The sequence below is a fragment of the Microplitis mediator genome, chromosome 11 (assembly GCF_029852145.1).
Source record: "Microplitis mediator isolate UGA2020A chromosome 11, iyMicMedi2.1, whole genome shotgun sequence".
NCBI lineage: Eukaryota > Metazoa > Arthropoda > Insecta > Hymenoptera > Braconidae > Microplitis > Microplitis mediator.
The window spans coordinates 19,988,914-20,131,654 of record NC_079979.1 but is presented as its reverse complement, the minus strand read 5'-3'; the positions used below and the strand labels follow the sequence as shown (position 1 = coordinate 20,131,654).

Sequence of the window (142,741 nt, the reverse complement as noted above, 5' to 3'; positions counted from 1 at the left end):
TAGTCATGTAACCCATGAGAGCGGTGTGACACAAACTATAGAGTAATGTAACCGTGTACCGTAAATGTCGTGAATTACGGTAAAATACCATATTGTACCATAATTCACGGTGAGTACTGTATGCTACTGTAATTTTCCATATCTTACGGTGCAGTACCGAAAATTACGGTAAAGATACCATATTACCGCCAAAGACCATATTTTGCGGTAAAATATCGAATTATACCGTAAAATATTGTCCTTTACGGTAGATTTCGGTAATTACCGTAATTCGGATCCGCCAGGGTAATCTGTCATTATTATTATTTATTAAGTATCAATTTAACAATTTTCTATGGTGGTGGATTAAAAGCTTTGAATAGAATATGCATTGATAAAATGAACGTTACTTTTATTATTGGGGATAACTTTAATGGTGTCTAATAATTTATAAAATATTGTTTTTTATGATTTATTTTTGTGTGCAATCCCTGAAATCCCTCGACGAAATGCTGGGCTCGTATAACCATGAATCAACAGTTTCACAATTTTCCCAAATTGCGTAACGCGCATTTAATGCTCGGGTCGTGCGCATTTCGTGTCGACGAGGGATCGAGGGCTCGAGGAAACCATTAATTAAGCAAAATCATAAACCGCTCGTCGGTGTACTCTGAATAACCGGGAGAGAAAGATAAATATAATGGTGTGTATAATGGTAACAAGCGGATGGAAGACGAGCTAGCTTTGATATTGCTTGTTGTTGTTGTTGTTGTTATTGTTGTTATTATGTGGTATTATAATTACATTCGCAATAGATGAAATTGTTTTAAAAATAATTACATGATAACTTTATTTCACTAAATGCTAATTGATATTTTTTAAATTTATTATTAAAACTCCAGTAGATATTAAAATTTAAAAATATACCGATAGCTATTTTTAATTAGCATTAAAAACTTGTTTTTAACTGCGCACTCGATAAATTATTATCAACTATTTAGCCCCATTTTTATCTTCTGATACAAACAAGAGTGAGAGAAATCTATAAATATAAAAAATTAAACAATAAAAAAAGTAATAGTCGTAGAAATAAAACTCGCGGCGTCAACTCTCGTCAATCGTCCAGTTCCGAAGCATTAGCGGTGACGAGTACGATAATAATTCCAGTCGCGAACATTTTCTTTCTTCGAAAGCCGGCTGTGCACATGCGACTAATAATAATTTATTTTAAATTCCCGGAGTTCTCAATGCACCGCGGGATATACAACCAGCCGAACCAAACGGTCTTTAGCTTTAGCTGGTTACTGTCCAGGCTGTCGCAATGTCCCTTTAGCGGCCGGGAACCGGTCGACCTCGATATATCCCGACCAACTTTACACTATTCTTCGTCCATGCCACGCTTATATTACAACTTTTATCTCAGCATACCGTTCGATTTAAATCGACACATTCATCATTAATTGCCGCTGCTGCCATTCCCGCGATTCCCAACTTACACTTTTCCCAATAGTGCCATCGCTGGTTTTCCTTCCCCTTACAGGAAAAAACAATAGGCCCAAGCTTGGCCGAGGCTTGGCGCAAGACTTATTAACTCTGGGGAAAGCTTGAGTGACAGAGTTGTGCCAAGACTGCATCTTAGTATTGGCTCAATATCGAGAGCCAGTATTGTGCCAAGACTGTTGCTAAATAAGCACCTATACTTATTAAAAATAAATAAAAAAAATATTCGTAGACATGTGCGTGATGGTAACATATGGAAATAAATTTGTACACAGAGAAATCAGGTGGATCGATGAAACTAATTTTTTTTTGCATTAGCTGGGTCTCGAACCTAGTCCTTCATGACTGCTAGGCAAGCGTCTTATCCACTAGGCTGTTACGCTATTCACAGAAGCCAGAGGTTTTTAGGTACCATTTGTTATTCAGACTGGTAAACTAAGGCTTGTCACTTGTATAATGGCTGAAACTTGTCCCAAGACTGGCAAACCAAGGCTTGTCACTTGAGCATTGGCTGAACCTTGTCCCAAGACTGGCAAACCAAGGCTTGTCACTTGAGTATTGGCTGAATCTTGGCCCAAGACTGGCAAACGGAGAGTCGTCACTTGAACGTTGGTCGGATGTTGGACTTACCTTTGGAAGCCGAGCCTGGGTAACCCAGTATTGTGCCAAGACTGGCCCCGTTGTCAATATTTTTTTTCCTACAAGGGTCCCTCGATAAAGTCACAGCATTGACTGTTAATATAAAAATGCTTGTGTTAAAACAATGTAATGTTTTCCACTTGTCAACCATTAATTACACAACCAGCATCATCAGTAATATATAACTGCAGCCTTCTCTCTCAACATATATATCCTTGAGCTATCATTTGCTTCCCCATTCTCTTGTCCACGGTTGAATCCATCCGCTCTCTACAGTTTACTGTACTCCATATATATGTGTAAATATATATACGCAATGCTAAAACCTAGAGTTGTATATTGTATATAACAACGATGATCGTGTGTGCGAACATTGCGGGTGCTGGGAATTAAATTGGGAGAGAATAGGTGGAATCAAGCGACTGTAGGGAGTCACAGAACACGCTGTTAAGGGGTTGGAAATAGAGTATCATACGGTGGTTGGTTTTCCCTCTGTGCACGAGAATCCGACTACAAACAATTTTCAACGTTTCTGCATATATTGTTTGGAAAACATATACAGATATACGCGGTAACTTATCAGACCAACCGGATAACTCTTTAAAAATTAATATCACACATGACATGCTTAAACTTTTTAAACACAAACAGATAATTGACATTTGTTATTTGTGAAACCCGAGTTAAATGTGGGCTAGTAGGTCGAGTGAGCACCAGATAAATAGGATGACCTTAATTAAATCTTTAGACGGTGCATGGAAAAGTATTGCTTAGACCGAGTGATTGGCGATGATGGAAAAGAGGAAAAAAAATTGACGTGCATTAGCGACGTTAATCATCGACTTGATGATGATGATGATGATGTTAAAGTGGGTTTCCATGAGCAACTTTCCCTGTCTAAACTCCAGTCCGTCGTTAACTTTACTTTTGTTTTTTTTTAACCATAAATTTAAATGGTAAAATGGCTAATTGATTGGTTCATGTTTCTGATGGATAACGATTGGATTAGATTTACAAATGAATTAATAATACGCGTTAGATCATCTCAGTTCGTGTTTATTATATTATATTGTACGTAATGCACACGCGGGCTTAATGAACCGTTACCACGTGATCGGCACTTGTTATGTAACCACTTGTATATTATCATAATGGCCCTCCACTGCTAGCTGGTTTAGCTTGTCTGGCTTCTTCATGGCTGGACAACTTTACGACTACAGAAAATAATTCACATATTTTTTAAAGCCTTATTTTATTCGATAATAAAACGCCGATCTTATTAAAGCCGCTATTCATTCCACTAAATTGCAATTGCAGCAATGGTAAAAATTTAAGTATTAGGTCTTGAAAAAGTTGAACAATATTAGGTTTAAAGGTTTAATGCTAATCTTGATAAAACAAATCCACCCACAGCGAGTGTGTTCTTGAGTGTACACAAGAATCGCGAGTAATGGTTGTTGGTTCGGGTAATTGTAGGCATTATTTGAGCACACACCCGCGAGGAGGACAGACAGGCATTGGAATAAAGGAAAAAGAATGAAATAAATATAGACGGAGATATGTATGGATGTATATATTTATTCAGAGAGACGTTACTCTTTCATACAGCACACAGCCCACTGACTGAAACTTATTTACATATCGCTGTATGGTGAGTGAATGAATAAGACAACAAGATAACTTAGTGCATTATGTCAATCGAGCTGCAGTGAATTCATCTCGCGAAATCCCATACATGTAGTCATGGATGTAACGTACATACAATAATATATAATGTAATATACATCAACCAGCCAGCCAGCCAGGCGTTACAGCCGACGAAATGTGGATATGGGAGTGGATAAACCCCAAACTCATACGGACAAATTTGTGCACATAATACACACACACAGACAGCACACGTTTATTGTAGGCGAGCTTGAGTCTGGTGGCATCTGCATAATCGTACGTAAATTGCACGAGACATCGTGGAGTAATATATCGTGGGGGGATGACGAGTACCACGACGAGACTTAGCCAGATGACGTAGACCGGTTAATTCAGGCAACGGATGTGCGATGTGTGGATATGCTGTTGATGTTCGATGTAAATGTGTGCCGGCCTGATGGTAAAGCATCGCTCTTGTGCTGCTGCTGATCATCATGAGTGCTTCGGAGTTTGAACTTTCTTAATATTATGCGCTCATGTCGATAACTCAACAACTATCTCACAACTCGATTAACGGTTTTCAGCTGATGATAGCCAATTATTGTACATCTTCTACCAGAATATCAATATTCATACGCCAGCAAAAGTTTATCATAAACATAATATATAGTCATTTCGCATCCAAATAGAAGTGTCCGGGTCAAAAATAAAACTTGATTTAGACTTGGTTTACCAAGTCGAAATTAGGAGCGGTTTTTCATAAGACAAACTCGACTTTTTTTTACGGACATATGAAATACATTGAGTTTTCGCCTTGGTTTAGACTTGACTGGTTTACTTAGTCACGATTTAAGACGAAAAAGTTGAAATCAAGTCGAAATTTACTTGGTTTAGACTTTTGCGACTTAAAATATAAGGCGAAAAAGTCAAAACTATGGTGAAATAATTTTTATACATTAAGGCTAATGTAAGACGAATAAATGACTTTTTTTCGACTTGATTCAGCAAGTCAAAAGTAAGGTGAATGACTATCGTGCTCGAAGTAAAGACGAATAAGTTCAAACTAAGATAAAAAAATACGAATAAGTTGAAACTAAGATGAAAAAAGTTCAAAAAGTTGAAAAAAATTTAATTTAAGTGGAAAAAGTCGAGATCTTATCGGAAAATCATCGGCAAATCGATAACTTCAAAAGAAAATAAGGTGAAGCGAGCCTGAATCAAGTTTTATTTTTGACCCGGGTGAACAGAAATTTTTTATGAACTTTTTAGAATAAACAAATTGGTCAGTATGTTAAGTGATGCGACTTGCAGTTCACTTGCAATTACAAGTGCAGATGCATTTAATATCTTCCAGGAAGAATTGACCGGAAAGTTGACCAAATCATTTTTGACGTCAATTAGTCAATTCCTCGTGATGTTAATGAGTCAAAAGTGCGGTCACTTTGCATCACTAATTCAGACCCTAGGATTGATGAAAAAAATCCCAGTCGGTAATTTTGAGTGCCTCCCGCTCGCCAGTGGATTCGAACCCAGTTCTCCAAACGCGAGTCTTCAGCTCAAAAAAAGGAATCTCTAGATTTCTTTTACCATTCGTACTTTCTAGTAGCACATAAAGTCATGTTCGTTTGGGAAAATTAGTCGAATAAAGCTGTTGATAGACAAGGTATTTAAAAGAACCGTAATCCCTGCTGTGGCTTTGTATCAATGGTGGTATGCGATATTGTCAGGAAACGCAGTAGGTTTAAAATTACGAGGGAGATAAACTAGAGATTGTTATTTGTGACATATGTATATAAATGTCAGGTATAGTAGAGAGCCAAAAGAGTGTACAGAGAATGAATAAAAGAGCGAAAGGGAAACAAGGGTGGAGCTATTAATCTGGGCGTGTCGCATTGATCTATCATTGTTTGTGGTCCCGCGGGTGATATACGCATCGGTTGATACATAATAGAGATTGCAAATCTCTCGTATTCACCATACACTGCCGCAAATATAGTAGTTATATACACACTGGCAACACTTTGTCGATATAACTCTAGAGTATGGATCTAGTCGCGCAAATATCACAGTACCTACAACACTCTTTTAATTTTATCTTTTTAATTATATCTTAACTTATTTATTTATTCATATGTTTCATACTACACTCGATAATTGTTGTTTTAAATTACAACCTGATGGATAAATAAAATAATAACTTTTTTATTTTTATATTTTTCTCATTTCCCGCTACATGCAACTAAACCGCGAAACCGCCATCCTCTTGGTTATTATGCCGTTGTAAATGCGACCACTGTAACGAAACGTGTCTTGCAAGTTGGAACTAGATCCCTGCAAATGCTATATATCTATATCTCTATGCATACATATATATATATATATATTTTTTTTTTTTAAGAAAAGAAATAAAATGAAGAGGAAACGCGAATAAATGTCTTAAGTAACAGAATAATAAATAAATAAAAAAAAATGATTAAGATATCTTATCAAGTATCGTTTTGATATAAAGTCTAACGTTTGGAATCGTAGTTACTTTCCTCGAAGAACGACAAATGATTATCTATTATACTTTTTATTGTATCTTTATTTCATCATAAACTTTGGATCAAGGTTACATTGTTTGTATATTGTTATTATTATTGTTTATTATCAAAAGATTTACTCGGTTTGTCGTAGGTAACACAATACTTCCTTCGGATAATTGTTTCGCTCAAATGTTTTATTTTTAAATATATCAGTTATTTTTTATTTAATACTTTTTAAGTATCAACTCATTAAATGCATTTATTCATAAAGCATTTATGAAATTAGTCGTCCAGTTAATGTATGTAACGATGGCCGGATGTCGAGCATTAAGATGAATTAGCGGTGCATTTATTTAGACAAAACCTTTGCTTGTATAATTTGACAAACTGTACACGTTATTTATGTATATATATTGTAATTTCCAGAGGGGAATTGCGTGCTAATTATTTTTTTCGAGACATTTTTATTCTAAACGGAACAAGTGATACTAGAATTCTAAAAACTGAACAAATTTTCTGAATTTAATTTATTTTTCACCATATCCGCGACGAAAATTTGAATTTTCCCTCCTTTTTAGAGGGAAGGAAGTCGTAATTTTGTTTTTAGAAAAACAAATCCCTGATTGAACAATTGAATTCGATCGAATTTAACAGAATTAAATTTTTAATTCTATTTAATTCAGATAAATTCTGTTAATTTGGTACCTAACAAAAATGAATTCTGTCTAATTCGGCAGGAAAACCAGAATTTGTTCAAATTAAAACGAATTTAAATAATTCTATTCGGTTTAATTCTGATTAATTCAAAAACGATTCTCCAATTTCTGGTTCTGAATCCGAATTAAACTGAATTAAAACGAATTTGAAATTTTTAAATCGGTTTTATTCTGTTTAATTCAAATTCAAATTTTTAATTCAGTTTTGCAGAATTCGACAGAATATAACAGAATTAAAATTTTTAATTCTATTTAATTCAGATAAATTCTGTTAATTCGGTACTTAACTTGAAAATGAATTCTGTCTAATTCGGCAGGAAAACCAGAATTTGTCCAAATTAAAACGAATTTAAATAATTCTATTCGGTTTAATTCTGATCAATTCAAAAACGATTCTCCAATTTCTGGTTCTGAATCCGAATTAAACTGAATTAAAACGAATTTGAAATTTTTAAATCGGTTTTATTCTGTTTAATTCAAATTCAAATTTTTAATTCAGTTTTGCAGAATTCGACAGAATATAACAGAATTAAAATTTTTAATTCTATTTAATTCAGATAAATTCTGTTAATTTGGTACCTAACTTAAAAATGAATTCTGTCTAATTCGGCAGGAAAACCAGAATTTGTCCAAATTAAAACGAATTTAAATAATTCTATTCGGTTTAATTCTGATTAATTCAAAAATGATTTTCCAATTTCTGGTTCTGAATCCGAATTAAACTGAATTTGAAATTTTTAAATCGGTTTTATTCTGTTTAATTCAAATTCAAATTTTTAATTCAGTTGAATTCTGTTTTGCAGAATTCGACAGAATATAACAGAATTAAAATTTTTAATTCGGTTGAATTCAGTTGTTTAATCAGGGACGATACAAATTAGCGCATGCGTCGTTTTTCCAGCAAAAATTCAAACTTCAGGTGCAGATTTGGTGAAAAAAAGTATACACAGGTCAGAGAAAAGTCCCAATACTCGTGTTTGCCACCTTCGCCTTCGGCGCGAGTAGACAATTTTGCACACGGGTTGAAATGTTCTACTTTCTGCCCTTGGTGTATAATAAACTATTTTTAAATTAAATAAAATTACAAATGTAAGTGATCAATTTGAATATAAAAATCTATAACTTATCACTGTTTACATTCTGCGGTTGGTTTGAGCATGCGCGAAAACTGATACAAAATTTCTATCTCCGATTATAGATTTGTAATCCTATTTTGATATCAGTTGTGATATTATTTTAGCGGATGGTAAAAAATATATATATATGTATATCTACGAAACATCGCGTTGGTCATTACACTAGTAAACTTTCTCTGTAGTGTAATGTGTACACGGTTTGATACCTCCTGGTGTTGTGCGAGTCCAAGGCGACGATGGATAACGGAATGTTCGTGTCGTGCCCACGTGTAATTTTCATTTATCTAGCGCATACCGGCCATTGTTTTCTCTTTCTACTATTGCGTCATAAATTATTTTTATTTAATATAAAAATAAATAAATAAATAAATAAATAGTACACGAAAACAGGATCTCAATATTGACATAATAAATTTAATGATTTATTGCACTTGATGTTAATGTTTCATTTGAATGATTACTAGACAGTATCCATTATCATTTTTTTTTTTTTTTTTTTTTATAAACAACTAATATATACGTGTATTGCTATTAGATAACTATAATTTATTACTGTATTGATAAATTTTTTTTCTCAATAGTAAAATGCAAAACATGTCTAATGACTGCGTAATTTACTGACAGGAAAACGGTCTCGGGGTAAAATGGTCTAGGCAATTTTTTTTATAAATTTTCTTTCTCCCGCCAAAAATCTTTTTTTTCGCGTAGGCTTTAGTTTAAAAAATAAAAATGAAATTTTGTTTAACAAGAGAACTTATGGAGAAAGAAATAAAAGTAAAATTGATTGACTAGCTAGCCGAGAATAAGTACACTGTGGTTTATATTCACAAGGCACGTTTAATAAATCTTAACAAGTATCAGCTTCTTTACAAGTACAGAGATGAATAAGCTCATGTTCTCATTACGAGTATAGGGTTCTTTAAATTTTATTTATCACTCACTAATGTAATGCTTCTATATTCTATCCACTTATTGGTGTTTCCTGGCAGCACAGATGTATTCACTGATTTCTCAATGAATAGCGAAATATATTTCCGTGGTAATTTTCTGCGAATAAAACCGTAGTCTCTTAAGCCGGGATAAGATCGATGGCTTCCTCGGAAGACTGTTTCTACTTGAAGACTCATTTTTTAAATTTAATTTTTATTTTCACGTCATACACTTTTTTTTTTTTTTATTTTTATGAAGGAATAAATTAATAAAATTTATTTATCTACTAAAGCACTTCCGTCTCTCTAGTCTGTTGAGAGATAAGAGATCAACTAATATACAACTATAGATGGATAAACTTTTGTAGTTTGTAGTAATGTCAGGGTAATTTACTAAGTAAATAGTATGCTCTGTACACAGTAGAGTGTGTGTATATGCAAACAATGTTTTATTCACAACGAGGATTTAAATAAATAGTATATCTATGTAGCAAGTCGACCGATAAATTGTCATATCGCAGTAATGTATCGAGAACAAAGTGGCGAATAATGATAATTGCGTCAAGGTTTTATTATCAGTGTAATTCCATTCTCTTAACCTACTTACTTTTTTATATATTCTTAACACGCATTAAACTTGATCATTTATTCATCGATAACAAGTTTATTGAACTCGACAAATTAATTTATACTGTATACTATATATATACTAGTAATACCCGCCTTTATTCGCGGTCGATTTAATTTTTTAAAAAATATTTTTTACTTTAAATCCAAATCAAAAATTAACTCTCAGGAGTTTTTGTAAAAAAATGAAAATTACGGCTCAACTTGTACAGATATCACAAAAATGTATATAAACAATTTGGTAGCTAATTAAATTCTCTACAAAAAAGGTCTCTTTACATTTTAACGTATATTTAATTATTTCGGAGTAATTTAAACTTGGAGTAGATAATAAATTTAAATATATTATTTTCCAATTACTTGGTTCCTCATTTATTTTATCTGTAACTCAAAAACTATCAGAGATACGTCGATAGTCATTATGACCTTTTTTGTAGTAAATTTAATTTCCTACAATTTTTATTTCAAAAATTTTTTTCTAAAGTCAATACTTTCGCTGTAAATGGATTTTTTTCAGGTGACGTTTAGATACATGAAGATTTTTGTTGTCAAAATAAATAAAATATTTAATATTTAATATATAAACATATACATGTACATATTCATATGAAGGTATACTGTCAAGAAGCAATTTAAAAAATCGTGTTGAAGTGAAGAGCAAGCGAAGATTTTTATTATAATATGAAGTCAAAAAATGAGAGAAGAGAATTTTTCACAGCTTGGGAAATTGAATAGAAAAAAATATGATACAGATTTTTGAAGCTGTTATTAAATTTTCTCTGCACGAAATATCTTATATACGTGTTGTATTGAAAAAATAAAAAATATTTGTGATTTAATTGAGCTATCGCGGACGGAATAGAAAAAATGTGTAGAGAGCGGCTAGATTTGAGACTTGAGCAGTCGTAAAAATAAGGAAAAAATAAAATGTAGGATATAAGTATAAAGACAAGTGAGATTTTGGCTCTAGGCCAATCATTAAGTCGTTTAGAGTTTAAGACACGTATGTTTTCCTTTGGTCGAGAATAAAAAGGGTTATAGGTTGTATATATATATATAAATATATGTGGAGTATATACACGAATGGAATGAACTAGATATACAGAAGATAAAGGACAGAATACAGAAGACAGAAGGAACATGACGACTTAGAAGCAATACCCAGCCGACGATTAACCGACGTTGTGACTGGTCCTCTCATCGCCAGCTTGTCTTTACTCCGCGAATTTATTTCTGGATACCACTTGCGTCGATTCTCTCTCAAGATCCTCAAGACACCAGACCACGTAAACATTTTCGACACTCCGATTTAATCTATTTATTAAACCGTCTTTTAAAAAAAATTTAACAGACGTTAAAAAATACATAAAATTTTTTTTATTCTCAGATAAATCGTCGCAAAAAAGAAGTATAAAAAATTGATGATTTAAAATGCATAAAATGGAACTGGTTGAAAGCCACTGGGCGCCACCGCGAGGCGCGATGCACTGGTGGGGTTCAAATGTCACACGGTGACTCACCGCGATTAAACCGCGAAAGAAAATCAAACTCTTCTTTCTATTTCTCTAGTACATGCAATGTACCTCGCTCGCGGTCGATCGGTATTTTATATTCCAGCGATACATAACACAAGTGAATGGATTTTGTCCGATGAAAAAGTATTTAAAGATTTTTTATCTGACTCGAATCCTGTCCTCGGCAATAATTACGTCGAGGAGCTTCCGTCTGTTTTGTTATTTAATAACGATAGCGATTATTATTATTTTTTTTTTTTATTCAATTTAATACTGAGGGATTAAGTTGAGTATAAAATATTTTTATCGAGTCCGCTATAAAGCGGGTTCCAGGTAAAGGGTCTTCCCTGTTGGCTTACAAACCTGAGGCGGTGTTGCCGGTTTATTTACTCCGGCAATCTTGCCCACAAAGTGGGCGTAAAGAGAACGAATGTAAGCGCCGACAAGTACCAGTGAAATTAAGCACCGCTGACCTGACTGACTCTTTATGTTACACTACAAATACACTAGTGTAGTGAAGTATAAGTTAATGATATAAGTCTTTTATACCAACGGATATACGGATCTTTGCAAACTACCACCGAGTTGTCGGTCGGGAGTCCTCTTTATTGTCTTGCCACCAGTCACTCATTCACTTTTTATTTATTTATATAATTACAAGGGTAAGATGCTTTTTTTTTGTTAATTTTAATTTTTTTTACGGATGGAAACGAGTCAAGGGACTGGAAAAAGTCTCGTTCAATAGCCATTTAACGACTCGACGGTGATTCTCGCGATTCATTGAATTTACAATGAATGGAAGACAACTTGTACAGTAATTCTGACTAAATAAATTGTCTATAAACCTTTTTAAATTATTTTTTTCATTTATTTTATCAATTCTGCGGAATTATAATGATAAAAATAATTAAAATTTATCCTTAATTTCAATACGTCGCAGATGAATTTATTTTGAAATTCCATTTACAGCAAAATTATTGACTTGAGAAAAAAATTTTTGGAATAAAAATTGTAGGAAATTAAATTTACTACAAAAAAGGTCGTAATGACTATTGACGTATCTCTGATAGTTTTTGAGTTACAGATAAAATAAATGACGGACCAAGTAATTGGAAAGTAATATATTTAAATTTATTATCTACTCCAAGTTTAAATTACTCCGAAATAATTAAATATACGTTAAAATGTAAAGAGACCTTTTTTGTAGAGAATTTAATTAGCTACCAAATTGTTTATATACATTTTTGTGATATCTGCACAAATTGAGCCGTAATTTGCATTTTTTCACAAAAACTCCTGAGAGTTAATTTTTGATTTGGATTTAAAACAAAAAATATTTTTTAAAAAACTAAATCGACCGCGACTGAAGGCTGGAATTACTAGTATATCTATTAATATATAAATATATATACATATAAAAAAAAATAAATGACATTTTGTTAGATCGTTATCAAACATATCTCCAATTGACAAGAAATGTGATATATAGAAACACATGTTAAAAAAAATGAGTAATATATATTTTTAAAGGAGAACGTGACACTTCCGTATTTAAAAATGTCAAGATATTTTTTAACCCTGGCGAGTGTAACGTTGAATTAAAATAATATAAAAATAGCTTCTGGAAGAAGCTCAAGATTTACTCTAGCGTATTAATAATAAATATATATGAATAGATTTAACAGTATATCTATATACCTACTTCTCTATTTCACAATTTATAAGAGTTTACGATGACGTGTTTATAAGTTAAGAGCATGGATAGACCGGATGTGTAAGGGGTTTGCAGGAGTCAAGAGAGTAAAACAGTTATAGGAAGTTTCCAAGTTAAGTTGGCCCGCGAGCGACCGAGTCGGCGAATTATCGCCGAGAAAGCAGAAGCACCGTGTCTGGTATGCCAAAATCGATAACGCACCTTGCCGCCCCCACCCCCGCTCACCCCCTCCTGCCCCTGCTCCTCTATATCCTCTCTTATTACCGCGCCACGAGGCTTCGTCTTTCGGCGATCGATTATTTTTTTCTTCGACTCAAGATTTCATTTATAAAATAATTAGTTGATCAGCAAGCGAGCGAACATTTTATTTATTGAATTTTGATATATTTTCATCTTGCATCGAGTAAACTGTGTTAGTTACAGTCTTGTAAGTTTATTCACGGCACCGCGGCACGACAACTCGCGTGATAAAATACATAGGGAGTAAAAAGGGAGCGTGTACATATCAAAGGTATTAAATAATACAGAGAATAAAATAAAATAAAAAACTGAGATCCCTTTTCCTTTGATTGTTTTACCTCCTTCGAGAGTTTCAATCAGAATTTATAAATTTTAATTATTTGCCATAAAATAATGAAGCGAAAAAATTAATAATCATAAAAATAGTACGCGGTAAAAAATTTTCGGAGTAAATGCGGATTTAAATAAAATCCGAAATCACTCACGTTTTTTTACAGGGTAGGGAATAAAAAAAAAATTCCTTTACAAAATTAATAATTAGCATCCCTAAAAAAATGACGTAAAAATGAAATTTATTTTTCAATAAAAGTAAAAAAAAAGTGATAAGATTTAAATATAATAAAATATTTAAATTAAAGTCTACTTAAATTTATCTCGATCGGTGAAAAGAGAAGCGAAGCGGCAACAGAGCCACCAGTACCATCACCAGCACCAGCACCTTGACCCCTAGTCCTCTCTCGTCTTTCATTTTCTACCGCTTTACTATACTCTTTTACTCTCCATCTCCACACAGACAACGTTAGTAGTAACTCTGTCGTTCTTATTTCTATTCGTTATTCTCGTACTCAGTATCCTTTACTCTAAAATCCACTCACACATTCACCCCCACACACACTCACCCACACGCGTCTTTACTTAGCAGCCCGACACAAGTAAACCCAGTAGAGCAAAGATGTTGGATGCAATATACAAACGAGAAAGGCAAAAGAGAAAGAAAGATGTACATTTTTTTATTCCTCTTTACTTCTTCTTCTTATTCTTCTCGGTTGTCTGGCTCCGCCTCGATTATAGCGACCGCGAGTAGTCAGTGGCTCTCAATACCCACCGTAATTATTTAAAAAAAAAAAAAAAATTTTTTTAAAATAAATCTCATTTGCTAAAATGGCTCATAAATAATTTTAATTATTCAAATATTTAAGTACAAAAAAGTATTGAGTAATTAAGTGTTATTAAGAGTAAAGAAAAATATATATATATATACATATATATTTATAGAATAGTGTTATTGAAGTGTGGGATAGTTTAACGGAAGCAAGGTAAAATGAATGTAGGTAAAGTATGAGTCGAGTTGCATTAATTAAACTAGCAGAGGACAATGAGCCTATCTACCACTGACTCGAGCTACCTCGTCGTGTAATTCACGCCTTTCTCTCAACTAACGCGAGAACAAGAGACAGCGATAAGAGAACCGAGGGAGAAAGAGGAACAAGAGATTTAGCTCTTTTACTTTACTCTGTAGTTCGTAGCATCCGTTCGTACCTTAATTAGTCGGGGACTAAAGTGCTTTAAATTGGAATCTCTTCTCTCACTTTCAATCTTTCCTTTATACTCGTTCTTCATCTCATCGCACTGATATAGATACTGTATATATATATATATTTATTCATAAAGGTATATTATTTCTCTGAAATTTATTTATTTTTAATTTAAATCGGCAATAAACGTTTGTGTACTAAAGTAATTGCGCGTTAACAATTAAATTCAGAGATAAATAAAGATAAATATTTAATTAAATACTCTTAATAAAAATTTAATTACAATAATTATGTGGATACAAATAATTAAGTTATTCAATTAAATTTTATTTATGAAAAAATTTTGATGGGTGGGTCAAAAATAAAACTTGCTTTAGACTTACTTTACCAAGTCGAAATTTGGAGCAGATTTTTACAGGGCAAACTTGACTTTTTTTTACGGAGATATAAAATATATTGAGTTTTCGCCTTGGTTTAGACTTAACTGGCTTACTTTGTCACGATTTAAGACGAAAAAGTTGAAATCAAGTCGAAATTTACTTCTCTCTAAAAATGAATCAGTGAAATTCACTTCAAATTAGTGAATATTCACTGGGAACCAGCTATAAGTATACCACTGGTTGAATTAGTGGTATACTTATAGCTGTAGAAATAGTGACTATCCACTGATTCGCGAGAATTTCACTAATTCATTTTTAGAGAATTGGTTTTGACTTATTCGACTTAAATTTTAAGGCGAAAAAGTCAGAACGAAGATGACAAATAATTTTTATATATTAAGGCGAAAGTAAGACGAATTATTAACTTTTTTTCGACTTGATTCAGCAAATCAAAAGTAAGGTGAATAACTATCGTGCTCAAAGTAAAGACAAACAAGTTCAAACTACTCTCTAAAAATGAATTAGTGAAATTCTCGCGAATCAGTGGATAGTCACTATTTCTACAGCTATAAGTATACCACTAATTCAATCAGTGATATACTTATAGCTGGTTCCCAGTGAATATTCACTAATTTGAAGTAAATTTCACTGATTCATTTTGAGAGAGTATACTCTGATAAGGTCAAAAAATACGAATAAGTTGAAATAAGTTGTAACTAAGATGAAAAAAGTTCAAAAAGTCGAAAAAAATTTAATTTAAGTCGAAAAAGTCGAGATCTTATCGAGAAATCATCGGCAAATCGATAACTTGAAAGAAAATAAGGTGAAGCGAGCCTGAATCAAGTTTTATTTTTGACCCGGGTAGACTGCGAAAAATCGAGTTTATTTTTGATTCAAATTTATTTCAAGTTTTTGACAGAAAAAATCTCTCTGCGTATGGAGTAATTTTGAGTTTAGTTTAACCCTTGTTTATAGATTTTACTCCGAAGACATTTCATAAATAAAAAAAAATTCACTCCGCATACATTTCGCAGGATAGCCGCCATTTTTTTTTACAGAGTAGTCTACCCCTTAGTTATTTAAATCATTTAGTTTTACTACTCATTGATCTGATCTAAAAATAGTTCATTGGATCTAAGACTCTAAATGAGGAATATCACATGTGCTTCGATTAATGTCGGCGCGTAACGTGTAAGCCAATTAGAAAACTCCGCGGTCTGACTGTCGCGAACGCGAAATAAAAGAGGTGACAGAAGAGTTGATTTAAATAAAACCAACGGAAACATGTCGAATGTCGATTTTTTTTATTTTTCATGTATCAGTACAATGAAATTCTAAGCATGCATATGGATTTTTATTTAATTAAATAAATGAGTAAATTTAGAAAGCAAGATTAGAAATGATAAAATGTACATTGAGGTAAAAATAAAATTATCCTGGTAGTTTTGTTGACTTTCCCATGAGTGGTTGGTACAACTTTTGTTGTTGCGAAAAAAGGATCAAAAGGATGGATCGTTTTCTCCGAGCTCTAGTAGCATTCCGTATATACATATATACATATAAATACTCTTTACTTTAAAGTATTTCATGATAGAGAATGCAGTTGAGGAATTTATTGCCAAGGTATAACGCAGCCCTATCCTCAATCCATAACCAACTTATGTGTACATTTATCTCAAAGTTTAAATCTTCAAGAGATTTCATTGCTCCCTTACATATTATTGTTATTATTCACTTAGCGCAATGTCCAAGTTGACATTTTTTAAATCTTTATCTTGTTTATTTATTAGCAGGATTCAGTTAATAAAATAAAAATAACAAGTTGCAAATGGGCCTGAAAAGTTTATAATAATTTCAGGTAATAGAAAAAATGACAAATGGCTGCTAGAATTGAAGTTCATTTTTCAAAATCAGTTTCACAAATTTCAAACTCCCATAAAATCTTTGAAAAATTACACTTTGAGCACTGGGAAAAAAAAGTTTTGAATCTCAACCGATTTGAATTTTTCGCGGCAATCAAAAAGGCTCATCAAGACTTAGTTGATCCCGAGTTTAAATATTAGACGTAAATTGAACGTTCTTAACGTTTTAAACGTAAATTGAACGTTTTGGACATTAAAAACTCAATTTGACAGCTTTCAACTTATTCAAAACGTAGATTAGAGTATCATAAATCGAAAACGTAACTAAAACCTATTTAGACTTACAATAAGAAAACATAAGTATACCGAAAAATTTTTTTCATCGATTTTGTACTCCTGGATTATAATCACGTCAATTCCGTAAAATTTTGTCGTCCACCTCTCTGACTCTTAAATAAAAAATTCGTATTTTAAAAAAAAATTTTTTCAGTTTCATACTTCTATCTTTAACACTATATATTTATACCTGTTCATATATTATGATATCAAGGTTATGAAAATTGTGATTATAAATATTGAAATAAATTAATTAGTGTTATCATTAAACTAAAATCATAACTCATGAAATTACCAATTTTTTATGAACCAAAATACAAAACAATCGTTTAATTAACTTTCAAAATGTTAAAAACGTTCACTTTACGTTTAAAACGTTAAGAACGTTCAACTTACGTCTAATATTTCGACTCGGGATTATATTTTGAAGCTAATTGGCTGCTTAGTTTACCAACAAACTGACAAAAAAGACTTTTTTTCAGTGAAATTTATTTTTTTTCGGGCCAACTGTTTTTTGAACTCAAAAACAGTGAGAAATTTTGGGATTAACCCACAGGTTTTTCAAATTTTTTTTTCAATATGTATTTTAAAATTTGAATTTACAGACAAGTGTAGTCTGGTGGTCTACTAATGGCAGTAAAGTCAGTATCGATTATAATTTGTTTTGGAAATGGGGTAATTTGTTTGAATAGAGTTTTCGTAGAGTAGACCGGATAAACTGAAAAGCTAATGTATATAAGGGTTAGTGTTAATAGAAAGAGATTGTAATGAATGCACAGGCGAGAACCATTTTGTTATCGATCGTATGTCTTTGGAATGGTTCACTGATGCCTGTATTATTGTATTTACGATAAACCCGGTCTCTATACAAGTTATAGTATGGTTGTGCAGTATGTTATAGTATACGATGGCGTTGGCGGTGGCGGTCTTTTCCCTCAGTTTACTCTATCAGTGTGTGGATGTATATTATATAGATATATAGATATATAAATAGCTCGGTCGCTGATTCGTATGAGTGTACATCGTATTCTGTAACCAGTCACGCGAGAGCTTACAAATTGAAGTCGCTAATTTACACACGGCTTTGCACTCGAGACTATATACCCAGGGCTACTTATTAACTCTCATCCAAGTTTACCAGTCAGCTTCCGACTAACAAGCCAAACAATGTTTGGTAATTATCTCGGTTAAATAATTATCCGATGGTTCAACTGTTGAATTTTAGTGTCCGTTCAAGAAATTACACTCGTAATAAATAATAAAGAAGAGAGAGAGATCCTGCCCAAATAATAGCAGGTGTACTACCAAAAATTGGGAGTAAGTTCAGAGTGAATACGAATTTTATTTCACTCCGAATTCACTCCATCATCTGAAGTTTTTACAAAAAATCACTTCGCATACGGAGTTTGTTTTCCCATACAAAAAAAAAGAATCGGCCCATTACTGGCTCGTGAATGGCTGCCAATTTTCAAGCATCGGCCGAAGATCGGCTAAATATCGGATGATATAGGTATGCCAAGCATTGGCCAATCGTGGCAATTAATCATCGGCCAAAGCTTGGTATCAAGGCGGTTAATTGTGCGCCGTTTTTTAAGTAAAAAGATGGCTGCCAATGATTCACCATGTACGGGCCAGTATAGTTAGCCATTTATTGGCCAATCATTGCAAACCAGGCATCGGCCGATCTATGAAAAAATTTCGAAGCTCGGCGACTTTGTGGGTTTTCAGCGGAGTGATTTCGGAGTGATCTGGACTTAATTTAAATCCGCATTCACTCCGATTCAGTTTTGATATTAAAAAAATCTCTTTATAGGAGTGAATTTCCCTCCGAGGGCATCAAATATGTAAACAGTCACTCGCTTTACATTAACTCCGGATTTAATCCGCGTTTACTCCGTAATTTTTTTTTTTACAACTGACCGAAATTAGAACCAGACCGTCATGCCCCGGTCTCCTTAACAATAATAATAATTAGTATTGATTGTTTTATATATAAGTATAATGATAATGAAATATGATAGATGTATGCGTTGTCTTTCTAATATGAGCAGGTATATGCATATAGATGTACATATATATGAACAAGAAGCATTAAATTATTGACTTTAATTCAACCGCGACGCATTAGCATTCCTTTATGAATAATGCATGGGCACCAACGGTTAATCCGACGGTATGTAAATTAATCTCTCTAATTGCGAATGACAAAACTTGATAATGCTATAAGAGAATAAGATCGTCTCTCGCCAATCGTATTATAACCTCTTGACGTCATTCTCGTTTTATTATTTTTCATTTTATATCTTCAACATATTTATACACCTTTTATTATATTCAAATATATAATATCCCATTTACAAACATTCATACAAAAGTATATTTAAATAAAATAATAAATGAGTAAATTTAAAAAATTTAATTTTCTTCAGAGCAAAATAAAAGTTTGATTTTTTTTATATTGAAAGAGACTTTTTTATCACTAATTTAAATAGACACTGGAGCGCGTAATTGCTGTTAAGCGAATATGTAAGTACCGTGAAAAGATATATTTAAAAAATAATAACTACATATATACAGACAAGAGCTTTAGGCTCTAGCCAACACAACTTTTATTTATTTATTTTTAAAAAAACTACTCTTACTAAATGATAAATCTCTTTCGTGAATCAGAACGTGATCATTAGTACTATAGAACTATAATTATAATTTCTATTTAAAAATAAAAACGTGTTACAAATGAATGAAAAAAAAATATCTGGGCATTGAGTCAGCTCACAAAACCCTTTATAAATATTTCTTAAAAAGTATATTCAAAAAGTATATTTATTTTTCTCTTATTTCTTTTCCTCCATTTATTATTATATTAAATTCACACAATTAGCTTCTTTTCAATGATGTATTCATCAATTGACAATGTTATCATGGTTACGTTTTTTTTTATATTTTTTATTTCCTCTACTTCCCTTTGACGTCTCGTTGACTTGTCACTATGCCAGAGTACATACACTATAGAGAGTACCGAGTACAGACAGAGAATATAACAGTAGAGGAAAGATTGAGTTGTGTACAAGCGAATAGCATTCGTGCGAAACTTTTCCAGAGAGCTTTCACTTGAACCGTGAAATTAATTGCGTCGAGTTGTCGCGCTTCCGAGCTCATTTTACCTTTTTTACTTTTTCTCTTCTTTTTATCCTTCTTATTCATATATATGCCTTCACAAATCTTTTCACTATCTCATTAATTTTTACCTTTTATTCATTAGCATGCGCACTGTTAATTTATTATCATTATCCCTGTAAATAATTATTTATTTTTATCATCAAGTGTTTTGAGGTTGCTATTGAACGTGGGAACAGTGAGACCAGAAGAGGGTTAGTAAGCTCTGGAAAAGTATGAGAAAGTCGATGATAGGAAGAATATATAGGTATATATGTGGTATTAAGGGACAAGGGAGGGTGAGGAGAATGTAACGTAGGGACAAGATAGGCGATATATAATGTTCCCGATATTAAACGGGACACATTCCAGCAAAGCCACCCTCTGGCCTTCACCATTAATGCTTTTGCGTTGTATTCTACCCCAGGTTATCCCTGTCCTCAAAAAATAATAATTGATCTTCGGCAATCGTCATCTCTATCACTTTTCAAAATTTACCCTCGAAGTATTTTTTTTTTTCTATACATACATCAGTATGCAGGGAAGGGGTGGAAATGGGATTACCGGAAATAATGGATTTCTTAAGGCAAAAAATTTCAACTCGCCGCTAGAAAATTTTTACTTGACCCTACACGGAAATAATTTTCGTATGAATATTGCCATGTTATTTGTTCTAAAAATGACTCTAAATCGAGTAATCTTGGGCCATTACGACTTTTTACTTTCGAATTACGAAATTTTACTCCTTCAGTGAGTAAAAATCAATCAGATTAATTTTTACTCACAATTACGAATAAAAATTACACCTAGCGGCTGTCTAAATAAATTATCTCTAATTCAATTTTTACTCGTAGGTTATGATAAAAAGTTGATGATTCAATTTATAAAATTTATATTGAATCACAATAAAAATTACAATTAATAGGCTGAAATTTTTATCAAAAATCTAAAAATCATCTAATCGCTTTAGAATATGACTTAAATTAAATATTTTGAAAAATAATAAAAAAAAATATTACTCTTATTGTGTTGAAAAAGAAAAAATACAAATTTTTTTTTTTTTTTTTTAAATAAATATTAAGTTATAGAGAGATACAGAGATCGTATTTTTTTCCAGCCCTACGTTTGTGTGCGTAACATGTAAGTTGTCGCGAGCAAAATAAAAGACATTTAATTGAAGCCGATATTAACCGAAGATTAACGGAGACTACTGAAATATTACCCTGCAGTTTAGAGTAAAAATTACTCCCATAGATAAGAAAATTTATTCGAGTTATAAGCAGTTTTTCATCAAACAGTTAATGGGTTTAAAAGAATGGTATATTGGGGAGTAAAAATTAATCGCGTGGAGTAAAAATTAATAGATTAAGATGAGATATTCACAATGATCGATTAAATATAAGCTTTTTAAAAAATTACTCAGTAGTAGAGTAAAACATGGTCTAGCAACGTTAATATTTAAACAAAAAATATTAAATTTAAAACAAAAAATACCAATTTTTTGCAACGGCCCAGGATTACTCGAAATTACAGAGTAATTTTTATCAAAAAATTTTTTCCGTGTAGAAATTATTTTTTTCTCGGGTGGGAGAAACGGACCACCCCCCAAAAAAAGTAATTTTTTTTTTATTTAAAAAAAAAAGGCTCGTAAATTTAATTTCCCATAATTAAAGTTAATTAGTCTGATAAATTGTAAAAAAAATTTTCGTTTGTAATAAATTTGTATATTGTGTTAAATTACATTGATTTATTATTATTGTACATAAAATATATTGTATTGAATTTAGTATTGTCACACATGTCAATAACAGAGAGATAGCTGTAGAACTTTCAATGAAAGGCCAATGAGAAAGAGATGAATGTTATTATACATTTCTCGTAGCGTGACATATGTCAGTAGCATTCATTTCATTTGGTTTATTTTAGTTCAAATTTCGTCAATACGCCGTTCGATGATACTTTTTTCCAACAGTCAAATATGATATTCAACAGCTCATATATATTTATACTCTATATCTATAGCTTGTGAAATTCAGTGGATAAAAAAAATATTTCATCGGATTTTATTCATTTTATCAAAGGTATCCTTTATATCAATGACACATCCGTGTCCGCATTCATATTTCATGATATCGCGGCTGTCCAATGTCCTTCTGCATTCTTTCATTGAAGGATCCATCGTAATTGAAATTCAAATTAAACTTTTCTTCCTTCCTCTTTGCCTCGACTTCTTATCTCAACTCACTTCCGGAAGTATCAATTACCCTGTGGTAAATTTAGTTAACGGGGTAGCAGAATAGGGAATAATACTGACGTATTTGCGTGGCAGTGGCGCCCAAACCGCGAGGATAATTTCGGATGTAAGGAAGCAAAGGGCGGATATCATCCGGATGACGCAGAGCATGTGTGTGCGGGCATGCCGAGGACGATAGGGAGGAGGAAGGGCACCTTACCTAGTGGATGGTGTTAATTCAAGGAGATGCATCTCGAGGGGTTGCAGTGTCGAGTTGGATCCTCAGTGGTGGCTGTCGATGGTGGGAAGATTCTTCGGATGGGGGCTCGACGTTCACTCCACCCCAAGGCGGGGCAACAGCTAACAGTCTGCCCCCACCTCGTGCTACTCTACTGATACGTAATATCAGCAACCACTTGTTGAGCTTAAAACACAACGCTCTTACTCAAACTCATTTCATTTATTTCATTTCACATCACATCATTACTTTTTTTATTTTATACATCAATCCCTTTTTTTAAAACCCACAACGGTCAGGTTGCTTCTCTTATATTAAATGTCAGAAAATAATTTATTTATTTATTTATCGCTGGATAGTTTAATTTAATTAAATTAAATTAATTTTTTTGTTATTTTAATTAATTACAGGCAGTGCGGTGGCTGCAGCCGACACCATTTCTTCGCCGTGGACACCCGCGAGTTCCGGGCCGCCGCCCGATGCCAACGGCTCCGGCTCGGATACGAAGAACCTCGATGTTGGCGATATCAGCGATGTAAGTATTAGTTTATTTAAAAATTATTTTACACAATGAAATAAAAAATAATAAATGATAAGAGGAGAGATGAAAGCAAATATATGAAATAGTATCAGGAAAAATAAATAAAATAAGGTGATGGGGTGAAAGAAGATCCTGAATTGTAGATCTGAGAGATTGGCATATGTTGGATAAAAACTTGCTCTTGACTCTTTTCCATCGGCGTGCTTTTAAACTGTAGCTGTACCGGGTCTGCTGGGTTCTTAGCATCTTAGCGGGTGGCGTGCCAAGAATGTTCTCTGTTCCTTTGTTCGTCTCAGCATCAGCATCAGCAACAGCAGCAGTAACAGCAGCAGCCGAGTCTCTTGGGTACGCTGCCGTTGCTGATGCTGTTTCCATCGAACACACCTTGCGTACCAGTGTTTTTAAATTCAAGACAAAAGGATACCAGCTTTTTCACCTTATTCTTATACTGTAGCGTAGAAATCCTCATGGTATTTTATATAAAGGACCCAAGAGATACTCGTACTACTTTGAGACTCTTTAACCCACCAATGAGTAAGAGCTCGAGGATTCATAAGAAATTTTTTAGATTCTTAATATCACTTTATTAAAAAAATATGTAACATTTCTTCATGTTTTATCATTTTTTTCAGGACGAAAAGGACTTATCGGCGGCAGACGCAGAAGGCGTATGGTCGCCGGATATCGAACAGAGCTTCCAGGAAGCTCTTACAATATATCCGCCTTGCGGTCGACGTAAAATTATCCTCTCCGACGAAGGAAAGATGTATGGTAAGTAAATAAAAGCAAAATATTTAATTTTGCAGTCGACTGTAACTTTACCCTGCCGGAGTAATTCGATCTCTAAAAAGTCTAGTATTGGAATCAAGGAAATTTTATCACTAGTTTATTCCGTAAAAAAATCACTGATCATATTCGTGAAATGGCAGCTGAGTAATCAGTAAAATTCACTGGCAGTCAGTGAAAATTCTACTAAGTGATTTTTAGAGCTGATTACCCACTCTCTAAAACTAAATAAGTCAAAATTTCACTAATTGAAATAGTGATCTTAAAATTCACGACAAAATTAGTGATTCCCCGGATTCTACAATGATTACTAGTGGCGCCTCGCTTAAGGACTTTTTATTCTATCATTGAATTATCAAATTCAGGGCAAAATTAATTACGATAATTTTTAAATACAACTGAACAGTATTAATTCAAGTAAGTTAATTAAATAAAACCTACACAGTAAAAAATATTGTGTAAAATCAACACAGTTTGTGTGTTAAAAACGGTTGACACAAAATTTGTGTTTAATTTTCGACACAAACTTTGTGTAACCCCTTTTTAACACAAAGATTATGTTGAAATATCGCCACAAGAGGGCGCAAAGAATCCACAGTAACACACAAAATGTGTTAATAAAGAGTGTATAACACATTTTTTATGTTACAAAATAAAGTGACACAAACTTTGTGTCAGTTTAACACACTACAATTTTTAACACAAACCGTTTTCGACACAAATACACAATATTTTTTACTGTGTAATTTAGTTGCTAAATAATACATCTTGTTATTTTTTAATAGCTTTATATTTTTACTCCAACTTTTTTTACCGAACTTTAATCAAAACCATCATTGACAATAGATTCAGGTTATGAGTTATAATTATGATATAAATATTTACCATATGAAAGTAATTTTAATTGTTAATTTAGTCGATCAAGTTGCTAAAAAAATTTTATAATCAATTACAAATAATAATAATATTTTGATACAATATTATTGGCAACGATACAATATTTTTCCAAATAAATCCTCGTCAACAAGTGAATTAGTAAATTTTTGACTAATTCAATCAGTGAAATTTTCACTAATTCTTTATGTTGTTTTTTTTACTAATTCAAAAAGTGAACAGTCACTAATTCATAGTCGTATACTTTGGACAATTTAGATTAGTGAATATTCACAAGTAATTATTGGTTTTTCACTAATTTAGTTCTAGAGAGCACGGCGCGATAATTTTAAAAAAATGACTGGAGATATTTTATTGACTTGCAAGATAAATTGAAATAAATATATATTAAGGGCATTCTCAGACAGTGCCCCCCACTTTTTAAAAATATGCAATAACTTTCAACTGTCATAGCCGTATTAAAACTTTATTAATTAATTCAAAAAAAATTAAAACGTTAATTGAAAAAAGGACAACGTAGTCGTAATTTTGTTGAGATATAGAATTTAAAAAAAATTACTTACAATTGATATCAATTGGGAGTTAAACGAAATTTGTTGAATAAATTTTAGCCAACAAAATTTAAAAATTCGAATTATAAAATTGACAGGACAATTTTACGGAAATTTATTTAACGAATTTTGTTTAATTCCTAATTGATATCAAGTGTAAATAATTTTTTTTTTTAAATCTATACATCGGCGAAATTACGACTACGTTGTCCTTTTTTCAAGTAATGCTTTAATTTTTTTTTTAATTAATTGATAAAAATTGGATACGCTTATGACAGTTAAAAGTCATTGAAAATTTTTAAAAAGTGGGGGGCACTGTCTGAGAATGGCCTTAAGGGTATACTGAGGGTATCAGCGTACAATAGTTTTCCTTAGGAATCGTACTTGGAGGTTATAAATGTAAAGGCGTCAGCAGAGGGGTTAGACGGTTTGAGAACGAGCGTCGTTATTGCTCGGTGCTGAGGTCAGTCTACGTGACCGCCTCGATATTGCTTCTATTCCTACGCTTCCTACACCAGCATATCGTTCCACCATCACCACCTTATAACCACGTCTACTCACCATCTAAGCAATAACCTTCCCATCTTACGCGACGTTCTCATTCGACGTCTTTATTCTTTTTTTTATTAAATTCAATTTAATACTTAACGTTAAACCACAAATTAATAACAATTGATAATTCAAAATTCAAATATTTATTTCAGTATATTATTTCAAAATTTAATTTTCACTGTAATTTAATTTTAATCCAAAGTTAGTTTATTAATTTACCCAATTACGTTATATAATATTATTTGTAATTATTATTATACATGAATTACGTAACTTCTAATTATATATAACTTCTGTTATTAGAAAATTTCTACACATAATATTTTTATTGCATGTTAATGTTACTCGTGTTAAGAAATTTCCCATTTACTTTCAACGCGAAACTGAAATTAAAATTAAATTTTTTTAATTGTCTATCGCATTAAATATAAAGCAGAGAGGGGAAAAATGGGACGTCTGCAAATTTTTTTTTTTTTTTTATTAAAATTTTTGTACGGACCATTTTGCCCCTATTTCATTTTGCCGGCAGTTTCTTGGATAAAAAAGAATTATGTGTCAGTAGAATGAAGTTTGTAAAAAAAATGTAAAAAATGTATATGAGGACATTTGGGGAGAGTGAAGAAGGAATATGGCTTTTGAGGGGTGGAAAGAAATTCAATATTTGCATGTCCGGCGAGAGATAGCTGGGAAAGCAGTCCAGCAATATGTAGAGTAGTAGAGGTGACGTACTACACGCGGTTTCTGAGTCGGTGCAGCAATCTTCCCAGGAACGTTACGGGGTTAAGTCGTATTCCACGGGCTCTCCCGTTGGCCAGCCCCGGAGACGAGGAAGGATGAGCGCGAGGACAAGATCAGAGGGAAGGTGGAGAAGGAGAGGACGCCAGTGTCCAGTTATTGACCGTCGGACTTGAATTCTCTGTCTCAACAGCCAGCCTTTATGAAAAGGACATTTTATATCCCGTCACTCTCTCACTCAGTCGGAGGACTGAACTTTTTTAAATTTAAATATCGTCTTCAGTCCGCAGTTGATAAATCGCATCAAGTCTTGAGTTCAATGTACCCAGGAAATTGAGCTGATCAAGTTCAAAAATTAATTAAGAGATTTAAGGAAAACGTTAGCGCGGTATTGCATTCCGTTGAAGTTTAGGAGGGCGAGAAAAGGGACAGTAAAAGGTTTACATAAAATACACATGCGCAAGAGTCGGATCTAAAGTTGTATCCAAGTCCGGTAAAAGACCGGAAGCTAGATATAGAGGATGACAAGGACATAAGCACCATGAGGTCGAGTTGGCTGCTCTCGTATAACGCCAAGCCGAGAGACGGCTATGTAATAATCTGCGGCTGCATTGTTCGTCCTGTCAGTTTACTATATAGCCACTAGTACTTTGACATGTCACGGAGTTTAATTAAATTCAATTATATACCGACAAAAAAAAATAATTAAATATTATCTTGAGTTTTAAAAATTTAATTTACTTGGATATTTTCATTTTTTAAATATACTGGGTATATATATATGTTATGGGATAAAAAGTTTGTAAAGAATTCGCTGGATATTTTTTTTAACAGTTTCCCGACTTTTTTTTTCAGATAAAAAATAAAATACAAGTCGGTAGTACGTAAAATCGAGTTTAGGACACTATATACTCTGTGTACACAGCAGAATGATAGTTTGACTGTTTATAGCTCCCACACTCTCGTTTATCGTTATCGTAAATTTACGTGTACAGAGTGTCGATTTAATCTTCTTTCATTTTACGATGGGTTTTACGGTGGAATCTGTGATTTACCTGCATTTAACTTCCAAAAAAAAAAGTATGGTTTTTACTTTTATTTAAAAAAAAAAAAATCCGGATGTTCGTTTTTGACTTTCGTTCCACTGAAAAAATTACCCAAAGTTCGAGCTCTTGATTACAATCCCCAACTATGGGGTTGAGCGACGTAACTCAAAGGACTTTTTTTCAGATAATTAAATTTTCCTCAACATTTTCAGTAGTTTGCGCTCGTAGCAGATGATATTTTTTACAAAAAATTTCTTTTACTCCTTTTTAAATTTTTTTTAAAAAACAGACGGAGCTCTAATCAATATGTTGGATGATAAATATTTAGCTAAAAATGTTATGGAAAATAAAGGAATTTATTCAGACGTGATATGTATATGTGGCGAGTTGACAGTGTAAAGTTGTCTTTAAAGGAAGCAAAGGAAGGAAGAAGGATGTGATAGTAGGAAGAAGTATAATATAAAGGATAAAGCTGACTAAAATGTCTGTTGAAGACTGTACCACTACTACTTGAACCTTTACTTCTACTCCTACTACTACTGCTACTGCTGCTACTACTAGTTCGTACTGGAGGGTGATACTAAACGAGTGAGGAAAGCAAAGTCGGGTTGGCTGCATCCACGATACGACCAAGAGCTCGATGTCCCCTCTTGCGTCTCTTCTCGCCCTTGAACGTTAGAGGGTGGCGAAACTATGCGAAGAATGTGCAATTAGTGAGCAGAGCGGTGGAGTGAATATAGAAGAGGGGAATTGAGAGGAAGAAGGGTAGACTCTGCTGAAGCCGGACGAGCATGTTGGAGTCATCGGAGGGTTCTGAAAGCACGAGGGTGTAGGTAAGGTGTAGTAGCTGATGTAGGTGATACGAGTACGAGTAGATGTGAGTGTGAGTGTGGGACACAGCTAACTGATGCAGACAAAGCTGAAAGAAGGAAATAAAGAAAGCAAGGAAAGGAGAAAATGAAAATAAAAGAATAGAAGATGGATGTAATGGCGTCACATGGATAATATCGAGGGTAGCCGTCCTCAACTTGTCTGTATCTCCAGACTATTCGATAACCGGGAAAGGGTGTCACGTATCCAACAAAAGTCACCGTGTCAAATTCACTTTCATTTTTATTTACCAAAGAAAATAAATAGGTCGAGGATTGGTTTTTTTGTTGTTATTGCCGGCAATCTTCGAGAGATCTGAGTATTGGTAGCGCACAATCTTAAGGGCTATAAACTCTAACCTTAATCAAAGTTCAAACTAAACCCAGCTAAGCGCCATATCGTCAGTACTAGCTCTCGAGTCTGGCTAATCAGATAAACAAGCTTGAAACACACACTCAGAACTCAGGTAGAGGACTTGCACAAGCGCTTGACTTGCTTTCTGTTTGTCTATCATCATCATCATCAATTATCATTAATATACTTGGGTCCGTCAAGTTCAATACCCGCTCCACTGGACCTCTCTTCAGATAATTCTGGTCATGTACTGTACCAGCCCTTTATGCCAAAGTTATTTCACTTAATAACTTAAAAAAGAACATATTTACACTATCGATATATGCACTCTAAAACCAAGTGTGTAGTCAAAATTAAGACACTTGCCAAATAACATTGAAACGCCATAAGCAATCTATAGATATTTAACACACCGTGAAACGTGTTTTAAATGACTACAAAAAACTATAGTTTCGCTTATGGCCTTAAACATAGAACCCCGAGTCGAAATTTAGAGCCCACTTAGAGCCTTCTAAAGTCGGACCTATTTCGGACTTGGCTCTAAATAGAGTCTGTTTCTATGTTAAATTAGGTCCAATTTTGGTCCCTGAGGTGCTTCAAATTTCCGTTTTCGGCACTTGCGGGCTCAATCTAGGACCTGATGAAAATTAAAATTAGGTCCGATTTAGGGCCTGTAGCCCTAGTTTATTGTAATAATAATAATATTAATAATAAACATCATAAATTATTCAATTATAATGAATCCAAATTTATTACGGGACTAATATTGTCGGACTTGAAGGCTCAAAATCGGACCTCTCAGTGAATGTTAGGACCTCCGGGTTCAAAGTCGGAGCTACAGGACTACAGGGCTCTAAATCGGATCTATTTAGGGCTATAGGGATCTATATAGGCTCTAAATTTCGACTCGGGACACATTTAATATGTGTTAAAATAATACACTTGTAACACACTTGGTTTTAGTGTGAGAGAGGGCACTTAAGAAAACACTGTTTTCGGGGACTCAAATACTTTCAATCTTTTCGTTTTAATGATATTCAAAGTGAACAGAAAAAATCCCCCCTCTCCCGTTTTACCTCTCTTCCTAGTTTTATATTTGTATTGAATATCATAAATAAGAAATAAATATAAAATGTATGTTAGTGTGATAAATAAAACAAGTTGAATAAAGAAAAGTGCATCAGCGGTTTTACGGATTGCGAAACCGTTATTTTGTTGGTGATAAAGATCTGCTGTTATAACACTCAAGTTATTGCTTCCTTTTATAAATATATATATCTATATATATATATATATATATTCACATCTCACTTTTATTTCTTCTCTTTTTCATTTGTTTATTTTATTTCCTACTCTACGTCATTTCATTTCGTACAAACTCGCATGCATTTTCTCATTTATATATACATTTCTCATATATATGATGCATCTTCTAATATACTACTCGAAACACGAGAGAATGTATATACATATATATATCACGTTCCATGCGTTGATCTACAGTTAAATTAAAAGAAAAAGTATATTCCCACGACGAACCCACGCCAAAGTGACTTAACCATCGCACAGTCAGTTAATAGATCATTTGCTTGCCCTGTGCTCCATATAAAAAAAAACCTAGTAATTTACTTGGGACTATTTTTCAAGCTCGATATTTTATGAAACTTTAAAAATATTATATCTGGAAATAAATATTTACAAAAGTTTAATAACTTTGAGTAGTACATAACTTTTCTGCAGACATATATCGACAAGCATCGAGCATTTCCCGTGCTCGTTACTTGATTCTAAGATCATAATGACCCTTCTTGTTAAATTGAGCATCAACCAAGTGATTTACGTTGATTGCTTGTCGTGTCCCATCGCGCACAAGCTTGCTACAAGTATATAAATATATATACCAGTCTATATCTGTACGTCTTTCCTTTTCTCTAGTGTATATTTACTCCACACTCGGCGCAACACTATTATGTACATCAATACACACGTGTATGTACTAATATAATGATGATGATGATGATGATGATGATAGCAATAATAGTGTCTCTATCTTTTTGCACAACCACTGACTTCATTCAAACTCCTACGCGATTTAATCCGCGTATTACAAGTGATGAATCATTTAAACTCATCATTTTTCCGAGTGTTCATTATCTGCACCGTAAAAAATTTTCCGCGATGTGGTGTTAGAATTTTCAACGCTGTGTGAAAGTTACAGGACGTGTTAAATTTAGGACCGTGTGAATTAGAACTTTCACAGTGAAGGTAATTTTCGAAAGGGCACTCAAGTACACGGAGAAAAAAATATAGTAAATTTTACTAAAAAATATGAGAATAATTACTAAATTTGGATAGTAATTTTGAAACGCTAATGATTTATATGAAAAATTCATAAACAGATTAGCATATTTTACAAGTCATTTAGTAAATTTTTACTATATTAGAATGGAAAAAAATAAAATTAAATTTTTAATAGTTTTTCAACTTTTTATTATTTTTGATTATTATTTCTGTCATCTGTATTGGTGTCGATGTGAAATTTTATTTTTTAAAAAATCGCTTGGATTCAACCGAGATTCGAACCCTGATCTCCCGCGCGCGAGTCCTTTCCAATGTCTGACGACCCGATGTGTCTTTCGAACAAAAGTTTCAGAACTTGTAATACATCTTTGTATATGCTATCCCCACCAACTTTTAATTTTATCTATACATAGTAGAATTTACTATACAGATAGTAAAAAAATATAATTGTGTTAGCAAAAAATACATTACACGTATACACAGAAAAAAAAAATTCTCGACTGAAGGTAAATATTCTTGATTCAAGAAAATTTTTTTGGAGACCTAAATTTTCTCAGATAAAGTAGAAATCTTCTCCGACCAAGACGAATTTTTTTTAACCAAGACAAATTCTCTTGGCTCAAGAAAATCTTAACTTGGTTCCCAAACACGTTTGTCTTCAAAAATATTTTCTTGACTCAAGATAACTTTTTTTTCTGTGTAGTAATTTTTAATAACTTATTATGTAATTATTACTATAGTATTGTAATTTTTACTATACTTTTTTCTTCGTGTAATTATTTAAAATATTGTAGTAAATAAAAGAGGGTATTAATAGTGAAATAAAGTGAGGGAGAGTGGGTTAGGCTTTTGAGGGCGTAATCAACCCTTGAAGAATGCCGGTTTAAAAACAGTAGAGAAGTTGCGGTGAAGTGGCTGATTCACGAGATACGAGGATGTAGTAAATGATATTGGGGAGAAGAAGAGAGGGAGGGAGAGAGAGAGTTTGTATATGTATAGAGAAGAAGAAGGAGTACAAGTTGATGCCGGGGCCATTTAACGGTCCTGCGAAATTGAGTCATCACGCGGTTCTCCCGGAATCTCGGATATTTTACTCCCGATGCTTCCACAATGTTCGTGGAAGTAACTATGCCCCGTGCACCCTTTGTCTCGAGCAGCACGAGGATAACCTCGAATCGTATAACTACATCCCATTGCAGCACCACCCGGTAGGCAGCTTCTCTAGTTAGAACTCTGTCGATCGAGAATGTGGAATCCTCGTCTACGTGCCATTGTTCAACCTGCAAAAATTCCCCACATAACTTATCATTCTTATTTTATTATTTATTCTTTTATGCCAAGCATCGGCTAGAGTAAATTTAGTCGTGACAGAAGAGACCATCATAATGGTAATTGATTAAAGTTTGGTAATGCAAGAGGTCGGGCACAGGGTCAAGTACTCTTGCCGCCCGAAATGCTTCAAGTATCTGTTAATTAACCTCAATAATACCCTTTTTATTTTTAATAAGTAATACACGATGACAGTACACGTCTTTTAAATTATTTGTTTTCATTGCTGCTTTTATTTTGGTGTCTTAATTATTTTAATAGAGCATTTAATATCCGCGGGAACGGATGATAGTGGACCTGGAGGATTAAAATTAAATCGCAGTGCAATCAATATTGCAGAGTGATCATGAAAAGGAAGCAGTGATAAAGCAAAAGAAGAAGATGGGACGGGTGGGGTGGCTCGGGATGAATTCAGAGAAGGGGGAAGGGGTGAGAGTGTGGGTGCGATTAGACTTTAATGAATTTCCCGTGCCGGGGTGCCCTCAAAATTCATTAAGAAGCTCTGACAAGAGAGAACGAGACTTATACTTGGTCCTCGTGCTCATCGTGCTCGCGGATGGCTGTGGGAATGAGGTTGAGAGGAGAAAAAAGTAGGGGAAGTTAACCCAAGCAGCCCGGGGTTGACGAGTGTCGGGGCAAAGTCTCTCGAGAGTCTTCAAAGGAAAAGTAGGCGGATGCTTTTCGCGGAAATATTAAATTTCACGAGAGAAACGTTTCATTTAATTGCAAAGGCCCTTTAGTATACACTCTAACGTTATTTTATATATTTTTTTTTTTAAAAACTTGCATTTTTATTTTTACTACAATATCAATTACAAAACTCATAAATTAAATTTTTTTTTTATTATCATTAATTTAAATAATCATGTCTACTCCATTTTATTTATTGCTACCAGTGACGCCATCTTGGTGTCAAGAAATTAATTATTTCTAAAAATTTATCATTTTATCAATTCAAAAAAATTTAATTTCCCGCTCATACGGAGTAAGTAGAGATTTTATATAAATCCGCAATCACTCCGATTCGGAGTTTTAATATTAAAATACTCCGATTTGGAGTAAATTTTACTCCAAGGGTATTAAAAAAATCCATAGTCATCTGCTTCGCATTCACTTCGGATTTAATCCGCGAATTTTTTAAATATATCGTGCAAAAAAATATAAAAAATTTCTTTTATCCCCCGTCTTTTTTTTCCGTTTATCAAAAATTACCGAACTATTGCGTATAATTTAGCCCCTGCCGTACGTAAACAAGAAATAAAAATAAATAATAAAATATTAAACGTGTAAATTGATTAACTCGGAACGCAATATATCTAATGAGACAGTTGTTTCGCCTCTTCGATTTCTATCCTTTCATTTCCGGATCGATAAATAATTACTTTGACCACTAAACTGTTTGTTACACTAGACAGGAGTAAAGTCCATTACCCGTACCGGCAAATAAAATAATTCATATAGACAGGCATAAAGTATCCAGTCAAGTATTTTATTTAAATACATAAATACTGCAGCTCCCTACTTCAGATTATTAAATAAAACTCCTCAATTATATTTATTATTATATTTTAATCTCCTCTGCTTTTAATCGAAATTTATATTGACAATTATTAATACTACGATTTATAAATTAAATTAATTTATTTATTTTTAATTTACGCGTATGCTGAAATAATTGAGCCGTTAAAATTTTAATTTTATCGTACTTCCATCTGAGCGAATTACGCAAATAGACAAAGTAGCTGCTAAATGTTTAACTCTGGAGCAATACTACAAGTTTATATATCTATATATATACATGTACATATACTTTCTCATTTCACAACACTCATAGATGTTAAAAGATCTTCTTTGCACACAATAAAATTAAAATAATTAATTTATAAATTTTTAATTAACACTTATTTTAAATTACAGGTCGAAATGAACTGATTGCTCGATATATAAAGCTTAGGACCGGTAAAACGAGAACGCGAAAGCAGGTTTCTTCACACATTCAAGTACTAGCGAGGAGAAAACTTCGTGAAATACAGGCTAAGCTCAAAGTGGTAAGTAGATTTTTTTTTTTATTTTTTTTTTAAATCTATGATACGTAACACAGAGAAAATTAACTCGCAAATAGACAACAGTACTATCCTTGTCGCACTTGCACAGCAAATGAAAATTCGCCCACATTTGTTATCGGTGTCACGACTAAATATTTGACCCTAAATATCTAACGCCAAAATATCTACACTGTAAAAAGAGCGGTTTTAAAAATGGACTTGTTTTAACTCTGCCCGGTGTAAAAATGAAATTACACCGGTGTAGGAGGAGTAATACACCGGTGTTAAAAATACCGGTGTTAAAGCGGGGTAACCGGTGTAAAAGCGGGGTAACAGGTGTAAAAGCAGGGTAGCCGGTGTAAAAACGGAGTAATACCGGTGTAAAAGCAGGGTAAACGGTGTAAAAGCAGGGTAACCGGTGTAAAAGCAGAGTAATACCGGTGTTAGAGCGGGTTAACCGGTGTAAAAGCGGGGTAACAGGTGTAAAAGCAGGGTAGCCGGTGTAAAAACGGAGCAATACCGGTGTAAAAGCAGGGTAGCCGGTGTAAAAACGGAGTAATACCGGTGTAAAAGCAAGGTAACCGGTGTAAAAGCAGAGTAATACCGGTGTTAGAGCGGGTTAACCGGTGTAAAAGCGGGGTAACAGGTGTAAAAGCAGGGTAGCCGGTGTAAAAACGGAGTAATACCGGTGTAAAAGCAGGGTAACCGGTATAAAAGCAGAGTAAAATCGGTGTAAAAGCAGGGTAACCGGTGTAAAAGCAGAGTAATACCGGTGTTAGAGCGGGTTAACCGGTGTAAAAGCGGGGTAACAGGTGTAAAAGCAGGGTAGCCGGTGTAAAAACGGAGTAATACCGGTGTAAAAGCAGGGTAACCGGTGTAAAAGCAGAGTAAAATCGGTGTAAAAGCAGGGTAAACTGCGTCCGCTTGGAATATTAACTTTAAAGATTATAAAACACAAAAAATGTCAGTTCTTTATGAAAATTAATAAAAAATGTCATTTATTAACAAGTATAGTGATCGAGTAGGTAAAAATATTCACAAAGTAAAATATTTTAACACCGGTAAAAAATATCTACACCGGTGGTGGCGTTATTTTAACACCGGTACAGAATATTTACACCGGTGGCGGCATTATTTTCACACCGCTTTCAGGGGTAAATTTAACACCGATAATTTTAACACTTACACCGCTTGGACTTACCCCGATGATTTTTTACAGTGTAAGAAATTAGATCTAATCAAAAAATATCTTGTACCATGATATAATTAAAACCTGATCTAAAACCAAAAACGATGATCGTTGATTAAAATATTTTGTCATTAGATCTTTTGTCGTCAGATATTTTAAATTATATATTTTGAATTAGTTATTTAGTCATGTAACCCATTTATCTGTAGCTGATCCAGCCAGTGTGAAAAATGAATGAGGTTTAAAAGTAAGCTCTTGTTGATTTAACCAGTGGGTAAAATTATTAGCGATACGGTGCAACAATTGCATTCGGTTGATAAATCAGTGATGCACAATAGAGAGTACGAGAAGAGAGATAGAGAGCAGAGCAGAGCAGAGCAGAGAATGACCGATGAGTGTATGTAGGTAAACAGTTGCCCGATTGTTTTGCCCGGGGAAAACGTTTTCCCCAACAGTATCATGCAGATATATGGCGTGTTGGGAGGGTAAGGGGCTGGAGGCCCGAGGCTGGAGGCTGGAGGAGAACAGTATGCAGCACAAAACGCACACACAGAACACAGCGTGTCGAAGTCGAGAACCGCTCTCTGTATAGGGTTACGTTGAATTCACATATCAGAGCGGTAGTCCTTTATATGTACATCTACCCTCTGTTCCTGGTGTATATATCTGCTGAATATATGTTGGATTAAAGCTTTTGTTGCTGTCGTGTGCTTTTGCCCGTTTGAGCGCCTCTGTTACCGCAGTGGCGCATGCCAGGAGCGTTATTCACCTAAACTCAGTTTTACCTGCTTTCATTTTATTATTATTCTCTTTAGTCATATCATGTAATTTAATAAATATCATTTTTATCCCAGTACACTCAATTTAATTTAATTTTATTTTTATTTTTATCAACTACCGTACGAGCGCAAATGTCAATTATTTATAAGGGTAATTCTTTTGATCAAAGCGGATCAAATTTAAAATTGAATAAAAAAATAATTAAAAAATGCATTCGTTGTTGGAATATTTAAAATTTGACTACTGGTGTATGTAATGGTAAATGAAATGTCGAAACAATTAACATAAAAAAATATTTAGATGGGCGGGAGGAGGGAGAGAGATAAAATTGACATAGCGAGGGATGAACAAAATGTTTGAGAATGTCGATAAACAGAGTGCACGGTCACTCTACCCGCTAAATTCGACATACCGCTCGCGTACGGTTTTGGTTAAAAAGGGAGTAAAAAAATAAATACACGGCCTTTCTCAATTAAACGAATCGATTCGTCGGTAGTGCCCGTGGTAGAGGTGGATGGGCACGCGTGCAATGTACGGTTATACCGTTCTCTATTTTTTTTTTTATTTTTTATCCACTTTACTTTTTTACCTTTTATACACTTTTTTATTTATTTAACTTTTTTTATGTTTTATTTTCCCATTGGCTGAACAATGTATGCGTTCAATAAATATAGACACGTTCCAGTCGTATATATACTCTCGTTCGCATCCCAATCCAATTTTTTATTTTATTTTTTTTTATCATCGGGCATGAATGTTTGATGCCGTAAATTTTTTGGTTTGATTGGATTGTTTATTTTATATAAAGATTTGAATTAACTGATGATATTAAAAAATATTTTTTAATTTTTAATTTAAAAAACAAATAATAAAATATTGAGAACCATTACTATTATTATTATTACGAGCAACTACGTGACTGTCCGAGCATTACTAAAAAATTTATAAAATATGATTTGAATTTTACTGTTTATTAAAATCTATACTCTAAAATTAACTCTAGAATCTTTTGTTAATTTCTATTATTAAAATTTAATGAGACAAATCTCATCATTAACTCGCAAACTTATTGATTTCGATGATTGTATAATCATAAGATTTTTGAAAAATCTATACGGTCAAATTTTTTTTTATTAGTTGTCTAATATATTTTTAACTTCCCGCTAAGAAAATTGTAAATTTTCAAAAATTCGGGAAGTTATTGGTTTCGGTCCGATTTACGAAAATCGAATTTCCATCAGATGTCGACGTTTTGAGGTCCTAGGAAGCTATTCTGACTAATTTCAAGATGATGTCCGAGTGTATGTATGTATGTATGTACGTACGTACGTATGTAAATACCTGTATCTTTCGAACGGATAAACCGATTTTGAACTTTAAGGTGCCATTCGACGCGGATTGTCAATATCTTGAAGCCGAGAAAAAATTGAGCTTGATCGGTGGGGCTCGTTCAGAGATATTCCAAAAATAAAGTTTTTTCAAAAATGTTTTTTTTGGATAACTTTTAATGTGCTCAATGGATTCATTCCAAAATGGACTGGGCTCTAGAGCTTTATAAGCCGCGTCGAATGCCACCTCAACCATCAAAATCGGTCCATTCGTTCAAGAGAAACCGTTGTCGAAAGAATTAAAAAAAAAAATTTTGTTATTTTTCCTGAAATATCTCAAAAACGACTCGATAAATCGAATCTAAAATTTTATCAGCTTTAGAACTTGACAAAACGCGTCGATTGCCGCCTCAACCATCAAAATCGGTTAATTCGTTCGCGAGATATCGTGGGAGAAAGAAATGCTAAAAAATGGTTTTTTACAAAACAATGGCATACAAAAGTATTTGCGAGCTCGTAGAGCTCGAAAATTTATTCACAATAGTGTTTTCGAGCTCAACAAGCTCGAAAACAGCGGGAAGTTTTGGGGCTGGCCCGCAGGGTCAACTGACAGACCGATTTTTTTTCTCTGATACCAAATTAAATCTGTTTAATTTTTATTATCATAGAATACATGGCATAGACTAAATTTTTCTTATTTTCTCTTAATTATATATATATATTAGGGTGGCGCAAAAAAACCGACTATTTTTTTTTTTTCAATCTCGCATGAAAATTTGTTGGTTTACGATGTTTTAAGAAGCCTCTCCACAAATCAGCTCGATAAAAAATTTTTAAGAGGTCGCTCACGAATTTTGAAAATATCGAAAATGATCGAAATTAGGATTTTTATTTAAAAAATTTTTTTTTTCTCGTGGCAGCAATAGTTTATATTTGTAAAATCATGACTATGCTGAAAATTTCAACCCAAAATTTAAATATTTAAACGGCGCTCAAGAATTTTGAATGTTTCCGAGCGCAGTCTCTTGGACATTTTTGAGCGACCCTTAAATATTAATAATAAAGCTTCTCGATTTTTTCACCATCAATTTGCATGACAATGAATGAAAATATAACCCGAGAAATAGAAATAATAAGTTATTTACATACTTTTTTATTTTTTAATCCAATTTGTAGGTTTTTTCGCTTATTCAAAACTGACCGAATTTCATTGTTTAAGACTGTTCTGTATATTTTTGGGTATGCAAAAGTTATATTTAAGTGAAATGACAACAATTGAGTTATAAAAACTAATTCAAACTATTAATTACATATTATCAGTAAATATTCGAAATTCTTGAGCGCCGTTTAAATATTTATATTTTGGGCTGAAATTTTCAGCATAGTCATGATTTTACAAATATAAACTATTGCTGCCACGAGAAAAAAAAAATTTTTTAAATAAAAATCCTAATTTCGATCATTTTCGATATTTTCAAAATTCGTGAGCGACCTCTTAAAAATTTTTTATCGAGCTGATTTGTGGAGAGGCTTCTTAAAACATCGTAAACCAACAAATTTTCATGCGAGATTGAAAAAAAAAAAATAGTCGGTTTTTTTGCGCCACCCTAATATATATATATATATATATATATATATATATATATATATATATATATATTAGTTATATATATTCAGTCATATTCAGTATCAGAATAATTAAAATATTAATTTATTTGAAGAGAATAAACACGATTTTTTTCCCGCGTAATTTAAATGTAATTCGAATGATAAAGATAAATTTATTTATCTCGATACTCGGCAATAAAAAAGAGTTCAAGCCATGAAAAGGCACGAATCCTAGTCAAGACCTTTCTAACGATACCAAATTTAAAAACATTAACTAATTCTATCATATAAATGGCTGGAACAAAATTTTCCTTATTCTCTTAATAATATAGCAGAAAATTTTTATGTGTATTATTATTATTGTTATTATGAGGGTTAACGTGGGAGTAAAGATTGAAGTGCGAGAGTAAAGTACTCGATTACTCACAGTGACGAATGATCAAGTCCCACGCGAGACAGGGAGACACACTGCGATTAACACTCCAGGACTCTTTCGTAGCAGAGAGAGGCTCTGATATAACCCAAGTATAAGTTTAGTGAAACGTACGAGCAGAGAGAAGGACAATAAAAAAAAGTATCCGCAGAAATAAAGAAAGATGACACCACACATCGACACACGAGTTTAATGTTCAGTTGCTTGGAAATTAAAAAGGAACACGATAACCCAAGACATTATATTACCACCCACTTTCGGCCCACGTTATTCCTTTTACTCCTTTTTACAATATTTTCATTACGCCGTTTAAAAATTTCGAGTCTATAGTCTGTTAGATATTTTAAAAATACTGAAGCTGTACAGTTACCAATGCAAGGGTTGTAATAAATTTGAATTTGTCAGGATCACGTGACGAAGGAGAAGACTCTTCAGACAATGTCGAGTATGTCAAGTGCACAGATAGTGTCAGCTGGAAGTGTAATACACAACAAGATGACCCCTGCCCTCATGGGGACCCTAGCCCTCCACGCTTCCACCCCCTCCTATCCTGGAGCGGTAAGTTCCAGATCCAGATAATCGTGTCCCTAACACTGATAACTTTTTTTCAAGAGCTTACATCTGTCGATTGTTATTTAAATATTCCCGGGTCAAAAATAAAACTTGATTTACCAAGTCGAAATTTGGAGCTGTTTTTTATAAGACTAACTCGACTTTTTTTTTACGGAGGTATGAAACACATTGAGTTTGAGCCTTGTTTTAGACTTAACTGGCTTACTTAGTCACGATTTAAGACCAAAAAGTCAAGATCAAGTCGAAATTTACTTGGTTTAGACTTAATCGACTTAAATTATAAGGCGAAAAATTCAAAACTACGGTGACATAATTTTTATAAATTAAGGCGAAAGTAAGGCGAATAAATGACTTTTTTTCGACTTGATTCAGCAAGTCAAAAGTAAGATGAATGACTATTGCGCTAGAAGTAAAGACGAATAAGTTGAAACAAGTCGAAACCAAAATGAAAAAAGTTCAAAAAGTTGAAAAAAAATTGAATTTAAGTTGAAAAAATCGAGATCTTATCGAAAAATCGTCGGCAAATTGATAATTTCAAAAGAAAATAAGGTGAAGCGAGCCTGAATCAAGTTTTATTTTTGACCCGAGTTATTATGCTTACAAAAATAATACGAATCGATTTACATATTTTTGTTGCTTATTCATTACACTGGAAAAAATTTGCGGATTAAATTCGGAGTAAATACGGAGCAGATCCTCCAGGGGAGTTTATTTTAACATCAAAATTCAAAACCAGAGTGGATGCAGATTGAAATAAAATCTAGATCACTCCGAAATTACTCTACTGAAAAAATTATCCCATTTACTCCGTAGGCTGAGTGATTTTTTTTAAAACTCCGAACTCCAAGTGAAGAGAATTCAGATTTAAATAAAGTCCGTATTCACTCCCGATTTTTTTCAGTGTACACTACTGACATTACTAACAATTTATTATTTAAAAACTTACTCCGTGCTATTGCTCGCCCTATGGGGGCACTTGTTGTGTATTCACTTTTTTAATTACTTAAAAAAAAAAAATTCTTTTGTTTGTCATAATTCCTACTTGTTTAAATTCATATAATAAATGTGTTAACTCAGATAAAAAAATATATGTAAAAAATAAATAACAAAAAATTAATTTATCTAGAATTTCTGGCAACCTGGTCTCCAACCGGGAACATCCCAAGATGTCAAGCCTTTTTCACAGCCAGCTTACACGGGAAAACCGGCGACTGCGGTCTCCAGTGGTGATATGGTACAGGCACAGCCTCCGCCACCATGGGAAGGCCGTTCTATTGCCACCCATAAATTAAGACTCGTTGAATTTTCAGCGTACATGGATCAGCACCGAGACCAAGATATTGTAAGTAATTTATAAAAATAAATATATATGTAATGAATAAATAAATTTAATCAAAACATATTTATTTTCCTTACAGTACCACAAACATTTGTTCGTCCACATAGGAGGCTCGGCGACTTACACGGATCCACTTCTAGAAGCCGTTGACGTCAGGCAAATTTACGACAAATTTCCAGAAAAGAAAGGAGGCCTAAAAGAGCTCTATGATAAGGGACCACAGGCGGCTTTCTTCCTCGTCAAATTCTGGGCGGATCTCAATACAAATATTCAGGACGAGGCTGGCGCCTTTTATGGTGTGACAAGCCAGTAAGTTCTTTATTAATTTATTAGTCAACTAATTGATTGTGTCATTTAATTATTTAATTATTTGCAAATAGGTACGAGAGTACAGAGAACATGACGATAACCTGTTCGACAAAAGTGTGTTCCTTTGGAAAACAAGTGGTAGAGAAGGTGGAGACTGAGTATGCAAGGTTTGAGAATGGTAGGTTTGTTTATCGCATCAGTCGTTCCCCCATGTGTGAATATATGATAAACTTTATTCACAAACTAAAGCATCTGCCAGAAAAATATATGATGAACAGTGTTCTTGAGAATTTTACAATTCTACAGGTAATTTATATATTTTATTTTTCAAATGGGGCTCCACTAGATTTTTATTTAACAACGATCCCTATTTTACATGGCGCCCAATAAAAAAAATCTCATAAAAAAAAAGAACAACTTTCTTGCCTCTAAACTTCGGTAGCTGACAGTTGATATCAGTTGGGAGTTGAACTTGTCCTAGAGAGAGAATGAACTTCGGCAATCTCCCACTACCGCAAACTTCTAAACTGCGCGTGCGTAAAAAAAGTGGGGGAAATTTTTTAGATAAATTTCAGTAAAATCGACATTCAAATTCGTAATCTCAAAATTTATGTACTAAATTTCGTTAAACTCCTAAAGTCCTCCCAGGAAGTAAGTCGTCGTCGGCGGAAAATTAGACTTGTTTTTAATAGTGGGGGTAAAAACCAACGGCAACTTACTCTCCGGGAGGACTTTAACTGATAACTAATTAATTTTTTTTCTAATTAACCAACACAATTTTAATACAGATAGACTATTTTAAAAAAATGGGAAGTACTAATTGAGAATGCCCTTAAAAATTACAAAATCATGTGGAGCCTAAAAGTTCGTCATTATTAAATAACTAAATATATAAATTTAAAAAAATTTCAGATTGTGACAAATAGAGATACGCAAGAGACGTTACTCTGTACAGCGTACGTCTTTGAAGTATCGACGTCTGAACATGGTGCTCAGCATCACATATACAAACTGGTCAAAGATTAGTCTGATAAAAAAATATCTGCTCGCCATGCAGCCATCCACCCCCATCAGTGCCTACCACCACCACCACCACTACATTTAATCATCCATTTATTATTACAATTACAATTACGCTTGTGAATTTTAATATTCGCATACATCTATGTGACGACACACATACACATACATATATATATATACATACATACATACATCTATTATAAATATATAGATATATATATAATATAATAATAAGAACAATAATATCACACTAGATATCTCCAACATCAACTTTAACTACCGGTACTACAGCGTGTAATTATTACATATATATGTAATTTAATGTATCACGAGGTACAGTGTACTTGGATCAAAATTATTATTTTGTTTTATATTTTGCTTTATCGCGATAACGTAAATCGATACTTATGAATTCGTTTGTAAGCTGTGATCTCAAATGATTTACGTTAATCGCTAATTATCCGCGAGGATTTATATATTAACTCAAACTATTTTTTTTAAAATATATATAAATATACATATATAAAAGAAAAAAAAAAAAAAAAATTATCTATTCAAAATTAAACGCACTGACTACTGAGTCAACCCGAGTCTATTTACCAGTGAGTATTTTTATTGATAAATTAAAATGAAAATTTATTATTATTATTGTAATTATTTTTTTTTGTGTAATTTTATATAACGTGACATTTGGCAATCAAAATTTAGTGCAAATGTTGAAATTGACAATAATTAGATGAAAAAATAAAAAAAATTAAATACCGTAAAGTATTTATGATAAATATTTAATAGAGTTTATTAATTAGTAAAAAAAAAAGTAAATAATTAGAACGTGATCTTGGGTTGGCTCAGTACTGTAATTAAAATTAATAAATAATTAATACGATTTAGTATTATAATTTAATCAGAGTTAATTCAACTATTTTGGACATACGGAAAATTATAAATTATAAATAATAATAATAATATACACATTAATAAATAAATAAATAAAATATACATATATTTGCGGCTAAGAGTATATATGTTAATAAATATTAATGCAATTACAATTTAAATTGTTATAAATTATCTATCGAGAAGGCATCAGTTGCCTGCATTACTTTTGCCAAAATCAAATGCCTACAATATTTTTTCATACATGAATTCTCACTGCTCAGTGCCTACTAAAATTTTTTCTATGGTTCTATTGTCTACATAAATATAAACTATGTAATTTTAATTGCATACAAAAATTACTGGACTGCTCTATTGTCCACTTGAAAATATTTCTCGATGTTCAATTTGTTGCTATTTAATTGTGGCCCGATAGGGACGATAGCCAAGAAAAAAAATGATTCTTCCGTGTACTTGTTGCTACGAAATGATCAATGATTAAGATCAATCATTTGAGAAAAAACCACAGCTGATCTGGAAAATATCAGAGCCACAGTCTTCAGGAACTGGAAAACTTGACAGTTTTCTATTATAAATTAGTAATCTGATCAAGTTATTGTCTCCAGCGACTATGGGATCCAACCCAGTGTCATATTATGGACCAGACGAGATATTATTGTGAAGACTGATATTTTTCAGATCACCTGTGGTTTTTTTTTTAATGATCGGTCTTGAACGTTGATCATTTCTCCTCAAGTACTTGATTTTCTCAGCATAATCAGGAGTATTTCTTTGATTTGGGTACACGATTAAATAGCAATCAATTGAACATCATGAAATATTTTTAAGTAGGCAATAGAACAGTGCAGTAATTTTTGTAGGCAATAGAATCGTAGAAAAAAATATTTAGTAGGCGACTGGGTAGTGAGCATTTATGAGGTACGGAAAAATATTGTAGGCATTTTTATAGATTCAGGAAAAACAATGCAGGCAACTGATGCCCTCTCGATATCGTGTATAAAGCTATCTAAGTGATTTTAATTTTAAAAATTAAATGAAAGTTGATAAGATACGAATGAGAATAAAAAAAAATATATGAAATTTTAAGTAAAATAAAAAATGCCATTCGCGAGTCTAGAATTTATCAAATGATAATTATTTTTTTAATTAGTGATCAGATGAATTTTAAATAATATTATTATTATTATTATTAATATTTACTGGGCAGATTTAATTCGATTAATCCGATTGAGTACTTTATCATTTTTTATATTTTTCGTGCGATCCCACCCGAACTTCAGGTAGCAAGTAGACTATTAATGTCTTTGTAATTCTGATGATTATAATTACACTATTTTTTACCGTAAGGTTCCATTAATATTTTTTTTTTCTGTAGTTTAATGAAGTGGCTGAATTTCTTACTTAGTGTAATTGTTTGTTTTTATCTTTTTACTTACAGTAATTAAAGAAATATTATTACTATAGTTATTAAAAGTTATGATTGTAACGATTGCTCTGGTTACGCAAACAATTTTATAAATTATTTTTACGAAAGATCATGTCTTATAATAGATTTTTACAAACTATACTATAATTATTTGAGTTCCGTACTTAAAAAAAAAAGAAAAAAAACAACTCAGTACTCGTTGAAAAATAATTAAATTGCACAGAAAATAAATCGGGTAATTTATTAAAAATACAAGAAAAATTGCGGCGAAATGGTCTTTGATTTTTTGTTAAGATTTGGGGTAATTTGGGCCTATTAAAATTTTAAAAATAAATTAATTTTCGTCATAAAAATTTTTATTTTTTATGACGGAAATATTAAAAAAAATCAAATTTTTTTATGACTCATTTTACCCTTTTTTTCATGAATCTCTTATGAAAAATAATAAATAAAACCTCATATTAATTTAAACAATTGGATTAATTGGATAATTAATTTTTTTGCTTACCGAGCAAAATAATAATTAAAATAAATAATTTTTAGATGTATAATTAATATTAATTACCGTATTGTAATTAAGTTTTACGGATAAACAAGTGGCAATTTATTTTGATCTCTTTAGTCAGAAATATTTCCTTTTTTTTTTTAATTAAAAAAAAATGAATTATTAATTTGATTAATAAAATTAGCACTCAAACAACAAAAAGGCAAAAATATTCATTGGCAGCTTTTGTACTTCTTAGTTGTTATTATTTTTTTATATCGCTAATTAAGCAGCTTATTTGTTAATTAACAAATCCTATATATATATATATTGTCATCAACTAACAAAATTAATTTTTTAAATAAATTAATTACGTCAATTGCTATTGAGAAAAATGTTAAATAATTAATTATAGTGTAAAAAAAAAATTAATTGAATTCTCAATGGGTTGAATTGAATGCAATCACGCGATGTTACATTTTATGACAATTCAAAATTTTGTTATCGATAATTAATAATTAATAATTAAATAATAATAATAATTATGATTAAAATATAATATAATAGTAATCATACTAATTATTAATTGATTAATTAATTAATAAAATAAGAAGAAGTACATAAATTAAAATAAAAAATATAAAAATGATGAGCACCGACAAGATTATTATTAACAGTAATTAATTAAGTAAATTACATAAGAAAAAATTATGGAGAAAATAAAAATAAATATATATTTATCTATGTCTTCTGCGAAGATAGCAAATAGTACTCTCTCATTCTATATTGATGATATCAAAATTTTAAATGAAATTATAAATGATATCGGCAGATGTAGTCTATGAGAAAAAATAAAAATAAAAATAAAAATGAATTAAATTCAAATAGCAGCTCGTAATTGTATTGCAAATACATTGGCGATTGATCGTACGGTTAAATTTTTAAAAATAAAATAACAAACTTTGTAAATAGTTTTAAATAATGACTATCATTCTAATTAATAAAGTTCCAGTGGCCATTCAGATAATTAAAATTTTTTTAAATTTTAAATTTTCATTTTTAATAATCATGTGGAAATTTAATTTTGTGCACAGAAAAAAAATAATTTCTTGTCTCAAAAGTATTTTTATTTACCCCAAGAAATTTTTTTCATTATGAATTTAAGACAAAAATTTTCTTGGAGTAAAAAAAAATTTTGGTACCAAGAAATTTTTTTTTGTGTGTAAAAATACTATAGTGTTTGTTTTAAATAATTTGAGCAGGTGGACAATTTTTTTTTTAATTCAAAATATTTTTTAATAAGAATTTTAATTTTCGTATTTTGATTTTCATAGAAAATTAAATTTCTGAGTGAATTTTTTTTAAATTTTATAAAAAATAATTTTTTAGTTAATGGAAGAATTATAGCAAAATTTGAAAAAACTGGGAAAATTTGAAAATAAATCGAAAAAAATTGTACGCTACTTAAAATTTAAATCGCAAGCGCTGTAATTTTTTTTTACACGAAAAATAAAATTAAAATTGCACATATTATTGTATTTAAAATTTTTGAGAGAGATATGAACACAAAAAATAATAAATTTATAAAATTCATTGATTTGTTATTTCTTTTTTTTTATAAAACTAAGTTGCAGTTTTATATAAATCCGATAAACTGTAAATGAGCTACATACATATGATATGAAATGTTTATTAAATAATCGTACAATTTTAAGTGCATTGATCTATATAACGTTTAATTGAATTGAAAAAAAATAATGTTGCAATTAATAATTATCTTTGATTGTTTTAAAAAAAAATATATAATTTTTTTTTAATATCCTGGAACTGCCATATCAAATAATTGAGCTTGTTCATAAATAAACAACAAAAAAGCATTGTGTGAAAAAAAAAAAAATAAACACTTGTATATTATTAATTATAATTAATAGAACGAAATGAGGATCAAAGTAGACGATTTTACGAGTAAATGAGAAATAAAATAAAAGATATATCATTAAATTAGAGATTTAAAAGTATAATTAAATTCAGTATATGTACAGTATTTGAAAAAAAATAATAATAAAAAAAAAAAAAAAAAAAACATGTTTATAATTTGTATGAAAAATAAAGAATTGATATAAAATGAGTATTGACTTTTATTTATTGATTAATAATATTACTGTCATTCTTTTTAATATCCCGTAGAAGGTGTGCCGTCAGCTGATCCCAGCAATTTTATACCACGACAAGTGATCCCTATAAATTGATCCCACCGACATCTGATCCCATCAACAATTGGTGGTCAATTGATTTTTATCAACAACTAATTTACATAATTTAACTTTTTATATTTACATCAGTGAGTTTTAATTACTCATGTTATAGTAATTAATGATTTTATAAATTTGTCAGTGGGATCAGTTGTCTGTGGGATCAATTATCGTGTGATTATTTGTCGGGGATCAGTTGTCATGGAACCCCCGTAGAGAAGTTTTCAAATTTTCAAAAAATGAGAAAGTTATTGCTGTCAGTCTAATATTTGAGAATTGAATTTTTACCGTCAATTTGACGTCACTTGCACACCAATTTTCGGAGATTGTTGAAAGCAAAAGTTGGAATCCCGTAAGTTGACGGCAACTGGATGCCAATTTCCTGAGAAAGTTAAAAGCAACAGGAATTCTATGAGTTGCCTTCAATTTTCTCAGAAAGTTGGTCACGAATTGTTGCAGTAAATTGTTGCCAATTCTGTAAAGTTGACAACAATTAGTAATCAACAGTTACAAATTCTCAAGTTGTCGTCAACTTGCTCGCAACTAATTGATAACAACTTTTTGATTAGAAAGTCGCCTATCCTATCGACTGCTACCCTGCTAGTAATCTCGACTATAATTTCATAAATTCAAAATTTGTTCAAAATTTTTATTTTCCTATTTGTTTAAAAAAAAATAAAAAATAGAATTCAAAAAAAGTTTGAAAATCTAAAAGTGCATACTCCAATCGCTGATTTTATTTTTAATTTAATATATAGTTAAATATATCATTTAAAGTCATAAATAATCGCTCAATTTTACAAATATGATAGATAATTTTTGAATTAAAAAATTAAAAACTCACATTTTGCTGCTTTTTCGATGACTTCATTGGACTTGGACTTAAAAATGTAGTTGACACAATCAAATGACCACTAACACTAAATTACACTGATATAAATTATTAACACTGACATCACTTCTGAAATAAAACACTACTCACTCATGAACCACCATTTTTTATTTAAAAAAAAAAAATAACACAAGTATATTTTTAAAAATGACACAGTAGTTAGCCGATGTCTTATAAGTTTTGGGTTTCTTTAAAAACGATAAATAAAAAAATATTCAAAAAAATTGCATCTGCAGTATTTTTAATTTCCTACATGTGCATATTTTTAGTTTTCATTTTTTCTATAATTTATCGTTGCTAGAAAAATCCGAAAATTGTTAATTGTCTGCTAACTTCAGGATGATTTTTAAAAATGGCGGCAAAAAATAATTTGAAAAATCACTGGACTTTTCACATCACTTGATAAAAAATACTTTCCACTCACACAAAAATACTCACTGATAAGTCTTCAATACTTTGTCCATATAAATAATAACTAATAAAATTTATTTTCACTGATTTTAAATTAAAACGAACGACAACGAACACCGATGGCTTCACAATGGAAACTAGATACGATTTATTTAAATTAATTGTTTTACTACTTATATTTTACATACTGATTGAATTATTGTCACAAAATGTTCAATGGCCAAATAATATTTTAAGACACTTGTTTTAATAAATATAATTGCAAAAATAAATAATTTATTTATTAAATCACGAGCTAGACGCGGCCGGCGTCATTGTGGTGGCGGCAACATGAAGTTGGGCTCAAAAACACTTGCGCAGTTGTAGGAACGGTTGGAACGGCCTGCGCAGTAGAGATAAAATTGAGATGCACGTGCGCAGAAGCATTCTGGCTCAGTTTGTCTCCCGCCTGATATTCTCTCATTGTCGTTGTCGTTTACTCAGTTAAAATAATTCTTTTAATTATTGCGTCACTCAATTATAAGTGTAATGTCAGTTTTAAATAATTTTTTATAGAATGGTGAACATTTTGTGATATTAATTTATGTGTGTCCATGAGTGTGTTATTAAATAAATTAAATTCAGTGCCGGCTTAGCTCTCGGGGTTCTCGGGTTATCTAGCGCCATGTTTGGTGTCGGAATTTTTAAACGGGAATAAAAATAATTAAATGTCTTTTCTTTTATTATAAATAATATAATTAAGTGATTGTGATAATTTGGTGATTAATTAGTTGTGATAATTGAATTATTTTAGTGAGTGCTCATGTGTTTAATTTATTTATTTCTTGATGGTAATGTACTAGCACTGGCAGCGGAAAATAAAAATGGCGGGAAACGTGAGTAAATTTAAAAAAAATTATTGATTAAAGTTTTTTATTCACTGATTATGATTATGATCAAAATTCTAACAATTATAATATTGTTTTCTTTTAATTTTTCAATTTTATTTAATATAAATATTTCATTCATTTATTGGCAAATTTAAATTTCAAATCTTCCCGCGTAATTTTAAAAAGGGCGCTCTATTCAAAAAGTGGTGATTGTAAACAAATCTGACACGTTTGTTTATTTTTTTATTTAAAGATAATTAATTTATTCGAAAAAATATGTGGAAAAATTAGCGGCAATTATTATTTATTTAATTACTGAGTATTAAATAAATTATTGATAAATTTTAAATATGTTATTATTTAATAATTTTATTAATTAATATCTATCACATTTTTATCAAAACTTGGAAAATTCAATGCCATTTAAAATACGTACCAACATGACATACTTATTTTTTAGATTCTAAGAGATATATATATTTTTATACAAATAAAAATATATGTACATCTCAAAAATTTACAAAATTGGCATGTCGGTGCTCATTTGACAGAGTTTTGAATTTTCTGTCAGAGCTTCCGCGCTTGATGTATGCAAAATTTTGTCCATTAAAATTTTCAAAATTATTAATCACTAACTTTTCATACCATCATATTTTTCTGCATTATTATTTTTCTAAAAAATAAACAAATATATGATTCAAATAATCGTAATGAAGAATTCGCACGAATTATAATGCGACACATAATAACATTAAAATAAAAAAAAAAAATATTAGCTGGTGTTAATGTGAATGTCAGAATAAATGTTTGGTCGTGAATCGGTACAGAAATACTAGGACACGTTAGAGACGAAGATAACGAGTCTCCAGGGTACCCTTGAGTTAACTACCAGATCGATGTCTGACCCTTACTACCCCATCTAACACGTACCCCTCTTAAACTTTACCAACTCGCGGTTCTACCATTTGGTAATTCTATCTCTATCTATATATATATATACATATATATAAAACAACACTCCACTACTTTATTTAATTTTTTTAACTTTTTTCTTTCCACGACTTTTAGATTTTTTATTTGCGGTACCAAGTCCTTTTTTCGTTAAAAACTCGGCAACTTTGTAATGCGCGAACAATAAACTTTAAAATAAAATTCAAACTTTATTACAAAAAAAAAATAAAATATTATTTACAACTTAAATTTATTTAATTTTTATTAAAACCATTTATACATTTAAATGCGTTTTTAAATTTACAACTTATACTTAATTTTCTTTAATTGCGCGGTCAGATAAACTCGCGCAAAAAAAAAAAAAAATTAACATGATGTTCAAATATTAATAATAAATTCCAACGTCTGTTACTATCAATCAATTAGCTAAGTAATTACTAGTTATTAATTATTTATTAAATATTAATAAATGATAAATTAAACAACTCACGGTCGTACAAAATCTTCGATAGTTACATACAACAAATTATTAATGTAATACAAAAATATTTTTTAAAATTGATAATAATTATAATAAATTTAAGGTTGTAAGAGTTAATTTACAAGTAATCTAGAAAATTTAAATCTAGATAAAATTTTTAATATATACAATAATTTGAATCATCATACTCCATAAAATTTTTTAAATAATTCATTGAATATATTTATTATTTTAATAACAATTTTATTTTATCACTATTCATTAAAATCGTTCGATTCTCATTTTTAGTTTTCAAAATTTTAAGGGCGCGGGAAAAAATAATTTTTATCTAACGATCTCAATCTGACGTTCTTATTATTGATTTTTTTTTTTATTATCGAGATCTTTAAAAGTATAAAGATCAAAATAAAAATAATTGAAATTTTTCAATTAAAAAAATTCAAAATTTTGATGTTTAATAAAAATTTTGAAGTCTTGAAAATAAAAAAACTTTACTAAATTTTTGATCTTCAGAATTTTAGATCTGAAAAGATCTACTGAGATCAATGGAGGTCAAAATTTTAAAAAAATTTTAGATCCTACACAGAAAAAAAGGATTTCTTGGCTCAAAAAATTTGAGTCTTGAATTCAAAGTGCAAAATTTTTCTGGTGCCAAGAAATCTCTTTTTTTTTTTACTTAAATTTTTCAGATCTGAGATCTAAATTATTTTTTCCCGAGTAATTTTATAATTATTACTATTATTTTAATTATTAATTATTATCTATTTTAAAATCGGCACTCACTTTTGAGGCAAAAAATTACATAAGCAAAATTAATATTTAATTAATTTAAATATTTATACAATTAAACATAGAACTGAGTATTGTTCAAATGTTTTTTATTTTTTTTTTTTTTGTTCTATTAAATAAAATAATAAGATAAATTTTATAATGATATAAAACGTTAATAAAAATATATACTTAAAATATTTAATCATATACAATTGGAATAATATATCACGTTACGGGTGCCTCAAAAAAAAATTTTAGTTGCCCTTATAGCTCCTGGTATTAACCTAGGAACCAAAAGAGCAGGTAAAAAAATTCAACATCAAAATTCGTATTTTTATATCAGATAAAAAATAAAAAAAAAATTATACGCCATCATGACACCGGCAACGCGATTAATTAACGTTAATAATAATTAATAAATGTTAAATAATATTATAATACTCTTTAAATAAATTGATCTTTATTATTGATCCAGCTCACTAGCAAATTTTAATCCTAAGAGTTTTAAATATTTGTGCTCAATTCAAAAAAACGAAAGGAAAAAACGCTACAAAATGATAGGGAAAAAAAAAATAAAAATTATTACAATGTATTTTTTTTTCCCTCTCATTTCATACTTAAGTTTTCAAAATTAAGCATCAGCAACTCTTTACAAATTTCAAAAAGTATGAATTAAAAAAAAACTTTTTTTTTTTAAACAAAACTTTAAAAACAATAATAAAAAAAAACGAATCAAAATAAATACTAGTGACAATAATTATAATTATCCAGACCAACTGGGGATAGACCAGGACTCGGCAGCGCCGAGGTTGTTTTCTTGTCACAATCCAAGAACAGAATGGGGATGGACGTGCTGGTGTGCATGTGAATGAATCGACGAATTTGGATGACTTAGACCTAGACTGTGTGCCTGAGGACCAAGATTTAGAGGCGGCGAGTTTCCATTGTGCATCAGACCACTCAGCATCCCGGTCATCCCACTCAAAGCTGAAAGAGCGGCCATTCCGCCGGGTGTTTGCAAACCTTCCTGATGGATAATGTTCGGCTTTATGTCTTTTTGTTCAAGTTCTTCACGCTTCTTAACTTGTTTACGTTCCTTGGCGCGTCGATTTTGAAACCAGATTTTCACCTGTCATTCAAAGAAAAAGAAAAATTCATTAAATCGTCACTTCTGTTTACTTCTCTGACAATAATTGTCTATTTATATTTAAATTAAATTCAATTTCTCAGCTTACCTGCCTTTCTGACAGAGACAAGTGCGCAGCAAGCTCAGCCTTGCGTCTTATTGTTATATATCTGCTGAAGTGAAACTCTTTTTCCAGCTCCAATCGCTGATGATCCGTGTAAACCACCCGGTATTTGTCTTTCGTTCGGGTTTTTCCTGTAAAATTAAAATATTTTATTCATTATTATTATTTTGACACTTGAATTAAACAATTAACTGCTAATACAAGCAAACATTTATCTAATTATTTAATTATTTTTTTATGCAACGGAAATCATGCGAAGCGTTACGGCCGTCGCATACTCAAAGCTTACGTCAAGCGACGCTAAATGTTATTTTTTACTATAAATTTTTATCGCAGTTATATGGAAAATTGGAAAAAAATTGCGGAGTGAGTGCGGATTAAATATTTAGCGGTTTTTTTTATTTATTTAATCTCTTCGGAGTAAAAATTATCCATAATTTATTTTATTAAAACGCCGTATATTCACTGAGAGTGAATAAGGATTCAAATAAAATCCACATTAATTTCAAATTTTCTACTTTGTATGCAAAATTTTTTAATCTAAAAATCAGGACATGCAAAAAAAATTTACTGTACATAAATCGGGAGTGAACTCAAATTTTATTTGACTCCGGGTCACTGTCACTTAGTTCGGAGTAAAAAAAAAATTACTCCGTCTACGGAGTGGATAGAAATTTTTTTCGCGTTGATTTTTTGTTTCAATTCGCATTTACTCCAATCCGGAGTTTTAATTTTAAAACAAATTTCTCTAAAGCGAATTTCACTAAAGGAATTAATAAAAAATCATCCACTCGGAATTTAACCCGTTCTCAAAATTTTTTACCGTACGCACCTTTGCTTTATTAATAGAAATTAATTTAAAAAAAAAAAAAGTATTAATCTAAGAATAATGAAACAAAAAAAAATTGTTTAAAAATGATAACATTATCATATAAGATACACGAAAACATGCGTCATATGTCTCAAGTCGACACTGTTAATTACCCTCTTGATAAGCATTTGTTTACAATTATAAGATGAACACAAACTTTAAATTCTCTTAACATACATCCGTTGTATTATTTTCATAATTAAAAATTCAATATGAATCTAATCAATATCAATTAATTTCCAAAAATCAGTCCAACAAAATTCTAATTCAAATTTACAAAATTCATTTATTCCAAAAAAACCTTGAATTTATTTTTTTATTTATTTATTCAAATGCAATCCTGCAGTAGACTCCTTTGCAAGGACACAGGACCAAATAATAATAATAATTTTTTTTTTTTTTTTTTTTTAAATTTTAAAAGTGAGAAGAGTTGGTAAAGTGATGAGGAGAGGAAGACGATTAGATAAGACTGATGCGGCAAGATCAAAGACAGACACGCTAATCCACCATTCCTCGATAACTTTATGTGAGACGAAAGAGCCCGCAATTCTGCTGCTATACTTATTTTATATTTTATACGTTAAAAAATTTTTAACTGTTTTATAAAAAAAAATTTATAGAAAATTTTCCTCATTGTAAAATATCGGGAGTGAATTCGGATTTTATTTAAATGCAAATTCACTCCATCACTCGGAGTAAAGAGGGAGTTTTTTTTCAGCGGAGTAATTTTGGAGTAAACTGGACTTTATTTGAATCCGCATTCACTCCGATTCGGAGTGAATTTTACTCCAAGGGAATTAAATAAAACACAGAGTCATCCGCTCCGCATTTACTCCAAATTTAATCCACGTTTGCTCCGCATTTACTCCAAATTTAATCCGCGTTCACTCCGCATTTACTCCAAATTTAATCCACGTTTGCTCCGCATTTACTCCAAATTTAATCCACGTTTGCTCCGCATTTACTCCAAATTTAATCCGCGTTCACTCCGCAAATTTTTTAGTGTAGATGACTAGTGATTAAAAAAAAAAGCTCAGGGCTTTTTAGTTGGTAGTACAACTGCAGATAATAACTGAGTGCGTGTATAACATGAAGAATATGAATAGAATGGAAGAGAAATAGAGAAATTGGTAAGATGGCAGTGAGTAAATGGTATGACGGGTGTTATAGGGGAGTAAAAAGTGTACTCGCGGGACTCGTTGTCACCCCATTACAATGCTTCTCTTCTCTATTTCACCCTACACACTTCGCATTTGCAGTTATATAAAACTACTGTACTCTGACATATAGATATATATGTATTTTCTACTCATATTTCCTTCTACACATTTCTTCACCACCTATTTCATTTGACAATTTGTTTTACTCCGTTATATTGTAATTATTATCATCCATATATATATATGGATATTCATCCAGCAATTACCGCTGACATAAATAAAATTTTTCTCCACCGATAATTCAATCCCCGTCGGCAGACCTAAATTTGTCAGTTTTACAACAGAGATATTTCAGAAAAATCTATTTTTTTTTAGATTTTTCTTCCGTGTTAAAGTGGTATTATTAATATGTAACAGGTAAACATTTGATTTCACAGATAAGGACCATGTCCTTTACAAATTTTTATTTGGATTTAAGTGCCCGATAATTTTTTTTAAATTTGAACGCTTTACTTAACAAAGTTGTAATTCCGACACTATTTCTTACAGATAATTTATTTATTTTACTTTAAAAAAAAAAATTAAGTATTTAATCAAGTATTAAAATTCATTTAATTCAATTTTTTATTTTTTTTAGTTTGAAAAAAAAATTTTTTTTTTTTTAAATTTATTTGTTAAAGATAAGAGAACGGAAAATAACTCAATGGCGGCAAAAGTAAAGATTTTACTTAAGCATAGAGCAGCTGAAATATATATATTTATATATATATATATATATATATATATATATATATATATATATATATATATATATATATATATATATATATATATATATATATATATATATATGGAAGTGTAGAATTTGGTCAAAAACTTTTGTACCGGGTGTTATTGCTTTGCCTGATCTTCCATTATATTCATCGACGTCATATTTTATGACAGGTTTTCTATAAGAATATATTTGTATATATATGTGTGTATATATGTATGTGTACGTGGTAGAGTTTATTGGTCAGTTTGAGTAGCTTCCGACCAACACGACCTTCTCTAAATATTACAACGCGGCATTTTCGAAACAATGTTTCCAAACATCTCACTACAATACCCTTGGCCCGTTTTTAAATTCTAACAAAAATTATTTCTTTGTATCCGAATTGAGGCCGCGTGCAGATAAATTTTTTTCTTCGAAAACATTATTTTTTAATTTATTAAAAAAAATTTTAAAACCCGACATAACGTCGAATTTTCCTATTTCCACGCCTCTGTCGGCTTATAGTCACTTAACCCATTACTCCACAGGTACAACAAAATGGAGTCGTCCAAAATCAGTCAAAAAATATATCGTTTTTTTTCAAAGGCTTGCGGTCCGAAAATAAAATCTTTGTATTGGTACAGAAAATCAAAATTAAATATTTGCCAACTGGTGAATAGTTTTTAAAATAAATCAAAAGTTTGTAAGACCATTTTTCTGTTTGATTTTCAAACACGACCCTTCGAATGACCTTGGGAATAAACATAATCTCTATTTTTTTTCTTGAAAATTTTTGTCCGATATTGTAATAGACCATTAACATTTTTTTTTTTTTTTATTAATAAAATCTGCTATTTAATTCAAGAAAATTTTTAAAAAATCTGCCAAAAAGTCTAGAGCTATCATCAATATTTATATTAATTTCTATATAAATAAACATAACCCTGAAATAAATTCACAATGACGATGCTCTTTTCGATGACTCATAAATTTGTCCCACCTTTTTCGATAATCACTTTGGCAATGTAATAATAGAGTTACTAAGAATTAATTGTTTAATTATCATCTTAACTATCAATAAATAAAAGTGGGTAAAAATTTCCAGATATTTTTTCGGCCATAAATAATGCAAGTAAATATTTTAAAAATATTCTTCAAAAGTATTGGCAATAGATGAGTAATAAGTATAGGTAACTACCTGACAATTTACATTTTAAATGATAAGTACAATAGGGGCCTAAAGAAATTTGGTTTTTCCCGGGTAAACTAGTATTATGTCTACAATACTACGGACCCTTGTTGAGTGGGGTCACAGAGGTTTACTGTCTTTAACCTAAGAAAGTTATGGAACAACAGGATCTTGATTGTAATGGTCCCGTCTGCACCCCTCAGTACTCTAATTGACCTTATTGTACATTTTCATGTACATAAAATTATTTTATTTTAATTTGGGCAGACACGCAGCCTTACTTCTCATTGAGCAAAAGAAAACTTCACAAAAACGATGTATCCGTAAAGAAGCTTAAAATATCACTTGAAGAGGATTAAAACAGCTTAGAAAACTATAATAGATATGGGCAAACATGCCGATTTAACAGACCCTAATCTTGTAACTTTTGAAATTTCAACACTCAAGTAGCAAACAAATATATCAAAAATATAAGGGTTGACTTTGTATACATGACAAATTATTTGTACACAGAGAAGATGAATTTCTTGATGCAAGAAATATTCGCTACATATTTGAAATCAGAACAAACACTTTCTTGGATCTTTAAATTTTTTTCCGCCCCAAGAAAATTTTTATTTCCAATTCGCAATGGGAAAAATTTTTGATGTCAAATAGTTTTTTTTCTGTGAACGATCGCGTGTGTACTTTTATTTTTACTGTGTTATTTATTCTTGAGAATAACATGTAGAGAAATCGCGTGTAAAATAAAAAATAATTTAAACATGTATAGTATTTTCATTTGGAGTTATAAGCTTGCAAGTACATACTCAGTGAGTTTGGTGTTGCCAAGAGGTTTTTAACACAGGAAAATATACAATAAAACATGTATATATTGCTGCACGAATGAGTTTTATTAAATTGTAATACCTAGATTTCAAGTCATGCAAAGGCGCATTATACGAGCGGCAGCGTACTAGCAATAAAACCATAAAATGCAGATAATGACCGATGGAAAAAAATATATATATATACTTTGAGAGATAGTCTCACGGTTGTAGAAACGAGTATTTTAAAATCGTAAAAAAATCAATTTTTTTTTTACTATTTTTATTACAAAACTACTAAAATCCTACTACTGAAATCCAGGACGAAATCATGCTGATACTTAATATTTTTTTCGTATCGCCTGCATTGGAATTGAGTTTCGAAGCAAGCTAATTTCAGGACAATTCAATTGCGCAGGTACACAGAAAAAAAGAATTTCTTTGCGCAAGAAATATTTTGTATTATGAATTGAAGACAAAAATTTTTCTTGGCTCAAGAATTTTTTTCTCGCCAAAAAAATTTTTTTCTTGTTCCAAGAAAATTTTATCTTACCCCAAGAAAAGTTTTGTTTTCACTTTATAATACAAAAAATTTCTTGGGTCAAGTAAAAATTTTTTGCGCCAAGAAATCCTTTTTTTCTGTGTAGAAAATAGTCGATTTCATCCCAAGGACAGAAAACTTCTAATTTCTGCCTGGAATATGAATTTTCATTGCATCTATGCGACAATTTTGAATTTTTGTTCTGCTTCGAGACAGGAAAATTGCACTTACTGTTGCAGAAAAAGAAATTGAATAATAATGCGCGGGAAAAAATTTTTTTTGAAATAATGGCAAAGTTTCGGTTGCAGAGAAGATAGGAAATTTTTTTTTCCTGTCCTATTGTCTTACTGTCTGAAATTGAAACTCTATTTCAGTGCAGGTGATATAAAAAATATGGAACACATGTGTGGCAGATTAAAACATAATTTCGGGCGATGTGATGGCAGCCTTCGCCTTCGGCTCCGGTCAGCCTCACCCTCGCCTGAAATCGTCTTCTGGTCCCTCGCCACAACTTATGTCCATCAATTCACTAGCAAAATTACATATTACGAAAAAAACAACAATTATTTTTAACGGATAGTTTTTTTTATTACCATCCAGTGTATTAAGGTCTGGTAGTACCGATATAGAATAGCTTGCGATTCCAATGGTATTGCAAGCTGTAAAGTTAAGTAGATTACTACATTTAAATGAAAATAAATAAACAGAGAATAATTTCAATCAACAGAAGGAATTAACAAAATAATTTTCCAAGTAAAAGTCTCTTGTGCCGTCGACTGAAAGTTACCGTATAAATTTAGTAAAAGAAGTGAAAACTAACACGGCCTTACGAAAAATTTATATATCCACGGATGAGTAAAAAATCCAGAAAGATAATCTTACAAATATTTGATAACAATTAGATGTTTACCTCCGTCTATTAAACAATGTTTACATTGTTTCCCGTATCTATACCGCGAGTAACCATCCCATTTACAACGTAACATATAACAATATCACCAAAGTTTATAAAGACGGAATTTATCCAGTAAACTAGATTATTAATATCAGACTATTTTTTCCTCATACGTTCCGACAAGAAACCCACAAAAAAAATACATATATATCCTCCTTATCTCTTTGAAATTTAAAAAAAACAAACAAGCGAAATGTTATATCTCTTTATCATATTTAATTTGATATAAAATTAAATCCCATTGCACACTCGACTTTCAATTAACATCTAAATTTAAAAATATAATAATTTAATAAAATAATAAAACAAACCAGGGTTTTGGCCATGAATATACGAACTTTTCTTCATCCACTCATACGGGCTACGAACCGGAGCTGGTCTTACTGGAGTCGTAGATGCACTACTACTCGTGGTGTTATTCGTCGCATTTAGATTACTAATATTAGGCGAAGCTGGTGTTCCAGGGCTACTTATTTCACTGCCACTTATGGTAATCGGCGGGCTGGGTTCGCCATTAGCTAATCCATTGTTATTATTATTATTATTATTATTATTATTATTATTATTATTATTGTTATTATTGTTATTGTTATTGTGATTTTTGCTCATACTCCAGTCAGTGGGGGTGGGAGTGCTCGTCATCGGACTCTGCTGGTTCTGATGGTGATAAAGCTGCTGCTGGTACGGAATATGATGGGAATATGGATGGGCATGAGGTGGCCAGGAACAACCGAGAACGTCACCGGAAGCGCTGGATAGATGGTCCAGATACTGGTGCTGGCTACCAGGTGATGACTGGTGGGATGACCCAGAGGACGGATGTCCATGGGGATAACCGTACCAGTATTGCTGTGACCCTTCAGCCGCTGCAGCAGCAGCAGCTCCAGCCACGACAGCAGCAGCAGTAGCAGCAGCTTGTTGCTGCTGCTGACTGGTCAGATGTTGCTGATGCATACCAGCCTGTTGCTGTTGCTGCCGGTACATCGTTATATGATTGTAATAAGTCACCATTCCCGCACTACTTATCTCTGTCATCACACGGATAAAATAAAATTTGAGCTCTTCTTCACCTTAACTCTATTTTAAAATTTTTTTTTTTTTGATTTTTATTTAGTTACAAAATTCATATCGCGAGACACACGGCCTTCACCCCGAAAAAGTTCACATAATGGTTTACTTTATTCATAAATATTGTTTAGTTACACGGTTATTGAGAGCAAGTCGAGAAAAACGCGTGCGTACTTAAGTTAAACCAACACGATAATGCCTTGAGATCGGTTCGATGAATTTGAAAAGGTGCTGAAAAGCTGTAGGTATATTTTCCCCTACTTCTGGTTACGCCTCTAAAATGAAACATTCCCCCACTACGTATATTTTACAGAACGAAGCGACCAATCGTGCTTTCGTGTTTTATACATACATCAGAATGGCGACTTTACTACTCTATGTACACCGATTATGATAAATTTCTGATAATAATCTCACTCCATTCACGTACATGTTATTCATTATTATGAGATTTTTTTTTGTACCCACTTTTTTTTTTTTTTTTTTTTTAAATAAATTTTTAATATAAATTTGTTCAGGGAAATTTATAATAATTTGTTTAAAAAAAACAAAAATATTTAAATAAATTTTGCTGAAACGGAGTACGAATTCTGGAGTAATTAAAAAATTAGGTCTGTGGTATTGAGACAAAATGTTATGAAGTTATTTATACCTGGTATAGATAGGTAAGTTAATGAAGGTATGAACGACTAATTGAATCCCAGATCAACTCACTTTGATATTTACATAAACTATTGTGAGCATTATCTTCATTAAACACAGAGTTACCTTAATATAAAGTAATATCTATATAAATATACTGTGTGTATATAGAAGGCAATCATAAAAATTACGCACTTAAATTTTAGAGAATAAATATATAAATCCTATTTTTTATATTTTTTTATTGTTATTTAAATTAAATTATCATGAGATAAACTGATAGTCTGTATGTCGATTTCAAAAATCGTTTTCCAAAAAAATCTACAGAAAAAAGGATTTTTTGGCGCAAAAATTTCTTACTCGCCTCAAGAAATCATTTTTTTTTTTACTATTCTGGAGCAAGTATATTTATTTTTATCATTAACGGACCCCCGGGGCGCGACGGGTCCACTCAATAATTGCCAAAAAAAAATTTGTATGACAAAATCATATTGAATTTTTTGGAGATAAATAAAAAACTTGTGCTCGTTGTTCAAAATCACAAAAAATATTTATCAGCCAGGCCGTCGTACCCTGGTCTCTCCCATATATAATTACTTATGTACATAGAAAAAAGGAAAACAAACATGATTATATGACCAGCAAACTGTGATTGCTCGAAAAAATACAGACCCTTTTATTAGGGCCTTGTTATTCGGAAAAATAATGAAAATTACTTAGCCGTTACCCTATTCGATGATTAGTTGTGTGATATTTATTCTGATTTTGACTATAGATTAGAAAAGAAATTTACCATTGTTATGCCATAAATTTTATCTTAATGCGTTGTTGAGATATTTATTCATGCTCATAATTATAACTAGGACATAATACTCGTTTAATATAGTGGTAATTATTTTTACTTGGTCCTTTAAGTACAAGAAATCTATATATTACAATACATCAAAATAAAATTAAATCTACTGTCTAATTGGCTATTGTTAAGAATTTTCGACAATTGTTAAATATGATAACAATAATAATACTCATAATCGTACTAGTAGTAACAAATATTTATGCACTGTACAAAATTTGCGGAGTGAATGCGGATCAGATGACTGTGTATTTTATTTAATCCCTTTGGAGTGAAATTCACTTACACTGTAAAAAGAGCGGTGTTAAAAATGGACTCGTTTTAACTCCGCCCGGTGTAAAAATGAAATTACACCGGTGTAGGAGAAGTAATACACCGGTGTTGTAAATACCGGTGTTAAAGCGGGGTTACCGGAGTAAAAGCGGAGTAATACTGGTATAAAAGCGGGGTAAATTGCGTCCACTTGGAGCATTAACTTTAAAGATTATAAAACACAAAAAATGTCAGTTCTTTATGAAAATTAATAAAAAATATCATTTATCAACAAGTATAGTGATCGAGTAAGTAAAAATATTCACAAAATAAAATATTATAACACCGGTAAAGAATATTTACACCGGTGGCGGCGTTATTTTCACACTGCTTTTGGGGGTAAATTTAACACCAATAATTTTAACACCTACACCGCTTGGACTTACCCCGGTGATTTTTTACAGTGTATAATTGGAGTTTATTTCAGTATTAAAACTCTGAATCGGAGTGAATGCAGATTTAAATAAAGTCCAGATCACTCCGAAATTATTCCCCTGGAAAAAAAAACTCCCTATGTACTCCGTATGCGGAATGATTTTTTTTACTCCGGAACTCCGAGTGATGGAGTGAATTTGGATTTAAATATAATCCGTAATCACTCCGAATTCACTCCCGATTTGTTACCGTGTGGATGTAAAAAAAATTATAGAATAAATTTTAGTCAACAATTTTTGAACAAACTTAGACCAGGACGAATAATTATACTTCGTTTCTAAATATTATCCGATCGTGAAAGCAAATATACTTCATTTAGTAATTTTTTATCAGAAAAGAGTAAAAATTAACACAAAAAATATTAGTTTTTATTTTTATTTGTATTTCTTCAAATTTTGGCTCAGGGTATAATTTTAAATTGTCCTTGACAGCCAGACTTTTTGGTCGGAAAATTGGTATATGTTAGCAGCGAGAAGTTGAAGTCAACGCGTCGACAACTTAATACTTTTGTAATACAACTCGACTATAAGCTGTCACCAACTTTTCTAGAAAATAAGTTAATGACAGTCTTCTGTCGGCAGGTAAAGGCTTTTTTAAACAAAACTACCCCTAACTTTTCGTCAACTTCTGACATTCTCACCTTGTATAATTGTAATTAACTTGGCGACAACTTGCTAAATTAGGTTGTCGCCAACTTGTCATCAATGCGGCTGTCAAGATTTCAGATAATTTTTTTGAAAAAAAAAATCTCACTGTCTAGAGTAGAAGTAGTGTCATTTGTAGCCCCTGCTCCATTTTTGGACACTTATTATTACATTATTTCAATAAAGTGGCCAAAAACAGCAATTTCTCTCTCTCTACCCTGCGTAGTGCAATTTTTATTGACTTTTTGACATCACTTTTTCCATTTATAAAATCAAAATTACTTTGATCCGCCGCGAAGTTGTTGGGAGACTATCAAAATTTTTTGAACCAAAAGAAATATATAAAATTACATGTAAAAATTTTTTGCGCCAAGAAACCCTTTTTTTCTATGAAGGATAAATATAAAACTACCATATTTTTTTTTCTTAAATACATAAATTTTTATAAATGGAGAACGATCAAAATATTTACTAGACACAAGGACGAACTGTAACTAATGCGACATTATATTTATCCGAGTATAATTTCTATTGTGGAATTATTGTCAGGTTTTTTTATTTTTTAACTACAAAAGTGTCGGGTAAACGCTCCGCCTACGGGGCGGGTTTTACACTCAGCAACATTAATATATATGTATACATATGTACATATATAAGTAGTATTTGGTGACTAAAAATACATACTTTAGTGAAGGGGTTAAAAATTGTCAGACATATATATTAACGGTGTACATATATATATATATACCTCCAGCTAATTAAATCACTACTTACTAGTAATTTAAAAATTACATTTTATTTTTTGTAATCAATATTGTAAATTTATTTTTTGACGTCTAAGAATCAAAACATTTGAATTAAAAAATATGCAAAAAAAATTAGGTCGCAATTAAATTTTTTTTTCTTTTTTTTTTCCAATAAAAAAAAAGTGATAATAAAATATATAGTGTTAGAGATCTTTTAACATTTAAAAGAACATCTTATCATGATCTTAAAGTTTTTATAATACGACATAGATCAAACGTGCCGTGAGTTTCGTTAGATGTATGTGTTCATATATGTGTACATATATGTGCTCACAAAAGTGTATATAAAATGTTAAAGAATAAAAATAAAATATAAAAATAAGTATTATGATAATTGGATGAAGAATCAGCGTTAGCTCATTTCCATAAAAGAACTCGGGATATATTAATTGGCGGGCATTTTGATTTCTTGATCCTCAGCCCGCGGACTTTAATGATCGGACTTATACTCATGTTAAGAAGTTTTATTTTTATTTTTTTATTGCTGTCTATAAAAGCTCGTAAAACATGTGCACTTGATATACATGACCACATTATTTTTTATTTTTCAATACTTATATTCTGTTTTTTTTTCTTCGATCTTAAAGCCATCGGAATTCAAAATATTCCCAGGACATTATTATTTTTTAATTTTTAGCAACAATTTATTAGCCGGCGGGAAAAATATTTATTAATTTAAATTTATTAAGACAATTTTTATTTTAGTTGAGTTATAAATTACTGATTTAGCATAATTATATGCGACGTAAGTTTGTACATCATAATTCAAAATAATAATTCAACAGTCTGATGATTATAATTATTATTCATATGTAACAAGAAACTCTATCTCTGTAATTGTACATCAGGGTGATATCTATGCACTCATAACTTTACATACAATTAACTAAAAGCTCATATATGAGTTAACTATATATACAAATACTTAAATCAAACAAAATTTCAAATTTATTTTCCATATGAAAAAGATTTTTGGTCAATTCAGAAGTGAACTCCGCATTTTATGGTCTTCAAAATAATAAAAAAATTTTTGTATAGTTTCTGACTAAGTTCATTTCAATTCAAATTTAAATTTTTAATCAAATTTGAGAATTTGTTGAATTTCAAATTCTTCATTAAAGTCAAATACTTCAGATTTTTTATTTTTTTTAAATATTTGAGTTTTTCCTACTAGGGAACATCATAATGAACAAAAAATGTTTATATTCTGATGGGTTATTCCCAACAGGAGCAAAGTTTAAGGCCACTCTTCATAGGAAATCATGAACTGCCTCATCCTCATTTATCTTCATTTATCCTCATATGGGTCTGAACTCAAAAAATAAATTTTTTTAGGGACTTTTTGGGGATTTTCCTACTAGAGGACATCATAATGAACAAAAAACGTTTATATTGTGTTGGGTTATTCCTAAGCAGAGCAAAGTTACAGGCTACTCTTGATGAAAATTCATGGACAGCTTCATCCACCCCGTCTATTTCATGCCTCTGATCGAAAAAATTAATTTTTCTGTTGACCTTTTGGAGTTTCGTCTGCTAGAAGACATCATAAGGAACAAAAAATGTCGATACAGTACAGAGTTATTCCCAACAGGGGCAAAGTTACGGACCTCTTTCCATAAAATCACTCAGGCAGTGTCACCCCCATCCATCCTCATATGTCGGCAGAGCCGGTTATCGTTCAGAAATAAATTTTTCCTGGGACCATTTGTGACTTTTCCTGTTAGAGGGCATCATAATAAACAAAAAATGTTTATATTGTAATGGATTATTCCCAACAGAAACAAAATTACGGGCTCCTTTACACAGAATCCCACAGACAGGCATCGCCCATTTTCAAATGGGTCTGAACTCGAAAATAAAATTTTTCGTAGAGCTTTTTTTGTTTCCTTCCATCAGAGGACATCATAATGAACAAAAAATGTTTATATTATGTCAGTTTATTCCTAATAGGGGCAAAGTTACAGGCTACTCTTGCACAGAAAAGAAGGCTTTTTTGGGACAAGAAAAAATTTCCATTATGAAATGAAAACGAAAATTTTCTTCAGACTAAAAAATTTTTCTTGTCCCAAAAATTTTTTTCTTGACTCAAGAAAATTTTTTCTCGCCCCAAGAAAATTTCCGTTTTCAATTCATAATGCGAAAAATTTCTTAGCACAAGTAAAAATTTTCTTGGCGTGAGTAAAAGTTTTTTACGTCGAGAAATCCTTTTTTTCTGTGTGGTGAAAATGCACCCATAGTGTCCATAGCCCACTTTGGACTGGAACTGAAACCAACAAACGATTGAAAAAAAAAAACTCCAAAAATTTTTAAATTTCTAAAAACGATTTAGAGAGCGGGAAAAAATAAAGCCCCAGCATATTTACAATTAGATAAAAAAAAAATTATTATTTAAATAAACTAGTGTTGCCTTGAAATATTTAAATCGTTAAAAATGTATCAATAGGATTAAAAATTTTAGTGTACAGATAATTTATTGGGACTACAAAAATCAGTAAGCTCTTAAGGTTAAAAGATTTGTCTATTATAAAACATTCAAAAAAAAAAAATGAATGTAACATACAATAATAGACAGTTATTTCATAAATTTATATACCTGAAATTTGTTGGCAAAAATATCTAAGATATGAAATGACTAAAAATTTAAAAGTGTATTGCGGTGATGTCAAAATGGCTGTTGAAAAAAAAAAAAAAGATTGAATGGAAAAAAAAAGAAAAAAAAATGCAATAAAACATTACAGTGAAATTAGGGCCGTTTTATAACGGTTACCATCCCTTTTTCATTTACTTTTTTCCCCAGCGGCATGGACACGTTTGTTCGCCAAAAATGACTAAACGTTAGACCTTTTTTCAAACCGCATTCAAACAATAATATTAATTTTACAACTCGAGTAACGACAGTAACGTCAAAATATCTTGATCACAAAGAGTATATCAGCATAAGAAAAATAACATGATTGGATCGTTCCGAAAAAAATGTATAAAGATAGAGTATCCTGAAATTTTAAGCCCGTCTTTTTACATCATTATGCTGAAAATCTTCCTTGAGTAAATACTGAAAGGTTCATTTTTATGACCTCGGACCCTTCTTCAGTCGTTGTATTCATCAGGCTAGAACTTCTTTTACATTTACATTACATTAGGATGATGCAGGAAGCAAAAGTATGTGGGTCAAAGATATGCCTTGCAGCTTGGAAAGAAAAAAACAAAATATATATATATAATAAAATAAAATACAACTGTCTGTCTATCTGTTTTTACCTTATTTCTTATTTTCGGGTACCGACCGTTTTATGAGGGGATTAGAGACTCTAAGTGAACAAATAATGCCGAGAAAACCGTGAAAAAAAGGCAGATGAAAATATTCACTACTGTAGAATGGAGATACAATAAGTGTTTTAGACCCCCGATGCATCCAAAGAGACAATATTTCGTACATTAATAAATCATCGACTATTTTATGGTTTTAATCCTTAAAGATATATGGAGAGTGTTGACAGGAATGGTTACTTGCTAAATCAACGTTGCAATAGAGCACTGAGGTAAATAAATTATGGTCAAAAGCATTTGTATATATAAGTACAGAAAACATGGGCTCTGGCCAATATACAATGCGCAGAAAAGATAAACATTTTAGGAAGATTATCTGGCTAAACTGTCGTAAGTACGTGGTATAAATATACAAGTATACACTGTAAAAGGGTTATTAAACGCATTAGTAGTTAAATTTTAATTTATTTATTATTTTTATTGCACCTCCATTTAAAAGATTAGACGGTATGGAAACTGTCATTAAGGCTCTATTGGATAACCCATTGTAAGAGGTAATACTTTTATTGATGTAATTGACTTGTCGGGTTAACACTTTCACAGATTTCTGGTGTCGTAAACTTACATTATATTTTTAAACTTTTCAGGCTACTGCAATCATTAGTTTTAGTAGCGAGACAATATAAAGGCTCTATTTTTTTTATGTCACTTGTGGAGAAAAAAAGGATTTTTTTGACGCAAAAAATTTTTAGTTGCTCTAAAAAATTTTTTATATTATGAATTTAAAGCAAAAAATTTTTTTAGTCCGAAGAAAATTTATGATCCTGAAGTTAGCAGACAATTAGTAATTTTCGGATTTTTTTTTCACCGAATCAATTACAAAAAAAGAAAAACTAAAAATATGCACATATAGGAAACTTCAAAAACTACAGGTGCAATTTTTTCAAATATTTTTTTTTTACAATTTGTCGTCTAAAAAAAATCCAAAAATTATTGTTTGCTAACTTCAGTATCATGAAAATTTTATGATCCTGAAGTCAACAGACAATTGATAATTTTAGGATTTTTTTTTTACAACAAATTTATGAAGAAAAAAAAAAAACTAAAAAAATGCACATGTAGAGAATTCAAAAAACTATATATGCAATTTTTTTAAATATTGTTTTTTTATTATTTCGCGTGCCAAATGCCAAAAGGGCGTATTGCAGCAGTTAGATAGGGTTCCATGCCAAAAGGGCGTATAAAAAATTTTTTTTTGTCATTCTTTTTAGAATCGCTCGAAACGTAAAGATCTGCAAAAAAAAAATTTTGACGTACTATCGCCAAAAGGGCGTATATATTTAGATCTTTGTATCTTTGTATCTTAAGATTTACGCCCTTTTGGCTTTGGAAATTTTTTTTTGATTTTGAGGCTTAGAACATGTTTACAAAACGATTGGCACCAAAAAAAAAAAAATTATACGCCCTTTTGGTTCTTCAAAGCCAAAAGGGCGTATAACTTTTATACGCCCTTTTGGCATTTGGCACGCGATTTATATTTAAAAAAAAAATCTAAAAATTATTTGACGTCGGCTAACTTCAGTATCATAAAATTTTGGGGTTTAATTCAAAATGCAAAATATTTCGTACGTCAAAAAAAAAATTTTTTCTTATGTAATAAATCACAAAAAATTATTACTTAATTAATTTCATATCTCAGCTGAAAAATGATTTCCGTTATCTCGAAATTTATAACATAATTTTCATATTAATAAAAAATTGATTTCCTTTAAATCGAAATTTTTTTACACTACTCCAAAAAATACAGATCAGCATATTTCGGGCTGGAGTCAAATTTTCTCAATCAAGAAAATGATTTTCCCTGAAATCTTGAAATTTTTCTACCAAAAATATATCAGATCAAAAATTTCCAATAGTATGATTTCCTGTAAGAAGAAAATCCAATATTTCTAAAAGTTGTTTTTCTGTCAGTATAAAGCTGAATATTTTTTCACTCTTAACGATCAAACGATCGCACTCATTGGAGAACGTAACTTTGTAAACTCCGCCTTTGAATATGCAGCGGTCATTTTATATATATACACATTTATTTATTCTTTTTTATCCTTTTTTATTTTTTTGTAACGGCTGTTCTTTTGATGGAGGAGTTTGATGTTGCACCGGTCTAACCACTATTTTATTATTCTGCTTGAGTGAGGAATCTGTAGGATCATTATACTCGAGCAAGCCTACTACATCAAACATAAAAATACACTTTTTTATTTTTTTTCATTTTTAAAATATAAATTTTATGTATTAAATCATGAGAATGAGGATCCACCATCTTGGTATTTCTTGGAAATAAAAATAACAACTACCGGTACCGTGAAAAATCTATTTCATCACAAAGTGTCAAATTTTCAAAGAATGTAGGGACAGAAAATTTACAATTTATAAAAAAATTACAGACAAAAAAAATATTCATCTACTGAGTGATCAAAATTAATTTTGATTCAAACCCTAATCAACTTTTGCTTATTTTTTAATCAAAAGTAAAACACGATTATCTAAAAAATTTGATATATTTCAGGATTACTCTAAATTTCAGGATTATTTTAAGTGGAAATTTTTTTTCGTGGGTAAATAATTAAATTACAGTAAAAAAAATCCATAAATGTTCAGATACACGCTAAAAATTTTGATAATTAATATAAACAGAAATAAAAATTTATATTTACAAACCATTAAAGTAATCTTGATTACACGGATTATCGTTTCTTAATTTTTTATACAAGTGCGAAAAAAAATTCAACGACTGTTATTTTTTTATCTACATCTTAAATAAATAAATTGTTATGTAATAATTTGAAGAACTACGAGCACATGACCATTATAAGTATAATTACGACGATATTATTATTAAATAAACAATTCTAGACGACAAATTAAAAAATTTCGTCTTGACTATATTTAGTAAGCTGTCAATTGCAATCCAATTTGATTTTATTGTTTGAGATTCGAGTTTTCGATCGAATACAAATTCAAAATGACATTAACGAGTAAACCTCGGAAATTAAAAACATGATTTGCTTTAATCAATACGAGCGTAATTGAGATAATAATAATAAAGACTCCATGTTTTCTTTATCAACAAACCCAACAATTAATATATGTAAAATATATATAAGGGTGGTCGTTAAAAATTAAATTTTCTCAGACGTCCCATAAAAAGCTTCTTTTTAGTGAAAAAATATTTTTGATACAATCGCGGTTTTTTTAAAATATCTCATGAAATATGCAGATTAAAGAAAAAAATTTGGAGAACAATTTTGTAGGAAATTAAATTCTTGACAAAAAAGGTCATGTTCATTTTTTTTATAAAATGTGTATTTATGAAGATATTTTAAAAAAACTTTTTTACATCTATCAATTTAGCATTTTAAGGATACGAATGTTAAAAATAACGTTTTTTCTTAAATATAGATCTTCGTAACTCGTAACATATCAATCATTAATGCTTGTGTAATTTTTATATCCTTAGAAAAATGTTATTTTCAAAATTTGTAATTCTTAAACAGCTCAATTCAGATCGAAAAAAGGTTTTTTCAAAATATCTTCATAAATACACATTTTATAAAAAAAATGAACATGACCTTTTTTGTCAAAAATTTAATTTCCTACAAAATTGTTCCTATGATTTTTTCCTTTAATCTGCATATTTCGTGAGATATTTAAAAAAAACCGCGATTGTATCAAAAAATTGTGATCATCCTGAGGCGCGTGTTCTTTTTTACTTAAAAATAAAAATCCAAATTTCCCACGAATTTTTTCACCAAAAAGAAGCTTTTTATGGGGCGTCTGAGAAAATTTAATTTTTAACGACAGCACTAATATACAGACGTTGAAAACTTGGAGAAATTTGTAATGATCGTGGATTAAATCCGGAGTGGATGCGGAGCAGATGCCTGTGCATTTATTTGATCCCTTTGGAGGAAAATTTACTCCAGGGATTTCATTTTTTTAACTTCAGATCGGAGTGAATGTAAATCTAAATAAAATCCAAATCCCTCCCCTGGAAAAAAAAACTCCCTACTTACCCCGTATGCGGAGTTATTTTTTTTAAAACTCCGAAACTCCGAGTGACAGTAAAAGTTTTTCTTTCAAACCACAAGTAACTCATTAATAAAAACTCAAAATTTGAATTTTTAAAAACAAAATCTTTTACCAACAATCGATAAAAAACTTTTGTTGTCAAGGTTTAAATTTTTGCCATAAGAGTTTTTAATTTTACAAGTTTTGTTTACACAAACAAAGACACATCTCTATTTACGTTTATTGAAATTAAAACAATAGCAATTTTACCGCCAAAAATTTTTCTAAGCAACAAAAGTGATGTCATTGTTAATAGACACCCGGGAAAATATTTTCACTCAATTTCTACACTATTTCAAGTAACAAATCATCGTAATCTTCCTCACGAGGTATTTACAATTTAAATTTAAATAATTACTCGCAATTTATAAAATTCACAAAAAAAATCAACTCGCATTTAAAATTTTAATTAAAAAAAAAAATTAAAAGTTCGTAATTTATTTATCAAGACAAGATTTTAAAATTAAATTTTTCTTTCAGTTGTAACTAAAATTAAAAATTCAGAAATAGTTGAGGTTAAAAAATGTCTCTGGAGGCGTCGATCGACGAGCGGATCGAAGAATTAAAAAAATGGCAAGCGGATCAGAAAACTCGTTTGCTGAAACAGCAGCAAGAGCAGCGAGAATTGTTGAACATCGAACAGAAACGGATGTACGTAGCCCTGGCCTCGTCAATTGACAACGTCGACGTCACCCTGGACTCCATAGCCGACATGTCTCTGTCAAAAATCCAAGAGCATTTTAATTCTTATCCGAACACTCCTGACAGATCTGACAATCATGATGAATCCTCTCAATACAAATTATTTCCTACTGATAATTCTCAGTACAAATCATTTCCTGCTGACCAGCCGGCTCTCAGAAGCTCCACCGAATCCTCTGATGAATCTTCCGGGCAGAGTAAAAGTGACTATCAAGCTGATGAACCAGAAAAAAAATTTATTTCTCACGATGACTCAAATATGTCAGTGGAAATGAATCCTTTGCTATCCAAAAGATCATCAACCGGGTGCGTACGCATTGACGACATTCCAGTGCCGTCACCTAGAAAAGATTTCAAAACTTTACTAGAAGAAAAATTGAAGGACTCGGACGCACTGGGAGACACTGGGGAATTTAAGCCAAATAATTCCATTAAAAAAAAACCTTTTTTACGTAAAGGTGAAGGACTGGCCCGATTCAGAATGAATGCGACTAAAACTCCTGGTGAAAAAATATCAAAATCACGTGTCGCATCTCTGTCATCGTCGAGTACCAGAAGTAAATCACCTGGCGTCAAAGAAAGTAACCGTAAATCTAAAGACAAAATTATTAAGATCAATAAAAATAGTGGAATATCACGACGCAGTTGTCCGATTCCTAAAGTAGCGCAGCAGAAATTAAATTTAAAAAATGTCGCGTTGCCGCGGAACAGAATTAACAGCAGGTCAATGTCACCTCTGGCATCTAGAAGCTCTCCTGCTGTTCCTGTCCCTGTTCCTGCTCCTAAACCTGCAGTCACTCCGAAATCCATCGCGATCCAGAAGGCCGTCGATGACAATAAGCGCGCAGATGAATCTATTGGCTCGGATCTTGATACGTCAAAGTTAGAAACGAAAATGTTTGAATTGCTGGAAGAAAAAGCCGAAAATTCAAGTTTCTGTTCGACTTCAAGTGCAGTCATTGCTTTCTTACAGCAGTCGACGCCTCTAAAACTAAAAACTATCCGTAAAAATCTCGTGACTAGAAGACAGGCGGCGCAGGAACAGAAAAGTAAAATCGTTGACGATGAATTAGAAGCACTAGTGCACTCGTTAAAGTCAAATAAACTCGACAAGCCTGCTGTCAATAATTCAAAATGGGACTCTGGGCCTTTTGTCAATGAGCATCCAATTGACAACAACGTTTCCGGTACTCCCGTAGTTGGTAAAAAAAATTTACCGCCTGATTATTGCCGGCAATCAAATAAAAATAATTACGATTTGATTGAAAAACTTAACGAGTCGATGACTGAGACTGATACGGAGTCGGAAAAAAATTTAGTCTATCAAAAAGTTGATGATAGAAATATGATAGATAAAATAAGTGACGCGAATGTAATGCGCGTTAGATTTTCCGAGTACAATGAGTACAAAATGATTGGACTGACTGACACTTCGACTATTTCAAGAGACTCGTATCCTGAGGAAAAAAATTGGACTGATAATTCCAGTGTTGAGTCATCGGATGTAGAAATTTTGTCATCCAGGCGGGAAATTCACCAGCATTACAATCCTGAAAATGATAACAGAGATTTTATTTACGAGAGTACGGATGATGAAGGATCGGTTTTAAATTACTCGAGTACTTTCGATGATAAAGACAACACGATTACGGAAATCCAAGGGTTTGTTGATGATTTCAATAAATTGAATGAAAGAAAAACGAATTCAAGTAGAAGCGAATTAAATCCACCGGAAATAAATGACACGATTGTCAGATCGGAGCTTTTGAAAACTCGTTTGCGGGAACTGGAGCGGGAAATTGAAATATTTAGAAAAGAAAACGCTGGTTTGCAGGAGGAGCGTAAAAAATTTGATGAAGAGCAGCGACGGTGGCAGAAAGAATTCAAAGAAAAAGAAGACAATTTTAAGAGAGAGCAAATACTCGCGGAAAATAATTTTCAAGAAGAAAAGAGACGACTTGCGCGAGAGAAAACTGCCCTCGAGAACCGGCTTCGCGACGCGAGAGAAAAATCTCTGCAGGCTAAACAGGAGCGGCAGGAAATTCAGGGTCTCAAGGATCAACTGGCGGAGCTCAGAGACGAGATTGACGATAAGGAAAATTTGTGGCAAACAGAACAAGCTAGACAACGCAGCCAGATACGAGTCCTGCAGATGGAGAATTCGAAACTCAAACAAGAAATATCGAAACTACAGGAGTCTAAACAAAGTAAATTAAAAAAACCTTCTGTTGTCCTGCATACGAAGGCGGTCCATAATAAACCAGAGCCGAAAAAAATAACATTCGATGATCAGGTCGTCGCGGCTGAAGAACAGCCGGAGTTAGAGCGGGAAACGATGCGAGTTAAATATTCACCTGATAAAATTTCAAATCCTGGGCATTTAATTTCTCAGCAGACTGCGGCTGATAATTTATTCAAAAAACGTCAGCTCTATGAAAATTTGATAAAAGAAGCTGCTGGCGATTACTACGAGGAGAACATTGAAAACATTCCTGTTAATATCATCAAGAGTCCAGAGAAACCCAAAATAATGTCACCGACTTACAGAAAAAATAAAACCATCGAAGATAATTTGTCTGCTCAGTCTAATTTACGGGAGAATGGAATTTCACAATCAACACAGACCAGCGTTGAATTAAAGCTCAGTGATAATAATGACAGCAAACGTGTCACGCGATTTGCTAATGATAATATACAAGTACCTCGCGGATCGTATCAGCAATTTGTCCGCGAAGTTATAAATCCAAAGAACCAGTACTCGAAAGCTGCTTTAGCACCCGAATACCCAGCGGAAGTTGATGAGTCTCGGAAAACTAAAATGCGTGACTCGGAAGACAGATTTAATTATCCTGTAGATTCATCAGAAAAAAATGGACACGAGGTCACACGAAGATCTCTGGGTGAAGTTAATCAGCAAGTCCAGCCGACGATTAATTACATCACTGATAGGCGAATTAATCAAACGAAGTTCGTCGACGGGAATGAGTCTGAGATGATACCTCGCGCGGAACAAGTGCCGTTACCTCGACCAACAGATGCTATGACCCCGCATTCAGATCATATTCAAATAAGTCATCTGTCAGACTTGCCGTGTCAAGAAAGAGTTTGTTTGTCCAAGCAAAATATACGCGAAGTCCAATGCCCAGATGGTCACTTAGAGTACCTGTATCCGAATGGAAACGTCAAGAAAATTTATCCAGACAAAAATATATCCAAGATGATTTATTACAATGGCGACGTACGGGAGACGTTACCCGATGGTCGTGTTAAGTATTTTTATGCTGCTACCAAAACTTGGCAGACAACTTATCCAGATGGATTTGAAATTTTAGAATTTCCTGAGTAAGTTTTTTTTTTTAATTTAAGCTGAGGAAGGTAAGAGACTCAGTACCCGATCACTCATGTATTTCTATATCTATATTAGGGTGATTCATTTCCGCAAAAGTTTTTTTTTTTAGATCCTCAAGCAAAATCTCAATCTACATTGAAAAAAAAAAAATTCTCACCAAATATGAGCTCTTGATTCCAATGCTAAGTACTTGCCATTTGATTTCAAAGATTTCCCATTTAAAATGCACGCAAATTAAATTACTTTTTTTTTAACTTTCTAATACTCAGCTGCATTTCATGATATCAAGGCGGTTTTGGTCGCAAATTGTAGGGCATTTGGTGTTCTTCAAAAGTGCCCATTGTTACTTAGCTGTAATTCCAGCTGTTTCACTTGTGTCCATTGCGGAACTCATTTTTCCTATGAAATTGACGTTTATTGGCTTGCAGAACATAAACCAATGAAAATACATCAAAAATGTTAATAGAAATTTTATAGGAAATTTAATTCCCTTCAAAAAAAGTCCTATGAGTCAAGTCGCTAAAGTTCATAGTTTCCGAGTTATAATCATTTTAATAATTTGAAAAATAAAATGTCAATTATAATTTTTTTTTTATATTATATTTTTCAAATTATTAAAATGATTATAACTCCGAAACTATTGACTTTAGCGACTTGATTCATAGGACTTTTTTTGAAGGGAATTAAATTTCCTATAAAATTTCTTTTAACATTTTTGATGTACTTTCATTGGTTTACGTTCTGCAAGCCAATAAAGGTCAATTTCATAGGAAAAATGAGTTCCACAACGGACACAAGTGAAACAGCTGGAATTACAGCTAAGTAACAATGGGCACTTTTGAAGAACACCAAATGCCCTACAAGTTGCGACCAAAACCGCCTCGATATCATGAAATGCAGCTGAGTATTAGAAAGTTAAAAAAAAAGTAATTTAATTTACGTGCATTTTAAATGGGAAATCTTTGAAATCAAATGGCAACTACTTAGCATTCGAATTATGAGCTTATATTTGGTGAAAATTTTTTTTTTTTCGATGTAGATTGAGACAACAAAAAAAAACTTTTTGCGGAAACGAATCACCCTAATGAATATATAAATATACGGAGTGATCAGGCGCTAGTTCCCTGATTGGGTACTAGGTCTTTTACTTAAATTTATTTTAATTGATATGTTTTTTTAGCGGGCAAAAAGAGAGAAGAACCAAAGACGGTACTATTGAAGTTGAATTTCCGGATGGTTCAATTCGGTTGATGCAACCGGATGGTGTTAATAAATGGGCATTACCCGATGGCACAATTGCTGAAACTTTTCCAAACGGGGATAAAATACTTTCACTGCCCAATGGCCAGTGCGAAATACATACTGTTGACCACAAGGTATTTTTTAAAAGTCAATATATTTAAATACTTATTAATAATAATTATTATTATTATTTTAGCGACGTGAGTATCCCGATGGTACAATAAAATATGTCTACAATGATGGGACACAAGAAACGCGATATTCAAATGGACGAGTTCGTATCAAAGACAAAGATGGTAACCTCATAATGGATGCTCATCAAATTTGATGATAAAAAATAAACCAAGTATTTTTCAAAAATTATTTTTGATAGTCAGTATGAATAAAAAGTAATAATCGAGTTATTTTTATAACAATTATTATTTATAAGACTGTATTTACATAAATATTTTACTATACATCAATACTGTTTTATAAATACAAGTATTTTATTCAAGTAAATGTATATAAAAATAGTAGCGCTGATACTTGTTTTAATATTTTCATACAGTAATCAGTTTTATTTTAAATAATTGCCACTAGTATTTATAAAAAAAAAAAAATCAATAATAAATTAATCTATTTCTTTTTTAATTAATAGTTGACTTTTTTTTACCTCTTACACATGCAGATTAATTTAAATTTTCAAAACAAATAATTATTTTATCAGACAGTCAGGAAAAGTCAGAAAATTTTTCCAGACGGATAATTTCGATCTCCAGCCTGTTGATAAATCCAGTGACATTTTTTATTAATTAATTGAGCACTTGATCCGCAAAATAAATTATTTATTAAATTTCCTATAGGACTTTTTTAGTTATCAGATGTCCGAGTGCATTTTTCTATCATCACAGCCAGTTCGCGAACTTGCCTATCTATCGGAGTGCTGTCTGAATGATCATCATGCTTAGACACGACATCCAAAACTTCAGTTATCGGTAATTCATTTCTTACTTTACTGCTTCTCGATGGCAAATCATCAGGATTGACATCACTGAGCCAATGCAACGCATTCTTATACGTAACTATCGTGTGAGTGAGACCATCCAGCGGAGAAGTTGTCCACAAAAAATTTTCTATGTAATGCAAGTCTGTTATCAGTCTGCGTGGCCGTGATTTTACAATCACATAGACAAGCAACGAAGTGAAATCATCAGTCGAAATCATTTTAAAATAATTATCAGTACTGACCAAATCCTCATCGTTGGAAATCGGGTCTATTTGAGATTCAATGTCCGCTAGCGCACCTTTTACTTCGGCGATTACAAGGTCCAGAGTACTTTTCAAGCATATGAATTTTTCAAACGGAGCTTGACGGGCGTCAAGAGTCGCCAACTCTACAATCGCCGAAGGCATGGAGATGGCGAACGCTTCCTTTACTCCCAACTGGTCGGGTGTCACTCCCAAGCTGATCAACTTGTCTATTTTTTCTTTTATACACAAGTCGTCCTGATTCAAGGCGTCGCTTAACAACGAGTATATTCCCGCGTGTAAATGATGCATGATAAATATTTCAAGTGACAAACTCAGTAATTTTTGAAAACGGCCATCGCTCTGGATATTTAAATTGAAAAGATTCATCACCTTTGCCCAGTGTCGTTTTATCCATTCTTGAATTACATTCCCTAATTCATTTGCGGACTCATATTTATCGATATCTATTGACTTTGTGTCGTCTTTCAAGTCTAGTAATGAGTAATTGCAAATACTGAATGCTTGATACAAAAAATCTAAGGCCCTGAAATTACATAAATATTCAAGTGATTGCCGGTAAAATAAAATTAAAAAAAAATATCAACCAAATAAACGTGAGAAAAAAAAATTTGCGCCCTTATGACCCCGGTACCAATCCCTGGATTTAAAAAGGGCGCGTAAAAAAAATTTTTTAAAAAATATCAACCAAATAAACGTGAGAAAAAAAAATTTGCGCCCCTGAAATTACATAAATATTCAAGTGATTGCTGGTAAAATAAAATTTTTTAAAAAATATCAACCAAATAAACGTGACACAAAAAATTTTGCGCGCCCTTATGGCTCCCGGTACCAACCCCTGGATTTATAAGGGCGCGTAAAAAAAATTTTTTTAAAAATATCAACCAAATAAACGTGAGAAAAAAAAACTTGCGCCCTTATGGCTCCCGGTACCAACCCCTGGATTTATAAGGGCGCGTAAAAAAAATTCAAATTAAATTTTGTACTTTTATACTTTCAGAAAAAAAATTATACGCACTTATGGTATAAATTTTTAGTTTGATATTTTTCTACCGGATATTTGACTCATACTTTAATGACCGGATATTTTTATCTAGACCCAAGTACTTACTCTCTGTACGACGTAATTGAATTATTTAATTTAAGTTCAGCGGTATCATGTGATACTTTAGGATTCGTATATATATCAAACAATAGTTGATCTATGAAAGCAACAGTGAATTCTTCAAGTTTTTTATCACATCCTTTCGCGGTATTTAAATTTAAAATTTTTATTTCCTGCGCTGATGATGGAGTAGACCCGTCATTTTTTTCTATAAATTTTATGACATCGCCATCAAATTTATAAACTCTCGACTTTTGGGGATCCGTCGAAACGTAATGATCCGCTAGTTTTGGTACTGGTTTTAAAATATGACCGTCTGTAATTTAAATTTATTTTGATTGTTTTTTATATAAATATTTAAAAAATATATAAATAAAATAAATGATTACCAATAAAGTCATCAGTGATAATTAAATTTTTAAAAAATTCCTCTGGTGGAAGGCATATGGTCCAACAATTAGTTGCTGCTAATTCATATTTATTTTTGAATTTATCCTAAAATAAAATTATTTAATCTATTAATTAATTAATTAATAATGATTTTAATAAAAATACTTACCCTTAATGATATAAAAAAGGGATGACAAGTAAAATCATTAATTTCCATTGTTGACATTTTTAATTTTCTCCATTTTTTTTCTAACAAATAAATAAACAAAAATTATAAATTAAAATTTTTAAATTCTAATTTAAATTAATTACGAAGAAAAAAAAATATATGAGTATTTATAAAGTTAAAAAAAAATATTTTATAAAACCTAACCTTTAATAAATCAGTGCAATGACTAATACACAAATTATATATAAAAATGACAGCACATGTTTATGATGACAAGTTTGCTTTGAAAAAAAAACTGATAGAAATAATTATCATTTATTTTTGAACTTTGATTTCATGTTCTCACAATTTATTTACATTTATGACAGTGCATCAGATCCACATGATACTTTTGCACTTATAAATATATAAAATATATGTTTTATTTTATTTTCGTGACATTATTCGCTAGATCTTTGCAATAATTTATATTTCAGCAAAAAAAAAAAAAAAAATGACGTTCGGCAATTATTTAAAAAACTTTATTTTGTTGTTGTCAATTTCAAATTTTGCATCAGGAATTTCAATTGTTGATGTAATGACATTTTTTCCAAAATCAATAGCCGATGTGTCAGTGCCTCAGACAAATAATATTTTTGATTACAATCCTGATGTCGATTTACCAGCGGTAAGTTTTTGAATTTTAATTTTAAATAATTTCATTCGCGCCATTTTATTTATCATATAAATATCATTTATCTTTCAGTATGATATGATAAAAAGAGCTGGATATCCATCGGAAGTTCATATCGTGACAACTGAGGATGGATATTTACTGTCATTGCATCGTATTCCAGGTAAATTTGGTTCAAAACCGATACTTTTGCAACATGGATTGCTAGGTAGTTCTGCTGACTGGATCATTCCTGGGAGAGATAAATCTCTGGGTATTTAAAATACTTTTTTTATATAAAAATATTCAAAATCGCTGGCCGGTGGCACCCACGTAAAAAAAATTCGTTCCAAAAAGATTCCAAAAAAGTTCCGCATATGGAACTTCTAAACATGAGACAGATAAGAACTTCGAATGGAACTTTTTTGGAACGTTCGTAATTTTGATGGTAGAAAAAAAAGTTTCTATGAGCGAATTTAGAGTAAAAAAAGGACGTTCTTGGAAATTTTTTTGAATTTTATATGGACATTCCAAAAAAGTTCCAGAATCACCACTTTTGACTTTTTTATGGACTAAAAAAGGCGTTCCAAAAACTTTCTAAAATCACTTCTGTTGCATCTTTTGTAGAATAAAGACGTTCCAGAAACATGCCAAAATCGTTCAAAAATCACTACTTTTGAATTTTTTGTAGAACTAAAAAAAACGTCTATAAACAATTTTAAAAAAGTTCCAAGAACGTCCTTTTTTGACTCTAAATTTGCTCATAAAAACTTTTTTTTTGCCATCAAAATTACTAACGTTCCAAAAAAGTTTCATTCGAAGTTCTAATCTGTCTCATGTTTAGAAGTTCCACATGCGGAACTTTTTTGGAATCTTTTTGGAACGAATTTTTTTTACACGGGCAGCGCTCGCCTTCGGCTTCAGCCAACCCACGTCTGAAATTAACGTTAATTTAAAATAAAAATTATTACAGCGTATTTATTGTCTGATGAAGGATACGATGTCTGGCTAGGAAATGCACGCGGAAATACGTATTCTCGTGCGCATATAAATTTATCACCTCACGATTCTCAGTTTTGGAATTTCAGGTACTTGAGTTGTAGATAAAAATTGTTTATTATTAAATATTTATTTATTGTAACTAAAGTTTCCATGAAATGGGAATTTATGATGTCCCTGCTGCGGTGTCTTATATCTCTGATAAAACAAAAATGTCATTAATTTACATCGGGCATTCAATGGGAACAACAATGGGATATGTGATGGCTTCAGAACGACCGGAAATAGGAAAAAAAATAAAATTTATGATAAGTTTGGCTCCTATTGGATTCATGAGTAATTTAAAAAGTCCTGTGAGACTTGTCGCTCCTTTTGCAAATGACATCAAAGTAAATATGACCATTTTTTCTTACAGTAAAATTAATAAGTGTGAATGTAGCAGACATCAGACAAATTTAAAATTATTAATAAATAGAGTAAATAATTAATAAAATTAAATAAAAAAAAAATGCGCATTTAAAAAATTTTGAAATTAGTAAGTGCATTTTTTTCAAATATTATTTTTTAAATTATTTACTCTATTTATTTATAATTTTAAATTTTTCTGATGTCTGCCACATTCACACTCATTAAAATTAACTTATTTTTTATTTTTTTTTTAATAAACAAATTTGTAGCTGGTGGCGCACTTTCTAGGAGTAGACGAATTCCTCCCTCAAAATATTTTCATAAAATATTTAGCAAAGTACGGCTGCGAGCTGGTGACTGTTGAAAAAGAGATTTGTACAAATTCAATGTTCGCAATCACTGGTTTTGATGACGCGCAATTTAATCAAGTAAACTATTTATTTAAATACACGGAAAGAAAATTATGGGAAGTTTTGCTATGCATTATGGGAATGGTTCCCATAATGGTATGGGAATCATTCTCATACTATTATAGGAATGGTTCCCATATTGGTATAGGAACTATTCCTATAATATTATGGGAACTATTCCCATAATGTTATGGGAACCATCCCTATAATATCATAAAATTTTTTTTTTGCACAATAGTGTAGAAATTTCCCAAAATTTAAATTTTCTTGAATGTTTTGTGCTGACAAAAAATTCTTGTTAAAAATTTTAATGTTTTTTTGCCAAATACGATTTTTTCAATGTTTGAATTTTTATTTTTATGTTTAATAATATTTTTGTGTATTGTAGAAGTGATTACCACACTTCTTTAAATTAATTTTTTCATGATAATATGAGAACCATTCCCATAATATTATAGGAATGGTTCCTATAATAGTATGGGAACTAGTCCCATAATATTATGGGAATGGTTCCTATAATATTATAGAAAGTATTCCTATAAATTATAGGAACCATTCCTATAATTATAGGAACCATTCCTATAGTGTTATGGGTATCATTCTCATAATTATAGGAACTATTCCTATAATTATGGGAAACATTCCTATAATTATAGGAATCGCTCCCATAATTTATGGTCGTAATTCCTATGATGGTATAGGAAAAAATTTCACAAAATTATGGGAACCGCTGCCATAATTTTCTTTCCGTGTAATTATTTATTAATTAATTAATTAATTATTATAAATATTTAAATTAATTTTACTAGACCTGGTTACCAGTAATTTTGAGTCATACACCAGCAGGCGCATCAACAAAAACTATGGTCCACTACGCTCAAGAAATAATATCCGGTAAATTTCAACAGTACGACTATGGAAAGAAAAAAAATATTGAAATTTATAATGCGACTTATCCGCCAGAATATAATTTATCGAAAATAAAAATACCAATTGTATTTTATTATGCCGACAATGATTGGATGGCTGCCCCAGAGGTAACAAAATTTTATTATAAATCTTGATAATAATTAAAAAAAAATATTAATAATGATATTTATTACAGGATGTTAAAAAACTCTATTCAAAATTGCCAAGAGCCTCAGGTTTATACAGAATAAATTTTTCAAAATTCAATCATGTTGACTTTTTGTGGGGAATCGATGCGCGGCAATTACTCTACAACAATATAATTAAATTAATAAATATAAATAATGATTTATAGATATTTAAAATAATATGACATTTAAATTATTAAGATAAGCGTGCTTGCGTGGAGTTAAAAATTATAAATTTGCTCAAACACCTTGAGTACTTAAACAATAAGTTTACTCATGCAAACTAATTATTTCAATACGTATGAATGTGGTAAATAAGTAATTAGCAGGAATCTTAAATGTTATCGTATCGGCATAATTATTAATAACTTGTGATACGCCGAAACATTTAGTTTGTGTAATAGACTAGTGTTGTTTTAAAAACTGTTGTAATAAGTTTATAAAAAATGACATATATTTTTTCACAATACGTTATTTTTCTTACGCTCATTACCTATTCCTCGAATAGTGTTTTTGAATCATGGCCAATGGTAACTTTATTTTATTATTTATATATTTTTATTTTTAATCAGAAGTCCTGCAGCTTCGCCCTTCCATATGGTCATCAATTTCCCATGTGAAAAGAATTCATCACAAAAATATTTTTAAAAATCTGGACATCGGTTGACCCTGTGGGCCAACCCAAAAACTTCCCGCTGTTTTCAAGCTCGGAGAGCTCGAAAATTTCATTATTGGTAAATTTTTTGAGCTCTTCGAGACGTGGCGAGGCCCCTCAATTTGCCCCAAGTTCGCCTAAGCTCGAAAATCATCGAATTTCTGATAAGAGTTTCAATTCATCCATAGCTTTTAAAGTTTTGTTTTTTACCTTCAAAGCAGCAAAATTTTTAAATCAAATCCTTTTTGATCAAGTTTCGAAAAATCAGAGAAAGTACTCAGTCAAAATTTTTTTTACTCTTGAAAGTTAAAAAAACTATCAACTTAACGAATTTTTGAGCGCGGGCTTTTGCTCCCATTCAAAATACTATTTAAATTCAAATTAATTTTTTGGCGCTACTTTTTTTGTATAGAGTAAACTATTAGAACGTGACGGTTATCATGGAGAAACGCATAACGTTACAACGGAAGACGGATTTATTTTGGATTTGTATAGAATTCCTGGTAAATTAAATGCACCTCCGGTGTTACTTATGCATGGGCTGCTTTGTGATTCTGCTTTGTGGATTATTTTGGGCAGAGAAAAATCGTTGGGTAATTCAACAATTTCCATATTTATTATATTTATGTATATACAGGTATATAGAAAATTTATTTATTTTCTTAGCGTATTTATTGGCCGATGAAGGATACGATGTTTGGATTGGAAACTCCCGCGGAAGCTCATATGGACTTTCGCACGTAAATTTAACGACTGACGATTTTGAATTTTGGGACTTCAGGTAAAATTTTATATACCGTAATCATAATTGTTTACGAAAACAAATTACTTCATTATATTTATTAGCTTTCACGAAATGGCAATTTACGATTTGCCAGCGACATTGGACTATATTACGAATATAGTAAACGATAAAATAATATATATTGGGCATTCCCAAGGCACAATGATAAGTTTTATTATGGAGTCTGAACAAACGGCAGATATGATGAAGAAAATAAAAGGATTAATTTGTCTTGCACCAGTGGCTCATTTAGGACACGTGCATTCACGTATTCATTTATTTAATGCATTGCTTAATAAACTTGTTAAGGTATATATTTATTTTTTTTTGCAGGGTAAAGTACCCGATTGCCAGCTTTCTACGTTCATTTTTATCGATACTGTATTATAAATTTACTACCCGCCATTTTTGTGCCGAGTCCCGGGTTCGAACACTAGACCTTCCGTTTTCAGTCAAAGCCTTTTTTGCACAGCTACGGCTCGCATGCAATAAATTATTCGTATGAAAAAATTAATTTTAAAATCCATACAATAAAATTTAAACATTTTTTTGACCTAAAAATATATGAAAAATAATTTTTTAAAGCGCGAGTTTTTGTAGACTGGGAATCGGATAGTTTACTTCTATTGAATATGAATATGACCGACAAATATCAAAATTAATATATTTATTTTTTAGTTTCTCTATAGTCTAGGTGTTCTGAATAGTGTTGGAGGCCAAACGTCAACATTCAAAATTATTTACTCTCTCGGATGCACGTTATTTAAATTCGAAAATCATATTTGCGAAGGCTTATATTTTTTTGCTATTGGACCCGAGTACAATCAATTCAATGACGTGATAATTTTCAACATCTATATATAAATATATATTATAAGAAAATTTTCAATTAAATCTCAAGCCCACTTATTCTTTCAGTCTATTTTGGCTCCAGTTCTCAGTAATTTTCCAGCCGGAACATCAACGAAAAATCTAATCCATTTCGCACAAGGAACTGAGACAAATCGCTTCGCGCAATTTGACTACGGCGAAAAAAAAAATTTAGAAATATACAATTCGTCTCTACCACCCGCATATGATCTGTCAAAAGTAACTTCTCCCGTGGCTTTAATTTATTCAGAAGCCGATTGGTTTGCAGATCTTACGGTAAATAATGACAACAAATCAACTGAATAATTTATTGTTTACCAAAAAAAATAATATTTTAATTTACATCAGGATGTCGAGGCGCTTTTTGAATCATTGCCAAATGTAATAGACAAATACAAAGTGGACTTTGATAAATTTACACACATGGATTTTTTATGGGGATCGGATGCTAAATCACTAGTTTACGATCATGTCATTGAGCTCGTTAAAAAATTGAGCAATCAAGAATAATTATATAAATAATAAATAAAATTTATATGAGTGCGACTGTAGCAGACATGAAAAAATTCATAAATTTTAAATAATAAAATTAAAAAAATCCGCGTACTGATTCAATTATCTAAGTGCTCATTTTTTAATTTTTCTCTTAAATTTTAGATACCCTGATTAAAAAACTGAATTCGATCGAATTAGACAAAATTCAATTTTTAATTCTGTTAATTCGGCAGGAAAACCAGAATTTGTCCAAATTAAACCGAATTAAAATAATTCTATTCGGTTTAATTCTGATTAATTCGAAAATAATTCTCCAATTTCTGGTTTCGAATCCGAATTAAACTGAATTAAAACGAATTTGAAATTTTCTAAATCAGTTTTATTCTGTTTAATTCAAATTCAAATTTTCAGTTCAGTTGAATTCTGTTTTGCAGAATTCGACAGAATATAACAGAATTAAAATTTTTAATTCTATTTAATTCAGATAATTTCCGTTAATTCGGTATCTAACTTAAAAATGAATTCTGTCTAATTCGGCAGGAAAACCAGAATTTGTTCAAATTAAAACGAATTTAAATAATTCTATTCGGTTTAATTCTGATTAATTCGAAAATAATTCTCCAATTTCTGGTTTCGAATCCGAATTAAACTGAATTAAAACGAATTTGAAATTTTCTAAATCAGTTTTATTCTGTTTAATTCAAATTCAAATTTTCAGTTCAGTTGAATTCTGTTTTGCAGAATTCGACAGAATATAACAGAATTAAAATTTTTAATTCTATTTAATTCAGATAATTTCCGTTAATTCGGTATCTAACTTAAAAATGAATTCTGTCTAATTCGGCAGGAAAACCAGAATTTGTTCAAATTAAAACAAATTTAAATAATTCTATTCGGTTTAATTCTGATCATTTGGAAAATAATTCTCCAATTTCTGGTTCTGAATCCGAATTAAAACGAATTTGAAATTTTCTAAATCGGTTTTATTCTGTTCAATTCAAATTCAAATTTTCAATTCAGTTGAATTCTGTTTTGCAGAATTCGACAGAATACAACAGAATTAAAATTTTTAATTCGCTCGAATTCAGTTGTTTAATCAGGGTAATTATTCAAAAATTAAAAAATTCTAATTGTCAACTACATTCACTAATATTATATTCAAATATATAAAAAAAAATTCAACTCCAACTTGGGGTTTCGAAGCCTAAAAAAATGAAATTCATTGTACCCAAGTATCTTTTGTATTTAAAATATATGTTTTAAATAAAAGAAACGTGAAAATTGTCTCAAAATAATTTACGTGTTCCACATCCACACGTCAGGTCATTGTTGAAATAAAATTCAAAAGCACCAGTGTGTTAGTAAGTTGTAAAATAATATTGCGGTTTTTTTTTAAAAGACTGGAGATTGAGGACTGGACTGAGTCTGCTCAGGAACTATAATTACCGATGGAGTACAACAGCAATTTTCTCTGGCTTCCTGTTTATCTCTCTCATGTTCTCAGTTGCTGTTTAGTTCCAGACATTCTCCGTGCCGTGCGTTACAATCGGAACTGTGATGATGATTTTCTGCTGCTGCTGCTGCTGCTGATGCGTTTTTATCTACCAGCCAGTACCAGAGAGAGTTTGATCTCCAATTCACAACAGAGCTCACCATGCTCTTGTATTGCGTGGTGTTGCCATTTGACAACGACAAGGACAGCCTTCAATCAGCCTTCGCTGGCTTGCTGGTGGACTGGTCTAAGTCCAAGATCTTTAAGGTCTGAGTGCTCGTTTATTTTTATCGTGAGTTACATCCATTGACATTACAAACAAACTTTTTATTTTATTTTATACATCTGCTGGTGTTCTGAATACTATACAGCAGTGGAGCCAGTGGAGATTGTCGCGGATGTCACCGGCAAAGTTTAAAGTAAATATCAAGGGAGTAGGGAGTGACAGAACATTATTATTAAAACAACCAACGGCCTTTGTTTTTTTTAACTCAACGTGTTCAATAGTTTTTTAATTATGATAATTATTTTTATTTAAAAATTTAATCATTTTTAAAAATATATGACCCCGGAAAGTTAATATCCAGAGGTAAGAATATTTTATATTATTAATAAATCTAGTTCATCGATTTTATTTTATCCACGGAATTGTAATATAAATTTTTATTTAATTACCGCGCGAGTTGCACTACTCAATTATTTTTAAAAAGGCGTATTTTTTTTAATTAAAAATTGTGTTGTTTCACTTTAAAATTGTATGTACTTACAAATGTTTTTTTTTTGACAGCATAATAATTTTAAAAAATGAATGGAATTTCAAAGTGACAAAGAGCTTTTATGTAAAGTTCACTTGATGTCATATAATAGCCGACGAATCATACAAAGCAAATAGAATATAATAGATAACTTTCACTTATTATTATTATTATTCTAATTATTATTTTTTTTTTTTATTTATTATTACATATAATGGCAAAAATAAAAGGATACAAATTTTTTATAAAAGGATGTCATAGAAATTTTTAATAATAATAATAATAATAATAATAATAATAATAATAATAATAATAATAATAATGTAGAGTAAATAAAAAAAAAAATATTTATAAAAAATGCACTAATTAATTTTTAAATTTTCGAAATGCGCATTTTTTAAAATTTAATTTTATTAATTATTTACTCTATTTATCAATAATTTTAAATTTGTCTGATGTCTGCTACATTCACTCATTAATAATAATAATAATTAAAAAAAAAATATCTAATTACTTAAGATTAAAAATAAATTTTATTTGTTTGTTTATAGATGATAAATATCCTGTAAATATATATGCATATTATCCATACAATTCAGATGATTGATAAAAAAATGTTGGGGTTTAATGTCCCGTTACTCTGTCATTCCACTTGTGCGTGTACTGATTGTGGATCTTATATACATTATACATTATACTTTATTCCCACCCGCCATTCTGTTGCGTTAAATCGCGAGTTAAAACCACTCGAGTGATGAGAACTGTTCTCAAAGCATCTAATTACTCGACTACCATACCATATATCTTACAAGTTACAGTACAGAGACGCGCAGCAAATGCAAATCATAAATTGGAGTGATCCTCAAGTTGACAGTCAATTTTTTTAAATATTTTTTTTTTCATAAGTTATCGTTTAAAAAAAAAACCAAAAATATGCACATGTAGAAAATTTTAAAAACTATTAGTGCATTTTTTTTAATATTTTTTTTTTTTCATAAGTTATTATTTAAAAAAAAAAAACAAAAATATGCACATGTAGGAAATTTAAAAAACTATTAGTGCATTTTTTTAAATATTTTTTTTTCATAAGTTATCGTTTAAAAAAAAAACCAAAAATATGCACATGTAGAAAATTTTAAAAACTATTAGTGCATTTTTTTTAATATTTTTTTTTTTCATAAGTTATTATTTAAAAAAAAAACCAAAAATATGCACATGTAGGAAATTTAAAAAACTATTAGTGCATTTTTTTAAACATTTTTTTTTTCATAAGTTATTGTTTAAAAAAAAAAAACAAAAATATGCACATGTAGGAAATTTAAAAAACTATTAGTGCATTTTTTTAAATATTTTTTTTTCATAAGTTATCGTTTAAAAAAAAAACCAAAAATATGCACATGTAGAAAATTTTAAAAACTATTAGTGCATTTTTTTTAATATTTTTTTTTTTCATAAGTTATTATTTAAAAAAAAAACCAAAAATATGCACATGTAGGAAATTTAAAAAACTATTAGTGCATTTTTTTAAACATTTTTTTTTTCATAAGTTATTGTTTAAAAAAAAAAAACAAAAATATGCATATGTAGGAAATTTAAAAAACTATTAGTGCATTTTTTTAAACATTTTTTTTTTCATAAGTTATCGTTTAAAAAAAAACCAAAAATATGCACATGTAAAAAATTTTAAAAACTATTAGTGCATTTTTTAAAATTTTTTTTTTTTTTCATAAGTTATCGTTTAAAAAAAAAAACCAAAAATATGCACATGTAAAAAATTTTAAAAACTATTAGTGCATTTTTAAAAATTTTTTTTTTTTTTTCATAAGTTATCGTTTAAAAAAAAAACCAAAAATATGCACATGTAGAAAATTGTAAAAACTATTAGTGCATTTTTTTAAAATATTTTTTTTTTTTCATAAGTTATCGTTTAAAAAAAAACCAAAAATATGCACATGTAGAAAATTGTAAAAACTATTAGTGCATTTTTTTAAAATATTTTTTTTTTTTCATAAGTTATCGTTTAAAAAAAAACCAAAAATATGCACATGTAGAAAATTTTAAAAACTATTAGTGCATTTTTTAAAAATATTTTTTTTTTCATAAGTTATCGTTTAAAAAAAAAAAAAATGCACATGTAGGAAATTCAAAAAACTATTAGTGCATTTTTTTCAAATATTTTTTTTTTATGGTTTATCGTCTAAAATTAAATCCAAAAATTATTAGACATTTGCTAACTTCAGTATCATGACGAACTTCAGTATCATAAATTGGAGTAATTAAAAAAAAAGAGTTAATTACTCCCAGATGAATAGATAAATGACAAATTGATTTGTTTGTTGACTATCAAATTTATTTACGAATAAAGTATAAAAAAGTTGACTAGCTACAGGTTCTTTTGCCACGATAACCGGTCGGGGAATCCATAAAACCGGTGGAACGAGTTCTCTCGTGTGGGACCGCGATATTAACCCACGGCGATCATTTTGTCCTGATAGTTAATATACTAAGGGAACTTCCTTCCCACATCAAGAATCTTGTTATTCATTTTTATTTTTTATTTTCTCCGTTCATTCTTCGCTTACATTATTACATATTTTATCATCTTCCAAAAACTCGGAATATTTTACGCGTATTTTTAAACATTACTCAGTTTCGTAACAAAAAACATCAAACAATTTTTTTTTAATTTCCCAATCCGTTGACTTATTTTTCGTTTGATTTGCCCACATTTTTACACCTTTATTTAACTTTCACACTGGATTAAACTCCAGGATGTCTCTGCATGGAAGCTGGTAATTTAGTTTAGATAACTATCGATATGTCTGTGAAATAAAAAATAGAAGATTTCTCCTTTCCAAACTCATATTCTTATAAATAAATTAAGAAAATCCCAACAATTAGAAAGTTTTATTAATTAATAAATTAATTAATTTTTACTCTTAACACTAAAAAATTTCCTACGCCCGGTTATCAATGGAAAATTTTTATCAGTAAATAAATATTTCAAAAAATGAAATAATTTTTTTTTTAATACTTTTAACAAGTAGATTTAAATTTATCGTGTTATTGAAATGACCTCTTTAAATTTTATAAACTCAAGGATCATCTCTTAATATTTTTTTTATTACACTACCAATTAAACTAGATAACGAACTAAATTATATCAATGACGATGGTTTTTTATTTTTTAAATTAAGCTCTGCTGTAACTAACATCACTTGGAGGCCACTTTAAATTTCATTTACTTCTGCCCACGTCTTTAAATAAATTTATACCGCCAGTATATAAATAGAAAGAAGACTCCTATCCGTGGTTTTTAAAATTACGCGTAATCAAGTTGAATAAAATAATTAAAACATTTACGTACTTACATAAAATTACAAACAATTGCAAAATATATATAAATGTTTTTTTTTAGTTATTAAAAGAGTACACGAACGCAAGATTGAAAGTATGATAGAGAAGTAATACGACATGAGTTTGTGAGAAAAAGAAAGAGAGACTTGAGTAAAGTAGCCTTCTCTTTGATCCCAGTCAGTCTACATCGAGCTACCAAGTATTCAACACTTTGTTATTTCATTTTTTTATTGATAACATAAACAATTTTTACTATTACTCATAAATTTATTGAATTTGAGTCGGAGTATTGAAAGTAAATAAGTGATAAGTAAAAACTATAAATAACTTTCCGTTGATTGCTATCAATTATAAAGTAATAAGTTTGTTAAATATTTAAAAAAAAATAGTAATTAGTGTCAAGTGAAACGTGAAAGTGTAATAGTAGTCGTGGTAAGATTAATTGAGACGATTATAAATATTTAAAAATAATTAATACGATTAATTAAAGTCATAACTTTCTTTTTTGTTTTTAAATAAAGTTGTACTTGACCCTAATGATATTTAAAAACGTAAACTATATTTGTAAATATGGATTTGAATTATTATTATCTAAGCAACGTTATCGTGAACCATTCATTCTACTTGACACTGCAATTTAATATTCGATAAGCGATACGCAGGATAAAAAATTAAACTTTCCAATTTGAATTACAAAAAATATATGTGAGTATGAATGTAACAGACATCAGACGGCTTGTAAATTTTAAATAAAGAAATTTTAAAAAATCCGCGTAATTTTTATTTATTTATTTATTCAAAAATTTAAAAAATTGACATCTGTCAGTTATATTCACGCTCATAAAAAATATATAAATAATATTATTTTTTACTTAATTTATGTGTTATCATATAAAAAAATTTATTACAAAAAAATACATAAATTATAAAAAAAAGGTCAATAACATTTTAGCTTCCTTGTTTTTTTTTTTTTAATAAAAAAAAAAAGAAAATAATTCCCATGGGTTTTAAATCTTTGTGCTCTATAACGGATTATAAAATTAAATGACTTAAGCGACTTCTAGAGCTCGAGAATTTCACGTTAAACTTTAAGTTACTGTACTGGTGTGTGTATTTAATCGACAATACCATTGAATATATGTACATATATGTGTGTATTACATATGTATATGATTGTAAACTTTTTTCACACATACACAAGTTCAAACTATTAAACTGATATTCGTGGTAATCAGGGTCGGGAGAACGCGTGTGCGCTGACGGGTGACTGGCATCAACACACACATATGTTACGATATTTAAATGTATTGAGAAAAAGTATATGTTAGTATTGTGTAGTATGTATGTATGTATGTATATATATAAATATAGAGAATGACGATGTTATTTGCTGCATTGCATTACTATCCATGTGTACTGTCCAACTCTGTACCACTCAACGCCTCCGCACGAATACGTGCTATGATTGCGATTTCAACATGACACAATATACATCTTCTTCATATATATTTTACTCATATTCTTTATTATATTTTCATTTTTTACTCTAATCAAAAATAAAAATTTGAATTACTCTGAAAAAAAATTTCGCGGGTAAAAAAAATTTGAAGCAAAATAAATTCAAATTTCGCGTGACTAAAATTTATGTATTATTTTGAGTAAAAAAATAAATATTAAAATTATCAGCAGTCGAACGATAAATTTTTATATGTTTGTAAAAAAAATAAAATTATTGTTTTTACATACTGGCACTGGTAAATTTGCACAATTACTTAATTTTTTTACGCTGCAGTATCATCACCGCGCATTTAAAATTTAAAATTATTCTCGCGGTTTAAAATTAAATGGTTAATTTTAAATTAATTGCACAGAAATTTAAATAATTGCAGTAAAGGTGAATTGAAAAAAAAAATGTTTGACATGTGGAAAGTACTCGATATTTGTAAAATTTCGCTGAATTTAAAAGAATAATTAACATGCAGTAAATTACTATTTGTTAGAATAATAATAAATATTGAAAATATTCTCATGACACGCTAGTTTCCAACTTCCTTTCTGTTTATAGACAATAATAAATAAATAAATAAATAAAATTCCATTACTACTAAAACGACACAATGACCAGGACATGATAGAATAATAGTTATAGCAGGATTACGTAAAGGGAAGGCTGAGAAAATTATCAGCGATAACAATTATAATAATTATCAAGTTTATTTTTCAAGGAATATTTACACAGATGAAGAATATTCATATAAAAACAAATAATGTCTGATAAATGTAAAATATGATTAAGATGATTATATAATGATAAGGGACAAGATTTTTGCCTTAATTTTGAAATGAATGGTTCAAATGTTTGATATTACGGCCAAAATATTGGTCTTATGAAAAAAGTTTTTAAACAAAAGTTGTAGGAAATTTAATTTTTTAAAAAAAATGTCTCTTATGATTTTCTTATACGACCAATATTTTCGCCGTAATTACAAAATTAAGATTCATAATGAATGATTCAAATTTTTATTAATTATAAAAATCTTAATTTTGAAATTACGGTGAAAATATTAGTCGTATAAGAAAATCATAAGAGACATTTTTTTTAGAAAATTAAATTTCCTACAACTTTTGTTTGAAAAATTTTTTTGTACGACCAATATTTTCGCCGTAATTACAAAATTAAGATTCATAATGAATGATTCAAATTTTTATTAATTATAAAAATCTTAATTTTGAAATTACGGTGAAAATATTAGTCGTATAAGAAAATTATAAGAGACATTTTTTTTAGAAAATTAAATTTCCTACAACTTTTGTTTGAAAAATTTTTTTGTACGACAAATATTTTCGCCGTAATCAAAAATTTGACACCATCATTATTAATTATTATTTTTAAATTAAGCCAAAAATAATAATAAAGGATAATAAATTATTGATATCATATATTTGACAGGTATTTAAATATATAACAAGATGAAAGCAATCGAGCAGCAGCAGCCAAACTCAATAGACTCAAGTGATTCGGTGACAGGAAGTAGCGAGTACGCTTATCGTCCTTTGACGACAAAACACCGACGTGCTGGTAGCACCGGAACCACAGGAGACGAAGAGTACACCACTGACGAGGATGAATTTTATGGAGACGAGGCTGATTGTGCTGGTACATCTCTCCACCCTCCCCATCCGATTCTTAAATCGGATTTAGCTCGCGCTGCTACCGATTTATTCGGTTATTCTTCAAAGCCTGATAACAACGACGATGACAACGAGCCTACTAGTTTATTTGACGACGACGATGGACATCTCAGTCCAGATAGGTTCGTTTTTTTTAAATATTTCAATTAAAAATTTAATTAAGACGTAATTTAATTGGTTTTTTTTTTTAACAGTTCATTTAAAATGTCGCCCGTGTGCGGCAACAATAAAAATTTAAACTCCAACGCTTCTATTAATGAAAAAAATAATATTGTAAGGACATTAGAAGATATAAATTCAAAGCAGCTCAAAAACGAGACTGAGTTGATTGAATTCCCACGACACGCAAGGCCTCTAGACTTGAGAATGGAAAATAACAAAATTATGCCTGGCTTGGAAATTCCAGAAGCTAAAACTCAAGTAAGTTTTGAATGAAAGAAAAAAAAAATATTGAATTGATTAAATAAAAATAATTTATCAGGGACATGCAGAAGAGTGTGTAAGTAACGTCGATTTGATGAGTTCGGTGGATGATCCTCCGTCTCCGACGACTTTGCAGTGGGAGAAAGCTGTCGCAGAAGTAAAAGAACACGCAATTACTAAATTACAAGAGGAACTTAAGAGGGCACATGAAGAACTGAAGCTTAAAGATGAAGAAGTCACGCGATTGTCACGCTTCAGACAAGATGTCGAGACTGAACTTGAAGAGCTCACGGCAAATCTTTTCCAAGTAATTAAATTATTTTTAAAAATAATTATTTAAATAATACCAAATAAATCGAGTAATAATTTTCTTTTTTTTTTTCTAAATTACAGGAAGCGCATAATATGGTACGAGAAGCAAATACTCGTCAGGCGACAGCAGAACGACTTTTAGAAGAAAGTCGTATGAAGAATGAAGTTCTGGCTGCTGAGGTGTCAGCACTAAAGACTTTGGTATTGACGTCAACTCCAGCGCAACCGAATCCTCACTTACATCCGCAAATTGACATTCGCTCTAAATCATCGAGTGGCTCAGACGACTCGCAACTGGGACTATTTACTAAAAAACATCGACGGTCACCGTCGCACTTCAATCTCAAGTATGGAAGAGAAAATTCTCCGCCTGAGTCGCCTGTTAAGGAACAAAAGACCTCGCTGCCGATTGAAATCCACTCGTCTGAAAAAGACATCACCGATCGCGACCCAAACAAGGAACTGCGCGAGCGAGATCGGGACCGGGATCGCGACAAGGACAAGGACAAAGAGACCAGAGATTTTGGGATTGAGATAGATCCTATTTTACACTCCGAGTTTTTGAGGTGGAAGGAAAACCCCTGCATCGATAAAACTGATATGTTTGTCGCGAGAGTCTTCCGCGAAGATATCGACCTTTGTCTCAACTTTCCTAATGAAGAACTTGGTAATAAAGTACGACAGGCGGTTCTGGATGGCATAATTTTCATCGAGGCTATCAGTGATAAAACTAAACTTTCCTTTCCGAGGTATCTATTACTAAACTTACTTTACATTTGTTCTACTAGTAGAACTACTAGCAGTACTGCCACTGAGTAACTTACAGTTAGCTCGTGGGCTCAAACTTCGAGTCTATCTCGGGGAGAGACCTCGGACTTTTGCTAAAAATGAATAAATTTTTTTTAGGAAATGCGCATTGTTGGAAGTACCCAGGCAATGTCTCTACCGGATGCGAATCGGCGATCAAGAAAATAATTGGTACTCTATTTCACAAATTTGCCGCAATAGAGTGAGTCTTAATAAAAATTATTTAAGAAAATAGACCCAGTTATTGACAGTACCAATTCGCGTGCCAAATGTCAAAAGGGCGTATTACAGCAGTTAGATAGGGTTCCATGCCAAAAGGGCGTATAAAAAATTTTTTTTTGCCATTCTTTTTAGAATCGCTCGAAACGTAAAGATCTGCAAAAAAAAATTTTGACGTACTATCGCCAAAAGGGCGTATATCTTTAGATCTTTGTATCTTTGTATCTTAAGATTTACGCCCTTTTGGCTTTGGAAATTTTTTTTTGATTTTGAGGCTTAGAACATGTTTACAAAACGATTGGCACCAAAAAAAAAAAATTATACGCCCTTTTGGTTCTTCAAAGCCAAAAGGGCGTATAACTTTTATAATGACAATAAAGTTAGCAGACATTTAACAATTTTTGGATTTTCTTTTAACAAAGACATGAATATTAAAAAAAATTGTGAAAAATTGCACGTATAGTTTATCAAATTTTCGACATGTGCATTTTTTTATAAATATTTTTTTTTCATTATTTATCTGTTAAAATTTTTTTTTTTAATTTTAATTGTCTGCTAACTTTACTATCATCTTTTATACGCCCTTTTGGCATTTGGCACGCGAATTACTGTCTCAATAATTTCGACTTTTGCTTAAAAAAAAAATGTATTTATGTTACAGATAATTGCAGTTTGTGAATTTTTAAATTATCTGAGATACATCGAACGCGGATTAGTAAAAAGTGGAGGTAATTTTTTAAATTATTTTCTACAGTTTAATTATTAAATAAATATTTAATAATTAAATTTTTTTTTTCAGTTCATGACATTTTTTGTGAAATAACGAGATTAAGAAAAGAAATGGTATTAGCACGACTCGGAATAGCTCTCTCATCTTAAACTCACTAAATTTTTATTTTTATTTTATTAAATTAAGAATATCTAGTCTTCAGATTCTCTGAGTTGTTAAAACCTAACTCTCTTTTAGATATCATATATATACACATACATTTTATTTTCTTTATTGTTTTATACTCGGCGATTTATTATTTTATTTTATGTTACTCTCAAGTCTTTGACAAATAGCATACGGCTTATCGTCTTGATACGGTACTAAATAAAAATTTTAGTGAAATATATATAAATATATATGTATACATTTATATATGTATATATATGTGTATTGTTTCAATATAAGGCTGTGAATAATCTCTATACATAAAAGTATTTACCATCCAAAAAAGTATGTAAATATAAAAAAAAATATGTGGTCATGTATACGTCGAAATGTTTTTAAAAAATATATAAGCACGATATTAATGGCATGCGTAAAATTATAGTAACTGTCTATGCACTGTAAAAAATTTTTGGAGTGAACGCGGATTAAATTCCAAGTGAATTTGGAGTGAATGCGGATTTAAATAAATTTCGTAACCAGAGTAATTTTTTGTGAAACTCCGGGAGTCCGAGTGGCGGAGTGAATTTGAATTTCAAAAATTCGTAATCACTCCGAATTCACTACCGACTTTTTAGTGTAATACTGAAGCTGACGTCTAATAATTTTTGGATTTTTTTTTAAACAATAAATTATAAAAAAAAAATATTTAAAAAAAAATGCACTTGTAGTTTTTAAAATTTTTTACATGTGCAAATTTTTTTTGTAATTGATTTTTTGAAAAATTATTAAATGTTTAACTTCGGGATCATAATTTTTTATGATAGTGAAGTTAGCAGACGTCTAATAAATTTTGGATTTTTATTTAGACGATAAACTGAAAAAAAAAAATATTTGAAAAAATTGCACCTGTAGTTTTTAAAATTTTCTATCCGTGCATATTTTTAGTTTTCGTTTTTTTGTAATTAATTTGCTGAAAAAAAAATCCAAAAATTATTAAATGTTTAACTTCAGGATCATAATTTTTTATGATAGTGAAGTTAGCAGACGTCTAATAAATTTTGGATTTTTATTTAGACGATAAACTGAAAAAAAAAAAATATTTGAAAAAATTGCACCTGTGGTTTTTTAAATTTTCTATAAGTGCATATTTTTAGTTTTAGTTTTTTTGTAATTAATTTGCTGAAAAAAAAATCCGAAAATTATTAAATGTTTAACTTCAGGATCATAATTTTTTATGATAGTGAAGTTAGCAGACGTCTAATAAATTTTTGATTTTTATTTAGACGATAAACTGGAAAAAAAATATTTAAAAAAATGCACCTGTAGTTTTTTTAATTTTCTATCCGTGCATATTTTTAGTTTTCGTTTTTTTGTAATTAATTTGCTGAAAAAAAAATCCGAAAATTATTAAATGTTTAACTTCAGGATCATAATTTTTTATGATAGTGAAGTTAGCAGACGTCTAATAAATTTTGGATTTTTATTTAGACGATAAACTGAAAAAAAAAATATTTGAAAAAATTGCACCTGTGGTTTTATAAATTTTCTGTCCGTGTATATTTTTAATTTTCATTTTTTTGTAATTAATTTGTTGAAAAAAAAATCCGAAAATTACAAGTTGTCTGCTAACTTCGATTATAATTTTTTTGTATATAAAATTAACATAAACATCAGATATTCAAATGTTAAAAATAATTTTAAATTATCAATAAGTTTATAAAAAATAATTTTTAGAGTATTAATTTATATTAATCAACGAACTGTTGTCATTAAAGTCATTTTTTTCGGCTTATTAATTTTTGTAGTGAACTTTGAAATTAAATTTTTTTAATTTAGAATTTTACAATCAAATTACTAGGAGTAAAAAATTTAATAATTTTTTTTTACAGACATTGAGACATCGAAAACAAATAAAACATTTAATTGTTCAGTAAATAATAACAGTAGTAATTTAGTTGATAAAAATAATGAAAAATTTTTATAGAATCTCACTGCTCTACTTTGTCTTCCACAGCAGCGGACTTTTAAATAAAAAAAAAAATATTATAATAAAATAGATAAGCTTTTTGATTTATACAAAGATTAAAACATAGTTGCCAAATGAATTATATTGTTTTTATTATTAATTATTATTATAAATTTAAAAATATATAGTTAACATCCTTTTAATATTGTAACTCTAAAACAAATGTAAATATATCTTAATTATATTTAATAAATATAAATCATTTAAATATATCCACTATATATATATTTTATTTTATTTTCAAAAATAATATTTCACGACACAGGTAATTTCTACTTTAATTTTACGTAAAACTAAAGCAAAAAAAATAATTAATTAATTAATCATTTAAAATTACAATGAAAACTTATCCGTTAATTTTATTTATTTTCGTGATTATCGATCATACTACATGGAATTAATACTAATTTTGGAATCATACCTGGAGGTGTAATAAATTGTTGAGTGTTTGCGGATAATTTTTTTTTAGGATACCTCAGTTCTGCCTCAGTTACTATTTTACAAACCGCCATTTTTACTTCTGCTTGTGCTTTTGGCGGCAATGACTTAACTGTTTGCGCCATACTATTAAAAAATAATTCCATACTTGATGATTCCACTGGCTGTAATTTAACTGGGGATTGTTCAGTTTTATTTTCATCGTCGTCTTGTTTTTTTTCATTTACTATTTTAGGCGAGCTCTGGGTTGACGCGTTTGTTATAATTATGGGATTGACATTGACGTTGTTATTTCGCGGTAATTTTAATTGTTCTATTTTAAAATTAGGACTTAGTATTCCGTAATTGTTGGTAAGCTCGACTGACTCTCGGTTGTCTTCAGTGTCATCGTTATATTTCATTCTCTTGGGACGAATTTTACGATACTTTGACTGAATTTGCGTGTAAATATCAACGCCTTCGCTGATATTTTGATTTTCATAACTGCCAATTATTTCAGCAGTTAAATGCTGGCCGTTGTCTATTATTTCGATGGAAGTGTCGTCAGGTAGAATAGTTATTGGGTCAGCACTCGTTTCTTCTAGTACTTCTAAATACTCACTGTAATCTTCATCATTGCGGTCTTCCAATTGCTCTAGAAGACTTTCCGTACTGATTCCGCCGCGATTTATTTCTTCTATGTACTCGTCGCTTAATTCTACGCACTGTGGTACATAATCTGGCTCATATCTAGTATAAAATAATAATTAAATATATAAAATATCAATAATTTATACAGTCGCCCTATTTTTTAACCCAGAATTCAAATTTCGCGGGCTGAATTTAAATTATTTTTTAAAATCAAATACTCGGTTTTTTGGAGATGAATTTAAAATACAATGAAAATTGGCGCCGAAAGTTAGTGGGTTTTGAAAGTGGGCACTTGTATGTCTTGGTACTTACGGAAATTTTAAAAAACTCAAATGATCTTCGAAAATCCATTTTTTTCTTCTGGCGCCTTTTTCAGCTTTATTTTTAAATTTTAATATACGACAGTAAGTATCGCGTAAATTTTTCCATCTGAGTCTAACCCAAGACGCTGAAATAATTATTTTATAATTAGTAAATAATTTATTAAGGAATTTAATATCAATTGAAAAAAAATTTTATGATCCTGAAGTTAGTAGACAATTAAAAATTCCTGGATTATTTTTCACTAGATCGATTGCAAAAAAATATGAAAATATGCACTTGTAAAAAATTAAAAGAGCTATAGGTGCAATTTTTCAAATATATATTGATTTTTTTTTATCATTTATTTTTTTAAAAAAAATCAAAAAATTATTGAGTGTAACAGATATGAGACAAATTTTAAATTAAAAATAAACGAATTAAACAATTAAAAAAATAAGAATAAAAAAAATGCACATACTGATTTTTAAATTCTATAGATGCGTATTTTTTTATTTTATTCGATTAACATTTAATTGACTTCCCAAGTAGCAGACTTGCCTTTTTGACATCTATAAGATATCAGTTTTTAGGCAACTTTTTGACATCGATAAAGCACCAATATGTTGACAAAACGATCAGAAATTTATGTCACCGAAAATCTGTATACTTAAGACTTACCACAAGTGACGACAAAAAGTAAATTACAAATAGTGGTAAAGTAAGTCATCTCAATGTCTTTTTAATTAGCATGAGACAGGAAAAACAAGACAAATTTTCTCTGTCTTCGGAACCGATATTTGCATGTCGTATTTATACCAAAAAAGGTGATTGAGACAAAAAAAATTTGTCTTATCCTTTTAAAAGACATCTTAAAGTTGACTCTGTGCTACTTGGGTTGTTTCAAAATTTTTAAAGTTGACAACTGTCTGCTTAATTCACACTCATAAAAATTATTAGATGCCTGCTAACTTCAGTATCTTAAAATTTTTTAAATTCACTAGATTTTTAAAAATCTTCATCTCGATATTCAAAAATAAAATAAAAAATAATTACCATCTAATCCTAGTTCATCAGAAATTCTTTTCCATACTTTTTGACGAAACTCTTGTAATTTAATAGCAGTCCCTTTTACATCAGAAATATAAAGTACAGGATGTTGTTTAATAGCTTCAATAATTTTTAATGATATTTTGTGAGCATCAGGAGGCATTGTTGGCATCATCATTTGTCAGTAGTAAAATAAATTTAAATCTGAAAAAATAATAAATCTTAAATAGAAAATTCATATCTAAAAAAAACGTCTTCTTCATTTAATTTTATTTTGTTTTTAATAATAGGTCATTTGCTGATGGCTGGTTGCCAGACCGAATGACCTTTTATAGGAATAATTTTATAATTTATTCAACAGCACGATCTCCATTTTATTTATATTTTATTTGGTTGTAAAAAAATAGTGTTATTGTTTAATTATTGACAATCGCCAACGTATTTTCATTTGTAAACTGTGAGTATGAAGTACATACCTAAAATCTGCGAAAATCGCTTAGTCGAAAACTTTTGTAAAATAAAGGGTCCGTCAATGAAACGACACGCGACATGGTCGTCGTCTAAGCGACGCCATCGTAACCTAAAGCCTCAACCCAAAGGTTTACTGCCACCACAAACTACTTGTTTCGAATCAATTCAAATTTTGAATAAAATTTGACACAAGTTACAATAATAATTATTTAAAAGAAAAAAAAAAATATTTAAATAATATGGAGTAATGTTTAATGAACTGAGTAATTGATGTAATTAAAGATAAAATAACGAGTGAAATGAGAATATGAGAAATAGAGACATCTATTTATGATAAAATTTAAAAAAAACTTATCATTTATCGACTGAGTCATTTATTTTTTTGTTTAAAAATTTGAATTTTGTTCAAAAAAATGCGCGCTCGAGATACGATCCAGAAGTTAGCAGCCAATTAAAAATTTTTGGATTTTTTTTAGGACAATTAAATTTGAAGAAAAAAAATCTAAAAATATGCACTTGTAGAAAATTTCAAAGACTACAAGTGCAATTTTTTAAAATATTTTTTTTTTATAATTTACCGTCTAAAAAAAAGTCCAAAAATTGTTAGACATCGGGTAACTTCAGTATCATGCTCGAGATGAGTGTGAATGTAGCAGACTGATAAATTTAAAATTATTAACGAATGGAGTAAATAATTAATATAAAATTTTTAAAAAATGCGCGTTTAAAAAAATTTTAAATTAACAAGTGCATTTTTTAAAAATTATTTATAATTTTAAATTTGTCTGTCTGCTATATTCACTTGTCGTTCGAGATGGAAACTGAGTGGACTAAATTTGAAATTTAAAAATCTCCAGCTCGTTTGCTTACAAAAAATTTAAATTTAATTTAAAAATTTTTAGCTAAAAATATGAGGGTAAATATGATCCGGAAGTTAGCCGACGTCTAATAATTTTTGAATTTTTTTTTTTAAATAGTAAATCATAAAAAAAAAATATTTGAAAAAATTGCACCTGTAATGTTTTAAATTTCTACATGTGGATATTTTTATTTTTTTTTATTGTTGTAATTCATTTGGTGAAAAAAAAATCCAAAAATTTTTAATTGTCTGTAAACTTTTGGATCATGGGTAAATGTAGCAGACATAAGACAATTTTTGAATTACATATAAAAAAATTAAACAATTAAATGGATAAAAAAAATGCATGTACCGATTTCAGAATTTTCTAAAAGCCCATTTTAAAATTTTGTTTTTTTATTTTAAAATTTAAAAAATTTTCAGATGTCCGCCAACTTTATGATCCTGAAGTCAACAGACAATTGATAATTTTAGGATTTTTTTTTACAACAAATTTATGAAGAAAAAAAAAACTAAAAAAATGCACATGTAGAGAATTCAAAAAACTATATGTGCCATTTTTTAAAATATTTTTTTTTTATTATTTATATTTTAAAAAAAAATCTAAAAATTATTTGACGTCGGCTAACTTCAGTATCATGCCAACTTTACTGTCATGCTAAAAATAATAATTCCTGGTTCCTGTAATGTAATCAATAAAAATTTGAATTTCAATGAATTTATTCAAAGCGTAATTAAAAAAAAACATTAGCCAGCTGGTAGAGTGTAATTGCGAAATGTTTTTTTGCTAATAAATTAATAAAAAGAGATAATAATGTAAATTTTTTACTATTATTATATTTCAAAGAGTACACATTAATTTTAACTTAATACTAATTATTTTAAATTTGTTTATTTAACTTTTTATTACGATTATTCGTTTATTTCCGTTGTATAATAAATAAAGGCAGTAGTTTATAAATTTTAGCCGGATTAAAATTGCACAATTTTTTATACTTTTTTTTTTTATATTAATTATAACCACAATTGAAATCTAAATTCGTTTTATGAATCATGAAAGAAAAAATATTAAATTTCTGTATAAGTTACCCTCGATTTAATGACATGACAGTACTAAAAATAATAATAATTAAAATAGTTATAATTTTCCGTGAACAGTAGATCGGTACCACTTGTCATGGTTAACAAAATGTTTTATTTTAATTTTAAATAATTTAATTATTATATTTGTACAGCTGTAAATGGTAATTTTGTTGCATGCATTTACAGTAATTACAAAAATTTATTTTAAATCTTAGTTGTAAAAAATCAAAGTAACTATTTTTAATTGTCACACGCTGTACAAATATATTGCGAATTTATATATATATTTATATGTTTTATTATTATTATTTTCTTTATATTTATAGGGATACTAAATTATTAAATTAATAATTAAAAAAAGTATGTAAGATATCAGCGGAACTTGGATGTTACATGCGAATAATTTTAATACAGCATTTAAATGCCAGTAAATAAACATGAAAAAAAAGAAAAAAAAAACAAATTTGACATCTGAACAATCATACATCCATTCATAATTGAAATTTCATTTACATAGAATAAGTACTCCGAACACCCGACGACATTTAACATTTTTTTTTTCACGCTATAAATTAATTACATAAAAAATCTGCAATTTACTATAATACATTAATAATTAAGTGTAATTTAATATTATTATTATTATTATTATTGTTATTATTATTTATCCAACCTTTGTTTTAAAAACCTTTTTATTTTTCTTGTTATTAAATTGCCCATTTATTTTATCGTTTATTAAATATCAAGTCTTTTTGCTGCTGTTAATTTAAATTACGATGATGATAACATTGTTGTCATGAGTAGAAAATGGCCTATTTCTATAAATAATTGCGTACAAGATGACAATGACGCTGAGACAACAATATTTACATCCATAGGATGTACTAACTCATTATTGTTTACTTTATTTTAAGTTTTATTTAAATAATTATTACTAAATATTGTGCGTTAATCACGCGCTGCTAACTTTAATAGTTTTAGTCATTCATTATTTTATTTATTTATTTATTTATAATTTTATTGAAAAAACCTATTTTATTAATCCGTTAAATAGTCCTTGTAATAAATTCTCACGTGTATTTAAAAAGCTCTGTTATTTATGGTTTTAATTGTGAATTATTGTTCTTATTGAGATAACTTTGTTTCTTGGGCACCTTTTTATATTTATTTTTCCATTTTTTTTATATATTAACTTTCACAAATCCGAACGCGAACACATTGAATTCACTTTTTAACCACATATCTAAAAATAAATAAATACATGTTTTTAAAAAACCAAATTTCAATAGTAGATCACGCGGCAAGGGATAAAAAGACGTTTTCAGACGAGGGTGAAATTGACTGCCCCTGACATTGTCCGAGGTCTGAAGTCGTGTTTTATCCCGTGCCATGACTATATTTTTCATATTATCTGCATTGATACTGAGTTTTGATATCTGGAGCCAGTGAGAACTTCGAAATAGGAGACATTCTCGAAAGTTGGTGCAAATTTAGTTGAAAGTCTATGATGTTACCTACAAACCTCCAAAATAAAAAAGTCATCACTAGGGACAAGATTTTTGCCTTAATTTCGAATGAATGATTAGAATGTTTGGTATTACGGCGAAAATATTGGTCTTTTAAAAAAAGTTATAGAACAAAACTTGTAAGAAATTTAATTTTCTTAAAAAAATGTCTCTTATGATTTTTTTATACGACCAATATTTTCACCGTAATTCCAAAATTAAGATTCATAATGAATGATTCAAATTTTTGATAATTATGAAAATTATAATTTTGAAATTACGGCTTTCGTATTAGCTCTATAAAAAAATTATAAGAGATATTTTTTTTATAAAATTAAATTTTGAACAACTTTTGTTTAAAAAATTTTTTAGTGCGAACAATATTTCCGCCATTATACCAAAAATTTGACAACATCAATTATTAATTGTTATTTTTGAATCAAAGCAAAAATCCCGACTCTAGTCATCACCCGTGGGGTTGTACGGTATGAGTGCAGCAGCTATAGGTACACATTTTTTTTACTTCAGTGGCGTATCCTCATAAAAATCCAGTATTTTTAAGCTTCGAAATCTCAAAAATCTAGTACGTGTTATTTTTTTTGGTAACTGGTCCAGTACCTGGTCAGAGAACTAGTACACGGAGAGAAAAATATCGCCAGATTAAGTATACGTATCGCTATTCTGGCTATACGCTGTATAGTCATCTTACTTAACGATACGCCGTATAGCCAATTCAGCTATACAGAGTATTCTCACAGTGGATCATCAAAATGACGATCCGTATCCTTATTTTAGGCATTTTATGAATCGCTGACATGACTATTGCGCAAACTCTGTACTTAGGCATCCGGCAACCGAGAACGACGATACGTATAGCCAATTTAGCTATACGGATCCTCACGCTAGCGATACAGATACCTATATCAACGAAACTACATATAGTTACAAAGGCTATTCGTCGTATTGTTAAATTAAATAAACGAATACTTAACCTAACCCAAATACGTATCTTTATTTTAACGATACTATAGATTATTAAATTAATATGAGAGTATTCCTAAATTAGGTATACGGATCGTTATTCTGACGATACGTCGTTTGAGGATACATTGGATAGTCATTCTGGCGATATTTTTCTCTCCGTGTACCCGATCATTCATATATTTACTAAATATAGATATACAAATTCATGGAGTGTTCGAGTACTAATTCCCTGATCGGGTACTAAGTCTTTCAGCTTAGATACAAAAATATTTTTTATACTTTTTAATGTGAATTTTTTTCCTCTACAAATTTGGTTTGAATTTCTCATCAACACCTGGGGTGATGGCTTTTTTTGGGGGTGTCTGTGGGTGACATCATAAACTCACAGTTTCAATGCAGGTGATATGAAAAACTTTTTTTACCAACAATTTAATAAGTAAACTTACAATTGTATCACAATAATGGATTAGATCGGTTTTTGTACGTCACTCGAACGCTAAAAAAAAAAAATTAATAAATTAAGTAATCATGTAAATGACATTTCCGGCAACAGATCTAATTATCGGGTACCAATTATTGTAAATAAATTTGTTGCAGTGACAATAATTAGAACTTTAGTCGTACATTTTTAAAAATTTATCATTAAATATAAACGAAGTATACATACGAGAAGGAGATCTAGTATCAGACTGATTATTTGTAGCGGTTGGAGTAACTATTGCTGAAGCACCTGCACTTGCACTTGTATTACCAGCAGCATCTGAGCCATTACAGTTAAGGAAATCCCATATCAGTATCGTGTCGTCATGTGACGACGACACTATTTGAAATTCATCAAACTGTAAACGGAATACTCTTCCTGTATGCTCCTGTTAAAAGTAATTTAATAATTATATTTCACTGCATAATTATGTCATTAATAAATATATATTTTAAAATCTTACCACTAATGTACGTAGACAAAGTGTACTAGCAACAGCACGTGGGTCAAGAGCAGCAACGAGATCCCATACTTTAATTTTTCTATAATAAAATAATGAAGATAAATAAAAAAATATCGATCATGATACAGATCGGGTATTAAATATTAATTGAAATATTACCCGTCATAAGCTCCGCTGACAATGTGCTTTCTGTCAAATCTAATACACCGTACTAACTCTTCATGTCCTTCAAGTACACGCAAACATGCTCCGCACTCAACGTCCCACAATCTGATAGTGTTATCGCTGCTACCACTAACCACTAAACGATCTCTATATTGCAAACACGCAATTCCACGTTTATGACCATTCAACGTTCGCACAAATTCACAACTCGACGTATTCCATACTTTAATTGTCCTATCACCACTCGCAGACACTATATATTTTTCATCAAAATCAACAACATTTACGGCAGCACGATGACCAACAAGAACCCTGCGTAATGCTATTTCTGTTTGTGATGTCATGTCCCAAACGGCTATTGATCGGTCCTAATTTTAAACAAACAATCATCTTTATTATCTTGTTTATCATTTATAAAATAAGACTCTAAACCCCATCAGTACCAATAGTCGCTCACTTCAACTGATTAATTTATTATAAATTTAAATTATTTACATTTTTTACTTTAAGCGGATTCTCAGGCAGTGTCTCTACTTTTTAAAAATATGCAATGACTCAACTATCATGCGTATCGAAATTTTATCAATTAAGGCCATTCTTAGACAGTGCCCCCCACTTTTTAAAAATTTTCAATGACTTTCAACTGTCATAAGCGTATCCAATTTTTATCAATTAATTAAAAAAAAATTAAAGCATTAATTGAAAAAAGAACAACGTAGTCGTAATTTCGCCGATGTATAGATTAAAAAAAAAATTATTTACACTTGATATCAATTAGGAGTTAAGCAAAATTCGTTAAATAAATTTCAGTAAAATCGTCATGTCAATTTTATAATTCGAATTTTTAAACTTTGTTGGCTAAAATTTATTCAACAAATTTCGTTTAACTCCCAATTTATATCAATTGTAAGTAATTTTTTTTAAATTCTATATCTCAACAAAATCACGACTACGTTGTCCTTTTTTCAATTAACGTTTTAATTTTTTTTTAATTAAGTAATAAAATTTTAATACGGTTATGACAGTTGAAAGTTATTGCATATTTTTAAAAAGTGGGGGGCACTGTCTGAGAATGCCCTTAAAAAAAATGATATCATAAAACAAATTAATATTTTTTATAAATTCTCCAAATAAATAAACTTATCATAGTTCAATTGATATTGTCTTTGAGCGAGTGCAGAGCCGAGTAATGGCACATGACAACTTTTAGTGAGCGACTATGGGAACACTCGAGCTTATTTAAAAAATTAATTATCAAGATTATTCTTAAATTTATATTGAGTGGTTGAATTTCACTCGAATGAAAAGCGAGAGGGTAATGGGTCTTTTGCCTCAACTAAATTATGAATAAATGAGCAGCTTACCTTTGAGCAGGTAACCATCATGCCATTATTAAATCTTAAATGCAGTACAGCCTCACAGTGATGGATCAGAGTATTAACCATTTCCCCAGTATTCGCGTCCCAGACTCTGACAGTGCTGTCGGAAGAACCAGATATAATAGCTTTGTCGTCGTACTGTAAACACAAGACCGATCCTGTGTGTCCAGTTAACACTTTAATACACTGCAAGTTATTTCTGTCCCATATCTTGATGGTGTTATCGCGAAGACCCGATACGATTTTCTGGTCGTCGTATTGTAAACAGTAGACGCCTTTAGAATTTTCACTCCGACAGTTTATTTTTTGTAGTTTGTGTCTTCCCATTCTCCAGTTGTTGTCAATACTCTCGATGTCCTTAACTATGTTAGGAAACAAGTTACGATAAAATGCATGGTCTCGATAACTTTCGCCCGGTCGTGGTTTGAATAAGTGTTGGATCCTGTGGTAATTCAAATTTAAATTTAAATTCAAATTTAAATATTAGCCCTTTAGTTTGTAAAATAAAATACTTACCAGCCTCGTCTCTCAGCTAATCCGCGCCAAACAGAATCAGTTCGTACTTTGCGCTCAATTAATTTTTTCCACAGCATTCCTTCACTTATTACTCGATACCATTCTTTACACACAAGCTCTGCGGCATACAATGAATCAGCATCCAAATATGACAAAATACTTTCAGCCACATGATCTAGACCTTTTTCTGTAGATAAAAAAAATAATGTCAATATTTATAAACTTTGTTTATTTAAAATAAATAAATAAATGGAAAACTTACTGGGTAAAAGTGAAATGAAATCTCTCTGCAGCATCGGTTTTAGGAAAGTGTTAATATGACCATGCTGATAATGACACATTCGTGCCAATAATTGTTCAACGAAATGAACTTGCTCTGGTTCACTCCATCGTTCAAAATATTTCATACACATTTCCCTCTCTTGTGTATACTGACTCGTCAGACTCATCGTCTGTGACGAAGGCTCTTTCTTTCGACTTGGATCGTACAATATCGTCATCGGATACTGAAATCAAAAATAATATTATTCATCATCATCATCATCATCATCATCATCTTTATTTTTTTATAAATAATACGCTTACAAATAAACGCTAATTAACATATTTTCGATAATAATAAAATTGTTTTGTTAAATAAAAGTTGTCACGACAGACAAATAGCCATCACTCAGATCGAGACACCGACCACCGTGACAAGATTAAGTCGCTATTGGAGGATACAACAATGAGTAGTGTAGCGTACAGAGAGAGAGTCGGTAATACCTACGACACCAAGTCGCGGTTCTTGACCTCATGAAGCAACTTCTCAGCTCTTTCTTGCACATATATATACATACATACATATATTTCTTATACATTTAATACTGCAGACGTTAAGACATTTGTAGTACTTACTGTACCATTTATTATTGACCTACTCAACTCTCCGATAAACCCAACTCTCATTACCTGTTCCCTGGTCCCAGTCTCAGACCCTGTAGATTTTATTTAAAAATAATAATAACATGGAAAGTATGAGGTGTAAACAAAGCATGGCATAGAATTGTCAGTTTTGATATTTGCCCTACTTCGAACCACCGTCGAGCGTGACTTTGAGCCGATCGGGAGGGGCTGAGTGGAGATACAACATAACAGTCAAGCTCTGGTCGTTTACTTGTAGCTCTTTAACCAGTATTGGAAAAGTCTGAGGGAATTAAATTAAATGTAACTATATATATATGTATATATGTATATATAAACTAAACGTATGGGCAGGCGCGCTTTGATAGAGGGACACTCTGCTAAAAGCATTGATTATTATGGAGGAAAAGCAGCCGCTATCAGGCTTGTGAATTGTTATAAGAACATACGGTTCAATAATTTCGATTCACTCATTCACGCAAACTCAAAACTTTATATTATTATATATTTTTTATACAATACTTATTTATTTTAGTAAACAAATAAATAAATAACGGAGTTTTTTTATGATACTGGACTCAGCCGACGTCTTATAACTTTTAGATTTTCTTACAAACGTCAAATTACAAAAAAAAATATTTAAGAAAATTCCACCTTTAGTTTTTTTAATTTTCTACGTGTACACTTTTTTAGTTTTTCTTTTTTTTGTAATTTAGCTGTTGGAAAAAAAATTTGAAAATTGTGACTTCAAGATCGTAGTTTTAAAATTTTTTAATTTTCATTTCACACAAAGTCTACATATATATTTATAACTGATATTTAAAGTAAAATACTTGGGGATAAATTTTTGTAAAAATTATAACGATATCTCGGATTAAAAAAACAAAATTGTTTAATTGCAAGTAATTAATTTCTGGGTCTTGACGCATTTGAATTTTTTAAAATTACCGCCGATTTAATTATCATAAAAATTGTGATAAATATTTAAATTAAATGGTTATTACGAAAAAAAAAGTATTTCGGCCTTTTCTTTTGCACAATCACATAAATTTATTCACTATGACGAAAATATAAATATGAATTTTAATGTCAACTAAAAATATTAAGTCATTATAAAATATACTAGATAAATAAAATATATGATTGAATGTATGTCGCAATACAAAATTAATGTCCAATAAAATCAATAAATATCTATATTATTATAAACATATTATTTATTTATGATAAATATTTATTATGCATAACCTCTACATAATTAATACAAATATTTACACATAAATATGTAATATATATAATAAAATCCCAGACAATAAAAAAAATTAATAAGAGACCGTTAAGAGAAAGGAAATGGATAAGATAGAGAAAGGAGACTGAAAAAAAGTAAAATAAAAGACGAATTAAATGTTGCTCGTAAAAATGATAATGAATTTTAAAGCCAAACCCATGCCAGCTTAATTACTAAATTCATTTAAAAAATATGTCTGTGCATAAATAAAAAACTGTATATATATACCTGATTATTTGTATTTGTTTCATCGAGGATTTTATCCGTCTCCATGTTGATCATTTTCCAACACGGGGTCTTTGCACCCTTGCCTCGGCGGCCTGTGCGCCCCAAAAATTATTTAAATAATAATAATAATAATAGTCAGTTAAACTTTTAAATTAAAAACTTGAGGAAAGTAAAACAAACAAACTTAACATAAAACTAAATAAATTAAAATAAAATTTAGTTGTTTCACTGGTGAGTGGATTTTGTTAAGACGATGAACGACGCTGAAGCATCGCCATGAACAGGAAGTCTCGATGTAGAAATTCACCACACAACAAGTTACTAAATAACTATGTTACCATTTGTCAGACTTTGACGAATATCTATAAGGATATTTGAATATTACTAAGGCTGTACAATTTTAACAAATAAATATATTATTATTTTAATTCACTTAGTCTATATATGTATGTGTATTTATATGTGTGTTTGTGTATATGTGAGTCAGCACACCAAGAGTTTTTATTGGTCATAACCGTCATAACTGACTAACTAACTAATCATTTCGAAAAACATTGATGCTTTCTGCGCTCTTCTCTTCTCTTCGCTTCTCTCAACTCTACTCTGTTCTCTCCTCTCTGTTTTCTTGTCATTCTTTACGTGTAATTGGAAAAAAGGTTAATAGATATTTTCTGTTAAATACCAGAGGGCCTAGAGGACGTTCGGTGCTTTAGACACTTGGCGGGATTATTTGAAAACCTCAAATGCCGGCGCGCTCGCTGGTTCCTTTGAAAACTTTCCCGGCTCTGAGTTTTTTTTTAAATTTGTCAGTAGAAAAATTGAGTGAAATTTTAAATTATTAATTTTTATCTGTAATTATAGTAGTCGACATTCGATATAAGATTTATTTTGTCTTGAAGTCAAGTTTTCTTAAATAAATAAAACGTGTAGACGTTAGTCCTCGAAATCATAGAAAATTTGAAATCCTGAAGTTAGCAGACAATTCAAAATTTTTGGATTTTTTTTTGAATAATTAAATTTGAAGAAAAAAAAAACTAAAAATATACGCATGTAGAAAATTTAAAAAACTACAGGTGCAATTTTTTCAAATATTTTTTTTCTTCTGGTTTATCGTCTAAAAAAAAATCCAAAAATTATTAGACGTCTGCTAACTTCAGCATCATAAATTTGAATTTTTTTCACGATCCTGAAGTTAGCAGACAGTTACAAATTTTCTGATTTTTTTTTTTTCAACAAATAAATTACAAAAAAAAAAAAATATACGCATGTAAAAAATTTAATAAACTATAGGTGCAATTTTTCAAAATATTTTTTTTTACAGTTAATCGTTTTTAAAAAAATTCAAAAATTGTCAGACGTCTGCTAACTTCAGTATCATTTTTTTCCCTGTCTTAAAAAAGTCATTTTAATTAAAAAATTGTTTAGATTAATTTACTTTTTGTCGTCACGTGTCGAGTCTCTTAAGTGAATATTTTTTCGGTGACATAAATTTTGGTGCCTTATCGGTAAAATAAAACCTCAAAACTGATATCAGACGTCATAAAGCCACGTGCGTTACTTGGGTACTAAAAGGCTGTCGATTACTTCTTAGTTTATATATTTTACATACAAAAATTTTATTTTAAATTTAATAAATAAATTATTACTTCTAATATACATTTAAATGCACTTAAACATAATATATTTTTTTTTAAATTCGATCAAGTAGACGATAGTGAAAGTAGCAGACTAAAAATTTAAAATGCATACGCGGGACTCGTTAAATTATTTGTCTGCATTTAAAAAAATTTTGTCTTCTACTTTCAGTATCATTTAAGTACTCAGTTAAATTTATATCCATTTTATTTGATCCTCACGCGGTGATTTAATACTTTTTATTTCCCCTTCTTGAATTATCACCGCGTAGGGTTTATGACACATGTGTGAATCCAGTGATGGATAATAATGACGATAACACATGTATGAAATAATAAATCCAATTGTCGATCCAACAACAACATCTGTGCACACAAAAAAATAATTATCACTTTTTAATTTTGATTTAATTTTATTCAGGTCAATAATTTCTTATCTGAGTCTATACCTTGCCAGTGATGATGATAATCACACGTGCGACTTAGAGCGATACATAATGCTAATCCTAGTGGGAATAAAAAACTGCACAGTTTCCAGGAATGACTTTTACCAGACAAACTGAACGTCTTGAGTTTGCCTGCTAAATAAAATGCGACAAATCCAAAACTCGTAAATGCAACTGCAATAAAATAAATTTAATTAAATTATTAAAATTATAAATTAATAATTAATTGGTTGTATAAATAAATTAATTACATGACGAATGACCACTAGGAAATGATTTTTTTCCGTCACGTATTTCATGCGAATCTCCTGTACAATTGAATTCTAAATTGGCAATACCGTCCGGGAAACATCTCCAAAAGTAATCTGGACGTGGTCTACCTTTAAATTTACACACAAAAAAAATTATTATTTAAAATTTTTATGTTAATTTAATTATTAGAGGCATGCGAATTCGTGTTTGAATCGAATTATTCCTCGATTTTCGAATTATCTGAAACTTTTTTAATTACTCGATTCAAATCGAGAAAATTTTGAATCAGTTTTTAAATATTCAATTTTTATTTGATATGTAGAGCTTAGATTTCAAATTGATTCCGCGCGTTTTTATCCCCCGACAAAATATCTCCGGACATAATATCCCCGACAAAATATCCTACCAGCAAAATTTCTCTACAACTAATTTGGGTGCTAGTTTTTCTGGAAAATTGTGAAAACTATATCGAAAGATATTTTGTCGGGGATATTATGTCCGGAGATATTCTGTCGGGGGATCTTTTGTCGGGGGATGAAAACGCGCATTACCTTCAAATAAACAAAAAATAATTTTTTTTATAGATTCGTGTCTGAGCTCTATTTACCTCCGACAAAAATTTGAATTATTGGAAAAAATATTAAAATTCTAAGTCAATCAACAGAAAATTCTTAAATAATTCGAGAATTTTCAACTAATTCAGAGAGTTTCGATTTGATACGAATAATTCTTAAGTTTTAACTATTCGCCCACTCCTACTAATTAAGAAAAAAATATATATATATAGATAATGAGAACTACAACTCACCTACAATTATTTTAATAACATTTGTCAATACTCCATTTAATCCAAGAGCTAGAGTTACTGCCAACAGTCCTTGAGCAAAATCAATTTTGTTTCTATTAATGAGGAATGATATTGAAATGACTACCATGGGAACGATGAACACTACTGGCTGAAAAATAAATATCCAAATATAACTCCTTATTATTAACATAAATATTCAAAGTAATTAAGTGAATTTACCCATAGAACAGTTACTGGCACATAGGAAACTGTTTTAGGATTTTTGTAAAGCCACAGCTCATCCTCATGAATCTTTCGATTGAATGGTTCTGTTTTTTCCAACGTCCTGTTAAATATTAAAACATATTCCTCAATTAATGGTAATTAAAAAAAATAAAAGATAAGTAAACATCACTCCAATAAATAAATAAATAAAATAACTCACACAATTAATAATGCCAGAAGTCCGCGTAAAAAAATGTCGAACCAAAAATTAATCGAACGATCGAGGTTCCTCATCGTAGTCATTATTCTTAAATTATAACTTTAATAAAAACGTTTACATTATTTTATACACGTGTACATTTCGCTTACGGCCATTTTCAATTATTCATAGCATATATATATATTTATATACATATATATCAGTAATGTATTGGTGCAGTATTCGATTGTTGATTGGATTTTTTTTGACATTTAGTTTATTTTTATGAATTAATTGATTTCAACTTCACCAGCAGAACTGTCACTTCCCGCCATCTGACAGTTAAATTTGAAATTTTATTTTCCTGCCCCACTACTACTAAAAAAAAAACCAAGCTAGCAATCAGCAGAGTGAGGGACGAGTGAAAAAATGCGGATCAGACGTAATTTGTAAAAATAAATTATACAGACCATTGGAGGTAAAAAATTTTGGTTAAATTTTATCAGGTGTGAGTAATTGTAAATATAGAAGCAGTAATTAAATGGATCGAGATGTTGAGTAATAAAACAAACTGGTGAGGTGATAAAAAAAAATTACGAAAAAAAAATGTGACGTGAATAATTAATTTTTATTTGCAGGATTCGTAATTTATGAGGAATTAAATTGGAGGATGTCATCCAGTGGACTGTTGGTGTCTCAGGGCGGACAGAATCTCCCTGCTCCTGTCCTGGGTGCTGATACTCCGGAGGAGAGTTCGAACAAATTGACGACGTTCTTACATAAATTGGCTGGGTATACAGATGAAGAAGTCAATGCGATTTTGAAGGAACATTGCTATGCTAGACCATGGAACTGGAGACCGGAGAATATTTATGTGAAGCCTACGAAGAAAATATTTTTTTCAAGGAAACCAGAGCTAATTCGGTAGGTTATTTTTAGTTATTTATTTATTTATCAGCGTGACGATGAAGTAACTGGGGATTTTAGGGACAAGTCAATCCAAGGTGATGTGATAGATGTAGTAAATGTTGATGCTCCAGAAGAATTGTCTCTGCCCTGTGATCTGACAAAAGCACGTCAGTGTACGGAGGAATTAGAAAAGTTGGCGAGCTTCGCTCGTCCGGATGACAGCAACGATGACTGGGAGGAGAAGATTGAAAAAACCTTCTGGTCGCCAGTGCAGAGGAGAATATTTTCACATATTTTTACGATCATTAATTCTGAACGTTTGAACAGACTAGCCAAGCTCGATGACCAACTGGAGCTGGTGTATCGTCGTACGTCGGTCGATTCCTCGGCTAAAAGATTTCGCGAAGTGATGGCTTCCATTGGCTGGGATCACAGAATAGTCCAGTGGTTACACGGTCTGTTTATGGACAATTTATCTCGGGATGGGCTTGTAATTTATTTTGACATTCTCCAAACACTGAGAGCTAAAATACCTCAGCTGGTAGATCGAATGATTGCGCCAGTGCCCAATGCCGTTGTCAAACCGGGATCAATACCACTGGAGTCACTCAACGCGGTTCTGAAACGCTCATGGGATCCACTGGCCATTTGTATGAATAATAATCGCCCGAAAAAATTACCTGGCAATCCAATTTTAATTGTCGTACCCTCGGGAATAAATAATGTCTCTCCACGTCAGCATAAATGGATCACGCAATTGGGAGCACTAGGAATGCTGGTGACAGTTCATTCACATTTAGGACTAGCAGCTAACAAAATGACCATGATGACGTGCCTTGAGCAGCTGGTCCAAGCAACTCGTGCTAAAGTTCAGGATATGAGGAGTGATTGTCCAGGAAGACCGATTATCCTAGTGGGTTTTAATTCTGGCGCTGCTTTGGCTTGTCAAGTCGCACTTCTGGAGCACGTCACCGCAGTTATATGTCTAGGCTTTCCTTTTGCGACAGTCGAAGGCAAACGAGGTCTACCAGAAGACACTCTGATGGACATCAGGTGTCCTATCATGTTCATAATCGGGCAAACTGCCACTCTGGTAAGACCAGATGACCTGGAAAATATAAGAGAAAAAATGCTCGTCGAAAGCACTCTCGTTGTTGTCGGCACTGCTGATGACAGTCTGAGAATATCGACCAGCAAAAAAATTACTGAAGGAATTACCCAGAGTATGGTAGATCGCTGCATCATGGATGAAATCGCTGATTTTATTGGCGGCATTCTTTTACAACCGCATCCTCTACCTCTACGTCCGGCTGGGCTGTTAAATCTTGATAAGAACAAAAGAGAAACACGCAAGCGTAAAATTTCAACCAGCAGTTCCGTTGACAGTGAGTCGAATTTCCCAAATGTACAGAAAAAACCTCGTCCAGGTGCGCATATACTTTTATTCAGCATCCAAATCATCTGATAAATTTATATTAATAATTAATTATTATTACAGTAAGCGGGACAAATAATGTCGCTCATAACTCAGTTCCAAGGCGTAAATCCAAGATGATGAATTCCCAAAAGGTAAATCCTGACCAATTGCTATCGAGACAAACAGTTCAGGTAAATTTTATTTTCTAAATTAAAAATTTGCTGCAATCATCAGTCAAATTTAAATAATTATTTATTATTGCAGCTGAATTCAAATCCATCGAATGGAATCACACTAAATATCGGATCGATGGCGAGTCTGAGTCCTGTTGGTCCAATAAGATTGCCCGCTGGACCGGCGAATCAACCAAACAATCCAGTAAAATCAAATTTTAATTCAAATTCAAAGACACCTCTTTCATTCAGCAAAGTACCAAAAATGATCCAACCAAACAACCAACAAAATTTAACGGGAAAATTAAAAACAATCGCGCCGACGAATAAACCATTGAGTAAAACTGTCCCTGGTAATTACAAGCCAATGGAAAAATCTGAGGCTAAACTCGTCACGGTGTTGACGTCAAATGGGAACCAAGTGCGCGTAGCAACACCAACTTCGGGTACTTTTTATTTTAATCAAAATTTATTTATTTAATTTGAAAATGTATTCATGTAATTTTGATTTTTTTTTTGAAGGCGTTATAAATAAATCGGGAACTGGAGGCACTCTGACGGCACTACTTCACAGTAGGAAAAATTCAAGCGACAATTTATCTGAAGGAAGAGTTACCAATACGTCGGTATCAATTAATTCCAGCGGATTCAATACGAGTACTGCGACAATCACATCGACAACTGCAAAAGGTAGAATATAAAGTACAAAATATAATTTATATTTATATTTATTTAATATTTTTTTATATTAATTAAAAAAAATGAATCTCAATTATTTAAATTTCCAAAAATTTAATTAAATAATAATTGTCAAAAAAATCAGTATTTTTTTATATACAATTAAAAATTAATAATTAAAAAATATTAAGTAGTGACAAAAAATTTTCTCTACTTCGTATACAAAAATATGTAAATTACACATTTGATAAATTAATATTTTTTTGTGTTTTTGAATAAATAATTTTTTTTTCGGTATTTTTGATTAATTTAATTTTTATCCTTTAATTATCCTGTCATATATAAATCCTGCGGATACTTTTCATTCAAATTATTTTCATTTAATTAATTAATTATTTAAGGCTCTAATAATTATTTTTAAAAAAATATATAAATATATGTAATAAATTTTTATAGCGATGGAGTGTGTGGGCCAAGGCGCAAATTTAAATATAAATAATTCACTCAGCATCACACGAGTCGATGACAGTACTGCAGCCAATAACAGTAATAACTCAATAACAATATTGCCCTGGTCGAGTAAAATTAAAAATTCATTTAAAAACGACAGCGATCTGCCCAAAATAACGCCCGTTGGTAACAAAAATCCATGGGAAAAAACGAACCATCAGCAGTCGACGTCATCATTAAATAAAAATCCACCATTAGAAATTGACGATGACGATCTAGGAAATATTTTAGACATACCAATAATATTTGCTAAAGACGACGATAATTTGAATGCCATTGAAAAATCGCCGATATCTTTACCTCTGACTACCAGCAGTGACACCGGACAGCAGAAAATAAACAAAATAAATCCAACAAAAGTCGTTTTGCTGAGTAATAAAGAAGGCAAAGTTTACCACCGTCCAACAAAAGCAACTCCGACAAATAAAACTGACCAGGAGCAAAGTCAGCAAGACAGTCTTGTAAATCGCGTCATCTTTCAACGACGGATGCAAAATTCGACGATGTCTTCAGTGAACTGGAACAACGCACCGCGTAATCAAACTTCAGCAACACAATCAGGAGCCAATCAGCCTCCAATGAAATATACTAAAATAATTCTATCAAAACGACAGAATCCCAGTACGTTGACGACGAATTATACTGACCAGGTTGTGCTGACGAAAAATACTCCACGCAAACGTCTTTCTTCCCAAACAATCGCTGGTGATAAAAACCAACCGGGATTCGCTGGAGCTTCAACGCCCGTTAAAATGATATCTGGATCAGAAGACAAATGTAGTAATGATGGTGATAATAATGATAATAATACTGTACAAACTGAAACTAGTGATTGTAAGCTGTTCGATGACTCAGACATTTAATGATTATAATTAACGGAGTAAATAATATTTTATTATGTAATAAAAAAATTTAATTGTTTTAAAATTTCATTTAATTTCAGTCTGTTGATTTTTTATTTCCTCCGCAGTATTATAAGATTTTTTTACTGTTATTTTTAATTATAATTAATTCGTATATTTACTCTCTAATTAGAGTTTGATGTAATTGACATTTTAATTGCCTGAGACTGTTATAAAAATTGATAATTATGTTAATAAATTATGTGGCTAAAGATATTTGTATTACCAATTAATTTGATCACTTGTCCATTTGCAGGGACTGGTCTCCGTTTCTCGAAGTGAATAGAGTGTAAAGTTTTTTACTGAGTTCGGGTCCCAGTTTCCTTGATGCTGCTGTTGAAGTTATTGATCTTTTAATCTGTAATTAAAATAATTATTGAAAAATTCACAGGGATTAAATTGTTTTGATATATTTACTGGAATGTCTTTCAGAAGATTTTCTCCGTCTTCGCGGGAACAATTTAAATAAGCCTGTAAATAAATAAATAAATAAATAAAATAATGGATATTTTAGTGAGTAATTAAAATTAATTACTTGAATTAATTGCTGAGGACTTGAATAAACAGAAGATATGGCATCGGCAACTGCTAGACTGGAGTTATTGAATATGCAGAGTTGTTTCAGCCAGAGTTTTTTCAAACCGTAGCCTTCTTTGTCAACTTGAATGGTATTTTTGTTATCGCCGGTGGCATAGAAATCTAGTTGGTCATTTAATTTTTTGTCCATCTCCAATTTGTATGGAATTTCAGCAATTGATTTAGTGAACTGATAAATTAATAAACTCATGTCTGCTGGCTCCTCAATGAGTCTGCTGTTACATTTAGCCAGTATTTGTATTTGAATTAAATTTGCGTCGAATAGATTTCTGGAGACTTTGGGAATGTCGTCAATGCACTCGTACATTTTATTTGTTGTCTTTTTCTTGCCCTTGCTCTCGTGGTACTCGAAATATTTTCCTGCCCCATAGATCACTAGCGTTAAATTCATTTCGCGAACTGAATTGTACAAACTGGTGACAGCTGACACGAATGATTTGTCATGGACCAGTTGGATAACTTTATCCCAGGTCCAGATGATCAATAAAAATTTTTCCTGTTGCTCGGTTGTTGATGTACTGACTTTATTGTCATGATCTATTGAGTACTCCTCTACTATTCGTCTCCAAGAAATACTATTGGGTGCAGGCGATGAAATTTTAGTGGAGTAATCAACAGAAGATGCGTCCAACATCGAAATAGTTTCATCATAAAAATTAAATTTACTTATATTATTATGGAAATCAACTTTTATAAATTTCATACATTCACCTGGTTCAATATTTTTAATCCGCTTTTTCTCTATTTTCAATTCTAATTTTTCTCTGGCCAATTCTTTACGTTCTCTAACCTTATCATCGCTGACACAACTTGCAGGTTTTTTTTTTCTAGCTCTTGGTTTTTTCACGGCCGTCTCACATGTTGATGATGGCAAATTATTTTTTTGAGTTTTACTTTTTAGTTGGTTCGAAGGTTTATTTTTGTTGTCGCAATAATTTTCGTCAGAAGATAAATTGTAATTATCAATATTTTTATAGTTTAATTTACCGAAGCCGGTGTACTCTTCGTCTATATCAGATAAATCCATTATTTAAAAATTCAAATTAATTAGTAATGACAATTTACGAAACAATAATACTAGACAATATTTATACACTTTTTAAAGTGTGCAATGCGATTAGACACTTTGTTCGCGCTTTGTAGACAATCGATATATTTCGAGATATAGCTGTTATCAATCGATACATTTGTAGTATAAAAACTTTAAGCGCGAAGTTTTTATTTGTTTGAAAATCCAAACAGGACTCAGTTTCTTTTGGTTTTCATTATTATAAATCATGTAGTAATTATGAGTGTGAATGTAGCAGACATCAGACAAATTTTGAATTTCAAATAAATAGAGTAAATAACTAACAAAATTCAATTTTTAAAAAATGCGCATTTAAAAAATTTAAAAATTGATAAGTGCATTTTTTACAAATATTATTTTTTAAATTATTTACTCCATGTATTTATATTTTTAAATTTGTCTGATGTCTGCTACATTCACACTCATTAGTAATTACAGTTTTTATTTTTTTTTTGCTAGTAGAGAACATTATAAGAGACGAAGGCGTTTATAATACAACGGTCTGTGATAATAACAAATTTACGAATCACTTTTAATATAAATTACAGTGACTATTTTTGGTCTAAATCGGACATCGTAAATTTTTATAAGGAAATTATAAGATACAACTACAAAAATAAGAAAAATTTTTCGTATATGTTCGTAAAAATATTATAATATTTTAGCTGAAATATTGCTATTTATTAAGAATTTAAATTCAATAATTTAAAAGTTTAATTATTTATTTATTTTTATTGAACAATCAAAACCCTAGCGAGAACGAGGTTTCAGGCAGAATTCGCCAAACGTACTGGGATAGTCACAACAGTTATTGTCTTGTTTGAATTTTTAAACAAATAAAAACTTCGCCTTTAAAGTTTTACTTATAATTTATTTGATAATTTTATTTCCAAAAATCGTTACAGAGAAATCTGGCTAGCGCAAGGATAGCCATGAAAAAGACATTGAAAAGTGGTTCCATAAATGGTTTGAACTAATTAATTTTTTTCGAGGTTCAAATTCTTTTAATTCAATATGATCGAATGATCGTAGACTTTCCTCGGCAATCCAAATCATGATATGAAAGTAAAGAAAACATTCTTGCTTTCTCAGACCTCCTTTTGATTTGAAATATAACTAAATTTATTTGACTTTACTGCCATAATATTACTTTAAAATATAGAAAACATATTGAATGGGATATCTAAAAATAAAATGAATTTTTACTTTTAGAAAGATCAGAAATACCTGAAAGTTTGCATGCCGAACGTGTCGGCTGCCGTCTTATTTGGATTAGCTAAGAATGACTTCAATATATTTCATAAATTTTGTGAAGATCACGCCAGATCCCCACATTTTCATCATGAAGCAGGTAAAATAATAAGACGAACATAGATCCTATTTATTGGAAATTAACACGTCTGACCCAAGCCTCAAGATATGAGAAACTTTTTCGGGCGTGCGCTCTCTGCCGGGATTTGTGGGAACTATCAACTGATAATTCGACAATTATTTGATGTGCTTGCTTATTATCAAAGTTTTTTTCCGCGCAAACCGGAGACATTGCGACAAGAGTGGAATCACTGAACGTAGTGGCTGCCGCTCGGGTTGCTGGAGTCCGTATGGAGTTACCAGTTTCCACGCTTTAGCAGCTCGATGCGTTGGAGACTCTAATGTAATGAGCTCAACACTTTGGCTGATCTTCTAAGGAATGGGTAGAATAGTTCCCCGAACTACCCGATCAACGGCCTGATGAGCGTTGCTTTCGACGGCACCATCAAAGATTTTGTGACAGGAAGAGACTATCGGACTCTTAGAAGCATCCTTCACTGGCCCAGGCTTTGGCGATTGTTAGTTGGTAAGTTTCGAATTGCAATTATTTGTTTTTAAATAATTTTAATAATAAATCAATTTTTAGACACTGTGGAGGATCTATCCAATTGGAACGCCAGAGACGTCGCCACAAAGGTGAAACACATTCATTCAAAAAGAACCGATAATGTTTTACGATTCTTTTATGATTATACATTTTTTTTTAAAATTCATATCTCATTTTCCAAACATAATTAATTTGTGATATATGACTAGAAAAATATGACATACCAAAATCATCGTCATCTTTAACGAGCTTAACAAGCGATATCGCATGAATAATATACTTCATGTCATAGTATTATAAGACAGATGATTTTTATCCATCATCAACAAAGAGGTTTCGCTGTCCTTGATTCAACAGCTATTAAAAGAAGCAACGAAAGAACGAATTAAGATCGTCCGACCTGCCGTATTCGATAGAATTTAAAACGTCTGACTTAAGAGTTCTCAGAGAAAAAACTTTGGCGACCATGCGCTCTCTGTCGGGATTCGTAATGACTATCAGACAATATTACTCAACGTCCGTGAGAGTTTAATGATATCCGTTGATCAGTTCAAGAAATTACTTAGGTATATAAACTCAAGAAAAATTAATACTTAAAAAAAAAATCTGATACAATGAAATAAAGTTTGGATTTATTGAACGTGCGGATGTAGTCAAAACAATCTTTTTTCAAAACATAAATTAATTGTTGCATATTAATAAATGAACTCCTTTTTTTCTTTTTTAATAAAATAATTTTCTTACATTACTTTGGGTGGATTTATATTTTATTCCTTAATCCATTACTCAAAATTCTGTAATAACTTTTTATTAAATTTATTTTCATATTACTAATTATTGTTTCCGACGAAAATAATTATCATAGAAATAATATATTGCTAAAGAAAATATTAATTTAAATACTACTAAATAAACTTAAATAATTCATCATTTTTTTTATCCATAGATATTTATTTTTTATGTACAACAAACGAATACAGCCGTCATTAATATTCTATTTATACAAAGCCCGTGAAAAAATACAGCAGACCAATACTCTTGTATACAATAATAGAAAATGTGAGTAATTATGTATTCTTTATAATTATTCATTTATATTCAACTATTTTTAATTATTTTGGACGAAATATTTTTGTTAAGCGATTCACATTTAATTTATATATTCAGTAAGTACATTTTTTCGAGCACATGTTAAGTATATTATGCTCTACAAATATTTACATTTTACTTATTTTTTTTTTTCGTTAATTATTCATCAGTAAAAATATAAACTCACATAATTATTCGTATTCTAGTTACAATTATTAGGAATGTCAAGAATAAAAAGTACAATCGGAAATAAAGTTTCAAGTCTTTTACAACAGTAGGCTACATTGATAGTCTCGATTTGTATATTTAATTATTATTTTATTTTTTTAATTGATCATTAAAAATTAAGGTATTTATTGTTACTCAAAAATTAATTACGTCTGACAAAATTGGGTAAGCATTTAAGGCAAGAAAGTAAATGTCACATGTATTTACTATTAATTTATGTAAATGATCGGCAGTGCACTGGTACCTCTTATTGGCACATATCACAATAAATAACATGATTTTTATTTTTTTATTTAAATAATTTTATAAAGTTACTGATTATTAAAAAATGCTATCTAACTATTTTATTATTTTGTTCCCGTCTTATGCGATCGTGCTTGAGGATCGTCAAGAGACACTTTTATCCACGTGCCGGAGTCAGGAAGACGACGGATCAATAGCCTCGGACACGATCATGGAAGAAATAATAACGAAAAAAAATATTTATAATAATCACAGGTAACAGTATATTTACACTGAGTTTTTTTTTTTGCTATTACTTTACATCATTCGTCAATACCGACTGAAATTTTTTTACTGTATTTGAATTTATGATAAAGCTTCGTTTGTCATTAAGGTTTTTACGGCATATAATTATAAACTTACGAAAAAAAAATATATATGTATATATATATATATATATATATACTGCTTGTAATGAGCAAAATACAGTAGTAAATAAAATAAATACTTATTAACAGGAATGCAATTCACGAAAGACTAGTTATGTTATTCGTTATGGACTTTCTTCCGTTTAATTTTTTTATCCTCATCCTCATGGCTTATAAAATTATTATACCTAAACTTATATATCTATATATGTATATGTAGATTTTTTCTATTACTTTATTATACATACTCGTTATAATTTTTCTTCATCCAGATCCGGATGACCGGTGACAAATGTCACGCATCGGAAAATAAAAACTCACTTTCCGACAGCAGAACTTCAAGATCTGAAGGAACAGTATGAAGATCTGAGTTGGCAGCGTGGGAAGACTCGATGGCTCGACCAGTAGCATTTACTCCCGCAGACGTTGATGTTTGCTGGCCTTTCCTGAATTTATCTTTTTTGTTTGACGCACGAACTAGTACTGCAGTTCTTGGATGATAATTTCGTACATTTTTACGATTACCGGATGTCTGGAGATTTTTTTCAGTTTTTCTGAGCTTGACACTGAACTTAAACGGTGGCTTGTACACAATTTGCAGTCTCACGCGTTCGTTTGCTGGATCCTTAGCTCGGGTAGAGTTGACAGTACGCTGGACCTTCGTGTCCGCTGACCTTCTGATATTCATGGGTCGCGTTCTCGAAGTTGCGGCAGTGACAGCAGCAGCAGTGCGTGGACTTGGAACCGCTGGTGAACCAGCAAGACCTACTGGCGTTGATTTGCTTTTCGGTAGAGCCGCGATACTCGTTGGTTCTACTCTACCGTGAGACGCCAGTAGCCAAGAGCGAACTTTACTTTTAGGGTCTGAATTATCACCAGCTGTGACTTCATTGTCGTCATCTCCTTGGGTAATTGAATAATTTATGACTTCTTTCTTCTTACGTTTCTTCTTCACTCCAAGTTCCTTGGAAGAGACTTTTCTCGGAGTCTCTTCAGCAGGCAGGGGAACTGATTGATCAGCAGTAGAAGGCAGTGGTAGTGGTAGGGCTGTTGATACTTCAATACGTTTGCGAGCTGGCTCCTCAACGACAATTGGCACTACACGTTTCTTCTTTTTCTTTTTCTTCTTAGCCAACTCCGGCGGCTGTTTGCTTCTTCTTCTCATCATGGTCGTAATCTTTAAGATAACAAATTAAAACCATTGTAAGATGAAGCAAATTATTTTTACTAGACTTTATTTACCTTTGCTGTCTTGTTGTTACTGTTGTTGACTGAATTAGATGTCAACAAATTCTTCTGTTTGTCATCCCGTCGTTTTTCCCTGACTTTTTGGTTCAATGGAAGTTTCGCCCTGACTGCCGGCGGGTGAATGGTCACTCCCTCCGCACCCTCCGGTGGCAATCTCACTGTTTCGGTCGTTGAACTGTGGATTATTGTCACCGACTTGAGCTTCGGGTTCGACCGTTTGCCGAGGAACCGAATCGTTGCCACCTGCGTTCATTTCAAAATAAAATTAATGAAATAATTCCGCAATTATTTTTAATTATAAATTAAATAAATACATTTTTTTACAGCAGAACTGGGCAAATATACCGAGGAATCAAAGCAATGAGCAGTAACTATTTTTGTTTCTTTTAAAAATAAATAACTTACACTTTTCCTCAGTACTTTTATCCTTTGATTTTATTTTGCAGTGTCTCTAATAGACACAAAATTAATAGAAGTAAAATAAAATGTAAAAGTAAAATTCATCTTCTGATAAAATAAATTTTTCAATGGTAAATTTAAATTAAAAAATTATAATTAATTATTTTCTGTACTTACGAGTAAAGATATCGCTGCGAGGATGAGAATAGCGACTGCATACCAGTGCTCGACGACCCATCTTCTGAACGTGGCCAGACTTTCATCTGAGAGCAATAGTTTCCTAAGTGTAGCCAAGGGTCCACTTGGATCAACTTCCCGGCATTTTTGAAATACGTCACAGTACCCATTGTAATCGTTGCACGGCGTGCCGGGCTTTGAAAACATGTCAGGAATATCATAGGGCGGTGAGTTCCAGTCGAATGATGATCTAGGACAGTTTAAATAAATAATAAATATAACTGAGCCAAACAAAACCAAATAAAATCTAGTAAACTTACAAACAAGGCTGATTGCCACCAGGAATCCGGCAGCAGAGCTCGCAGGCTTTGGTCGGTGGATCATCAGGCCCAGGGATACACTGACAAGACTCCAGGCCATAAGCAAGACAAATACTTCCAGTGCACTCCTAAAATAATTTTGAAAAATTAATTTATTTATTTTTTAACTAAAATATTCTAATGAAATATCATCAGATTATAACTTACGCCCATAAAACACACCAGCTCGCGGTTACAAATAGTTTTATTTGGTTTGTTGATAGACGGAGGACAGTGGGGTGACCTGCCATCACAAAAACTGGCGTCCCTGCAGCCGTTGTCCTCTCGGCATTTGTCAGAAAACTTTAATTTGCAGTCTGTTGTACAGCAAGGACCTTGACTAGGACTGCAAATAGATCTAGGAGTTAGAGTGCAGGGTTTTTCTTCTGCCGGTGGATACCGACGCTGAGGAAAACAACAGGAATCACGACAATCTTCTTCCCATCCGCAGTCACACTCTTCCCCGTCCTCGATGACCCCGTTGCCACAAAGTGACGCTTGTGGTTCTGTAATTAATTATCAAATAAATTACTCATACAAAATTAAATAAATATAAATTTAAATGTAATTTTACCAGTGAAGCAGCCTTTAGGCGAACGTGCTTTGGTATTTAGCACAGGATTTATGGCATTGAGACTGCATGGGCTGAAGCGATTGTTGTTACGCTTGTCACCACTGGTTGCACGGGCGAACATTATAAAATTTCCATCCTCACCACCTGGCGTACACTGTTCTGGGTCGTGCTGTAAATTATCCCGTAACAAGTTTCAACAGTTGGTTTTATTTTTTTTATTAATTTAGTTTAATTTTTATAGTTGTTTTACACAAGTAATCTCGTTAATTGGTTCACTTACCGGTGAGCCAAAATTATGGCCAATTTCGTGTGCCAGAGTTACATGAGAAACAGCTGGCGGTACGTGTTTCCCATAATTTAGTAAAGTTACTATTCCGGTATTCAGCGACTTCATGCTTCCTCTGTAATGCTGGAAAAAAAGTAAAAATGAATTAATAAATATTCAACTGGACATAAATATTAACAAAAATTCCTCTGGTATATCCGATCTGGCAGGCAAATTAAACAATCAAATGAATCCCGTCATGTGAAAATTCGATCGGAAAAACAGACATGGACACCATGTTAAAATTATTATTATTATTATAAATATCTAGTTTATATTCTTTTCAGCGACGCAGCATTGCATGAATAATATAAAATTTACTGCATATTTAACGTTTCTCAATTTGTGATGAAATAATAGAGCTGACCGAGTGTTTAAATAATAAAATAAAATATTAAATTTTTTACGTGTCATAAATATAAACGTAAAACAAGCCATTGATGTTGGGATGAAAAATTGTTTAGCTCTTTTTATAACGACTATTCGATCAATATTTAATATCCTGTATACCCCGGTTATAAAAGCTCCAATTCTGTCTGTACCTATTTCCAGGTGGTTAAGAGAGTGTACATACAGATAAAAGCGCGCGCATTCATCATGCCTCATACGCTGACACACTAAATAAATTTGCATTTAAATAAAATTTATTGTTTAACTAAACGAGAGTTAAAAAAATATATCAAACAAAAAACCTCAAATTAATATATGTATAGATATATATATATATATATATAATAAAATTTAATATCTGGGATGATATTCTTACTCCGTTCTTTTCACAAACGCCGCCGGCGTTTTTTAAATCGCCTGTCCAGGCGAGTCCAAGTGTCCCCATCTCAAAGTCCCGGTACGTGAACATGTAGGCCAAACAAAATGCGTCATAGTCTTCCTCTAAAATAATAAAAATATATGTGTCTTTAAATATAGCGGTATATTTTTATGACTGCATCAACAAACAACGTATGCAGTTACCTGAAAAAAGTTCTAAAAATTTTTCGACCCCGTAGCTGTTTGGGAATCGATAGTGGGGATCTTTCATCGCCTCTGCATTGTGTACTTTGACTCTCTTTATCATAAAACTTATATTGTCGGGTCTTCCATCTTGATTAAAATCAGTGTGCTTGTAAATAGAGTTAACTCGCTGGACATGTCTTGTCATGACTTCGATGCACGCTTCCTCGGTGCCGTATCGAGAGAAAAACTGATGGTCGGCTTGCAGGTACAGCATACACGTCGTTTTACGGGGATCGACTGTCGCCCGTTTGTGTAAATGTCTGGTAAATCTGTCTCTGTTGATCCTACAATGCAACCAAATATTCATATATTTTTATATGACAAATAAAACCAACTCTATGTCTATAAATAAAATTTTTTACCCGTCAATAAATTGAACATTCGAGCCTCCTTTGTTTGCTTGCCTCCGATTTAATTCACGCGAATAGTAACCGCCGTAGTCGCGAATTTCTTGGTCCTGAAGCTGCTCAAAGTAGGGCTCAAAGGATTCATTTTTCTTGCTGTTGTTTTCTTTTACAAAGTTTTTCAAATTTCCTTTATGCAATTCTCGACTGGGACAACGACGCGGTTGCGGTGGAGCGACAACGTCTGAAGCGCGATACGCTATAGTATGATAAGTAGGTGATGTATTGTCGTCTTTGTTACCAGAATCTTGTGTTCTCGTTAAATATCTGCTTGTCGGCTCAAAGTAATACTCTTCAGCGCCCGTAGAAACGAATCCATCAAACAGACCGTCTTCTGTCACTATTCCTTCCACAATGGCATTGTCGTCCTCTGTGAAAAAAAAAAAAGCAACGTGTGCTAATGTCAAGTATATCTGTAGCTAAAGTACCAAGTAAGCATATTAATTTATCTTGCTGAGAAGAAAATGAAACCCGAAGTATAAAACTAAAAGCAACTCTACTCTATTTATCAGCGAGAATAAATGAATATGCAAGTTTAAGTAATGGTGCAATGGTCTTCTGAGTGGTAACAAAAATATATAAGACCTATAAGCACATTGTTTCTCTTCTAACATTAATCAGCAAGTTGACATGTTTTCAACTTCCCGCTATAAAAATTTTAAATTTAAAAAAAAAGGCAAGTTATTGGTTTTGGTCCGAATTTCAAAAATTAAGTTTTCATCAGATCTTGAGGTTTTACACTGAAAAAAATCGGGAGTAAATTCGGAGTGATTGCGAATTTCATTTAAATCCGAATTCACTTCGTCACTCGGAGTTACGGAGTCAAAAAAAATCACTCCGCATATGGAGTAATTTCGGAGTGATCTGGACTTTATTTAAATCCGCATTCACTCCGATTTGATTAAATAATGAAATAAACTCCGCTTCGGAGTAAATTTCACTCCGAGGTGATTAAATAAATAAACAGTCATCTACTCCGGATTTAATGGACGTCCGTTCGTGTGTGTATGGATGCGTATGAACTAATTTTTGTCGTCTGATTCTTTGGAATAAATTAACTGATTTAGACGTTGGCGGTAATCGAAAAGACTCATCAAGAATTAAATCTTAATAGATTTTGAAGTCAATCGGTCGAGTAGTTTACGTTTTTTCATGTAACTCATAAACTACTTGTCCGATTTGCTTAAAAATGTAATCAGTTCTAAGATATCGTACGACAAAAATTAATTTTTTTTAGCTAAATGTATTTTGTTTGGTTGAACAACAAAATAAACAGTTTTTGGCTTCGGGAAGCGGGAAGTTTTCAGATTTTTTTATTGATAAAGTATTTAAAATATTATTTACCGGCAATAGTTCCAGTGTAAGAGTGCGAAGAGTCAAAGGCGATTGGTCCATTTGTTCCTTCAAAAACCGCATCCTTTGCAAAGACAGTGTCTTGAACGAGTCGCATTGTCCATTCTCTTTATTTTAAAAATAAAAATAACATACATTATTTAATAAGTAAATAATAATAAAGTGAATAGCCCAAGGCCGTTGGGAAACCATAAAGTTTAGTATCTTGATTATAATAATAAACACATTATGACGTCTCTAAATTAAATCAATAATGGATTTTATCACCTGTCGAATGCCCGAAGGTGAAGTACAATCGGCTGAAACTTGATGGCTTCGGATACATCTCGTCTAACACGACTTCGATGTCGTTGTAAAATAGCTGTGTCATAGGAAACTGGCTCATAGTAACCGATGTACGACCGCTTGGTAATTCCTTAAATATTTATTTTGTCGGTTGTTATCACAGTAATTAATTATTGTCGGCAGTATAAATTACAAATAAAATAAACGGAAATACGTGGTCCCTTACCTACGTGCGGCGGAAGAGGATGAAGAGGAGACGCGTCAATGAGTGCAAGCGAGAGGATAGCAAGGGCCCATTGGATTGTCGCGGTTGGCATCACGATCAGTCCCCGGGGCCCGTTTAACTTCCCCAGGAGCGTATCACGTATCGGTCTCCACACGGCTCAAACTAACGCTATCTCTCTGGCTTGGCTGGCATCTCCCTGCTCACACAGCCCAGCAATTCCATTTTCCTCTACTCTGTTGACAAATAAATTACGTTTTTTATTACATTTAAATATTTACATTGGCTTGTCTTAAAGCCAGTACGCTTCTGTAACCAGCAACACCAGTTTACTCATTGTAACGGTAACATACAAAGACAGTGTTCACTTGCGGAAAAATCGAGGGACCGTAGAAAAAAATAATAATAATAACCGTATAAAAAACAAATTAAAGAATCGACTTTGCGGGGACAGTACTGGGGACTAGGATTTGTTTGTTCGATTTCCCAACTGTCTTGTATCTTTGTCTCTATCTCGTGACTGCGGTTGTTACGTTTTATTTCACGATTATTTAATTGATAAGTAAGCACGCGCTGCTCGCTGAAGAGAAACAAAATAATGTACCGCGTGCTGGAAACTGAACAATATAAACATCGTAATATTGTTATTAAGTAACTATTAGATTGCAAAAATAAATATAACTTTCAGCTGGAAATTATTATCGAATGCTACTAAAATCCTGATGCAGCTGCTGCTACTGCTCATGACAATTGATGATTAAGCTGGTGATGATGAGCAATGCTGATGTAGGTCGAGGGTAGATTGAGGTCATGAGAAATTTTAAGATCCTGATTAAAACTTTATAATTGCTAAGAAAACAATATATATTTAAACGCGTACGCGAGCGGCAGGATCATTGTCTAGCGGTTTGAGATGAATCATCAATGTTTCAGGTAGATTTGGCATCACTGTCATGTAACGATCATTCTCCTGGTGTACAATGACGTATACGAGTGACTTTAAAGGCGTATCTGCTCTCATACAAAATAAAACTTAGGTCTATTATGTTTGTAAATTGTAATTAATTAAAAATAGTAAAGTGTACATAATTTAATAATCAACGCCTACACACCTGTAATATTTTTAAAAACTCCGAGGCGTTTGATCCTGAGTCCACTGGTGATTGTCTACCGGTTCTCCCAATAGGATGCAACGTCTAGCGTAAACTTAAATGTTTTTTCTTCAATATAAATTCTTCTAGATCACATCGCTGAGGAATGAATTTAAAAAGTGACCAGCACGTGCTAAGGTGAGTTAATTTTCTAAACAATGAAAAAAAACAATAATACGAATGTAAATAAAAAAAATAGTTTAACTTAAGAGAATGACACGAACGAGAAGGCAGTTCGCGTAGCACTGGTGCTGGTGGTGTTGGTCGTCCGGTTGGCGGCTGGTGGACACGAACGAACGAACGAGGACTTGGAGGACAACGACTCCCTACTTCGCCAACGCACTCACTTTCCACTGACTCTACTCTCGGGTGTTCTTGTCTAGTTCTCTCTCTCTCTTCTGCTGCTCTACCAGCAGCAGACTCTCTTTTAATTTTTGTTTCTTTCTTTGTATGACCGCTCAACGATCCAGCTCCGGTTCAACACAACTACATGATATGTACAATCACCCCATTTCATCTCTATCTCCACTCCAGCAGCTGTCTATGTCTACCCTGGGTTTAAATGTATTTTAAATCTTTATTCCTACCTCTACTTCTCCTGTCATTTACTCCCATGTGTGTTTTTGTTGGGGCGCATGCGTCTTTCTTGGCGCGCGGATGGATTCTTTGTACTGTGCCGTCATCTGGAGGCAAAGTTTGAATTATTCCTGGTCTTGGTCCTTCATCACAAGCTTGTTGGTGTTCATGTCTGTCATCTAGGTCTACTGGGTTGGATCCATTCTTTTGTTTTGCTCGCGACGTCGTGTCTCGTGCGCACAGTAAATGTTTGGCATCAAGTTTTGTTGAATAAAAGTCATCAGTTATCAGTAAAAATGTCTAGCGAGGACACGATTTCTGGAATTGAGCAGTTGAATATCACTGACAATGAACGTATGGTTGCCAATGGTGACAATGTTGGAGAAACGACTTACAGTGCGACTTGGATATTGAGGATACTGATGAAGTTGTCAAAGGTAAGAATTTAAAGATCTGATTATTTGATTTAAAATGAGTAAATTAATTGATTGTTTATTTATTTGTTTAGATTAATGAAGAACAATGGACTGCTGACTTGGAAACCCAACTCAGTTATCTCTGGGATATGACAACTGAAAAGGATGTTGTTGATTTTTTGTGTGAAAATAATTTTTTATCTGTCAGTGAATTTGTTATTGACAACTCACCAGAGCCAAGATGCACGGTAAATATTAGACCGGTTCAAAAAAATCGACTATTTTTTTTTTTCAAAACCCGCAGTGAAATATCTTCCTAGTCATGAAAAAAGAAGCCTGTGAAAACGGGAGCTCTTAATATCAATTTTGAAAGGTCGCTCATCGTATATTTCTATTTTATGTTTAAATAACATGGAAAAAAAATTTTTTAACTTTGGAATTTTACAACTCATTTTGGAATTAACATGTTAGGGTGAGAGATACATATTTTTGAATGATCCTGAAGTTAACCAACAATTAAAAATTTTTGAATTTATTTTCCAGCGAATCAATTACAAAAAATAATAAAACAAAAAATTGCACATGTAGAAAATTAAAAAAACTACAAGTGAAATTTTTTAAGATATTTTTTTTTTTAGAATTTATCGTTTTGAATAAATTTCCAAAATTATTAGACGTCGGCTAACTTCAGTATCATTATTTTTGAAGGAAATTGAACGCTCTAAATAAATTGTCTCTTATGTTTTTTCTCTAAGTCTACTCCTTTAAAAGTTATTCGAGTTTAAAGTTCAACATGTAATCAATTTAACCTTTTTTTCTTAAATTGTGGTATAATAATAAAAATCATCTTCGAAAAAAATTATTTTACAATTTTTAAATGGTATAGATAATAGCTTTAAGTTTAACACGATTATTTTCAGTTTATAAAATTTACGATTTTCACTTCAGTACATACAATTCAAATTTTTTTAAAACTTCAAAGAGAGAATTAATTTCAGATTTTTTAAGGGCATTCTCAGACAGTGCCCCCCACTTTTTAAAAATATGCAATAACTTTCAACTTTCATAACCGAATTAAAATTTTATTAATTAATTAAAAAAAAATTAAAACGTCAATTGAAAAAAGGACAACGTAGTCGTAATTTTGTTGAGATATAGAATTTAAAAAAAAATTACTTACAATTGATATCAATTGGGAGTTAAACGAAATTTGTTGAATAAATTTTAGCCAACAAAATTTAAAAATTCGAATTATAAAATTGACATGACGATTTTACTGAAATTTATTTAACGAATTTTGTTTGACTCCTAATTAATATCAAGTGTAAATAATTTTTTTTTTAATCTATACGTCGGCGAAATTACGACTATGTTGTTCTTTTTTCAATTAATGCTTTAATTTTTTTTTAATTAATTGAAAAAATTGGATACGCTTATGACAGTTGAAAGTCATTGAAAATTTTTAAAAAGTGGGGGGCACTGTCTGAGAATGGCCTTAAATTTAAAAGTCATTTATTCCTCATAGTAGAACAATAAAGATCTACTTTATCAATGACGTTAAGCTTGATAATTTAATATTTTAAGACAAATTTTTTTTTCAATAATAATTATGAAATATTTAAGAAAAATTAAGAAAAAAAGGTTAAATTAATTACATGTTGAACTTTTAACTCGAATAACTTTAAAAGGAGTAGACTTAGAGAAAAAACATAAGAGACAATTTATTTAGAGCGTTCAATTTCCTTCAAAAATATGTATCTCTCACTCCGACATATTAATTCCAAAATGAGTTGTAAAATTCCAAAGTTAAAAAATTTTTTTTCCATGTTATTTAAACGTAAAATAGAAATTTACGATGAGCGACCTTTCAAAATTGATATTAAGAGCTCCCGTTTTCACAGGCTTCTTTTTTCATGACTAGGAAGATATTTCACTGCGGGTTTTGAAAAAAAAAAATAGTCGATTTTTTTTAACCGGTCTAGTAAATATATTTATAGTTAATATTTGTTTAGATTTTATTTTAATTCGAATACTTACAGGAAATTATCGTCGGCATAATTGGAAATTTGTGTTCACAACCAGCAGCATTTACGCGCATTACCAATACACCGACTCTGGTGACTAAATTAATAAGCATGATGTCCTCTGGTGATACTGAGACATTGATCCAAGTGCTGAGAGTTCTTCAAGCTGGAGCACGTGACATGCAGATAAATATCACATCCCCTTGGCGCGAGTATTTGCTGTATGGGAAACCTTTGGCAGATTCGTTGACATTTATTTTCAGTAGTTCGACAAACAGTAATTATCAGTTCATTAAATAAATTAAGTACTTTATTGAAGTTTAATGATTAATTATTATAATTGTTTAATTAATAGATTCATTGCTGACTGCGGCTTTGACTTTGATGCAGTCGATCACTGCTAACACAATATTCCTCAATGAAACATTTGAAATACATCCTTTGCTGATGTCACTAGTGGAAACTTACAACCAGTTGATGTCATCAGAAGAACCCGTAGCTGAAGAAGATGAGAATCAGCAGCAGGACAAAGTTGTCATAGATCTTTGGATAGAGATCATGTCTAAAATTCTCCAACGTCAAACGGAAAATCGTATCGGTAACCACCAGAAAATAATTGATGTGTTGACAAAGATTCTGGAAAAATTGGAAAAAAATATGATTCCGATGGATGACGACAAGGCTTCTTCTATTTATGACTGTGTTGTTATGGTCAATTGGTTCAAAAAACGCCGCTATCAAGTTGATATTAATATTTTGTGTCCACTTACTAAGATTATGATTAAACTCGATGCTGGTAAGTTCATTTACTTTCTAGTTTTTCATTTTTAACTTTTAACTTCCTGCTATGGAAATTGAAAATTAAAAAAAAAAGGCAGTTACTGGTTTCGGTTGGACCGAAACCGATAACCGATCGGATGGCCCACAGGGTCAGCAATTTTTCAGATTTTTCTATCATATTTATTAATTGATATTGTTAATTTTAGAAATAATATCCCATCCGGACAATGATAATGAGACGATGATTGATTTATTAAAGTGTCTGCATAAATATTGGCTGGATATTTATGGCGAGAGTGAGGAAGAAGTTATTGAAGACTATTGTTGTACTTGTCCGCCAGAAGTATCAAAATATTTATTAAACTATATTTTCAATGGGACGACTATTTACCGTCAGTTCTAAATAACTTTTATCTTAAGCTGTTTTAATATTTAATTATTGTAATACGTTATGTAAACACTGTTAATAATAAAAATTAACTCATTATTTTATTAATGTGTGTTTTTTATATTTTCGGTAGCAAAAATTAAATCTGAGTACTGTCATACTGCTGCAACAAAAATATTTAATTACTAAGTAATTTTTTTCAATACAGTTATTATTTTTCAATAATAATGTTAATTATTAGTTTGAAAATAATTTTAAGAGATCTGATAATTAAAAATAAATTTCAAAGTACTGTCAGTATATTCTAAAAATTCTTAGATGATAATTACAGATTTTATGAAAAATACAATTTCATAATTATGAGCTTTTGATTAGGAGGTATATGAATCTTAAGTAAGTGAAAAGTATTAATGGCAATAACAAAAATTATTTTTCATGTTTTTCCTAGAAACTTTGGCAGATAGTAACCATGCATTTTGGCAGAGGGCGCACGGCCATGAAAGTTTCTCGTGACTGTAGACTTTAGTCAGACGTTTTAAGTTCCATCGGAAAATGCCATTTTCAAAAATGATTAAACTAGGTTTTCATATAACTTTTACCTAGAAAATTAAAATCCATTCAAATGTAAAAATTTTACAGTCTAAAAGACCAATTAAACTTAAACTCAAATCGAGTTGAATCCACATAGGATAGGAATCATTAAAAGAAACATAGTAAGAATACAACCTTATGTATTGAAATCATCTATCACTAAAAATAATTGAAAAACAAAACATCGGATAGCTTTAGCTGGCTTGCTAGTTACGAAATTTACAAGTAGTTTATTCGAACACTGATACCACTTGACTCGACGATGGATCAAGTCCATTCTTCTTACATTATTATATTTAATATTACATGAAATAAAATACTCATTCATATTTCTTATGTAAATCTTATGTAAAACGATGGATCAAGTCCATTCTTTTTTCACTCCCATTATTATATTTACTATATTTAATATTTTATGAAATAAAATACTCATTCATATTTCTTATGTAAAACTTATAAATGGAAAAATGTGAAAGAAAACTATTCACGACTTAGTATCCTTCTCTCAATTAATTTTTTCAATTAATTTTTTTTATATTCACTAATATGGGTCCTGTTCCGGTCCCACTCAACGACGTCATCATGGCTAACATATCGCACGAAGCCCGGCAAAGTTGTTCACACCCCCAGGGCGACGCCTACCCGGTCTCGATTCGCAGCACCAGAAACACATGGTAGCTAGGGACGATTGCTAAGTGTTGGTGAAAAAAAATGAACAAAATAATATTAAAATAATAAGCTTGTCGCTATATCTCCGGCTTGCTCGGGAGAAATTCTCTAGGTGAACATAGACAGCAAATAAAATTTACTTTTCACATTTGATTTCTTGAAATATTCACTACTCAAATATTACATGTATAAATTTATTGTCAGTATGAACTCATCAAGTTATGTACCACGCTATAAATTGTATGTAAAAGAACTCTGGTGGCTGTTTGCTTCTTCTCATCATGGCCGTTAATATTTTTGTTTCTGTTGAAAATAATTAACTTAGACTTTTCCATCCTGTCACTCATAAAATCTTTATTATAGTTAACATCATGAACATTTATTGGAGAGAAAATCTGACCATGTATTGGTTTTCATCGACTCTAAAATCTAAAACTTACAGACTTTCGCAAAATGATTGCTAACGAATGAAATTCCCTTTAAAATATCACTGATTATTATATATTATATAATTTTCTATGTGTTATCGTACAACGAACTTTCATGATTGTGAAGCTTTTGATATGTTTATAGCTAATTGTTATTTAAATATACGTAAAAAAATTCAACAGATTATGAATATTTTAAAAAACTTATCTTTATTCAAAAATATAACTTTAATTAATTAAAATATAAATCACAAGTCAGTAATTATGTCAATACTTATATCAAGTTTTATTGTCTGTGGAAGAATTTTTGTCGTTATAAAATGGATCATACGCGACGTAACTCACATCTGTAAGGCAAAATGTTGAACGGCACTGAGGACAGCTACTTTTTATTTGCATCAAATTTTCAATGGGTTTCGTTAAATCGACTGATGTTGTTATGAACCTACAAAAGAAACATAATTTTTTTTAAATATTTTAATTACTATCTCATATAGATCAGTAGCCTACCATTTTACTAAGCAGTCAACGCATAATCTTGGAGGACAATTGCATGATTGACATGCTGGATTATTGTCCAATGTTGGGATTTCCGGGCAACGTTTTACTAATTTAACATCCGATGTTACATTAATACATACTGCACATTTTTCTAGCTCCTGTAAAAATAATCGCATTCATAAATATTATCAGCAATAATTTTTCATGGCCATTTATAAAATCATAAACGTACTAGATTAGTAAAATAAATTGGATTTTTCATAACTTCTTCTTTTATCCAATCGATGCATAGTTCTTTCAATCTCTTGGGAAATTCACATTTCGGCATCGTAACTATTTGCATCGTAACTTTTCCTGTAAAGTTTTCAATGTCATTATAATTTAGTCGTATAGTGAAATTTTTTCCGCCTTGTTGTGTCGTACAGACCTGAAATTACCAGTAATTAAACTCACTCTTAAATCTCAGCATTTAAAAAATTTAATTCATCAGATCACTTATTGAAAGCATGTTCATTTACCCGATATTTAACATAAGTTGATCCAATGTCTTCAATGGTAGCTGACGGGGATGTGTATGTATTTACTTTAAAACATACTAATTTAGAATTAGACTGCTTAGCTATTTCTAATTTATAAGACGAGACTTGAATGATCCAACTGTCCGTTACAACAACTTTGGTAACTGTGTTCGTTGCGATTTGTAATTTCGTCAAACTATAAAAATAATAATTAAATTAGTAAACCAGTCGGACTAAATTACGTTCAACTAGACCAAGATGTCCGAGAATAAAAATTAATAATAATGTGAATTCAAACACCTTTGGAATTCCATATTGACATTAGAAGCGATATCGATCCATGATTTGTTTTCATCATCACAATAAATAGACAAATTTTTAGCTATCGGGTGTTGGGACCAATTATTCGTCGACCATCCGATTACTTTAGCAAGCGTGTAAATTGGACCAACTAGTGCACAGAGTGACAATGTCATCCATAATGAGTGCTCAGTTCCAATAAATAATTGCACAGCATCAACATGACCCAGTAATGTCAATCCGATTATGTAAACTGTGAATTAAATTTTGTAAAAAATTATTAAGCGTTTTTTTTGGAGATGTAAAGATTTCTGCTGCCCGTACTTACTGAAGGGAAGCAATGAATGGATAAGAAGAGTTACTATACTTCTTTTAATATGATACTGCACAAATGCTGCGGATTCATTGCCCAACCAGGAAGAAAATATTTCGGAAATAGTAAATCCTGCGGACACGAATTCTCGGGGTGGGTAAACAATACCAGCGACAAATAGTCCATAAAAAATAGTATATGCTATAGCATTAGACATTTTATTTTTTTTGGAAAACAATAATGATAACAATTTCAATTATACAGTTCTGTTCAAATTTTTTTTTAGATTAAAACTTTGAAGTATGGTTATTTTTTTTTCACTATTTAAAAATGTGTACGTGGATAAAAATATAGTTTTATGTTTATTATTTTGTATAACGTCATAACTATTTTAAAAAACTGTCTTTTTATTAGAAACGAAAACAATTTTTTTTAGAAGTTGGTTATTTTATTTTTATTATTATTTATTATAAACAAAACTGCTTGTAAATTGGGTTATTTTTTATGGTTTATGTTTGTCAATATTGTCTACAAATATAAATATATTTTTTATTTTATCTTGAATGGCATTCACCGTCTGGTTTGTTAGGAAGATATCACTTTTTCCATTGGTAGATACAACCATTTTCTTTTACTCCGATCATGCCTGATAAAAAAATATTCATTGATATCAAACATTGTTAAATAAACATTCAATTTAATGCTTAGATA

The 142,741-nt window shown here is 31.0% G+C and overlaps 15 protein-coding genes across 39 annotated transcripts in view; 7 read left to right on the top strand and 8 right to left on the bottom strand.

Annotated features, from left to right (window-relative positions):
• LOC130677030 (protein scalloped) overlaps positions 1-48,422 on the top strand; it is an 84,973-nt gene extending 36,551 nt beyond the window's left edge. For 12 of the 13 annotated variants that reach the window (XM_057483559.1, XM_057483558.1, XM_057483557.1 and 9 more), the window contains 8 exons: positions 23,317-23,441; positions 24,080-24,218; positions 34,783-34,913; positions 40,654-40,806; positions 41,948-42,163; positions 42,240-42,469; positions 42,541-42,775; positions 43,382-48,422. In XM_057483559.1, coding sequence (XP_057339542.1) covers positions 23,317-23,441; positions 24,080-24,218; positions 34,783-34,913; positions 40,654-40,806; positions 41,948-42,163; positions 42,240-42,469; positions 42,541-42,775; positions 43,382-43,495 — 1,343 coding nt within the window. In that variant the 3' untranslated portion in view covers positions 43,496-48,422. The remainder of the gene's footprint in view (positions 1-23,316; positions 23,442-24,079; positions 24,219-34,782; positions 34,914-40,653; positions 40,807-41,947; positions 42,164-42,239; positions 42,470-42,540; positions 42,776-43,381) is intronic. The other variant, XM_057483560.1, reaches the window with a different exon arrangement.
• Positions 48,423-52,040: 3,618 nt separating this feature from the next.
• On the bottom strand, positions 52,041-61,748 carry LOC130677581 (homeobox protein CHOX-CAD-like). Of its 3 annotated transcripts, XM_057484400.1 has the most exons (4): positions 61,064-61,743; positions 60,764-60,970; positions 54,162-54,307; positions 52,041-54,055 (listed from the first exon to the last, which is right to left on the bottom strand). In XM_057484400.1, the coding sequence occupies exons 1-4, from the start codon at positions 61,485-61,487 to the stop codon at positions 53,747-53,749; spliced, it is 1,086 nt and encodes a 361-aa protein (XP_057340383.1). In that variant the 5' UTR covers positions 61,488-61,743; the 3' UTR covers positions 52,041-53,746. The 3 variants fall into 3 exon arrangements, with proteins under 3 accessions (XP_057340383.1, XP_057340382.1, XP_057340381.1); XM_057484399.1 differs by having other exon boundaries at positions 60,791-61,748; XM_057484398.1 differs by having other exon boundaries at positions 60,764-61,744.
• Positions 61,749-72,756: 11,008 nt separating this feature from the next.
• On the top strand, positions 72,757-78,444 carry LOC130677805 (centromere protein J). Its single transcript, XM_057484673.1, has 4 exons — positions 72,757-72,939; positions 73,091-76,654; positions 77,842-78,037; positions 78,100-78,444. Exons 2-4 carry the CDS (start codon positions 73,134-73,136, stop codon positions 78,229-78,231), a joined length of 3,849 nt encoding a protein of 1,282 aa, XP_057340656.1. The 5' UTR covers positions 72,757-72,939; positions 73,091-73,133; the 3' UTR covers positions 78,232-78,444.
• Positions 78,445-78,579: 135 nt separating this feature from the next.
• Positions 78,580-81,306, bottom strand: LOC130677807 (uncharacterized). Its single transcript, XM_057484680.1, has 5 exons — positions 81,023-81,306; positions 80,819-80,898; positions 80,649-80,754; positions 80,266-80,575; positions 78,580-79,680 (listed from the first exon to the last, which is right to left on the bottom strand). Exons 2-5 carry the CDS (start codon positions 80,873-80,875, stop codon positions 78,756-78,758), a joined length of 1,398 nt encoding a protein of 465 aa, XP_057340663.1. The 5' UTR covers positions 80,876-80,898; positions 81,023-81,306; the 3' UTR covers positions 78,580-78,755.
• A 5-nt stretch (positions 81,307-81,311) lies between these two features.
• On the top strand, positions 81,312-84,734 carry LOC130677808 (lipase 3-like). Its single transcript, XM_057484681.1, has 7 exons — positions 81,312-81,485; positions 81,564-81,744; positions 82,444-82,558; positions 82,618-82,858; positions 83,147-83,305; positions 84,097-84,324; positions 84,393-84,734. The coding sequence occupies exons 1-7, from the start codon at positions 81,312-81,314 to the stop codon at positions 84,549-84,551; spliced, it is 1,257 nt and encodes a 418-aa protein (XP_057340664.1). The 3' UTR covers positions 84,552-84,734.
• Positions 84,735-84,781: 47 nt separating this feature from the next.
• LOC130677809 (lipase 1-like) lies at positions 84,782-88,478 on the top strand. The gene is made up of 7 exons (XM_057484682.1): positions 84,782-84,914; positions 85,452-85,632; positions 85,706-85,820; positions 85,886-86,132; positions 86,502-86,660; positions 86,742-86,969; positions 87,042-88,478. Exons 1-7 carry the CDS (start codon positions 84,831-84,833, stop codon positions 87,201-87,203), a joined length of 1,176 nt encoding a protein of 391 aa, XP_057340665.1. The 5' UTR covers positions 84,782-84,830; the 3' UTR covers positions 87,204-88,478.
• Positions 88,479-88,786: 308 nt separating this feature from the next.
• On the top strand, positions 88,787-100,860 carry LOC130677806 (guanine nucleotide exchange factor for Rab-3A-like). Of its 5 annotated transcripts, none has more exons than XM_057484678.1 (9): positions 88,787-88,972; positions 89,052-89,269; positions 95,743-96,106; positions 96,179-96,404; positions 96,466-96,714; positions 96,801-97,468; positions 97,626-97,728; positions 98,407-98,473; positions 98,545-100,860. In XM_057484678.1, exons 3-9 carry the CDS (start codon positions 95,763-95,765, stop codon positions 98,622-98,624), a joined length of 1,737 nt encoding a protein of 578 aa, XP_057340661.1. In that variant the 5' UTR covers positions 88,787-88,972; positions 89,052-89,269; positions 95,743-95,762; the 3' UTR covers positions 98,625-100,860. The 5 variants fall into 5 exon arrangements, with proteins under 5 accessions (XP_057340661.1, XP_057340658.1, XP_057340657.1 ...); XM_057484675.1 differs by adding an exon at positions 92,854-92,991 and having other exon boundaries at positions 88,787-89,269; XM_057484674.1 differs by having other exon boundaries at positions 88,787-89,269.
• A 5-nt stretch (positions 100,861-100,865) lies between these two features.
• On the bottom strand, positions 100,866-103,833 carry LOC130677810 (uncharacterized). Its single transcript, XM_057484683.1, has 4 exons — positions 103,543-103,833; positions 103,073-103,270; positions 102,029-102,164; positions 100,866-101,815 (listed from the first exon to the last, which is right to left on the bottom strand). Exons 2-4 carry the CDS (start codon positions 103,242-103,244, stop codon positions 101,008-101,010), a joined length of 1,116 nt encoding a protein of 371 aa, XP_057340666.1. The 5' UTR covers positions 103,245-103,270; positions 103,543-103,833; the 3' UTR covers positions 100,866-101,007.
• Positions 103,834-106,647: 2,814 nt separating this feature from the next.
• Positions 106,648-113,977, bottom strand: LOC130677312 (beta-TrCP). Of its 3 annotated transcripts, none has more exons than XM_057484021.1 (10): positions 113,825-113,977; positions 113,392-113,753; positions 111,235-111,478; positions 110,973-111,159; positions 110,442-110,898; positions 109,072-109,445; positions 108,913-108,991; positions 108,636-108,837; positions 108,415-108,464; positions 106,648-106,722 (listed from the first exon to the last, which is right to left on the bottom strand). In XM_057484021.1, exons 2-9 carry the CDS (start codon positions 113,443-113,445, stop codon positions 108,454-108,456), a joined length of 1,608 nt encoding a protein of 535 aa, XP_057340004.1. In that variant the 5' UTR covers positions 113,446-113,753; positions 113,825-113,977; the 3' UTR covers positions 106,648-106,722; positions 108,415-108,453. The 3 variants fall into 3 exon arrangements, with proteins under 3 accessions (XP_057340004.1, XP_057340005.1, XP_057340006.1); XM_057484022.1 differs by having other exon boundaries at positions 113,392-113,484; positions 113,581-113,976; XM_057484023.1 differs by lacking the exons at positions 113,392-113,753; positions 113,825-113,977 and adding an exon at positions 111,558-111,691.
• Positions 113,978-114,998: 1,021 nt separating this feature from the next.
• Positions 114,999-117,215, bottom strand: LOC130677134 (phospholipid phosphatase 5). The gene is made up of 6 exons (XM_057483763.1): positions 116,956-117,215; positions 116,751-116,856; positions 116,532-116,679; positions 115,723-115,851; positions 115,475-115,645; positions 114,999-115,391 (listed from the first exon to the last, which is right to left on the bottom strand). Exons 1-6 carry the CDS (start codon positions 117,036-117,038, stop codon positions 115,222-115,224), a joined length of 807 nt encoding a protein of 268 aa, XP_057339746.1. The 5' UTR covers positions 117,039-117,215; the 3' UTR covers positions 114,999-115,221.
• A 107-nt stretch (positions 117,216-117,322) lies between these two features.
• Positions 117,323-121,737, top strand: LOC130677132 (KAT8 regulatory NSL complex subunit 3). Of its 2 annotated transcripts, none has more exons than XM_057483760.1 (7): positions 117,323-117,508; positions 117,573-117,858; positions 117,922-119,270; positions 119,342-119,451; positions 119,525-119,879; positions 119,956-120,123; positions 120,568-121,737. In XM_057483760.1, exons 2-7 carry the CDS (start codon positions 117,605-117,607, stop codon positions 121,482-121,484), a joined length of 3,153 nt encoding a protein of 1,050 aa, XP_057339743.1. In that variant the 5' UTR covers positions 117,323-117,508; positions 117,573-117,604; the 3' UTR covers positions 121,485-121,737. The 2 variants fall into 2 exon arrangements, with proteins under 2 accessions (XP_057339743.1, XP_057339744.1); XM_057483761.1 differs by having other exon boundaries at positions 117,323-117,513.
• LOC130677133 (crossover junction endonuclease EME1) lies at positions 120,692-123,257 on the bottom strand. The gene is made up of 3 exons (XM_057483762.1): positions 122,059-123,257; positions 121,941-121,994; positions 120,692-121,881 (listed from the first exon to the last, which is right to left on the bottom strand). The coding sequence occupies exons 1-3, from the start codon at positions 123,145-123,147 to the stop codon at positions 121,762-121,764; spliced, it is 1,263 nt and encodes a 420-aa protein (XP_057339745.1). The 5' UTR covers positions 123,148-123,257; the 3' UTR covers positions 120,692-121,761.
• A 2,712-nt stretch (positions 123,258-125,969) lies between these two features.
• LOC130677130 (disintegrin and metalloproteinase domain-containing protein 10-like) lies at positions 125,970-135,132 on the bottom strand. 4 transcript variants are annotated; one of them, XM_057483757.1, is made up of 15 exons: positions 134,751-135,088; positions 134,488-134,677; positions 133,379-133,611; positions 133,135-133,282; positions 132,859-132,974; positions 131,473-131,884; positions 131,069-131,394; positions 130,863-130,987; positions 130,052-130,180; positions 129,772-129,940; positions 129,366-129,703; positions 129,159-129,286; positions 128,839-129,088; positions 128,257-128,505; positions 125,970-128,191 (listed from the first exon to the last, which is right to left on the bottom strand). In XM_057483757.1, the coding sequence occupies exons 3-15, from the start codon at positions 133,467-133,469 to the stop codon at positions 127,310-127,312; spliced, it is 3,363 nt and encodes a 1,120-aa protein (XP_057339740.1). In that variant the 5' UTR covers positions 133,470-133,611; positions 134,488-134,677; positions 134,751-135,088; the 3' UTR covers positions 125,970-127,309. The 4 variants fall into 4 exon arrangements, 3 of the variants coding, with proteins under 3 accessions (XP_057339740.1, XP_057339741.1, XP_057339739.1); XR_008991544.1 differs by adding an exon at positions 128,668-128,713 and having other exon boundaries at positions 128,054-128,191; positions 134,488-135,090; XM_057483758.1 differs by lacking the exons at positions 134,488-134,677; positions 134,751-135,088 and adding an exon at positions 135,114-135,132.
• An 85-nt stretch (positions 135,133-135,217) lies between these two features.
• On the top strand, positions 135,218-138,818 carry LOC130677131 (protein saal1-like). The gene is made up of 5 exons (XM_057483759.1): positions 135,218-135,539; positions 135,611-135,766; positions 137,558-137,819; positions 137,898-138,338; positions 138,529-138,818. Exons 1-5 carry the CDS (start codon positions 135,399-135,401, stop codon positions 138,723-138,725), a joined length of 1,197 nt encoding a protein of 398 aa, XP_057339742.1. The 5' UTR covers positions 135,218-135,398; the 3' UTR covers positions 138,726-138,818.
• Positions 138,819-140,592: 1,774 nt separating this feature from the next.
• On the bottom strand, positions 140,593-142,515 carry LOC130677651 (E3 ubiquitin-protein ligase TM129). The gene is made up of 6 exons (XM_057484476.1): positions 142,046-142,515; positions 141,718-141,970; positions 141,418-141,613; positions 141,132-141,326; positions 140,909-141,057; positions 140,593-140,843 (listed from the first exon to the last, which is right to left on the bottom strand). Exons 1-6 carry the CDS (start codon positions 142,245-142,247, stop codon positions 140,678-140,680), a joined length of 1,161 nt encoding a protein of 386 aa, XP_057340459.1. The 5' UTR covers positions 142,248-142,515; the 3' UTR covers positions 140,593-140,677.
• Positions 142,516-142,741: the final 226 nt, after the last annotated feature.

Bases quoted from the DNA above. Each gene is read 5' to 3' on its own strand.
- LOC130677581 (XM_057484398.1), bottom strand. From the start codon at position 61,487: ATGACAGAGATAAGTAGTGCGGGAATGGTGACTTATTACAATCATATA. The intron at 54,308-60,763 runs GTTTGTTTTATT...TTAATTTTACAG, and splicing joins TATTCATGGCCAAAACCCTG to GAAAAACCCGAACGAAAGAC. The intron at 54,056-54,161 runs GTAAGCTGAGAA...TTTGAATGACAG, and splicing joins TGTCTCTGTCAGAAAGGCAG to GTGAAAATCTGGTTTCAAAA.
- LOC130677805 (XM_057484673.1), top strand. From the start codon at position 73,134: ATGTCTCTGGAGGCGTCGATCGACGAGCGGATCGAAGAATTAAAAAAA. The intron at 76,655-77,841 runs GTAAGTTTTTTT...ATGTTTTTTTAG, and splicing joins GAAATTTTAGAATTTCCTGA to CGGGCAAAAAGAGAGAAGAA. The intron at 78,038-78,099 runs GTATTTTTTAAA...TTATTATTTTAG, and splicing joins TACATACTGTTGACCACAAG to CGACGTGAGTATCCCGATGG.
- LOC130677807 (XM_057484680.1), bottom strand. From the start codon at position 80,875: ATGTCAACAATGGAAATTAATGATTTTACTTGTCATCCCTTTTTTATA. The intron at 80,576-80,648 runs GTAATCATTTAT...TTTAAATTACAG, and splicing joins TATCACTGATGACTTTATTG to ACGGTCATATTTTAAAACCA. The intron at 79,681-80,265 runs GTAAGTACTTGG...ATGTAATTTCAG, and splicing joins TCAATTACGTCGTACAGAGA to GGCCTTAGATTTTTTGTATC.
- LOC130677808 (XM_057484681.1), top strand. From the start codon at position 81,312: ATGACGTTCGGCAATTATTTAAAAAACTTTATTTTGTTGTTGTCAATT. The intron at 83,306-84,096 runs GTAAACTATTTA...TAATTTTACTAG, and splicing joins ATGACGCGCAATTTAATCAA to ACCTGGTTACCAGTAATTTT. The intron at 84,325-84,392 runs GTAACAAAATTT...TATTTATTACAG, and splicing joins ATTGGATGGCTGCCCCAGAG to GATGTTAAAAAACTCTATTC.
- LOC130677809 (XM_057484682.1), top strand. From the start codon at position 84,831: ATGACATATATTTTTTCACAATACGTTATTTTTCTTACGCTCATTACC. The intron at 85,633-85,705 runs GTAATTCAACAA...TTATTTTCTTAG, and splicing joins GGGCAGAGAAAAATCGTTGG to CGTATTTATTGGCCGATGAA. The intron at 86,133-86,501 runs GTATATATTTAT...TTTATTTTTTAG, and splicing joins TGCTTAATAAACTTGTTAAG to TTTCTCTATAGTCTAGGTGT.
- LOC130677806 (XM_057484678.1), top strand. From the start codon at position 95,763: ATGAAAGCAATCGAGCAGCAGCAGCCAAACTCAATAGACTCAAGTGAT. The intron at 96,107-96,178 runs GTTCGTTTTTTT...TTTTTTTAACAG, and splicing joins GGACATCTCAGTCCAGATAG to TTCATTTAAAATGTCGCCCG. The intron at 97,469-97,625 runs GTATCTATTACT...AATTTTTTTTAG, and splicing joins ACTAAACTTTCCTTTCCGAG to GAAATGCGCATTGTTGGAAG.
- LOC130677810 (XM_057484683.1), bottom strand. From the start codon at position 103,244: ATGATGATGCCAACAATGCCTCCTGATGCTCACAAAATATCATTAAAA. The intron at 102,165-103,072 runs GTAATTATTTTT...TAATTATTTCAG, and splicing joins TGATGAACTAGGATTAGATG to CGTCTTGGGTTAGACTCAGA. The intron at 101,816-102,028 runs GTAAGTACCAAG...ATTTTATACTAG, and splicing joins TTGAGTTTTTTAAAATTTCC to ATATGAGCCAGATTATGTAC.
- LOC130677312 (XM_057484021.1), bottom strand. From the start codon at position 113,445: ATGATCAACATGGAGACGGATAAAATCCTCGATGAAACAAATACAAAT. The intron at 111,160-111,234 runs GTAAGTTTTCCA...TTTTATCTACAG, and splicing joins TTTCATTTCACTTTTACCCA to AAAAAGGTCTAGATCATGTG. The intron at 108,992-109,071 runs GTAATATTTCAA...ATTTTATTATAG, and splicing joins GTCAGCGGAGCTTATGACGG to AAAAATTAAAGTATGGGATC.
- LOC130677134 (XM_057483763.1), bottom strand. From the start codon at position 117,038: ATGACTACGATGAGGAACCTCGATCGTTCGATTAATTTTTGGTTCGAC. The intron at 116,680-116,750 runs GTAAATTCACTT...TTTATTTTTCAG, and splicing joins TGCCAGTAACTGTTCTATGG to CCAGTAGTGTTCATCGTTCC. The intron at 115,392-115,474 runs GTATAGACTCAG...TTGTGTGCACAG, and splicing joins TTATCATCATCACTGGCAAG to ATGTTGTTGTTGGATCGACA.
- LOC130677132 (XM_057483760.1), top strand. From the start codon at position 117,605: ATGTCATCCAGTGGACTGTTGGTGTCTCAGGGCGGACAGAATCTCCCT. The intron at 117,859-117,921 runs GTAGGTTATTTT...TGGGGATTTTAG, and splicing joins AGGAAACCAGAGCTAATTCG to GGACAAGTCAATCCAAGGTG. The intron at 119,880-119,955 runs GTACTTTTTATT...TTTTTTTTGAAG, and splicing joins CGTAGCAACACCAACTTCGG to GCGTTATAAATAAATCGGGA.
- LOC130677133 (XM_057483762.1), bottom strand. From the start codon at position 123,147: ATGGATTTATCTGATATAGACGAAGAGTACACCGGCTTCGGTAAATTA. The intron at 121,995-122,058 runs GTAATTAATTTT...ATTTATTTACAG, and splicing joins GTCCTCAGCAATTAATTCAA to GCTTATTTAAATTGTTCCCG. The intron at 121,882-121,940 runs GTAAATATATCA...TTTTAATTACAG, and splicing joins ATCTTCTGAAAGACATTCCA to ATTAAAAGATCAATAACTTC.
- LOC130677130 (XM_057483758.1), bottom strand. From the start codon at position 133,469: ATGCCAACCGCGACAATCCAATGGGCCCTTGCTATCCTCTCGCTTGCA. The intron at 131,395-131,472 runs GTAAAAAATTTT...GTTGCATTGTAG, and splicing joins AATGTTCAATTTATTGACGG to GATCAACAGAGACAGATTTA. The intron at 129,704-129,771 runs GTAAAATTACAT...AATTAATTACAG, and splicing joins GCCTAAAGGCTGCTTCACTG to AACCACAAGCGTCACTTTGT.
- LOC130677131 (XM_057483759.1), top strand. From the start codon at position 135,399: ATGTCTAGCGAGGACACGATTTCTGGAATTGAGCAGTTGAATATCACT. The intron at 135,540-135,610 runs GTAAGAATTTAA...TTATTTGTTTAG, and splicing joins TACTGATGAAGTTGTCAAAG to ATTAATGAAGAACAATGGAC. The intron at 138,339-138,528 runs GTAAGTTCATTT...TGTTAATTTTAG, and splicing joins TATGATTAAACTCGATGCTG to AAATAATATCCCATCCGGAC.
- LOC130677651 (XM_057484476.1), bottom strand. From the start codon at position 142,247: ATGTCTAATGCTATAGCATATACTATTTTTTATGGACTATTTGTCGCT. The intron at 141,614-141,717 runs GTGTTTGAATTC...TTATTTTTATAG, and splicing joins GTCAATATGGAATTCCAAAG to TTTGACGAAATTACAAATCG. The intron at 140,844-140,908 runs GTAGGCTACTGA...TTTCTTTTGTAG, and splicing joins GTTGACTGCTTAGTAAAATG to GTTCATAACAACATCAGTCG.